The sequence below is a fragment of the Canis lupus genome, chromosome 13 (assembly GCF_048164855.1).
Source record: "Canis lupus baileyi chromosome 13, mCanLup2.hap1, whole genome shotgun sequence".
In the NCBI taxonomy this organism is placed as follows: domain Eukaryota; kingdom Metazoa; phylum Chordata; class Mammalia; order Carnivora; family Canidae; genus Canis; species Canis lupus.
Genome location: NC_132850.1, coordinates 5458337 through 5602515, shown reverse-complemented (window position 1 = coordinate 5602515; position 144179 = coordinate 5458337). Strand labels below are relative to the sequence as shown.

General features: G+C 46.1%; 4 long non-coding RNA genes across 16 annotated transcripts; 1 reads left to right on the top strand and 3 right to left on the bottom strand.

Moving 5' to 3' along the window:
• Positions 1 to 65370: 65370 nt before the first annotated feature.
• Positions 65371 to 71237, bottom strand: LOC140602406 (uncharacterized). Its single transcript, XR_012005373.1, has 2 exons — positions 71140 to 71237; positions 65371 to 65653 (listed from the first exon to the last, which is right to left on the bottom strand). It is a non-coding gene; the product is annotated as an uncharacterized lncRNA (long non-coding RNA).
• A 1423-nt stretch (positions 71238 to 72660) lies between these two features.
• On the bottom strand, positions 72661 to 79469 carry LOC140602110 (uncharacterized). The gene is made up of 4 exons (XR_012005109.1): positions 79268 to 79469; positions 74305 to 74371; positions 73839 to 73943; positions 72661 to 72759 (listed from the first exon to the last, which is right to left on the bottom strand). It is a non-coding gene; the product is annotated as an uncharacterized lncRNA (long non-coding RNA).
• A 12424-nt stretch (positions 79470 to 91893) lies between these two features.
• On the bottom strand, positions 91894 to 102752 carry LOC140602400 (uncharacterized). The gene is made up of 2 exons (XR_012005353.1): positions 99726 to 102752; positions 91894 to 92803 (listed from the first exon to the last, which is right to left on the bottom strand). It is a non-coding gene; the product is annotated as an uncharacterized lncRNA (long non-coding RNA).
• On the top strand, positions 101802 to 123230 carry LOC140602398 (uncharacterized). Of its 13 annotated transcripts, none has more exons than XR_012005349.1 (8): positions 101803 to 103456; positions 103893 to 103977; positions 110760 to 110972; positions 111474 to 111565; positions 112038 to 112126; positions 113406 to 113508; positions 115465 to 115794; positions 116320 to 123230. It is a non-coding gene; the product is annotated as an uncharacterized lncRNA (long non-coding RNA). The 13 variants fall into 13 exon arrangements; XR_012005351.1 differs by having other exon boundaries at positions 111471 to 111565; positions 112013 to 112126; XR_012005342.1 differs by having other exon boundaries at positions 112013 to 112126; positions 116320 to 123229.
• Positions 123231 to 144179: the final 20949 nt, after the last annotated feature.

Here is a 144179-nt window from a genome sequence, read left to right as displayed (position 1 = left end):
TTTTCTGGAAATCTCCCTCCTTTCTTGCAGCCCCAGCCCCCAGCACAGCTGCCAGGCTGTGGAGGCAGCTGCCACTGAGCAGGTGCTTCCTTGGAGTGTTTAGATGCTGCTTCAATTTTGCATCTGAGCTGGGAGGACTCTTGGAGACATGCTGGATTACCAAGGGTACTTGACTTAATAGCCACAGATAGGGCGTGGGGGTAAGTGGGTGGTGTGGGTCCTTGGAAATCATGTGCAAAATTTAGGGCATGTGTGTGTGTGTGTCCTTTTCTGCAGAAAGGTCTGTAGCTTCCATTAATTCTGAGCAAGTTTTAGGCTTCCCTACACCCAGTCTAGTTGGAATGAGAGAGGCCAGGGTTTTCCCACCACCCACCTAGCTGCTTAGCATTTGCCTCTTGCTGATTTCCCACTGATAGGCCTACCCAGAACCTTCTATTTCCAAAATCAGGACTTGGGCCATAGCCTGTGACTTGCTTGAAATGTCAACTGTCTCCCATTCAGACAGCCCCTGTAGCTGGGTAGGCATCCAAGCAGGTCTCTGCTTCCTTTGGGAAGATGCAACCCTGCAGGGGGCTGCAACATTTTGCAAGCTTAACAAGCAGCACTTAGGCTGGATTCCAGCCCCTATTGGCCACCTTGACTGGTGCCTTTGTGCAGTGTACCACCTACACAACCATATATAACTTGTTCTCAAATTCCTTACTCTAGGGGTTGAATCACTGACTGTTACTGGCTCTTTCTCCTGGCAAGAACCTGAGCATACCCTAGCCAGGCCTGGCCAGGAGAGGAGCCAGCTTGGAGTCCAAGAGACCAGTTAATTAGAAACAGAAATTTCTTTATGGCAGGGCAGAAGCATCAAGTATAATACTCCTGTCTAGCTGATTTTGGAGCAAGGTCAGGCCCATCTAGAAATGCCCAGGCAGAAGGAAGAGCAAGCCCAGAAGCGCTGAGGTGAGAACACATGAGTGTATTTGAGGAATAGTATGCAGGCTCAAGCAGTCCAGGGCAGCAGAAAGGCAGTGAACGTGGGGGAAATTGGTCAGCAAGAGACGGGTCCAGGTGTGTGAGGTATTGCAGGTCGCTGCAAAGACCTTTTTTTTCCCCACTCCGAATGAGTTGGAGTGGGAAGCACTGAAGGATTCTGAGCAGAGGAGTGACAGAAGCTGAGATGACTTTTTTAAGGAATCATGGTGGCTGCTATTTGGGGAGTAGGTGTCTGGGGCAAAAGCAGAAGCAAGGAGATGGTGAGGAGCTTTTAAAACTATCCAGATGAGAGATACTATGGCTTGAATTAACACGAAAACTGGAATTATGAAGATGTAATTGCATTTGGGAGTATTTTTATTTTATCCTTTTTTAAAAATTTGAAGAACAGTGACAGGATGTATTTTTAAGGTAGAGCCAACAGGATTGGATGATATATTGAGCATAGGCTATGAGAGAGGAAAGGAGACAAGAATGCACCAAGGGGTAGCCTTGCAAAATGGAAGAGAATGGAGAACGGGTCCACATGTATCTGAGAGCCTAGAAGAACAGACATACTCTCTTTTTTATGGCTCTGACTCCAGGTCCAAATCTTTCCATCTGCATCCTTCTGCACCAGGCCTGCCCAGGGGGGCTCCAATGGGCTGCCAGCCTTTGCCCCAGAACTGCTGCTCTTGACTTCCTTCTAGAGTGTCATCTTGGCTTTTTCTGTTAAACTGATGTTATCCATCCATCCATTCATCCATCCATCCATCCATCCATATCCATCCATCCATCCATTCATCCATCCACGCACCCATCCATCCAGTCATCCATCCACCCATCCATCCATCCAGTCATCCATCCACCCATCCATCCAGTCATCCATCCAGTCATCCATCCAACCATCCATCCAATCATCCAACCATCCATCCATCATCAAATATAAGAACCTAATACATGTAAGACACTAATCTAGGTACAAGAGTTACAACGGCAACCAGGACAGCCATGGTCACTGCCCTCAGAGCTTAAGCTTCCCCTGGACACTCATGCTAAGAAAGCAGCTATCTACCTGTATACCTAGTTCCATGTCATTTGTAATTTAACCTGTGAATCATTCAGGGGAGACCTGGATGGCTCTTGGTTTTACCTCTCCTACCCCCATCATGTCTTTGACAACCAGGTACTCAGTTACTATAGTAACTGGAAGAATTGAAAGCCCTCTGAGAAATGCATCTTAGGCACAGAATTGTTTCCAACCCTCTTCATAAGCCATAGATTCCATGGGTTTCTACAGAAGGCTGAGGAAGACATTTGAGAACACCAGTAGAACTCTTTCCAGCTACTCACCTGTGTTATCTTGGAACCCCAATCAGCATGACCCAGGCTGATGTGCTGACAAGGGATACTGGGACGTAGAGGTTGACCCATCCACTAGCGAAGTCCAATCAGACAGTAGATCATAGTGGTGGGAGGAAGATTACATTCAGGTAGTTTGTGTGCAGTACCACCCAGAGGGGAAACTGAGGAATACTACCCTTCTCTTAGGACAGTCTGACTGCCCGGAATCTCTCAGGAGGCCATCTGTTGGCAGTCAGGGCACAGCTTGGGAAATGCTCAGGTGGTAATGTGAACATTCACGCATGGCTTTGGACTGCTTGTGGGTTTGGGACTTCAAAGGCCCTTTTGAACCATTAACTCATCTCTCCACACACCGAGGGTTTGAGCACAATTATCTCTCATTAAAAAGACCACAAAGCAGGTGCTTTGAGAGCTAGGTCAGAGTTGCAAGTCTTCTTAGTCTTTAGTCAAATCCTTAAAGCTGCTGCTTCTGCCAAAGGGAATCCTGTAGGCCACGCTGCCTTGCCGTGGGAACTGGACAGTCTTGGATCTACAAAAGGTAGAAACTGGAAATGAGCCCAAAAGCCATTCCCAAGTACTGAGGCCTAACTGTGTGCCAGACCCTCCAGTGATTGCATCAATACAGTATCTCCTTTCATCCTCTGTGTGAGGCAGGGACCATTACCCTTGAATCCCATTGTATGGAGGAGACGGAGGGCCTTAGAGAGGTAACACAGCACTGTCCACTCTCTCCCTGGAATCCACAGACATGGATTTGAATCTTGGTCCAACCATTCACAGGGGAAAGTGAGAAAGTTGAGAAAACTCTGATGCTCAACTTCCTCAACTATGAAACAGGCTAAGTAAAAAAAAAAAAAAAAACAAACAACAAAAAAAAAAAAAAAAAAAAAGAAACAGGCTAAGAATGCCACTCCAGGGGATTGTGGTGGGGATTAAAATGACTTAGAATATGGAAGTTTCTGGCATATAGTAGGCATCAATCTACATTTGTGCCCACCCATCCCTCATGGGTTCTGGGGAACCTAAGCCATGGGGGAGTCAATGGGAGGGGGGAAGCATTCTTATCAAAGTGATTCATGATTTGAGGGTTGCAGGGCTCATGGGAAAGGGGTGGGTGGCCTGTAGGGCTGCCAGATTTAGCAAATTAAAATACAGGATGTCCAATTAAGTTTTAATTTAATTTTAATTTCAGATAAACAACACACAATGTTTTAGTTAAGTATGTCTCAACTGGCACACTTGTATTTTATATGGGAAAAAAAAATTGGGGCTGTAACCCAGATTGGGATTGATAGCTGGTCTCCTAAAGCCAGCAGCTTGGTTTTGGGTTCCTAAAAGTGAGATGCTGGAGGAGCAGGGCAAGGCCTGTAGGCACAGCCCCCTCAAGGTGTTCTACTGGGCCCAAGGGCTTCACAAAAGAGTAATTGACTAGTAATTATCATCAGTTAGAAGCTCTGTGCAGGCCTTTTTCCGTATAGAAGTGATTCTAGTTCTTAAAAGGATTTGCAGACTTGAACAAATGCCTTCCCTAATCAGTGCAAATTGTTCCTTTAAGCAGGAGAGAGTTGTGAGTCCGTTCTTTCTCCTTCCAGTTAATGAGTAGTCAGCATCATTTTGGGGGGTTTGGACTCTCGCTCCTCCTTCTGGGGTGCATGGTGGTGATGGAGAAGGTGGGGTTGGCACTGGGGTGGTCGAGAGGACCTCTGGAGTGTCCTGGCCCGCCCACAGGCTCAGGACTAGAGCCAGCTGACTTAAGTAGAGGCCCTGTCTTTATAAACTGTGTGCCAAAGGACAAGTTTTTAATCTCTTTAGCCACAACTTTCTCTCCTGTGAATGTGAATAATGAGCAATCCTGCCCTACCTCACAGAACTGACCTGTCAAATAGAAGAATGTGTGTTGTCAGGGCCTCCCTGGTGGAGAGGCCCCAATTCCCATCCACAATCCTGACTCCCCACTTTCGCATCATTTTTATTTCCGGAACTTTGAGAAACAGACTTGCACCCAAGCCATCCAGAACTGAAAAACCAAGACCAAAACCAGGATCCAGCTAATTCTATATTTGCATTCCTCCTCTCCTTCCCCTGCATGGTACTTAAGTGCTCATGGCTCAATAGGGTTTGTCCCTTTGGGTCCCATCTCAGTTTAGGGGCAGAAATACCTGTCTGTTGATGTCATGTTGGAGCTGTTCTGACTTTTTCTGATTTCCAGGTTTGTCACCAGGATGTCCTCTCCACCCTTCTGCCCCAGGCTGAGCTCAGCCTTGCCCTCTGCCACTAGTCCCTCACTCCTGCCTGGTCTCAGCCAGGCCTTTTTTTTTTTTTCTTTTTTATTTGTGTCCCTTTACTTAGGCAAATGGCAGAGGGGAAGGGAGGCTAAAGTTTCTGAAACAGTCCTGAACCTAAGAGGATCCCTTCTATTCAGAGAGGCTGGAATCCCTGCAACAGTGTTGGGCTTGCTTTAAAGCTGTGCTGACCAGGGTTGTAATGGGACCCCAGTGAGAACCCTGGGTGGCCCAGAGTGAGAGCTGGGCCTCTTATCTCTGTTTCAGCACAAAAGGAGAAAGGGGAGGGTGGGCAGGAAGCTTCTGCATTAGGATGGGTACCTTTGTTCTCTCAAAGAGAGACGGCATTTCACCAGGACTTGGACTAAAGTCACTCTAAATCTGATGGAGTGTAAGTTACAGAACAGCCTAAGAAAATTCATAAATTATTTCCTTTAATCCCAGTAGAGCACAAGACAAAGGGAAGTCGGGAACAGGATGGCTGCTCACTCCTCCAATTCAAGCACTGCTTCAGACTAACTCAGACGTCTTAGCAGTTGGTTCTCCACCTCTAGGGTCGGCAAGCGAAGCAAAGAAGCCCAGGAGGGCAGTGTTGCCCTGGAAGCCCTCGGCCAGATTATGGTGATGAGTATCCTGGTTTCCCAGATTTTGGAGACCCAGGCCTAGTTTCCTGAGATCATTTGGTCAGTGAACAGCAGAGCTGGTGCCAGCACTGGGTGCTTACCCCACTACACCAAGGCTGCCTGCCCTGGATCTCTTAATACCTTCAGATTTTTTCTTGATGCATGATCACTGACTTGACCTTATTTTAAACAATAAGCTTTTACTGAAAAGAAGGCTTCCCCAGAGGCTCAGTAGGCCTCAGGAGTTATTCAGATGAAGAGTCTATTGAAAATTTTCTAGTGCCTACTGAGTGTGGGCATTTTCACAAACATTTCATATTCACCATGAGTCCGACGTGGGTGTGGTTACCTCCATTTCACGGATGGGGCTTGGAGAGGCCAGGGAAACTCACCCAAGGTTGTGCAAAAAGGTAAGTGACTAAGCCTGAATTCAGAGCCACTTTTCGTTTGCCCTCATACCCATCCAAGTACCTCTGCACACCAGAGAGCCAGACATGATCTTAAGAAATACTTATTTACCTGTTAAAGAAGCAAAGACATTCGGCACATCCAATAAAATCTAAAATCTTATTTTGGCCCACAAGGCTCTGCAGAACCTTTCCAGATGCATTTTTTATCCCTCTTTCCCCATTAAGGATATTCTGGAAGCTCCAAATCTCTTCCTGTCTTCCCTTAAGGATTTAACACTTGTTATATACCCTTTCCCTGAAATATTTGTGTGGATGGCTCCTTCTCATAGTTGTCTATTCACACGACACCTTCTGCAGGGAGCACCCCCTTCTACGTTGGTGCCCCCATCCTAAATAGTCACTTAGCCTATTATCCAGTCTTATATTTTCATATTTTCTTATCTGAAATCACCTTACTAATTTCTCCCTTGTTCACTGTGTGTCTCCCTTACTAGATTGGGAGTCCCTTGTCTACTTTGACACCTGCTTTGTTCTGGTGCCTCGAATAGCACCTAACACGTGGTAGGTGCCCTGAAATGATTTGTAGAAAAATGACTGAATGCAAGGAGACTTTCTGTCTTGTTCCTGATCTCCAGCCTGACCAGGGCTGTTCTTAGCAATGAGAGCAATGAGAGCATCTTTTCTTTTTTTTTATCCCTTCTTAACAAATTTCCTTAAAATCCTCCTTCCCTCCAAAGTAGCCATTGCTTTAAGCAGGTGGTTTAATTGAGGCCAGCAGGTGAAGGGGTGGGGGCAGTACAGCTTGCCCACGATGCCATCCTCCACTGGCCTGGAAGCAGAGGGAATGTGTACCTGGGTGCGGGGCCCCTCAGGAAGATCCATCCCGCTTTCTGCAATAATGTAAAAAAGAAAACTTTCAAATACCACAATTTGCAAATGAAGACCTTTAAAATAATGGGACGGCAGCTCTGGAATGGGATTATTAGGATAATGCGATGTTTAAGTGGGCGCTTTCCCTCTCAAGGACCTGCCTGAATTCTGCTGAGCTCATTCCACGAGAGACCTCAGAGAGATCAGTTATGACTTTTATTAAAGTCAAACCAATACCTGTATTCGCAGCTGCCTGGAGGAAATTTCTTTCTGTAACTCTGATTGAAGTTTAATGGGAACTACACAAAGAAAATTTACTTAACCTCCTCACCCATCTCTTCCACGGTGGAAGTCTGTTCATCACGTGCTCTGCTCCCAGGAGACACTATCCAAGATAGCACTTCTCAATTTCATAATATTTTTCAGAGTAAAAGACGGAAGACAGATGCAGACCCCAACTACGCCAGGATACCATGTAGTCGACGTCTGATTTCACTTACAGGAACAATGCAGGCGTTTTCTCAAGGGTTTGCACATTAGTATTTTACAGATGACAAAATAAAAGGCATAGGAACCACTAAGAAATTATGTTACATGCATGTGAAAGTCTATGGACACAGAGGCCTGGCTGATGGGCTCCTGATTGGTTCATGCTGCTGCTTGACCTCAGCTCCAAGCACGTGGGGCAAGATAGGCATCTGCTCTTGCTCTGGGAATAAAAACCACGAGTGGCACCTTTCATTCCAGAGAGACCCAGACATCATATTATTAACATCTGTTGGTCTGTAGCACTTTATAGACGAAAAGTACTGAAAATCTCACATTTTCTTATGAAACGTACACATATACAAAACACAGGTTGAAGCCTACATATTCAATTTGTATGAAATATTAGTGAATCATCTATGTAAACATCACCTAAGTCAAGGGATAGGATGTTTGAAGCACCCAAGACCCGCTATGAAACCCATTCTTGGTCACTATTGTTTCTTGCTTTTTGACTTTTATCGTAATTGCTTGTTTGCTTTCTTTGGCAGCATTTCTACAGACGGTAGGGTTTAGTTTACCAAGTCAAACATCATACAAGATGCACTTCTTTGTGTCTGGCTTCTTTTGCTCAACATTTTGTTTTTCAGATTTATTCATGAATCTTAAAAGAATGTTCTTCTATGTATACAGAGATCATGCGATTTGCTGTTTGGTGTTCTATTGGGACATATACTACAATTTACTTTTTGAGTTTCCTGTCAATAGACATTTGGGTTTCGGTTGTTTCCAGTTTGGGGCTATTACAAACAACAGGCAACAATATTCTTGTGCAAAGGATGTGGGTACATTTTGGTGCACATCTGCATGAGTTTCTCTAGCAGGAGTTGTCAAGCTCTGATCCAGTTCTGGCCCATCCCTTGTTTTTTAATAAAGTTTAATTGGAATATAGACATGCTCATGTGTTTACATATGGTCTATGGCTGTTTTTATGCTCTGAATGCAGAGTTGGGTTGTTACAGCAGAGACCACAGCGCCTACAGAGCTCATCATATTTACTATCTGGCCCTTTTCAGAAAAAGTTTGCTGACCTCTGCTCTAGGGCATAGGCTTATGAGGAAATTGTACGGTTAAAGGGTTTGCAGACTGCTAGCTGTACTAGATACTGTCAGGTTTGTTTTTCCAGAAAACTTCTTTTTAGAATTTTTAGTATTTTATTACGAAAATAATATTTCAAAGTTTACTATTGCATATTCAAGACATACTATTACTATACAGCTTCAGGGTTTTATCAAAAAGGATGAAAAACTACTAATTATTCTAACTACACTCTGCTAAATCTCAACCATGGCTGAACATTTAGTGAAACGTAAGGCTTTTATGTAGCCATTCATGGTCTACTGGTTGTTTCAAATCCCATCACAGAAAGTCCTCATCATCTGACCTGTTTGGTGGGATTGCCAATCCCTTGCTATTTTAGTGTGCTTTCTGTATTTCGGATGACTGCTGTTACAGTTTTATCATGTCTTTGAGGGACCTGTATAAACTTATTTGCAACTATGTGAGCCATTTCACCCAGCGGCCATTCAGTCTGAATGCACAAGTCTTCAGTTATAAAGGATTAAAGAAATACCATGTGTTTTTAGGATTTGAGTCAAGGAGGCTCCTTTGTTCACTGATCTTTTTCTCGCCATCTTCAAAAGTTTCTTCTCCGTCATCAGCTGCAGCTTCTTTACTCTGCTGGTATTCCAATACCAGATCAGCCTGTCACTTTCTACTTTCGTGAATCCCACCCCATCCATCTCTTCTCCTATAAACCAGTGAAGGAAGGCCTGGTGACCATTACAGAAAACCGTTCCCATATGAGTTTTTAAGAATTCATGAATAATGGTGATGTTGCCCCTAAGCATGGATGCCAGCTCCAAGCCCAAGGAGGGATTTCTCACATGACCACTCGGAGGCCCTGAAGAGTGCCCCACACAGCCGTCTTCTTGCTGTTGAGTAGCCACTCCTCAAAGTAGATCTGCTCTTGTTCTAAGCAGTCAGCATCTGCACTTCCTCCTCTTCTGTGGACATGGGGCCATGGAAGATAGTGACCACAGTGAGGCAGGGCCTATGTTTCAGCTCATGGGCTACTGATATATACTTACTTAGCATGGAACATTTGCTGAGTGAGTTCTGGCTCTGGGAGGACCCCATACTGCCAGATGCCTTTAGCTCTCAACAGAGCAATGTTGGCATGAAGAGTTGGTCTTTCTTTCAATCTTTCTTTCATTAAAAGAAACGGAGAGGTAGGTAATCTAAAGCTAGCATGGCAGCTTAATCATCATCAAGGACTCAGACCTCTTTCATCTTTCTGCTTCTCCATCCTTAGCCAGGGAATCCACCTTAAGTTGGGGTTTTAGCACTCCAAGTGGCAGTTAGGAAGGTGGGGAGAGCAAATAAGGGCATCCCGCCTGCCTCTCCCTTTTAAAGAAGTTTCCAGGAAGTTCCACCCAACAAGTTCCACTTATATTGCCTAGGTCGGGACTTTAAAACTAAGGCTATTTCCACTGTAAAGGGAGGTGGGAAATGTAGTCTCCTTGTCATGCGTACTATGACACTGAATAAAACCAAGAAGGGAGGAGCAGATTTTGGATGGGAAGATCACAGTCTCGGTCATATGGAAGGAAGTCACAGCATCCAGAGCAAGAGCACAGCTGGGCTGCTTGGGTCAATGATGTAGGAATCTCTTCTCCAGGGGACACACATAGTATTTGCTTTGTACTCATGTTCTTCTCACCTGCTGTCTGTGTAGCCTGTGGTTTCTGCTCCCTATAACTTGAGCCAACTCTAACCTCAACTGTGCATTTCAACTGGAATTCCCATCACTGCTGACCAGGTGCTGACTCTTATTTAAATTCTGGAGTAAGATGGTTTGGTTGGCCGATGGCTGGCCTTGGGGCAAGTGTCCAGCTCTGGTCCAAATATGTGCTTGGGAAAAGGGAAGGCAAGAACATGCAGAACATGGAGCAGCTCTTTAGAGGTTGGGAGGACTCTCTCAAAGGGGCTTAGGGCAAGGTGAATGATGACACATTCTTATTGTGTATGTTTGGTGGTAATGGTTATCAGAGGTTTGATATTATCCTGCCTCAACCCTCCACATAGTGGAGACACACAGTCATTTTAGGATTGCCAGCATAAAGTTTACCTAGAGTTAGTTCTAGATTTTAAAGTTGGTGGGATTGAAAAACTTCCACTTGGAGGATTATGAAAAGTATCTGCTTCTAGAGGGAAACAGGAAATTTTTGTTGAGAAGGCTCTCATTTCATTCTGTAAAGAGCCATTAAGGGCAATTCTTTCATACTCAAAATCACAACACTGTCTTAGGCTAGTAGGTATGTCCCACCGTTCCTGGGTAACCACAGAACAGGTGACATGGCCCAAATGTAAGCTGATATGTTGACTATTCCTGAGGTGCCATAGATCAGCTACATCTTTAGTAGGACCAGGCCCTTGTGGACAGATCATTCTTCTAGAAATAAATTTTAGAAGGATTACCCAGTAACGTCCCACTCATTTCTTGGGAGATGTCTGTGTGTCTTTTTCAAATATATGTTATTGAGATCATGAGCCTATATTCAACAAGGGGGTATGCCTGATATTCTTTTCATCTCACACTGGAGGTGAAAGACTGTGAAGTAGAACTGGAGGGGATTTGGTGTAATCTTTGGGAAACATACTATTGACTAATGTGACTACCTCTCAGGCTATGGGGCCTGACCTTGACCTGGGGATGGAGGTAGGGTATTTGCTTTGTAAGAGATAGATGTTCTCGCTGTCAATCTTCTGGGATGGAAATGAAGTGTGCCTCAGAATATGGAAAAGGTGGATCCTACAGTCTTTCCAGGGCTTATTGTCCATGGAGAGGGACAGAGTCAATACGGCCTTCCTTCTGGCCCAGGAACATGGCAGTAGTTCTGGAGGGGGAAGCAAATGTGGCCGGGGATGACTTAGTGGAGAGCACACATGATGGACTGTAGGAATAGGTCTATCTGATATCTGGTTCTAATTTTCTCTTTTCTTCTGTTAGCCTCATACCTGTACTTTCCCACTCCTGCCCACTGCCACACCCCCTTACCATGCAGAATGATCTCCGGGGGAATGAATAGAAGGTTTTGTATCCAGGCTTGGGTCAAAGCAGCAAAGAACAACTCAGAGCAGCATAGAGAAAGAGCTACAGAATAGCCAAAGATGACCTAAGAGAAACCTCCAGTAAAAGGTAGCAATCAGGGAAGCCTGGGTGGATCAGTAGTTGAGCATCTGCCTTCAGCTCAGGGCATGATCCCAGGGTTCTGGGATCGAGTCCCACATTGGGCTCCCTGCAGGGAGCCTGCTTCTCTCTCTCTCTGTGTGTGTCACTCATGAATAAATAAATAAAACCTTAAAAAATAAAAAATTTAAAATATATAGCAATCAATAACCACTATCATTTAAATATCTTTAAAAGATAATTGACTGTTTAAAGGAAAAATAATAATAATGCATCATGAGGTGTGGTGTTGAAGCTGGATCTATGACTAGAGTAGTACAAAAGCTGGGAGAGAAGACGTAGACATGTTGAATGTACTAAGTTAAAGATGTATACCATAAACTCGAAAGCAATTACTAATATAGCACAACAAAGAGCTACCACTAATAAACTAACAAGAGATAAAGAGAATCAGAAAAATATACCCAATTAATTCAAAAGAAGGCTGAAAAAAGACAAACTAGGAATCAAAGAACAAAGGACAAACAAAGCAAAATAGATGGCAGATTTAAGCCCAATCACGTAAATAAAAACAACAAACTTACAAATGATCTATATAATCCAATTAAAAGGATTATTAGATTAGATTATAAAATAAATCTATTCTGCCTATAAGAAACCCACTTTATTTTTATTTTTTTTAGAAACCCACTTTATATATAAAGACACAAGTGGGTTAAAAGTAAAAGGATAGAAAAAGATACACCATGCTAACACATCGAAAGAAAGTTGGAGTGCCTATATTAATATCAAAATTGATTTCAGAATAGAGAATATTACCAGAAATAAAGCATATTATTTCAGAATCACAAAAGGGGCAATTTTTCAAGAAGACATAACAATCCTAAATGTTTACACACCCAATAACAGAGCAACAAAGTATGAAATGAAAGCTGATAGAACTTAAAGAGAAACAAATCCACAAAGATAGTCAAAGATTTCGGTATTCCTCTCTCAAAAGTTGTCAAAACAATAGGTGGAAAATCAATAAGAATATAGAAGCCTTGAACAGCATTATCACCCAACTTACTGTCATTTATAGAACATTCTACCCAGTAACAGAAGAATATACATTCTTTTCAAGTATATGTGGAACATTCACCATGATAGATCATATTCTAGACCATAAAACAAGTCTCAATACTTTCAAAGGATGCATGCCATCAAAGTATGTTTTCAGACCACAAATGTGTTAAATTAGAAATCAATAACAGGAAGATACATGGAAAATCTCTAAATATTTGGAAGTTAACACAATTTAAATATCCTATATCTCAAAGAAAAAAACAACGAAAAGAAAGTTAGAAAGTATTTTGGCCTGAACATAAGTGAAAATATACCATATCACAATTATGTGATGTAGCTAAATTAGCTTGAGGGAAATTTATAACATTAAATTCCTATCTTAAAAAAGAAGAATGGTCTCAAATCAAAGGCCTCAGCTTCCAACTTAAGAAACTAGATAACAGGGGTGCCTGGGTGGCTCAGTTGGTTAAGTATCTGCCTCCAGCTCCAGTCATGATCCCAGGGTCCTGGGATTGAGTGCTGCTTTGGGCTCCCTGCTCAGTGGGAGTCTGCTTCTCCCTTTACCTCTGCCCACCCTCCCCACTCACTCTCTCAAATAAATAAATAAAGTCTTAAAGAAAAAAGAAACTAGATAACAAAGAGTAAATGAAACCCAAAAGAAGCAGGAAAAAAAGAAATAATAAAAACCAGAGTGGAACTCAGAAAACAGTAGAGAATAGCAGTGAAATCAAGAGCTGGTTTTTTGAGATCTTAAAATTGATAAATCTCTAGCCAGCCTGATGAGAGAGAGAGAGAGAAGACACACTCTCATTAATTATTAAGAAAATGAAAATTTTAACTATAATAAGACACTCTATACATCCACCGGACTGTCTAAAAAGAATAACCATACCAAGTTTTGGCAAAGTAGTGGAACAACTGAACCTCATATGCTGCTGGGGGGAATGTAATAAAATGGCAGAACCACTTTGAAAACAGTTGGCAGTTTCTTAAAAGGTTAAACATTCACCCACCATATAACCTGGCCACTCCATTTGTAGGCACTCACCAGAAATGAAAGCATAAATCCATACAAAGAATCTTGTATAAATGTTCATAGCATCTTTATTTGTAATAGCCCAAACTTGGAAACAACCCAAATGTCCATCAACAGGTGAATTAATAGAAAAATTGTTGTACAGTCATACAGCAGAATCCAATCAGTAATAAGGAATCAAATATTGATACATGCAAGAATAGAAATGAATCTCACAATAATTTTATTGAATGAAAGAATCCAGACCACAAAAAAGAGTATATATGATGCTATTTCATTTATATAAAATTCTGTAAGTGAAAGCTAAATTATAGGGACAGAAAGTAGATCAGTGTTTGCCTGGGTAAGGAGAGATGGAGAAAGGGTTATAGAGGAGAACAGGGAAAATTTGGGGTGTGGCAGATATGTTCCTTTTCTTGATTGTGGTGATAACTTCACAGGTGTATACATGGGGCAAAAACTTACCAAACTATTTATTAAAATGTATCATTTATTATATGTCAGCTATCCCTCAATAAAGCTGCTAAATGCATGAAACTATCAGAAAAGATCAAGATTTGAAGAACCAAAGATAACCTAAAAATAAAATATAAGAACCAGTGAACCAGAAGACAGAACTGAAGATATCATCTGGACTGCAGCAGGATTAGTTAACGGGAGAACCAGAAAAAAGATAGAATATATGAAAGAAAATTTAGATGAAATGAGCATATTCTTAGAAAACATAACTTACCAAGAAGTAGAAAACCCAGAGTCCCATAATCATCAAAGAAATTGGAATAATTAAAAGTCTTCCCATAAAGGAAATTCCAGATCTGGAAGGTTTTCTCAGTGAGTTCTACTAAACATTCAAGGGAACAAATAGTCCAGTCTTATATAAGCATTCCAAAGCACCCAAAATGGGAGTAGGAGCTACCTGCTTTATGAAGTTAGCATCACCATGATGCCCACTTCTGACAAAGATAGTATGAGAGAAAGTAAATTATAGATCACTCTCCCTCATGAACCACAGGTGCCAAAAATCTTAAACAAAGCACCAGTCAGTGGCATCCAGTAATGTGTCTAAATGATAATACATCTGACCAAACTGGGTTGATTCCAGGAATTCAAGGTCAGTTTAACACACAGAAATTCTGAGTAGCTAGGAAAATCCATTTTTGTCCTCCTGCTACTTCTTCTTCCAGTTGTCATGTAGGACATATAGGCCGAACCATGAGGTGACCTTGAGGAGGAGAGCCATGCTCTAAGGATTGCAAAACAGGAAGATAGGAACCTGAATCCCCTATAGCACTGAAAAACCACTATGCCAGCCTTGGACTACTAACCTTCTGGCTTCTTCTATGTGAAAGCAAAATAAAATCCTATATTGTTTAAAGTATTGTCATACTTTTAAATATAAATATGTATACATATATATATATATATTACATTAGCAGAAGCAAATCCTCATGAATTCTGACACCTGTAGCAGATTAGTGGAAATGAGAGGTGTCAGGAAAGATTTCATGGAGCATATAATGTTTGAGTTGGGGCTTGAAAAATAAGTAAAATTCTACTAGATAGAAAGGATTAGAAACAGGAAGGCATTCTAGACACAATACCAACAGTGTGGAAAGGTACAAAGAGTAAAATAGCATAGTTTGCTCAGAAAATAACAAGATAAGTATAGCATGTGTATTTCTTGAATATTCAGTTTGGGACTTAGGCCTGGGCTGGGCCTGGGCTGAATTCAACTGGAGGAGAAAAGGGTCACTTTGCAGCTCCATTACATGCAAACCAGCACCTCTGGGGGAAAGCAGTGACCTTTCGCAGGAGCTGTGTGAGTAAACACATATTAGCCAGGCAGGACACAACTCAATGAGGGGCAGCGAGACCTTGACTCCCAAGAAGGTGATTTGAGCTCGAGTCTTTGCCTTTAGAGCAGAGAATGTGCCTCAGACAAAAGTGACCACATAGTCCTTTCCCTGGTGGCTCTGCACAGGTGATCCTGCCTAAGCTCCCTGCACCTTCCACCAGTGGGGCAGAGTCCCCAAACAATACAGTTCCTAAGAAGGGAAGTCTCTGCAGAGGAATGGAGAAAAGGGCTCTCTGTCAGTATATTGGTGATTTGGTTGCATGACATTTTTTTCCTTGAGAATCAGGAAGCTTTAGAGGAAGTCAGACCCTATGGCATGTAATAGCACAATGCCATACACATTCCCATTTTCCTGAGTCGGTTGTGATATATTATTAATAGTGCCCCCTTTTACTCTCAGAAGTATCCTACTTTGTTTTTTGTTTTTGTCTTTGTTTTTTTTTAGAGAGAAAGAGAGAGAGAGAGAGCACACAGTGAAGGGGGAGGGGCAGAGGGAGAGAGAGAGTCTTAAGCAGACTCCAGGCTCAGAACAGAACCTGACCTGGGGCTGGATCTCATGACTCTGAGATCATGGACCTGAGCCAAAATGGAGTGAGACACTTAACTGACTGTGTCACCCAGGCATCTTAAAGTATCCTATTTCAGATAAAAAGTTTTATGATTACCCTACTCACTTGTGTAAGGACTTCATAATTTATAAAGGAGCTGTTATACCTTTGCTATTGCTTACAGTTATTTGGGGATAAAGCAAATAACTATCATTCCTTTTCTTCCAAAGAAATTTGGGGATCAGAAAGAGATTCATTTATCCTATTGTTTCAGACAGAGACACTCTGGGGGGGAGGAAAATGCTTCTATGGCATACTGAGATCAGTGTTAATTTTGTAAAGAATAGAGTCGAAATGATAACAGGAGGAATATGCATTTCTCAGATGAGACTGGACTGTGTAGTCTTTGGAAGAAAAGTGAAACTTGCTAGATGAAGCTATGACTGCCTTTGGTGATTCAAACTAAAACTAGCCATTAGAAATGGAATTGTGGTTGTAACTCTGCCCTGTGCTTGTCCATCACCCAGATAGTCAGAGGACTGGAGCCCTAGTCCTTCCATGGGTGCCAGAAGGAACCTGAGCAGGGGATACGACTCCTTCAGACTCTTCCACTAACTGTGGCTAAAGTTGGAGGGGTCTGAGTCTGCTAGGCACAAACTCTATAGGGATTATTAACCCCTTTTCCAATTGGAGATATTGACACTGAGGAGTTATGTTGACTTGCTTGAATCATAGCATTTATAAATGGCAGAAGTGGAGCTTGAAGATTAGGAGATTCCTTGATGAAAAAAATAGCTAAAGGCGCTCGAGGTTCCCCAGAGAAAACCCATGGCCTGAGATGAGGCAGGAAGAATTGGGAATTTTAGCCTGAAGACAAAGGAGCCTTGGAGGCACAGGCTATGATCTCTGTCATCAAACCCCTGATGGGCTGCCACATGGGAAAGAAATTATCCTATATAGGTTGGACCTAGAGAGTGAAACAAGGACTAATGAAGGGAAGATAAAAGGAAGCAGATGCCAATTTAACATAAAGAGAAGGAAACTAACATTTCCTGAATATCTATCTATGCCAGGCATTTTACACGTGTACTTTTGTTTAATTCTCACACAGAGAGAAAAATCTGTGAAGTAGATATGATCCTCATTTTTAAAAAATGAGGAACCAGGAGACTTCCAAGTTAAGGTAATAGTAGAGTAGCTTGTATTATACTAATTGTCTTACCCGCACTAATTATAAACTCTGGACAAAATAGAAAGAAAGTTAACTGAAGGTACTGGAAAATGACTAAAGCCAAGCAGAAACTAGAGGGGATTTGATTCTTGAAAGAAAGGAACCACACTGGGTAGTATCCATTTATCCAGCTTCTCATTTGAGGGCAGTTCCCAGTCTACGTGGTGCACTGGGGCACTTCTGAGAGAGCTCACACAGAAAGTTGCTGTTGTATTAGCCTAAGGAGTCAGGGGATGGACTTTGGGCCTGCCAGGGCAGTTGGAAATTGAAGAAGGGACATCCTAGAAAGGACCATAGAGAGAGGAGCTCCCAAAGCTGCATATACATGTCATTCTAATCCTTGGCTGACACCCTAACCCTGAATGTGTGGGTGAGACTCCAGGTAGCCAAGGGGGGAAACAATAGCTGGAATTCTGGGGGAAAAAAAGGACTGAGCAGAGGATTCAGAAGCTGCCTACCTTGGAGGTGGAGTTCAAAGTTGGAATGGAAGGGCCTCAGTAAGTACCTCAAGCTTTCCACTGAAACCTCAGAAGGACCACATTCTAGGATTAAGTACCACATCCGAAGATTAAGGCACTCATCCTGGGACTAAGGGAAAAACCAAAACAGACTTGCTTTAAAGACTGAAACTAAGTCCTCACAAGATCAAGGAATCCAGTGGTAATTTACCTACTTGCTAGAACAAACAGTGCTCTTCAGAGAAAAATAACAGAATGCAGAGTTCTTTATATATAATTAACTTTTTAAAAAAAAAAACTCTTAGATGTGTGAAGAAACAGACAAATATAACCTAGTGAAGAGGAAAATCAGTTGATAAAAACAAAGTGACAAATGAGGCAGATACTGAAATTAGCTGAAGAAAACATTAAAACAAGTATGAGAAACATGATAAACAATCTATAAGAAAAGGTGTGTTAATGTGTGAAGAGATAGGGAATTTGAGAATAAATATGTATACTGTGAAGAATGGAAAGGAAATTCTAGATCTGAAAAAATAAAGTATCTGAAATCTAAAAAATATTTATTAAAAAATATCATTGTAGATTGGATAAAAAAGAAGACAGAATCAGTGAACTGGAAGGCAGTTCAATAGAAATCATCCAAACTGATGCAAAGAGGGTGAAAATGGTTGAAAAACAATTAATAGAACCTCATTAATTTGTGAGATGGCATCAAATGGATGGACAAATGCACAACTACAGTCTCAGAAGGAGAAGAGTGAGGGATAGAGCAGAAAAAATAGTTGAAGAAATATTGGTCAAATATTTTCCAAATTTGATCAAAAAAGAAACCTACACATCCAGAAAGTTTATCACATCTCAAACAAAATAAATACATACAAAGAAATCACATATAGGCACATCAAAGTTAAATACCTAAAAACACAAGTAGACAGAAAAATCTTAAAAGCAGTCAAAAGGGGCAGCCCGGGTGGCTCAGCGGTTTAGCACCGCCTTCAGCCCAGGGTGTAATCTTGAAGACCTGGGATCGAGTCCCACGTCAGGCTTCCATATTCCATGTAGGAGCCTGCTTCTCCTTCTGCCTGTGTCTCTGCCTCTCTCTCTCTGTGTCTCTCACGAATAAATAAATAAATAAAATCTTAAAAAAAAAAAAAAAGCAGTCAAAAGTAGCTGATTCCTCATCACAAACAATGAGGTCAGAAGACATAATTAAAATGCTAAAAGAAAAACAGGAATAAAAATCCTACCAACATAACATTTTATATCAAGTGAAAATACCATACAAAAATGAAGATAAAATAATTTCAGATAAACAAAAGGCAAGATAATATATCATCAGGAGACCCAACTGCAAGAAATGCTTAAGAATGTTCTTTAAGCTGAAGAAAAATGAGACCATATGGAAATTCAAATCCACAGGAAAGAATAAAGGCACTGGAGATGGTAACTCCATGGAAAAATATAAAGGAAAGATTTTCTTTCTTTGTTTAAATATTGAAAAAGTTGAATCAATGAGACTTTCACTTCTGGCCAAGATGGAGTAAATGGGCTGCATTTAGCCTCCCACCTGAAACAAACAAATAAGACTGAACAAAATATGTGAAATAATGGCTCTGAAGGCCTTGGACATTATGTAATGAAGAACAGTGATCCCTAAGTGACAGGAAACAAATACATCCCTATTATTGATCCTGTTTACTGCCTGGAATAGCCTTGCCATGTTCCTGAGTCGAGGAGGCTGAAATGGAGGTCCAAGAAAACAAAGACATCTAGAATTCTCAATTCAGTGTATTGAAGACCTGAGCTGCACACAGGGAGAACTTCAGAAATCTGTAGACATTTCCCTTGGGTATTTCATTGAATAATTATCAGCACATGTATGTGAGAAACTATCTGAAGCCAAGAAAGGAATCACCCAAAAAGGTTAGAAGGAACAGTGCTTGCCACTCACACAGGTTAGAAGTAGTGCCCATCCCCAACACTCAGAGTGAAACACTTCATAAATCCTGGACATCAGTTAGAGTACAAGTAAAGTCTTGCCTTAGCAGAGGGAAATGTTGCTCTAGTCCCACCTAATTGGGCTTAAAAGGAAGAACCAAAAGGATTAAGCTGTTTGTAAGTAACTTAATCGCATCCTAAAACGAAGCTCAAGAATACCTTTAGGACCATAAAAATATTCAGCACCCAACAAGGTAAAATTTACAATATCACATAACCAGTAAAATAATTGTCAAGTACACAAAGAACCAGGAAAATAAAAATCACAATGAGGATAAAAATCAACCAAGAATGACTCAGAAATGATATAAATGATAGAATTAATAGACATGCTCCTTAATACAGTTATTAGGACTGTATTCCACTAACCCAAAAAAAGCTGAAGTAACTGCATTAATCTCCAAGTAAATTTTACCACAGAAAAATGTTAAAAGGGATAGAGATGGTCATTTCATAATGATAAAAGGGTTAATTCATAAGGACATAAAAATCTGAAATGTTTATGTACCTATTATCTCCAAAATAAAGTAAAAACTAATAGAACTGCAAGGAGAAATAGGTAAATCCACAATTATAGTTGGTGATTTCAGTCCTTCTCTCTCAATAATTGATAGAACAGGTAGATAAAAATTCAGTAAGGATGTAAAAGACTTGAACATTATCGCCAAATTTGACCCATTTAACATTTTTAGAACACTTCACCCAATAACAGCAAAATGCACATTTTCTTTCAAGTACACATTTACCAAGATAGAGCATAAAATATCTATGTCTGGGCCATAAATTATGTCTCAATACATTAAAAATGATTCAAGTCATACAAAGTATGTTCTGTGACCATAAATGGAATTGTGTTAGAAATCAATAACAGAAATATCTAAAAAGTTCCCCAATATTTGGAAACTATATACCACAGTTCTAAACAATTCTTGGGTCATAAAGTAATCAAAAAGTAAATTAGAAAGTATTTTGAACTGAAACAAAATGAAAACACAGAATTTTGAAATAATATGGAATACAGCCAAAGTAGTACTTAGAGGAAAATATATACTCCTATAGGAGAAAAGAAGAAAGGTATCAAATCAATGACTTCAGCTTTCACTCTAAGAAACTATAATAAAAAGAGCAAGTTGAACTCAAAGTAAGCAGTAAATATGGAAATAATAAATATCTGGATTGAAATGAATAAAATAAGAAAAAGAAAACAATAGAGAAAATCAATGTAACTAAGAGCAAGCTCTTTGAGAACATCACTAAATTGTTAAGCCTCTTGGAGGCTACTCAGGAAAAGAGAGACACAGTAAGAGACAGAGAGGATACAAATTACCCATATCAGGAATTAAAGAGGTGATATCTATAATTGGAGATACAGATTTTGGAGTCTACAGATTTTAAAAGTGTAGTAGGGTAATATTATGAACAACTTTATGCCAATAAATTATAAAATTTGGGAGATGGGCACATTTCTTAAGTGACTCAATCAGTCAAATCTCACTCAAGAAGAAATTGGTAATGTTAATTGACCTGTATTTATTAAAGAAGTCCAATTTATAACTAAAAACCTCCTCACAAAGAAAACCCCCAGCCCAGATAACTTCACTGGTGAATTATAACAAATAACTCAGAAGGAAAAAAAATACCAATTCTCTATAAACACTTCCAGAGGTATAAAGCCACTCCCCAGTCATTCTATGAGGCCGGTATTATTTTAATATCAAAACTAGACAGATATTAAGGAAAGAACACTAAAGACCAATTTCCATAGTGAGTATAGATGCAAAAAAATTTTTTTTTCATTTTATTGATTTATTTGAGAGAGAGAGAGAGAGCAGCGGGAAGGGGCAGGGGGAGAAGGAAAAGGAGTCTCGAGCAGACTCTGTGCTAAGCATGGAGCCTGACATGGGACTCCATCCCATGTCCTTGAGATCACGACCTGAGCCAAAACCAAGAGATGGATGCTTACCCGACTGCATCACTCAGGCACCCTGATGCAAAAAATTTTAACAAAATTTTGGCAAATCAAATGCAGAAATATATAAAAGTGGTAATAAATCATGACCAAGTAGAACTTAGTCCCTGGAATAAAAATTTTAGTTTGACATTATCAAATCAACAGACGTGGTTCATCATAACAAATTAAAAACCATACCATTTTTTCTCAATAGGTAGAGAAAAAGCATTTTTAAAAATTAGCATCTGTTCTAGATAAAAATTTTCACAGACTAGAAATAAAAGGGAACTTTCTTAACCTGATGAAGGGCATCTGAGAATATACAATAGTTACCATCATACTTCATGATGAAAAACTGAATACTTTCTTTCTAAGATCATGAAAAAAGCAAGGATGTTCACTCTCACTACCTCTATTCAACATTTCAGTAGAAGTACCAGCTAGGGTGATCAGGCAAGAAAAAGACATGAAAGCATCCAGAATGAAAAAGAAGAAGGAAGAATATCTTTATTCACAGATGACATAATTGCCTATGTGCAAAATTCTATGGAATAAAAATCAAAGACCTAGAACTATGAGGTTAGTAGAATTGCAAGATACAATGTATCTCATACAATATAATTACCCAGTATACAATAATTATGTGCAATTATGCAACATAAAATCAATATAATTCAGTTTATCAGCAACACAAAATTGGAAAAGGAAGTTAAAAGTAATAGCATTTACATTGCATCAGAAATAGGAAATAAGGATAAATCTGACAGAATAATTTAGATCTGTATACTTGAAAACCACAAAACACTTTTAAGAAAAATTAAAGAAGGGACGCCTGGGTGGCTCAGTGGTTGAGCATCTGCCTTCAGCTCAGGTCATGATCCCGGGGCCCTGGGATCGAATCCTGCATCAGGGTCCCCCATGGAGAGCCTGCTTCTCCCTCTGTCTGTGTCTCTGCCTCTCTCTGTGTATCTCTCATGAATGAATGAATGAATGAATGAATGAGAAAAGAAAAATTAAAGAAGATATAAGTAACTGGAGAGATGTGCCATGTTCATGTATTAGAAAATTTAATATTAATAAGAGTTAAAATCTCCCCAAATGGATTTATAGATGCAGCTGAATCCCCATCAGGCTTTGTTTTTCTTGTGGAAATTGAAGAGTCCATAATTCATATGGGAGTGCAAAAGATGTACAATAGCCAAAAGAACTTTGAAAATGAAGATCGATGTGGAAGGACGGACTATCTGATTGCAAGCCTTATTATAAAGATACTGTAATAAAGATAATGTGGTGTTTGCTTCAAGACAGATAAATGAATGAATGGGACACAACAGAGAGTTCAGAAATAAACACTCATATTATTTAGCCAATGGATTTCCAACAAAAAATACAGAACAATTTGGTAGAGAAAGAGGAGGCTCTTTTAACAAATGGTGTTTGGACAACTGGATAGCAATATGCAAATAAAAAAATCTTTTAGGGTGTCAGGGTCGGCCCAGGAGAGGCAGTGCTAGGGCAGTCTAACTGTATGACAAATGTAGGAAACAGCTCCACTGAAGACAGGGGAGGTTCTGACCTAAGTAACTTTGGAAATGAGTCTGTACAACTAAAGGTAACACAAAAAACAATCTGTAAATAACCACCGTACTCTAGTTGATAATGTTGTTTCCCATGAGGGTGTGAGTTCACAATGCTCATAGCACTAAGCTTGTGTACTGGAACCGGACAATTTGTGAATGGATGGCAGGTGGTAGGAGTCAGGTTTCTCCCTGTTGGAATGAGAGGTTACAAGTAAGCAAAGGGAGGAGGCTAGCATGGATTACAGTAAATGCATGAAGTAATCAATTAATAAGTAATTAAGCAAACATAAGCATGAACGCATGTTTTGATTAGTATAGGTATAAATGGCTATATACAGAGATATATAGAGAACCTAGAAACAAGGACTCACCAGTAGCAATGACCACATCTAATGCCCTGATTTTACTTTCTAATATCATCCTCCAATAGAAGGAACAAGGACTCTTTGGAGAAATGGTTGATTTCAGGACTGGAGCAGAAAATATATAAGACGATCCTGGAGTGTCTTGCAGTGTCACAAGAAGGCAAAAGCAAAAACACAGGGATGGGGGTATGTCCAAGGGATATTGGAGTTCCAGTGGCCAAGATTGGAGTTATGCAATCAAATAAATAAAGTAGTATTGGATTGTAACCCAAAGTATAAAATAAAGATCCACGAGTCCATAGTGACCTCAAGAAATGGCCGAATAAATTAATAAATGGAGCAGAAGAAACAAATCCCCCATGCAAAAGAATCCCAAATAAATTGTGCAGATAGCCTGTTCTCATGGAGCTGGAGCATGACTCCCCACAGACAGGTTCTGGGGAATGGTTGAAAGAGTTTGGGCTTTAATTTCAACTAATCGTGAGGGGGAGACCCCCTCCCAAACCTTGTTAGATGTGTGATCCCAAGCATTACCCTTTCTAAACTTTAGAGTTTTTATTTGCAAAATGGGGATAATAGTATCACTTAGCTACCTGTCAGAGTCGCTGTGAAGATGGAATGTCTATACGGTTCTCAGAATGGTGCCTGGGACATAGTACTCTATAAAATATGGTATTATTCTTTTTTTAAGGTAGTGTGTTCGCCTGTCCCAGCTGCTATAACAAGATCACACAGACTGGGTGGCTTGAACAACAGAAATTTATTTTCTCACCATTTGAAGGCTGGAAAGTGCACAATCATGGTCCAGCCAGGTTCCATTTCTGGTGAGAGCACTCTTCCTGCCTTTGCAGATGGCTGCTTTGTCCTCATGCGGCCTTTCCTCCATCCGTGCTTGGGGAAGGGAGAAGTCTGGGACAGAGATCTCTTTCTTTTCTTATAAGGCCACTAATCCTATCAGACTCTAAGGCCCCACTCTAAAACTGCATTTAACCTTAATTACTTCCGAAGGACCCCATCTCCAAATACAATCCCATTGGGGGTTAGCTCTTGATTTAGTAATTTTAGTAGGGGGACACAATTCAGTCCATAGCAGGTAGTATGAGATACAGAACAAGGCAACTTGAATTTTCATTCTAGCTGCACCGTTTGCTAGCTCTGTTGGGGAAATCTCTCAAGTTCCTCAGGTTTTGGGTTTTTTTTTTTCCATTTAAAAAAATTAAGGTATTATTTTTATCCAATAAAATTCACACATTTAAAAATACCGTTAAGTGAGCTTTTTAAAGCAAAATTTTAAAAAAAGTTTTTATTTTAGAACAGTTTTGGATTTACAGAAAAATTGCAAAGATAGTACAGAGAGTTCCCAGATACTCTGCACCCAGTTTCCCTATTATTAACATCTTAAATTAGTATAGTACGTTTGTTACCGTTAATGAAGGCATACTGACATATCACTAGTTAAAGTTCATACTTTATGTGGATTTTCTCCACTTTTTATGTGATATCCTTTCTCTGTTCCAGGATCCCATCCAGGACACCACATTACATTTAGTCATCTGTTTCCTTAGGCTCCTCATGGCTATGACAGTTTCTCAGACTCCCCTTGCTTTTTATTGATCTTGACAGTTTTGGGGGTACTGGTGGAGTGTTTCATACAATGCCCCTTACTGGGATTTTTCCAATGATTTTCTCATAATTTCACTGTGGTTATCGGTTTAGGGCTTAAGACTACAGAAGAGTATGCGCATCAAGGGTGCGTACTATCAACATGACTGATCACTGTTGCTGTTGACCTCCGTCACTTGGCTGCATTGGACAGTTTCTCCAAGTTACTCTCCCCTCCCCCTTTTCCATTTTACATTCTTTGGAAGGAAGTCACTATGCATAACTCATACTTAAGGGGCTCTACCTCCTTGAGAAAAAAAGATCTACATAAATTATTTGGAATTCTGCATGTGGAATCCGTCTCTTCTTCCCTATTTATTCATTCAATGTTTATGTTGGTACAGACTAACTGAAATATATTTTATTTTGGGGATTATAACCCAGCATTATTGTAATGTATTCTGTTGCTCTAATTGCCCCAGCTTTGGCCATTGGGAGCTCATTCAGATTGGCTCCTGTGTCCTTTTGACATGGTCTTGTCATTTTTCTTACCTTCTGTTTTTCTCTCTCTCTCCCTTGCTCACTCTCTCTCTCTTAGATCTTCTTCACTTGCTGTCAGTATAAGGTGTCTGAGGCTCATCTTGCATTTTCACATCCCAGTCCTAGAATCAGCTATTTCTCTATGGAGCCTTAGTTCTTGTTAATGGAGAGGGGTATTTAGAAACCAAGATCTGGACATTAGATGTGATTTTTGCTACTGGAGTGTCACCACTTCAAGGCTCCAAGGAAGTGGTGAGAAAAGGCAGTGTGCTTTGAGCTGAGTCCTGGAGGATGAGAAGAAGCAGCAGTCACTTTAGACCTAGCAGAGAGTTCCAGGCAGAAGAATTGCTAGTAAAAGAATATAAGGAACAGGCTTGTCTCATCAGAGGGATAAAAAGAGGGCTAGAGAGGCTAGAGCAGGTTGGAAGAGGAGAGGCATGAGAGGTGAGGGCAAGGAATGACCAGAACATGGTGGAGTTTGCAAACTAGAGGGGGCATCTGGACTTTCCTCACGGGGAAATAGAAGCCACTGAATGCTTTTAAACAGGGTTGATGCCAGTTGATATAGGTAGGATGATATAACTTGGGTCCAACTAACCAGGCTGAGGAGTCTAGTTTAGTGATCTGAACCAGTCCCAAAGCATTTAACTAGCAAAAGCTTTATCCTGCCTTAGATGAGACTGGCAGTTGGACAGATCTATGGGGTACTAGATTGCAGGGTGGGCCCTGGTGTGCACGAGCTTATAAAATAAGGCAGTTTCCTGCTATAAAGCTATGATTAGAACAAGCCCAAACTGATATGTGGAAAATGGAGTCCTAGGAAGTCCTCAGATTTTTAAGTTATCAAACATACTACCCAGCCCTGGTGCTGCTGCCCAATCTTGGATGATGTTGCTTGACCAAAGTCATCCTTGGGTGTGGTTCCCTAGCCTCTAAGCATTGTGCAGTCTAGTCTATAAGCTCTGCTCCAATAAAACCATTGTGCTTACTGGCCCAGAATACCCCACATCATGCACATGTGCCTCCTACCTCCTTCCTCTCAGTTCATCCATGTCCATAAGTTCATCTTCTAAGACCTGCTTTACATACACCTTCAGGAAGACTTTACCAGTGGACCCAGCTCTCTCTTCGGTGCAAGTCCAGTCCAGGTTGGGTGGCCTCTATTCCACAAGAAGATATGTGAGGCTTCCCTTCCACATTAAATAGAAAAGGTAGGCCTGTTGAAGTGTGGTATTAAGGGCATCCTCCACATCCTACCCTAGGTGGGCACCGGAATCAAGGAGGTTACTCAGAGGAAACAAAGGATGATATAGGTTGATCGAGTTGACACTGGTTGATGTAAGATCATATAGACCAGACCCAACTGATCAGCCTAAGGAGTCAAAGCTATTGTCCCAGAAAAATTAGGTATTGTTAGAAAATATAGAAAAATATAGAAAAAAATTGCTATAGATTTTTATGGTAAAGTGGAATATTTTGTGTTTGAGATTGCATATCTCTATGCTTTCTTGTAACCATTACTGTTTCTCCCACCATAAAGCAGTTGCCTTCAGAGGGTGTAGCTGAGAAAAAAAAGAGTCCATATTTTAGCTTGGGAGCTTCTAAGTAGATACTTGTAAAACCAATAATGAAAGAAAGTGTTGAAAATGAAAGTTTTCAATCTAAAAGGTGAGCTTAAAGAAATAAAGGTTGTTGTAGATTTATTTGTTTACTGTTTTTATTATAAAAGTTTGGTATTGAAGTACAGAAAACAGATTTAAACACCAAACTATATAGTAGAGAAGAATACATGGTGATGTAAGTACATTTTCCTTCCCAAAATAGATGGGTCAGATGAGAAGATGGAGAATATGAAGGCCATGTATCTGGAGCTTAGATGCTGGTGGGGTGAGGGAGAGGGTAGGGTGGAGTCTCAGAGAAGAGGAATATAATACCCTGGCTTCCCAAGGAATAGCCTGGGGAGTCAGCAAGACTCTTAGGGGAGCTCTGATCCAACATGACCTGAGAGGAGCAATATCAGTGGCTGACTGAAATTTCTAGGCAACTGAGCTCCTGGCCTAAATCACAGAATATCATGCTTTCCAGCATGGTAAGAGAAACTCACACAGAGGTTTCTGTGGCTCCCAAGGATGAGGTTGGGCAGATCCAAAGGAAGCAAGAGTGAGGGAAAAGTGATCTGGGTTACCCTGAGGCCCTGAAGCCATCATCAGTTGTAAAAAGCTGATATCCAGAGAGAAGGAGGGAAGAAAGGAGGAACCCCCTCACTGTGGGGCCAGCAATTCAGAGCAAAGCTCATAGCTCCAGCACCATCTGACTATACTCACATTGCCATCTCCCCACTCCATCGCCCCAACCAAGATGACTGGAGAAGAGAAAGAAGAGGAAAAGAACCATAAATCCACTATATTTAAATCTGGAAGTCATATGATTTACCTTGAGTTGGGAAGATGTGGCTTTCTACTACTCAGAGGAAAGATGGATATGAGTTAACTAATCAGTTGTATTATTATTATCTATATTAATATATAATAATAATACACATTACTATTATTATATTAATAATAATAATAATAATACACATATATGGCATTTACTTCATGCCAGGCACCACTAAACACTTTAATGCACTAACTCATCTGGTCCTCCTAATACCTGTGTGAGATGGGGCACATTTTAGCACACCTGAGTTTCACAACCACTACTTGCAGCACTTAAATGCTTACAATATTTTATTTTATTTATTATGTTTCTCTTTGTACATGAAGAAATAAGGCTTTTGAAATAAGAATTAAATAATAAAAGACTTGCCCTAGGCCATATGCAATGGGCAAGTACAATACCTGGGCTTGAACCCAGAACTTCAATCACTTAGTTTGAGTTCTTTTCACTATCATAAGTGTTCAGTAAATATATATTTTAAATAATTGTATTTATCATCTTATTCTGGAGAAGAGAAGGGGAATTAGGACTGGCACTTGGAGTGATTTCACACTTAGAGCCTGATTGAAGTAAGAGAGCAAAAGATACTGTGAAGACATGTCGAGTGAAGGAGGAGATAAAACGGGGGAGTGTAATATCACAGTCCTCTAGAGAAGAGAGTGTTCTTAAAAGGAGACAGTGATCCCAGGAAAAATGGGCACAAGCAGTGCCCAGATCTTGGTTCCTAAATATCAATCTCCACTAAAAACAATGTGGCTGATGGCAGGGCTGGGGCAGGGAGACTACAAGGCGAGCCTGGAACTTCTTGTGCCAAAGAACAAAGAGGTGCTCCACTAACAAAATGCTGGGGGTCCTACGGAAATAAACAAAGACCACCCAAGTGAGATCAAGCAAAGTCTAGTTATTCAGAGCTTACAATAGGGTAAGAGTCGGCCACCCCACTTGCATTTTGGTAGAAACTCAAAGGCATGAACAAGAGTGGAAAAAGCTTCATAGTAGGGGAAAAGGAAGCCTTCAGGTATGCCCTAATTGGAGGCTGTTGGCATGGAGGAAGCTGTAGGTGGGCTAAATAGAAACAGGGTATGCTGTGTAATTGGTTAAGGGGCACATTCGGTTCTCTGGTTGGTCCTAAATTGGCAGCAGGGACAAAAATCAGGGAAATGGCAGTCATTAGTCAAATCCTGGCTATTGGGGGCTGATTGTTACAGAGGATAATGATTGGTTTCTTGGATCAGTTGCTAAAGATAGTAGTCTGACTTGTTAAGAATCTGACCTATAGTGATAAGGAAACAGATTAGCTTCCTGGGCTAGTTGCAGCAGATCATGGGTCAGAGTTCTATTTTTATGTATGGTCTGGCCATTGTTCATTTGTATATTCAGTCTCTTAGTAGGTTAGAAGAGAAGCAGGAGCCAACCTGAGAGAGCTCCCACTGGCCAATTTTAGAGTAATTTAGTTATTAAAGTGATTAATAACAGTAATGGATTATAACTCCTTGAATGAAAAAAATCAATAAATTCATAGATACAAAACCAGAAACCAAAAAGAAGTAAAGTGAGCAGGGCGAGAGGAGGGAAAATTTTCCTTACAGTGGAATACCAACTACGAAGTATACAGGAGATGAAAGAATAAGAAATTCAACATTTTGCAATAATTGATTCAGGTAAAAATCATTAATGGATCTAAGACTCTTTCATCGGGGGGTCCAGATCAGAGTACCTCACCACAGACCATCTGCTAAATACAAAAGGAAAGAAATCCCTTTACAGTGGGGGAGTCTGTGGGGTTCCACCTTAACTGAGTGATCGAAGCGGACGTGACCAGTGGTGGAGTCATGAATGGATCAGCGGATGAAGGCTATATGGGTGTTCATCAGAGTATTCTTGAAAATTTTCCATGGGTTTGAAAATTTCCAAAATAAAAAGATAAAAATATGCAAAAAAAAAAAAAAAAAAAAAAGGAGGTGGTGGTCAACCATGCTGAATATTGCTGACAGGTCACATAAGAAGATTCAGGAACTGGCCATTGGATTTAGCAATATGGCGCACCCTGGTGACCAACAGGCAGTCCTGGAGGGGAGATGGGGCAGGGATTCAGTCAGGACTGAAAGGAACGCCCACGGAGGGAGTGGAGAAAGCAGCTTGAAACTTTTTTTTTTTTATTGGAGTTCAATTTGCCAACATATAGCATATCACCCAGTGCTCATCCCGTCAAGTGCCCCCCTCAGTGCCCATCACCCAGTCACCCCAACCCCCGACTTGAAACTTTTTAAGACTCCCCCCTCCCCCCCCCCCCCCCCGCACATTTAGGTTAGAACTGAAGGAAATAAGTGGATAGCTTCTGTTATGTCTTTTTCATCCTATTGTAATCATTAACTAGTATCTATGACTATTTAGACCAATCTGGCCCAGATTTAGTCCTGAAACCCGATAAAACACTTTGCTCCTGAGAACTTTACTCCCTCCATGGACTCTGGATTTGAAGTCAATTTTGTGTCAAAAGCTCATACGATCGTCTCCCCCTGCTGACTGGACATTCCCTCTGGGGGGAATGTCCCTAGTGGTTTTTTGCCACCCAGTGGGAGGTGGCCTCTCCCTCCCTTAGTTCACGAAGAAACTGATAAAGCACTTTGTAGCCCCATTCTCCGCAGGGGCGGCCTCCAATCCTACAGAGCTCTCTCTGCTTCATCATTTCTTCACCTCTCCTATTTTCCTCTTCACTGGCATGAATTAATTTAAGACTTTGTGTTTCTTATTCATTGTTGAAATCTGCATCCTTTGCCAAATCATTCTTTTGATACAGAGCCTAGAATTTCAAGCTATAAAATTCTAAGTTCATACATACCTATTGCCTCTCAGGAACACCATCTTCCAGGTCATTTAAAATATACCTATTGACCTACGCTAACAATAACAGGGTGCTCTCATGGTTTCTCCACATGTCAGTGTAATAAGTTTTTCTTAAGCCAATTCCAGGAATTGATGATGGTTCTGGTAGGATTTCCTGCAGAGAACCACGCATGGCCTTCTTAAATCCAGTCTCCAAATCTTTACGGTTTTCCTATGTATGATCAGAAAATGTTAAGAAGGACTCCGGATACACACCCTTCTCAAATCTCAAGCAATCCTACCAGCTTTGAAGGTCAAGAGTTTGAAATGTTGACTCATTTTTTTTTTATGTTGACTCATTTTTAATGCATAGAGGACCTGCCAGGTTATTTTATTCTCCCCACTTTACAGATGAGAAGACAGATACTCAGAAAGACCAAGCCTTTCTAGACCTAGAGGATTAGGGACCCAGGATTTAAAATCTGGGCAGCCCTGGTGGCTCAGTGGTTTAGCACCTTCGGCCCAGGGTGGGATCCTGGAGACCCGGGGTCGAGTCCCACATAGGGCTCCCTGCATGGAGCCTGCTTCTCCCTCTGCCTGGGTCTCTGCCTCTCTCTCTCTCTCTATGTTTCTCATGAATAAAGTAAATTTAAAAATAGTTAAAAATATAAAACCCGTGCTTTTCCCACTATGTCAAGCTGCCTTTGAAAAAGGATTTACTTCCTCCAATTGCTCAAAGGAATGAGGACTCAGGCTTTCAAATATTTTGCTGATTTTTTTTTTTTTTTTGGAAAGACTCAAATATGAACTCACCATACCTAAGAAGGATGTTACAGAGAGGTTGCATGTGAAGTTAATCTTTGTAAATTGAATCACATTGTAAATGCACCGGCTATTTAAATAATTCCTGAAGCAAATAATTTTGTATTTGTGACTGTGGATCTTCATCGGTGTATCCTATTTGCCTGCTGCAGAAATTACCTGTTCTCAACTATCCCGAAATGGAGGCAGAGACCATCACCTAGAAGCAGGGAATAGAATTGTATTTCAAGGGAGGGTCACTGCCCCACAGAAAGCACTCAAGATAACAGACAGAGGATGTCCAGCTCACAAGTAGCTTCAGTTGAGTGTGGCAGGTGTGTATGATATGTTCTCTTTGAATACCGTGGGCAAGGCTCCCAGAAACAGTGATGGAGGCAGAGGGGGCAGGAATGGAGAAAGAAATAATTAATGTCATGTGATTGGTTAAGGGGCCCATTAAAGGATGGAAAAGATGGAAGGAATAGGAAGCGAGGAGAATGGGCCAGGCCAAAGGAGAGGAGAGATTCTGAGAGGGAACACCAGCTAGAACTTGTGAGGATTAGGAGGAGATAGGAAAGAACCGGGAGATGGAGAGGGCGAGGGTGGGGAAGAGGAGGTGGGGAGATGGAGAGCCTCATGGCACATCTGTCCTGCTGGGCTGCCTCTCATCCGTGTCCTGCAAAAGCACTGGGTCCAGAGCCCCTCCTTCCCCACCCACATCAGCTGTTCCCTTCTGCCAGGAGCCTGGTCTCAGGGCCCAGCTAGCCCTAGAATGATTCAGCACCCAGAACCCCTCCCATCTCCCAGTTCTTTTCTGGCCAGGGCTTTGCAGCAGCTGTTCACTCCCGTCCCTGGGAGGGCTGCCGCTAAGCCATCTCACCCAGAAAGTCCCCAGTCTCTCCCTGAAGCTTGAGACCTCAAGGCCAATTCCTCTGAGTATGACCAGCAAAGACAAAACCTGGAGGGCCTGTCTTCAGGTCTCTGATGGGCAGCCTTGTGCCATGAACCCTTCTCTGTGCAGCTTCAGAGGCCAGAAATAGGATCAATGAGGAGGGGCCTATGGATCTGGGTATAAGAAAGACCCTGCCAATCAACCTGCCTTAAGATGGAATCTGCTGCCCTAGGAGGGGGTGAGTTCCCCGTCACAGGCTGTATGTAATCATGCCAGCAGAAGCTGGATACCAAACCCACCTGTGATTGGGCTGAATGACTCAGATCTCTTCGGCGACTCTGATTTCTCCTGAAGCCCTTGGAAAATAGCTTTTAAAAATCCATCATTAGCCATGAAACCTTGCCCTATTTATGTGATTAGAGAAGTCTTCCCTTTGCATCAAGTTCAAGGAGCAAGTTAATCCGAGGCCTAGTCACATGATCCCAAATTCTGAGTCACTGGGCTTTGAATTAGTGGGGTTTCCCAGGGGAATTCAAACGTTCCACCCAGGAGACACGGGAAAGAAGGTTCGCGCCTTCCGTGGGAACACAGCCCAGGGAAAGACGAGGAGATGGCAGGCGACTGCCTCCTGTGCATCCCAATAGGCCTGCTGCTGCGCGGAGGCTCCGTGTTCCAGCCCCGGAACAGTTGGAACAGACGGCATTTCAGGAAAGGATTGAGGCAGACCTGCCAGTCACTCAGACATCCGGCACGAGTGGGGGCGGTTTCTCTGGGGCGTGTGCCAAGATCGGGGTGGCCCTGACCCTTCTGGAGATTGCCGTCAAAGCCATTGCTCCCACGAGGCCCGTCCTGGTGCCCCCTCCTCGGGCCCAGCATCACCCCGGGTGTGTGGCTCACACATGCTGCAACCCTGGGTGCTTCGTGTCTGTCTCCACTAGGCTGGCACGGAAGCCACACGCTGGGCATTTACCCCCCGGGATGGAAGCACGCTGAGGGCCCAAGAAAGCAGTACAAGGGCTTTTCTCCCGGTTCCTTGGATGCTCTTTGTTTTCCCCGATCTGGCCAGTTTGGGGTTGTTTGGTCTTTGCTTTCTCCCCCCCCCCCCTCAAATAGCCCTACTTACCCCATTGCTGGGTCTTCTGGTTCTTGTTCTCAGTGCTGTCGTATGTCCCACTCCTCTCCACTGGCTTAGATAAACCCTCACACTGGGGTTCCAGCCTCCTCGGGATTCACCCCACCCCGTGCTGCCGAGAGGAGCTCTCTGCCCTTCTGGGTCCTGGGCTGGCCTTCTGTGCAATCCTTTTCCAGGGTCAGGGCCTGCGCCAGCCCAGCCTCTCTGTTTCTCCCCCAACCATCTGGACATGCTGAGAACCCCGTGACCACAGGCACTGTGTTCCATCCCTCTGTGGATCCCTGGCCCCTACAGCAGTAACGAGCAGTTAGGACATGCTTTCTTGCACAATGGGAGGTTTTAGAGAGGAGGACTTAGGAAAATTGGGGGTTGGGAGGTGGGCTAACTGAGAGATTTATTGGTTACCATTTCTCTCTCTCCCTCTCCTGCACAATAATTGATTAGATCTTATCATTACTTCTTAAAATGACCCTTGGGGATGGCCCAGTGGAGGCTAATGTCCTGGTGCCCTGGTCCAGCTGGGACGCAGCAGCTGCTGCCTAGGGCAGCACCACCATCTTACTGCATCTACTTCTCAGTCTCCCCTGGAATTGTCCCGAGTCACCCTCCTCGTTGTGGGCACCACTGGCTGGCAGTATCCAGCCACCATCCTGCCTTTAGACTCCCTCATTGCATCCAGGTGTCAGGGGAGCAGGGTGGAGGGAGCCTGATGCTCTGTTATTTATTTGTCCCGTAAACATGATTTCAATCTAATTCTGATTTCCACCTGCTGGATGACCCCCACAAATGAGCAGGAGATTGCTATGTTGCTGCACATCACACTGAATTTGGCCAACTTCAGAAATACCCTCCAGTAGATGCCTCCTTGCAAGTCACCAGGTCTTTTGTCATTACATCCCTTCCAGTGAGCAGCCCTGGGTTTTTTCTATTCAGTAGTCTTCTCACTTCCCCACATAAAACAAAATCCATACAATCCCTGTGGAGACTGGTGTGGATGCAGTTAAATAGCCTTTCATCATTGACTCCCAGCCCCTTTTCCAATGCACAGATCTGACTTAGGACAGAATAATATATTGCAGGCCACTCCAGCTCGAGAAATGTTTGTTGAGTGCCTACGGTGTGCTGAACCCCATGCCAGGATCTGGAGACCCAGCTGATTTAGGGGCTGACTTTCTGTTGCATGTATCACAGAGTCCAGGAGCTGGGTTAAGCAGCATTTAGCAAAGGGTGAGCATGAGTGCTGTTCATCTAGGACTTGGAGTTATCACTCAATGTTTTTCATTCAGTAAAAACTCTTCATACTAGCCTTGCTCGAGGTGCTAGGGAAAGAAATGAATAAGATGATTCGTGTTCCCAAAGAGCTCACCATCTGGGGGTGGAGGAGACAGACAAATAAAGAGAGGACTGCAGTAGCACGTGATGTGTGCTGTGATGGGAGGAAAATGTGGGATCTGGGGGACCGCACCTGACACGGACAAGGGAGGGGAGGCAGATACGAGGGAAGGCTTCCCAGAGTATGTGATGTTTGAGCTGAATCTTGAGGAATGAAATAGAGCTTGCCAAGGGGTAGAGACAAGCAACGTCCAGGCAGCACATGCAAAATCACAAGGAGAGGAAGCCTGTTCAGTCAGGAATGCTAATTACAGAAGCATCCAAGAGGAGGAATAGGAGAGATGCATCTTGTGCGGGAGACAAGGGTGAAATTATAAGGAGTTTCTTAGGTTAGCCAAGGAATCAGGCATTGTCCTAAAATGCTGGCATCCAAGAGATTGGCTGGAAGGCTTTTGTTATAACCCTGAAGAGAAATGATGAGGAACCAAACAAAGGGAGTAGCAAGCAGGGAGAATAGAGGCAAGGTGGTTCTAAGACACCTTTTGAAGGTTAAAGCTACAGGACTTGATGAGGCATTGAAAATAGGAGGGAAAGAGAGAAGGGTAGATTCAAAGATTGCATCCATGTCTCTGGCTCAAGTAAAGGGCAGATTACAAAGGCTTGTAAGAATAGTACTGATAATATAACAGGCATAATAATAACAGTGACAATAATAAAATAGTATTTAGAAGAAGAATCACTAATGTGGGGGTCTTGGGAGTAGAGCTATTAAACTCCTAAATAAAAAGCTAGGATAAAGCGATGGGGAGAAAAAAGTCATATGAAGGACCAAAAGGAAAAAGGAAATTAAATTGAAAAATTAAAGATAGGGATCCCTGGGTGGCGCAGCGGTTTGGTGCCTGCCTTTGGCCCAGGGCGTGATCCTGGAGACCCAGGATCGAATCCCATGTCGGGCTCCCGGAGCATGGAGCCTGTTTCTCCCTCTACCTGTGTCTCTGCCTCTCTCTCTCTCTCTCTCTCTCTGTGACTATCATAAACAAATAAAAATTAAAAAAAAAAAGAAAAAAGAAAAATTAAAGATATTTTCAAAGATACATATAGAATATCTATAACAGAAGCAATAATCAAAGACATAATTTTTAAGAATGAATAAAAGCCAAATTTTTTTGAGCCATAATCAAAGTGAATATATAGATCAAAAGGATCCACCAAGTTATGAATAAAAATAAACGAAAGGAGGAATGGTAAAACCTTTCAATACAGTTGAGTTTCTGATGATTTATTCTTATATTTCTGATAGCTTTTTGCTCTATATTTTCGGATGCAAAGTTATCTTGTGCCTAAGAGTTCTTGAAATTGCACTTTCATGGCAAAGTGTGCATTCTGTCAAAAAAAATGCAAGGTTTCCAGCTCTTACTAGCACGTGGAAGCAAATGACACCATAATTTCAACCAATCTTGCTCCCACACATAGGATCTACAGACTTCCTTGGTCTCTTTCTGTTGTACTTAGGAGTCCGCCAGGGAAGGTGTTCACATTTGCTCATTAACAAATTCACTCCACAGAATACCCTCTCTGCGCCACCCAGCACCCACTTAGGAGCTCTATATCCTCTAGAAACATAATTTCCCATCAGAATTCTGTTGAGGACTGCCATGTCCATCTGATGCCTCTACCCTTCCTCTAGGTTCATGAATGATATTGATATCTACCTTTCTTATAGCACTTTTATCTGTTCTTGGCATCAAGAAAATGCCAGCCTAGTAAAATGAGTTGGGAGGCGTTCCTCTGCTCCTATTTTTTTAGTTTGTGGAGGATTGTGTTTGGTAAAAATCTATCATTGAAGCCATCCATGCCTGCAGTTTTCTTTGCGGAAAGATTTTGAAATTATGAATTCTTTCTTAAACAAATATATGAGACAACGCAGATTTTTCTATTTATTCTTCAGTCAGTTTTAAATTTGTGTCTTTCAAGGAATGTATTTTAAATTTGTGTCTTTCAACTTCATCTAAGTTGTTGAATATATTGGTATAATATTGTTGCAATATTTTCTTCTCCTTTAATGTCTGTAGGATCTGTAGGGATGTCCTCTTTCTTTCATGGTTGATCATTTTTGTCCTTCCTCTTTTAGTCTTGATAAGTCCAACTAAAGGTTTGTTCATTTTGTTGACCTTTTGAAATAACCAGCTTTTGGTTTCACTGATTTTCTCTATGTTTATTTTCTATTTTATTGAACTCCACTCATTAGTTTCCCTGCTTCTGCTTATCTTAGGTTTAATTTGTTTTTCTTTTCCTAGCTTCTAGCTTTTCATGGAACCATGATCTATAAGACACATCCAGGCAGAAGTCTGGAATACCTGTAGAGCTTACCTTGTTTGTTTCCCCTTTTTAAAAAATATTTTTTAAATATTTTATTTATTTATTCATGAGAGACACAGAGAGAGAGAGAGGCAGAGAGAGAAGCAGGCTCCACTCAAGGAGCCCGACGTGGGACTCGATCCCAGGTCTCCAAATTCACATCCTGGACTGAAGGCGGCGTTAAACCGCCGAGCCACCAGGGCTGCCCTGTTTCCCTTTTCTAAAGAATCACAGCACTGCAATACCATTGTCCAATGCCTGGAAAGAGTTATTTCATATCTTTTGTCTAGATCCCTATATGGTGGGAGGAAATGTGGGAGGTGATCCCAATTGCTCCATGATGGCTATAAGTGGAAGTTCCACTGCCCCTCTTCTGGGCATGTATGGGATACAACCATGAATCTATTTGGTAAGCACCCCAGTTTTATGCTCTACACCAGTGACAGTAGGCTAGAGCCCTTCTGATGCCAAATTGCATTTCTCTCTTAGATTACTGTAATAGCTTCTAAAATATCTATTCTCTCTCCAGACTCACTCATTCCATATGGCTGCCAGAGTGATACTTTGGAAACACCAATCATATTGTATGGTAATCAATGCAAAATTGAAGTGAATGAATATCCCTCGCCACCTTTTATGTTATATTCTAAGGATCTCAAGGACACATTTAAATATTTAATTATAGTTTCCATGCTTTGTACAAGACGTAGATTAGAAAAATAACAAAGAATGGACCAAAAGGCGAATCCCAATAATAGATACCACACTGTCCTAAGGAATGCTTCACCTTGTGGTAATTATGATTTCCTTCCCAGGTCACATCGTTGCACCTGGTTTCTTTATCTATAGTGATGAACCCCCTAGAATCTCAGGCAAAAATATTTTTGGCACAGAAAGGGCTATCATCTTTTTAGGTATGCCTCAACCACTGTATCTCAACCACTGTAGTGGACACAGCTTGAGTTCTCTCCTAAGAGACCCTCAGCCTCAGTTCACATCTCAAGAAAAATACTCAGCGAATCCTAAGTCCCACTCAGGCTAAAGCTGGGATTCCCTCTACATGAAACAAGACTCTTTTTCTTGTTTCTTTATTGCTTTGAATTAAACTTTGCCCAATTAATGTTGGGGTCCTTGATTTCTGTTTGCCTGAAGCATCTGCCCATCTTTTTTTTTTTTAATTACTTTTCCTAACTTTTATTTATTTTTTTAAATTTTTTTTATGATAGTCACAGAGAGAGAGAGAGAGAGAGGCAGAGACACAGGCAGAGGGAGAAGCAGGCTCCATGCACCGGGAGCCCGACGTGGGATTCGATCCCGGGTCTCCAGGATCGTGCCCCGGGCCAAAGGCAGGCGCCAAACCGCTGCGCCACCCAGGGATCCCTTTTCCTAACTTTTAGTTGATTGTCTTGTAAATAGAGTATAGTTATTGTTTGCTTGTTTTTTTTTTTTCAGAGGGAGAGGGAGAGAGAGAGAGAGAAAGAAGGACAGCAAACAGCAAGGAGGGGCAGAGAGAGAATCTTAAGCCCAACATGGAGTTCAGTTTCATGACCCTGAGATCATGACCTGAGTCAAAGTCAGGAGTCGGACACTTAACTGACTGAGCCACCCAGGTGCCCTGAGTATAGTTGAATTTTATTTTTATAAAATCTGAAAGTCTTTGCATTTAATAGGGGATTTGATACATTTCTACACATTGTTATAGCTAGCCATTTCATTTTCTCTTGTTATCTTGTGGTAACTGTCTTGTCTCCTTTTTTACCTGCCTATTGGTAGATGAATTCTATTTTGTTTGCATTTATTTCTCTAATGTATTAGAAGATAAATGTTGGTGCCAACCCCACTATTTATAACCTTGACATTTTTCCAAAATAATTCCTAATTTACATTCTTTTAATTATCAGAATCAAGTGTGGATTGGAGTCTTCTGAGATCTTCTTATTGAAGAGAAATAGTTAAGTATACTTTTACTCTCTTCTTTCAGTTCCCTGCTGCATCTTTTTTTTCTTTTTTTTACTCAGGTCTTAGAGGTGGATTACTATACCCTACTATTCTCCTTTTATATCATATAAAACTCTTTTTTCAAGATAAATATTAGAAATTTGGGGGATACCTAGGCTTTCACAGTTGTTTAGATTTATCCTCATTATTCTGGTTTCATTATTCTCTCCTAGACATTTTACCTTTTAGATCAGGATTTCTCCATCTTTGGACCCTTAATTTCGTTCATATCTGTCTCTTCTGTGGCACATGTATGGGTGCTTTCTGCTTTGCAGTTGTGGCAGAGATAGTTAATCCGATGCCTACTCATCCTCTGCTTCCTTCTTAATAGAACTCTAATTTTGTTGGAGGGATAGAATGAATACTACACCCCCAAAAGAAATCCAAAAAACCCCCAAAACAAAAAACATCTCACTACATTTTCTATTTTCTTTTGCAGATGGGGTGACCAAATAAAAGCAGAAATTTAATGCAAGGTTTCTAGAAAAGCTCAAAGTAGCTGGCTTAATTGAAACGTGCATTCTTTTTTTTGCTCTTTTGTCCCCTTTCTCATCCTTTTTTTCCTGGAATGAAAACATAATGGCTGTGGCTCTGGCATCCATCCTGTGACTGTGAGGTGATGTTGAAGATGGAAGGCGCAGTAAAGGGGATAGAACGGAAGAATGGAAGGAGACTGGGTCCTTGATGATGCTATTATGTCACTGCTGGCCCTGAATTAGTTATCACTAAACCTCATGTTACATGAAAAACAACCAACAACAACCAAAACAACCTCCTACCTGCTTTAGCCACTCTTATTTGGAGCCTCTCTTTTTAGCAGCTAACATGCAATTCCTAGCTTTACAGCAAAGGATGGGAGAAGGACGTTGCATATTGAAAAAAAAGCAAAAACGTGGAGGTGTGAAAGTACAGTGAGGTCAGAGAATAACAAAAACACCAATGTGCCTGGAATCCAGGATACATGGCAAGATACAGAGGACATCAAAAGCCTAAGTAGGAGGGCATGTCCCAAATCTATTCACCTCTAAGAAGCAGGATAAAATTCAAATCCCATTATCCTGGTATTCAAAGCCTTTCACCTCTTGGCTGCCATGTTTCCAGCCTTATTGGCCACTTCTCCATACCCAGAATTCCAGACACATGGCATTGCTGCAATTCATGAATTTTTCATCTTCGGGTCTTTGTACTTGCTTCTCCCTTTTCCCCGCTTCTCTGTCTGACTAACGCGCGTTCGGTGCTATAGACAAAGCCCAAGATTACCCCTGTCCCTGTCCCATGGATCTGGCTGCAGCACTGCTCCTTGACTTCGCACAGCTTTCCATTACTAGCCCTAGGAGACACCTCATACTCTACTTAGGGACTTGCTTATCTGCCTCTGCTCAGAGATCACCGGCTTCTAAAGGTAAGAACGCTCTCATCTTTAATTACCGTGCTCACCAGACATCAGACAACCTACTACATATCAAATCCTCAATAGGTAATTGTTCATTGGATGAATGATTGAGGGACCAATGGGATGGAAAGCGTTGATAGCAGGTTAAGGAATTCAGACTCTATCCTTGAAGCCATGGGGGTATTAGAATGAAATGGGAAGCATGTGTGGTTTGGAAACTCTGCTCCAATGGCTAGGACGAGGGAGGGACTGGAAACCAGGAAAGCCCAGAAGGGGGAAGACTTGTCAGGAGGCCTAGCTCGGGCAGTTCCTGGCGAGGGGCCCCTGCCCTGTCCTGAAATGGTTAAGGTGGTCAAGGCACACGCCTCTGCAGAGGAGAAATTTCCCTGTCCTTGCCTAAGTGAATGGCTGGGATTAAAGTGACAGCCCACCTTAGTGATGGCGGCATAATTGGTTGTTCAGCTCTGTCCTTGTCAGAGCGCTGACAGTTCTGCAGATGTCCTGCTCGGCTCTCCAAAGGTTAGCCTCAGCTGGTGCGGCTGTTCATTAATCATTCCTCCCTGACAGGCCTCGGTGCAGCCCACAGCTGCCACGCCAGCCCCCGCAGGCCCGCCCCACCCAGCCAGGCTGGAGGCAGCGTGCACTCCGCTCCCCCGGGGGGCTGGTCCCCACATGGGGAGACAGGCGGTCTGTGTCCTCTCCACCCCGCCTGCTACTATGCTGAGCGAGAAACACTGATAACGGAATTTCCCTGGGTTCCTGCTTCCCAGAACTAGGGTCTGAATCACCTTACAAGCTATCCTGACATCCTTGACTTTATCTGCTCCTCTCCTCCACCCTCACAGAAGCTTCTTACTGAGATGAGGGCAACCCTAGCCCAAGAGCTCCAGAAAGACAAGAAGGCCAATGGCTTTGGGCCGCTCATGCTGGGAAGATGCAGAGCCTGGCTTAGGGCTTGAATCCTGGGCAGAGTGCGCATTGCCTCCATGCTGTGAATTCCATAAACTGTAAAAGATGCTTGTGAGTCACTATTTGTGACTCAAAACAGAACTTGTGTATTTGTGCATAGGCTGGTTCTAGCCCAGGAATATCAAGGAAAGGACGACTCTTTTGGTCCTTGGGGCAGTATAACCTGACAGCAGGCTGAGGAATCTGATTTCCTGGGTTTGAAAGAGGCCAGTTCCTCTCTGGGCCTCCCTCCCTTTCTCTCTCCCAACTAAAGTCAACATGACGAACCACGCCAAGATGGCAGGTGGGATTCTAGTCAGAGCAAAGAGGTTGGTGGAAGGCTGGAGGTCTAGGTGTGGGGAAAAGAGAACAGGGAGGAGAGGGCCTGCCTTGGGACCGAGCAAAAATTAGAATCTGGGTCAGGAAGTGTGGTCAGAGGGGGGGGCAGGGTTGCAGTTGGGAGCATGTGGTAGGGTTGATTAGAAAACATCATCTGCCCATGCCCAGACCGAGGGTGGAATGCCTCTCTCAGCATCCCCGGCCCAGGCTCCAAATATCCTCAAGACCTCCTCCCACTTTCCCTTTTCTTTTCCCTTTTAGTTTTTCCTGATTTCCAGGCTCTGATTTTGGCCCTGTGCCTCGTTTCCCCCTTCTCCCTTTGCTGCCTCGTTTGATGTCCAGAATGGATCAGGTCTTGCTCCCCAGCCAACCAGACCCCAGATTAGGAATTCTACCGAGGTTCCCTGCACAGCCTTCCTTCAAGAGTAAAAGCATGTTCCCAAGGCCTGGGTCTCAGCTACAGGCTGCCAGTAGGCTTGTGCACAATGCAGGAGTCATCATTTCCCCCCATTGATTAGCTGTCCACCCGCAAAGTTTCCAGAGGAGCAAACAAGGACACTGGGAGATTAGCATTCAGCTAGTCTTTTGGACTCTAAACCACAAACACCTGCATTTTCCCATCCAAACACCCTACGTACTGTCAGCCCAGAAACCAAGAGAGTCCAAACCGAGCTCCCTCAAACTCACACTCAGATAAATAAGAGACTTTCTCCCAGTGCTTCCAACGACAATGGCCACCTCCCACATTACCCAGCACCTTTCCTCCTACATCATTCTGCTTCCTCTTCCCACTGGCTTCTGGAGGGAGGTAATACCATCCTTATTTTATGTGGGAGAAAACTAAGGTTTAGAGAAGCTAAATGACTTGCCCAAGAGCAAGCACACAGCTAGTATATAGGCACTGGCATGCTTGAAGCCAAGCCCGTAACTTTGCAGGTTTTATCTCCTTCCTTTTCTTTTTTTTTTTTTTTTTAAGATTTTATTTATTTACTCATGAGAGACACAGGGAGAGAGAGGAGAGAGAGAGAGAGAGAGAGAGACAGGCAGAGGGAGAAGCAGGCTCCATGCAGGGAGCCCGATGCGGGACTTGATCCCGGGACTCCAGGATCACACCCTGAGCTGAAGGCGGCGCTAAACCGCTGAGCCACCCGGGCTGCCCTCTCCTTCCTTTTCAACGTGCTCTTACTGATGGGCTTGCTGTGACTTTAAGTCAGGGTTTTTGAAAGTGGCACTCCTGGCTTCTGGGGCCTATAATTCTTGGCTATGGGCACTGTCCTGTGCATTGTAAGACGTTTAGCAGCATCCCTGGCTTCAACCCACCAGATGCAGCAGCATCTCCTGCCCCAGTTATGACACCAAAAACACCTCCTGACCTTGCCAGGTGTGGCAACATCACCTCCAGTGGAGAACATCTGTCTCTGTCTTCCCATGCTGTGGTGGCCTACCTGAAGCCAGGGGCTGTTTTCCGTGCATGGGCCAGAGATGCCTCACTACGTGAGGAGAAGGCAAGAAACAGAGCAAGGTCAGACTCCTCAGGAAGACCACTGGCCATGATAATGCAAAATGAGAAGGGCATTTTTCAGCAGAAATCTGAGAGATGTATACTGGAGGAGCGTTCCATCAGGCAGGAGATCCAAGCCTGCATCTGTCCAGCTGCCCACCTGTCCTTCCCTCTCCCATCCACTGTATGTCTCTCTACTCTGCAAGTATTCCCTGATATAAGGCCCATGGAGGCATCACGTAGGAGGAAGAGTTGCCGGGATCCTTTGCACAGTGCTGGGGGGGTGGGGGGCGAGGTAGAGTCCCAGTCTCAGTCTCCACCATAGCGCAGGTGCTCAATGGACCTCCGAGCTTTAGTTTCCTGAAACTGAGGATAATAATACTGTCCTTGCAGAATCGCGGTGAGGACATAATGAGCTAGTGTATGTGGAAAGTGCTTTATATGCTATACAAATGTTAGCTATTAGAATGGGCGAATGTCGGACAAGTACAAAAATAACTATAATATCAGGCATTAAGTGTTAAAAGATACAATAAAAAAATGAGCAGAAGATTTGAACAAGGAATTCACAGAAAAAGAAATGCAAATGGGCAATAAATAGAAAAAGATGTGCAAATTCACCAGTATTTAGGAAAATGCAAGTTAAAATGATAAAATGCCGCTTGTCACGCAGTAGATGGGCGGGAATGTAAAACCCTTAGGTTTAACATCTAAAACCTGGTGGGAGGGTGAGGGTACAGGCATCCCCTTACTTCACTGATGAATCACATCAACACCTCCTATCCGGTAGAAACTACAAGAATTACCCATGACATCCCTTTTGACCCAGAAGCCACATGGTTGTGACCCTTTCCCGCAGAAACATAAACACCGATATAAAAAAAAAAATACATATGAAGACTGAAGAACAGAAAACAGTAAGAGATGAGTGGGAAATATCAGAAAGGGAGACAGAACATGAGAGACTCCTAACTCTGGGAAGTGAACTAGGGGTGGTGGAAGGGGAGGTGGGCGGGGGGTGGGGGTGACTGGGTGATGGGCACTGAGGGGGGCACTTGATGGGATGAGCACTGGGTGTTATTCTATATGTTGGCAAATTGAACACCAATAAAAAATAAATTAAAAAAAAGAAAACAGTAAGAGATGAAAAATATATGGAAAAGTATGAAGTCATAGGATGAAGTAAATATACACGAATTGGCCTGAAGAAATGACTACAATATATTAAGTTTTTTTTAAAAAAAAAGAAGGTAATTGTGTATATATATATGTAGTATGATCCCATGTAAAAATTAGAAGAAAAACTCTTTACATATGTGAGTATATGAATTAATATGTTCGTGTGGGCGTGTATTCCGGAAGATGCAGATGAAACAGAGCATTGGTGACCCAAGGGGACCCAAGGGTGAGGGGGAAACAGAAAAGGAGAAAATCTTAACTTTTTTTCCCTTATAAGTTTCTGTCTTGTTTGGCTTGTTAGAGAGAGTATTTCTGGTCTGCAGTGTGAAGGAAAGGATTCACCGGGGTCATCCTGAGCTCGATGGAGCCCATCGGAGCCCATCGGGTGAATGGCCAGCTGATTTCTCCCGGGGCAGCCCCTTGGAGGGAGCTTTTCCTGCCTCCCCTGCTGGTGCTGGAGGAGAGGAGAAAGGAATTGCAAAGCCAGTTGGAAAAAACCTTCCCTACTTCGTCTTTACTATTAAAGAAATGCAAAGGTGATGAATTAGGCAAATTGGTTGATGTCAAGTTGTATCCATCAGAATGATTCAGAGCCTGGAATGAGTAATAGTAATGGAGAATAGCTGTTACTAAGAGTAACCAAATTAGCATTATCGAAAAAGACAAAGGAGAAGCGGCGGCCAGCAGGCACCCTGTCCCTGAGCCTGTCCCCGCGCGTCTGCACTGGGAGGCCCACCCGGACCTGGGAGGCGGCTCCTCGCCTGCAGGGTTCCCGGTGGGGTTGGGGCTTCTTCACCAAGAGCAAAGGACGGTCGCATCTATTATCTGATCTGATGGGACTCTCAGCAGGCCAGGGACTCTGACGCTGGTTCACAGGAGGGCCATGGAAGCTCCGCAGAGTGAAACGGTGCCGTGGTCCTGCAGCCAGTAGGTGCCAAAACCTAGCTTTTAAACTCAAGACTCGGGAATCTGAATGTAGGACCTAAGTCCCTGTATTTTTCACAGAAACTCCATTTAAAAAAATTATCTACTTCTCTGCAGAGCCATTAGCAGTGCAAACTAGGAAGTAGATGGTGTGTGGAAAGGCCGAGGGGGAGGAGAAGAAAGACCTCTAGGCCCAGCCCAAGGTCGGAAGAGCTCTGCGCCAGGTACAGGGTTGGGGTGGGGGTACATGGGACATGCTTGGGACGTTTGACCTCTCTGGTCTTTTGAGCTTAAGGAGTCCTGCTCTGTTCCCCCAAGAGCCCAACGCACCCGGTTACAGTTGACTGGCCCAAGGGCAACCACGAAAGATGGCCAAGGCCAGATGCCTCTTGTATGGGAAAGTCGAACGGGAGGCAAGGAGGACACCAGTTGCTAGCAGGCCCATGTGGGTAGCTTGGGGTATCCCTTTCCTAGGGCGGCTGTAACAAAATACCACAAACTGGGTGGCTTACAGCAATGGAAACGTGTTCCCTTGTAGGCCTGGACGCTGGAAGTTGGAAATCAAGAGTTCAGCAGAGCGGTGCTCCCGGAGAAGGCTGGAGGGGAGAGTCCCTGCGTGCTCCCTGCTGCTGCTGGCGGTTGCCAGGCCTGCCTTAGCACTCCTTGGCTTCTCACCACATTATTCCAATTTTCACCTCTGTTCTCACATGGCCATCTTCCCTCCAAGTGTCCTGTGTATCTCTGTGCCTCTTTTTTTTTTTTTTTTTTTTTTTGCCTCAGGACACCAGTGATTGAATGTAGGGCCCTCCCAAATCCAGTGTGACTCATTTTCCTTGATTACATCAGCAAAGACTGCTTACACATTCGCAGCCACCTGGGGTTAGGGCTTGAACATATCTCTCGAGGAGGGGGTGCTGACGGGAAGCGATTTATCCCACAGCACTGGGCCGCAGTAATAAGGGAGAGAAGGCCCAGGGACAGCTGCCTCCAAGGCCCCCAGAGACGCCTTCACCTTACAGCTCCCTCCGGTCAGCACACGGGTCCCTGTGAGAACCCTACTTTTGAATTCGGTGATCCCACTGCCAGTTTCCTCCCAAACTCCTCTCTGTGTTTGTGTGATGGTTTGATAAAGGTTATTCCTTGCAACCAAAATGAGCCATAAACAAAACTGACTTTCATGTTTATTTTTCCTCCCATAAGTTGGCTTAATTTCTTTTTTAAGATTTTATTTATTGGTTCATGAGAGACACAGAGAGAGAAGCAGAGACACAGGCAGAGAGAGGAGCAGTCTCCCCCTGGGGAGGCTGACGTGGGACTCGATCCCAGGACCCCGGGTTCATGACCCGAGCCGAAGGCAGACGCTGAACCACTGAACCCCCCGGGTGCCCAAATTGGCTTAATTTTATTATTAAGACTCGAAAAGAAGTAAGATGCTTCAGAGACTACTTTCATAGGAAAGTAGAACATTTCTCTGATGTGCTGGCCCAGCCTAGTCATGGTGATGAGTTTTTTGTTTTTTTGGACTTTTTTTTTCCCCCTGAAACAGCTTCTTGTCACCGGGATAAACCGAGTATGGCCAAGACACCCTGAGGAGACCTGAATTAGAATCACTGATGCATCCCTAAGATGACTTAGGTTAGATCCTAAAGAAATCAGACCAGGAAACACAGCATTCTTTTAGCAAGCCATGGCAAAGCTGCCTCCGTGGGGCTGGCCTGCCTGAGTCATTGTTTCGTGGGAAGGCTTGAGGCCAGCTGTCCCAGCCGGCTGGGGTTTGGATTTCTCTGCAAAGTCACACTTCATGCAAGTCACACAACCCTCGAGGGGATGGCTGAGGTCAGAATGGCAGCTCTGTTCTTTCTCCCTTCTCTCTCCTCTCAAGTCATCCTCCCCCGGCAGAGACCTGTCACGCACCCTTCTGTCCCCCAAGGGGCAGAGGCCCTCAGGGATGGTGCTGGTGGTAAATACTCCGACCAAGTGTGAGGAGCTGGAGAGACAAGAGGCCCTTGCACTCTGAAATGATCAGCTGCCATGACTGTGCTAATTATATAAGTTCCAGAGCTCGGCATGTATCTATTGAAAAGACCGAGGGTGTGTGTGTATTTGTGTGTGTGTGTGTGTGTGTGTGTGTGTGTGTAAGGGTGGGGGCTGTCAAGAATTATACAACTTCAAGGCCCATGAAACCCTCTATATGGTCCTCACCCAACGTCATGAGACTCTCACGGCCTAGTCAAGCACCCCAGAGTACCCCAACCTCCTGGAAAAATCCCAAATCCAGTGCTTGCAACACTCACCACTCACACACCTTGCATGAGCTCTGTGCTTCTATGGACAGGTATGTGCAAATCACAGCGCTCACCCTTTTACAACATATAACACTGATGTACAAACAACAGACGGAGCAATAAGGAAATCTGAGAAGCAAGCTGGGCGCTGTCACCACCCCCCACCCCGCCCTGGGAGTCCTCCCTTGCACCCTCAGCATTTCCCTGGAAGAGGACTAATCCTGAGCTCAGGCAGCAGGAACTTTAGAAACTCCAGCCAGTGCTTGGGACTCAGCACCAGCGTCGTTGTGTGAGCCAGACCTTGACCAGCTACCTACAAGGTCCTGTCTCCCCACAACCCCTCTGGACTGTGATCCAGCTTGTTTTTTGCCTCTCTCCCATGGAGGGTGGTCCTGGTGAAACTCAGACCAGAAGCCACCTGACAACAAACCTTCCTTCTACTGGTAGAGTGGGTCAGGTCAGGAGGGATGGGGGGACAGGTGGTGGCTACTGCTTCCCGGTCCTTCCCGAGCCACCAGTCCTGCTGCGGTGACCTGGTGTGCACCCTGTCGTAGGAGATGCAAATACGAAACATTGCGTGATGTGAGGCCAGTACGGAGGTGAATGGTCCCGACTGCCCAACTCAGACCTTTCTCTCGGAGGAATCCAGCACTGAACACTCGACAGCTGGTTCTCAGAATGTTTCCCAGGATGGGAATCAACAGAAAACCCCATGCTGTTAGTCCAAGGTTTCTGGACCTAGAAGGGCCCCTAAAATCATCCAGACCAACCTGCCATTTCAAAGATGAGAGAACTGAACTCTGGACAGGCAGGGGGTTAAGATCAGAGGCGGAAACCCTACTCAACTGTGCATGCTGAGAGCTACTATAGACCACGCATTAGAGATCCAGCCTACGCTCTTGGGGAGCACCATGGACAGAGGACAGACCTAAGCAAAATGCAATCCAGCAGGGGAGGCCTGGGTTGGTGGGCAGCACGTGATGGGCCTCTGGGGGGCCAGGGGAGGCTGACTGGGGCCAAGGAATGGGGTTTGCACCTTCAAGACAGTATCTGCCCAGCTTGAGGGGTGAATATGGTGCATTTCACCTTTTCACTTCTGACACTAAACCAAACTAAACAAGATAACAGATCGAATCAGAGAATTTGTTATGAAAACTGGCATATTGAACAGTCTGAAATCAACAGCATATAAATAGGAAAAGGCTTTATTTTTCTCCAACCACCGCCTTTATGCATTCTCCTGGGTCTGAGAAAGGAGTGGTATCTACTGACCATGGAGAAGAGGGTTTTTCTTCCACTTCTTACTCTTCTTCTCGTGATACTCTTGGTTATTCTAGAATCAGGGCAGGAGGTGTGGGGATTAGAAAGAAAGAGCAGAAGTCCCATCTTTAACTTAACTGGTCCTATCTTCTCTCTTGGCCAATGCTGTTGGCATTGATGCCCTTGACGTGACAGGCCTTCAAATGCTGGTTCTCTCATTGGAAGGTTCCTTCTGGGACCTCGATTCTGAATAGTCACCTGACATGAGCAATGTGCCCTCTAATAGACCTCTCATAATCCTCCTTCCCCTCTAGGACCTCTCCTGATGGAGTCCCCTTGCCTAGAGGGTAGGATGATTCACCACCATGATTACCTGAGCCCGCTTACCTGCCATAGCACCCACTTCCCTCATGAGGTGTTTGCGTGGCCTTGCCACGTTCCACGGTGATGCACAGGCTGGCCATCCTTTGGCCTACCTTTGGCCTCACAAGTGACTCCAACTACCACTTACTCTCAGAATCTTCCAGGCAGCAGTTTCTATATTCATGTACATTCCAGGGGATGCACGCCAAGCCCTCCAAGAGCTCTCCCACCGTGCTCCACTCCCGGGCATCACCGGGTAGGCTTGGAAGTTTCTGCAGCTTGGCAGTTATCCGGCTGGAGAGTAAAATGCCTGTTTGCACTTTCGCTGGCACCTCAGGCTCTGAGTAATTCTCTTGGAATTACTGTCACTTGGCTTTGGGTAGGGGGAACACTCTTCTTATCTTCCCCGTGGGGCAGGGAAGGGAATGGCGCAGCTCTTCTCGTGAAGCCAACAGCTCTCTACTCCTCCGAATTCCTTCCTTCAGGGAGCTCCAGTCCTTCCATTTACATGGCAGCAGATGGATGGTGGGGAAAAGACTGGGGACCACTTCAACCCTCTTCTGGGAAGCTGCGGGCAGGGCATGTGGCAGCTACGGTTTCCATCCTCGGTGCCTTTGTCAACATTTCTAGATAGCTGGAAGGTGAATTCAGCATCCTATTTCATTTACATTATTGCTTTCGTATATGGGGGTAATTGGTTTAATTCCTAGACTTTAGAGATCATGTAGCCCATTTCCCTTATGTCACAGATGACAGCCTGAGGTCCAAAAAGAGGAAGAACTTGGCCAAACATGGGTCAGGACAGATCTAGACCTACCCCGAGGCCCTGACCTGAGACCTGTGCTCTACCCCATGTGTTGCTCTGGCTCATCTCTATCAGGACAGTGAGTCACCTCCCTGTGGAAGGGGTGTCCAGAAGGATCTTCCGTTTACTGAAAGTCAAGCCTTCTGGAAAAGCCCAAGGCCTGGAGTTGTGGTGCCGACTGTGCGGAGACTGGGGGGCAGGGAGTGGATCTCTGGCTCCAGGAAAGGGAGCAAAAAGCTAATGCCAGGCAGGTCAAGAGCCCTGAAGGAAAAATGTGACAGTAATTAAGGAGGAAGCTGGCCTTCTCGTCCTGGGTCATGACCACTCCCTACAGTCTCTGTCGAGGTCACTTGAAGCGGAAGATTGTATCCGGCCAGACACTGGAGGCACAAGCCCAGTAAAGCGTTCAGGACAGCTTTATCTAATTCCCCGTCCATATGGAAATGCCCTCCACGGAATGGTTTGGAAGCCACAATTGCATTAGCCGTCTGGAGCTCCCATAAGCTCAATCAAGCCATAATCAAGGATCTTCTGTGATTGTCCATTATCTGCCTCTCAGCCAGAGAGGCACGTTCTTGGGGGAGAGTGATCAGAGAGCTGCGTTCCTAGCACTAATTACACGCTAGCCCGCATCTGTGTCCCTCCCGTGGCTGTCAGGAGCCATTGCCGATGGCCCGGGGGCATCACACCCGCTTCTGCGCAGGTGACCCCGAGCAGGCTCAGAGCCCAGAATAGAGTCTACACAGCAGCGCAGGCTGAATACGGCTTCCCAGGCAAGACAAGGTCTCGCTGGTTTAAACGTGGCTGTGTGTCGTACACTGAAAGCACCCCGGGTGCTCAGGATGGGGTGACTGCTGGATCAGCAGATAAGTCGCAGCAGGAGTCCAGAGAACATCTGGAGACGCCGTGCAAACAACCAGATGGGCACCTCGTGAGAACGTCAAGGGTGGAGAGGAGGCAGGCGTCAGAAGCACCAGGCGAACAAGAGGCCATCCTTTGGGGTGCGGAGAAGGGCGAATGGAGAGCAAGCCCTGCCACCATCGGACTTCAGCCGATTTCTAGCCACATCCTCACACTCCCCACAGGATCCCAATGGGCTCCCTTGGTGCTGGACCTTCCCACCTCGCTGCCTAGTTGTCCCTCGCCCTCAACCCAGGATGTCCCACCTTTGTTTGGATCCACTTGCAGGCCCAGCTTCTAATGCCAGGCGGCTATAAAGCCATCCATGTTCACCCAAGCTCGTGGGGGTGCCCTCTGCTCAACTCAGACTGTCCTCTGGCACCAAGTCTGGCTGCAGCCACGTGTCGGGGGACTGAGAGCTCCTTAAGAACAGGAGCTGTCTCCAGCTTTACTTTTTTCCTTTAAGAGATGTAAAACCTGGGGCGCCTGGGAGGCTCGGTTAAGCATCTGACTCTTGATTTTGACTCAGGTCGGGATCTCAGGGTCCTGAGAGCGTGGATGTAGAGTCTGCTGGAGGGTCTTTCCCTCTCTCTCTCTCTCTTTCTCTCTCTCAGCCCCTCCCGCACTATCTCTTTCAAAAAACAACTTTTTTTTAAAGCTCTAGGCCCAGCGTGGGGCTCAAACTCACAACCCCAAGATTGGAGTCACATGCTTTACCAGCTGAGCCAGCCACCTGTCCCCATTTCATTTTTTTTTTTTTTTTAAGACAGAAAGTGTTACAGGTTGATGTCACCTTAGCATAGCTGTTAGGAGACCATAGAGCTAGTAAGTGACTCTGGAACCAGATTCTCTGGGTTTAAATCCCACATCTGCTGCTTATTAGCCAAGTGGCCATGAGCAAGCTGCTTAACCCTTCTGTGCCTCAGTTTCCACATCTGTAAAATGGATGGGGAACGTTGTCATGAAAATTCAGCAAGTTAACAGATGTAGGGGCCTTAGGACGGTGCTTGCCTGGCACATAATAAATGTTCAATAAATGCTAGCTCTGACTTATCCTCCAACCCTAGACCTCTTTCTCAATGCTCCTTCCCCACCCCTACCAGAGTCAACTGTATCATGAACTGAGCATACATGCTCTTGGTCCCTGGTTTGTACTTTCACTTCCATATGTCTATATCCATGAGAAAGGTATAGTATTTTTTGTATGTGCTCTTTTAATTTACATAAATAGCATATTAGTTAGTATCCTTTGAGTCGCAAGTACAGAAAGCCCAACCCTAACTGAGGATTTCCTAGTTCCCATAACTGAAATGTTTAATGACAAGGAGGATTTCAAGGTTGATTTGATTTAGCAATTCAACAGTGTCATCAAAGACCCAGTCTCTTTTGTCTCCTGGCTCTTCTTTCCCTGGCTTCAGGGTCATCCCAGGGCTGGTTCCTCCTCCCTAGAGGCTGGCTGCCGTGCACTCGAGGATGGTATGCTCCTTGTCTGCATCCAGGGAGAGAGGGTGCTAGGTATGAGGACGCATCTTCTCCAGGAGCTCCAACACCCTTCTCCTCATTTCTCATGGCCTAAAATTGTCCACACAACTGGCCCTGAACAAGACGTTATAGCCACGGGGTGGGATTCTATCCACAGGCATTGGCACAGGACACATCGTGTGCTATGAGTGTAGAATCAGCCTTTTCAAAAGCACACAGGCTGCACAGTTGCTGTGGGTATTTGCACAGAATTATGTCAAGAGAAGGGAAACATGCAGAGGCCGTGACAAGGTCCTCTACAGATGGTATCCGACACTTACTAGCCAAGAGTACATGGTTCTGCATCTCGCTTTTTCTCACTCAGCATTTTGTTTTTGAGATCCACCCATTTGATAACAAAAAGATCTAGTTCATTCCTTTTAAGTGAGGAATATTATTCTACCATAAGAGGAAGCCACATGTAACTGGCCACTTTCCTCTTGATGGATTTTTAATTGTGACCATTGCAAACCTGGGGCCATGTATTCTTATGGACCATCCCAATCATCTTTGTGTTTGTCTCTGGCTCCTTCTCCAGTGGTCAAACCCATGGGGGACCTCAGCCAGTACTTACGACAGGCACGAATGCATGAATGAAGAAGTGAATACTTCTCTTTTTCCCAACTATCAGCTATTGAAATGGTCCTTCCAGGATGCTGGTCATGGAACCCTGCAATGCTTGAGTTTAAATGGGGCCTTTAATTTCCAGAGGAGCAAATAAAAGCTCAGAGAGGGAAATGGCTAGCCTGAAGACACCCTGCACTGTCTGGGTCAGAACTGGGCCTTGAACCCTAGGCCTCTGACTCCAGACGGGGCTCCTCACTCCAGTATACCCCCCCCACTACTGCCCCAGGCTGCTCAATTGCTCCTTTATCTAACTTCTTTGACTCTTGTGATCTGTCCCACAAAATCATTTGTGAATTATCTTCAGCTTTGCATGTGCTTCTCTCCCTGATGAGTATAGGAGCTCCTGCGGGCAAGGCTCAGTCTAATATTTCTGTCTTAGCTAAAAGCAAGGCAGAGTCTAAATATACCCCACGTTCTCCTCAACAAAGCCCCTCCTGAAGGGCAGTGGCACAGAATTTCTGGCAGGAAGAGCCACAAAGATATCCTCGTCCAATTACCTGGCAAGTATCACAGCACATGCCTTCCAGCTCCTTCTTGGTCTTTCCAGTAATAAGGCACTTATAACCTCCCTCAGTGGCCACTGTGTTTTTAGACAGATCTGTTTAAAAGTCTCACCTGCCTCTAGCATCTACCCAGGACTACCACTCAGTCTTCTGGAGCCACTGAGAATGAAGTCAAATCCATTTTCTATGTGTCAGTCTTTCAAATCCTGAGGGAGCCTGAGCCTGTTCTACCTTGGGGGGAAAAATCCCCAGTTCCCAAATCCAACCCACATACAATGGTTTCTAGACATACACACACACACGCACGCACGCACACACACACTTTGGTTTGATGATGTTCTTGATAGAATGCTGGCACCAGGACAGGACCCGCTCCCAATGGCCTGAGTAGCTCATACTCAACCTTGTGTATCAGCCCCACCATCACATCCTTTGAGGAGTCTTCCTTGAATTCCCAAATCTGAGTTAGGTGCTCTTGTAGGTGCCCTCCCAGCATCCTGCAATGGATCGTTCCTATCCTAGTAATCATCACCCCAGATTCCACAGCCTGTATTCTTGTGTGTCTCCCACATGACTGAGATCTCCATGAGAGTGAGAATAATGTCTACTGTGTCTACTGCTTTATCTCCAGAATCCGGCACATTGCCTGGCTACTTGAAGGCACTCAATGCATATTTATTAAACAAATTAATGAGTGGGATCATTTTCAAATGAGAGTGAAAGAAAGAGAAAATAACCAAAGAAATCATGCTCAAGGGGGTTGGGGGGATAGGAAAAAATTAAAAAGGAAAAAAATATATGATTTGATTTGTGAAAAAGCAAGAAATCATCCCTTCCCTGCCTCCAGCCACAGCCTGCCTAGCCAAGAAGCCTGAAATGCCTTTGGCTTCAAGGCATTCCACAGCCTCTCATACTATCAGCTGCTCCTGACAACTCACTCCCGGAGGCCTTTCTCTGGAACAGCTGGTCTCTTCACTTGCTGCTGGGAAAGCCAGAGCAAGAGCAAGACAAAGAGCAGTGGGAGGTGTGATGATATGCCAGGTGTACAGGAGGCCACAAGATAACAGGGAGCATTGACCTGGAGCACTGATTTTACATGAAAATTTGGGTGGGGAGGAGAGGGAACAAAACAAAATGTCTTTAATATTAAAATAAAATTGGATATATAGAGAGTGGAAGGTAAAATCTATCTTCTTTTAAAGTTAAAACATAATCCATCAAGGAAATTTCATTGTTGTACAAGATAAACCCACAATTCATTCTTTCGTTCATTCATTTATTAATTCATTCCATTTTCAGTAAAATTCCTCCCTGCCAGATACTGAGGATATAACAGTGAACAAAACAAATAAAAATCATTGTTTCATGGAGCTTGCACTGTAACAATGGGAGATAAAAAACAAGCAAAATTTTAAAAATATATGGTATATTAGAAGCTCAGTGGTATGAAGAAAAATAAACCAGGGAAATAAAGGGAATGGGAATGTTGGTAGGAATGTATGAATGAGCATGCATGGGAAGATGACATCTGGGGAAGACACAAAGAAGGGAGGAAAGCAGAGGAGGCACAGGAGACTTCTAGGAATGGCCTGCCTGTGAGGAGCAGGTTTGGGCAGGAGTGAAGAGGAAGTCATCTTAAATTTGCTAAGTTTCAGGGAATGGGGAAAATCCAAGTGGGATCCAGAAAATGTGGGGAAAAGATGGAGGTCAGGAAACAAGTGGATGTTGAGTTTGAGGTAGAAATTTGTAGTTGTCTGCAGAGAGGAGATAGCAAAACCACAAGAGTGAGTGAGCTTCCAAAACAATTCAAGGCATTGGGACACCTGGGGGACTCGGTCTGTTAAGCATCCTGCCTTTGGCTCAGGTCGTGATCCCAAGGTCCTAGGGTCGAGCTCCATATTGGGTTCTATGCTCAGTGGGGTGTCTGCTTCAGGATTCACTCTCACTCCCTCGCCCGCCCCCCCCCCCCCCGCTGCTTGCATTCTCTCTCTCTTTCAAATTAATAAATAAATCTTAAAACTAAGTAAGTAAGAAATAAAAGAGGGATCCCTGGGTGGCGCAGCGGTTTAGCGCCTGCCTTTGGCCCAGGGCGCGATCCTGGAGACCTGGGATCGAATCCCACGTCAGGCTCCCGGTGCATGGAGCCTGCTTCTCCCTCTGCCTGTGTCTCTGCCTCTCTCTGTGTGTGTCTCTCATGAATAAATAAATAAAATTCAAAAAAAATTATAAAAAAAAAAAGAAGAAATAAAAGAATTCCAGGCATGGATTGGAAGCTATCTATCTATGCACTGAGTCTGGCACATGCTTATGTTTTGTTTGGTCTGGTAACTGGCTGGAATATTGGGTTTAAAAACTTAGGTTCTGGGGCAGCCCGGGTGGCTCAGTGGTTTAGCACTGCCTTCGACCCAGGGCGTGATCCTGGAGACCCGGGATAGAGTCCCACATCGGATTCCCAGCATGGAGCCTGCTTCTCCCTCTGCCTGTGTCTCTGCCTCTCTCTGTGTGTCTCTCATGAATAAACAAATAAAAATCTAAAAAAAAAAAAACCCCAAAAAACAAAAAAACTTAGGTTCTGGCATCAGGCTACCTGCATCCCAAATCCTGCTCAACATTTACTAACTAGGTGACTTTAAGCAACATTCTTAACTCCCCTGTGCCTCCATTTACCTATCTAACAATATATGTTACATAGACTTGTTGTAGGGATTTGATTAGTAAATTCATGTTATGTAATTAGAGAAGTCCCTGGCTCTACAAACATTAGTGCTGCTATTATGGTCATGATTGTGATTGTGATTATTAGGTATTTACACGGGAGCAAATGTTTTCCAGTTTGCTCAGTCCCTGCAGGACCATTTTGTTTATTTAAATGACTTGCCTGGTCCTTGTGACAGCCGATGTGAAAAGAGGACAAGGACAGAGATTGAGGGTTGACTTTGATCAGTGAGGCCAAAGACAAAAGCCTATTTTCAACATTGAGACTTTCCATCCATTTAGGAATGTGTTGGTATACGGTGTGAGGCAGGGATCCAACTGAGTGTGTTTCCCAAAGGGCATGCCAGTCATCACAATATCATGTACTGAATCATCCATGTTTCTTCACTGTTTTTAAATGCCACTTTTGTAATATCTCTATATTTTTAAAATATTTTTAAGCCCATAACTGGATTGTCTCCTTAGTTCCATTGATCTCTTTATGGGCTCCTGCAACAGTGGAACAACTCCATGAGGAAAAGGATGTTATTTGATACCATCACTGTATTCACATAGTAGATATTCAAATATTCATTGAAATGGTGACTAAATAAATGAATAAGTTATTGCACTTTGAGAACGTTAAAATATATCTGCTTGGGAAAATCCCATCTTTTTAACTCTACTTTTACAAAACACTCAGCTAGATTTGTGCTTTTATCCCCCTGAAAGGAATCAAGAGTGAGGAGGGGGAATCAGCAGGAGATGAGGCTGGAGAGGTAGCAGGGAACAAGTTACGAAGGGTCTTGTACCCAAGTCAAGAAGGTTAAATTCCATTCTGCAAGGCATCAAAGGGTTGTAAGCAAAACAGAAACGGTCAGATAGATGAGTTCAGTAGATCCCTCTGTGGGACCTGTGAATGTCAGGAGGCAAGACTGGGGATCTAGACCAGGAAGTAGTTGCTAAATGGACTTGAGAGCCACTTAGTAGATGGAATCAACAGACTATGAAATCTTATCTGATTTGGGTGATGGAGGGAAGGTGGAAGGAAATGAGGATGATCTTCAGGTGCCTGGCCTGGGTGACTGCCTGAAGAGCCTCACCCTTTATGCACTAGGGACTGGAGAAGGATCAGGCTGGGGAAATGTGCAGTTCTGTCATGAACTTGGTAAGTTTGAGGCATCCACGGGTCTTGTTCAGAACGTAGTTCAGTCCTGAATGCAGACAAGAGAGCTGGAGATAAGGGTTTTAAGGTCATTAGAAGTTGAAATCCTAGGTGAGGTGAGGCAGCCGGGACCATGTGTTGTCCAAAGATATACTGTGTGGAGACTATTTTAAAAAATATTTGTTGAGTACTTACTAGGAACAGGGCATTGAACTAAGTGCTTTAAATTTATTCCATTAATTATCATAGTAACTATTGTTACCTTTATTTTGGTGTTTAAAAACTGAAATTGAGTTTAAATAACTTTCCCAAAGTCACACAGCTAGTAAGATGCAGGTCTCTTTCAACACAAAATTCATGCTCTTAACTACTAGTCTTTCACTGAAGACAATATCCCACAGATCTACTCTCACCCCAGCTCTTGGCCTTCAGCTGCACTCACTGGGTCCCCAGAAGTGGATTTATTTCAAAGGTTCAGAGATGAGCTCCCAGCCCAGGGAGGAACTACTCTGCTTCCCTCCCTTATTTAAGCAAGGAATTGACTCAAAGTCTCAAAGTTTCCAGGAATTTGCTGTATGATCCAAACCAAGTCACAGAGCTCTGGGCAGGAAGGGGTTTCCTTACCAGCTAGCTCTCTGCCCCGTCACCCTGAAGCAGTGGGGCATCTGTGGGCTCTGTGGGCACAAGAGCTGGTGAGAAGGGGACAGACAGTCTGGAGCATCACCCCTCTCTCCCTCTGACCCACAGCCACCTGCCTCACAAATGTTAGAGAATCAGCCCTGAGCATCCAACCTATTCTTTCTTGCATTATGTTTAATAAATGCAAATGCATGATTAATATTTTCCTCCACTGATTCTGATTTCATTCTGTTAGTGATTATACTGATGGCAACAGTTGAGGGGATTAAAAATCCCATTTAATTCGCGTTAGATTTTTTTTAAACTTTGCTGATAAATTTTAAATGTCAAGTGCTTTGGCGTCTTCCACAAGATGCAGAGGCCAAATGAGGAGGCCAACAGTAGCGAGGAGCTTGGAAACAGCTCAGAGAATGTGGGAACTCAGTCGGATGACCCATCTCTCACACAATCCATGAAAACCAAGCAGAACTTGACCTGGGACAGTGCTCAGCTACCGGTGGCTCCTGAAGCCCTGATGTTAACTGTATCTTTTCCACTTAATGATTCACGATAATGAAGGTACTAGGGAGACCTTGCCATATAAAGAAACTCCCTTGGGAATCCTTTTGTAAGACAAATATTCACCCCTTGGTTGATCTCTTTATAAGTTGAGTGTGTTTTTTATGATTGAGTAAAGCAGTGCAGGTAGATAAAAATCCACAATTTTCTCATTTCCACACCCTTTCCTTTCCATCCCAAATTCTATTCGTCTGTTTCTCAACATATGATGACAATTATTTGAGATGAACCCAGACCCTTGGTTCCCCCAAATCCCCCACACTCTGGAATTCTACTAGTGAGGGTCAATATAGCAAGTGAATAGCTGGGAAATTAGTTTGGCTTTGTTTTTTAACTTGCCCACAGATCCAGAGCACTACCTCACTTCTATTGTACTGATGACCCATCTGCCCAGAGAAAAGATGTCTTTGCCAAAACACACACTCACTAATTCAGACTCGGTGGGGGCAGGCAGGAGCCAGAAAGAGTGGGTCTGAATTAGTGAAGTCCCACCACGGAGCTTCCCCTGACTCCCAGAGTTGCCCTCCTCCCTCAGCCACTGGGATGTCCCTGCTTGTTTGCTGAGGCTTTCTGCTACCCACTCTCGGTATCTGCAGCTTATGAGTCGTGGGTAGTCAGTCACTCAGGACACAGCCAGTTGAGGGGGTGAAGTGGTTCCATCGATTATCATTAAAAATGCTCTGGAGCTAAAATCCCCATAATCAGACCTTGACTTTCTTCACAATTAAGGACCTCCCACTCCCCTGAATACCTGGAGCCCTTTGTAGTAGCTCTTCTTCCACCAGGGGCAGCCCCAATTTTGCTCTTTTTGGTATCAAATTAATTGCACACAAGGTCTGGTCTCCACTATTTATTGGTAGTCCCTTGGGGCAAAAGTATGTTTGCTCCTCTCTTCCCTACTTCCTATATGACCCCTCTCCGATCACCGTATTTTGCTGTTTGGGACTTCTTTCAGTGCACAACACAATCATCTGTGTAGATTAAACAAACAAGCAAATATGATCAGATCATTCCAGATCACTGAGCTAGAATCTCCCCAGGCAAGAAGGGCACCATTCTCACAGGGAGCTCCCCAGGTGATTCTGATGTAACCTTTAGGTTAAGAAACTTTGCCCCAGGGCATGATGGGCTCAGGAAGAGGGAGAGAAAAAGACAGAGAGAAAGAACAAGATACGCAAAATAACTAGACTGAAATTAGTCTTAATCTCCTCATGCCCCTGACTTTATTTCACATGCCTGTCATTGATCGGGTGCAAGAGTTGCTTCTTCTCTTGTCCCTTGACCACTCAAAGCTCCGAAAATCTTGATCGGACCCAAACTGGAGCAGGTCATTGCCCTCCTTACACCTGCTCAATGGTGGCCATTGCATCTAGAATGAAATATTCCTTCCCACGGCCTTCCCATGGCCTTACCAAGCTCTTACCATGGTCTCACCATGTAGCTGGCCCCTACCCCTGGCTTCAACTTCATCATATACCATTTTCCCCCTTTCTTACTATGCTCCAGCCTCTGCAGCCCTTGTAGTCCTCGAGCTGTTCTTTGTACTGAGCCTTGTTCTTCTGATGAGATCTTAGAGCATTTGCCTTGGGATTAGTGATTCACACCATTGGTTCCTTCTCATACTCCAGTATCAGCTCAAATATCACCTTCTCAAGTAGATCCTCCTCCACCTATTAATCTGAAGTAGCAAGCCTCCCACTAACTGTCCATACGACCCTGTTTTACTGCCTCCATAACACTTCTCACTATCAGAAACTATCTTACTCATTGAGTTGTTATTTGTCTCTAACTGCCTGTCTCCCATCCACTAAGAGGTAAGTTCTAGGAGAGCAGATAGCGTATCTGTCACGTGCGTTGTTATATTCTGTTTGATGCCTTGCACAATGCCCGGCACATGGAGAGAGGCTTGATCAAATGCTTCTTGAATGAATGACTTATATAGTTCTTATTGTCAAATATGACCTATTTTACAATAATTCATTCAATAATGCTTCCAGGAACTTGTAGGGAAAAGTGGAATTTTTTCGTATTTAAGTTGCAAAGGAAAAGAAATGTGAGGTTGCTAATTTCAAGTGCATACTTTGTTCCCCAATATTTCGAAGTAGAAGTTGTAACAATGTTACTTTAATTAGTAGACAAACTTATCTGTAATTAGTATATCAATTATATGCAAATTAAACTGCCAATATCCTTGAATACATTTTGTCCCCTTAAGCAATTGAAACTTCCTGCCCCCACCCTGTAATTTTGTTTATGGGACTATTTTGCTTAGCAGTCTCTAATTTCATAAACAGTATAAAAATAAATATCAGTCTTGCACCAGGCAAATTATCACACATCCCAAATCACTGAAAACCCAGTTATTAAGTGGTAGGATCGTTTCTGAACAAGCGACAAGTGAGGGATAGATTAGCCACGAGCCCAAATCACACTTTAGAAACATAAAGCTGTCTGAAGGCCTTCACTTTCTTCTTGAAAACTTCTAGCACCTTCTTGAGATATTGGTGGTAGCGTTGAGAATGACGTCTTAAAGAATGACATCATAAGTGAGCAATCATGAGGAAAGAAACAACCTTCTGACGCTGAATTTAAGATCAACTCTTACCAACTGGAACTAGCCTCTCAGCTTTCGAGGGCCAGGGATTAACCAAAGATAATCCTTAGAGCTTGCAGACTTCCTGACCTGGAGGAGTGAGCAATGGGCAAACGGAAGAATGTGATTTCCCACAAAGGATCCAAGTCAGAGGGCATCATAATATAACTTTATGCCAAAGAGATACTTGCACGTCTAAGTTCATAGCAACATTATGCACAATAGCCAAGAGGTAGAAGCACCCCAGATGTCCATCAGGGGATGAATGGATAAACAAAATGTGGTATACACACAATGGACTATTATTCGGCCTTAAAAAAGGAAGGAAACTCTGGCACATGCTACAATATGGGTGAACCTTGAGGACATTAATCTAGATGAAATAAGCTAGTCACAAAAATACTATATAATTCCACTTACGTGAGGTGTCTAAAGTTGTCAAATTCATAGAAATAGAAAGTATAATGGTAGTTGCCAAGAGCTGAGGAGATGGGACAATGAGGGTACAGAATTTCAGTTTTGCAAGATGAAAAAGTTCTGGAGATCTATTTCATTGTTTAAAGATACTCACTATCTAGAATTATTTTTGTGTTTTTAATTGTGGTTAAAAAAAACCCAATAATTTAAAATTTACTACCTCGACTGTTTTTAAGTGTATAGTTCACCAGCGTTAAGGAATTCACGCTGTTGTGAATGAAATAGATCTCCAGAACTTTTTCATCTTGCAAGTTCTAACCTTGGGACCTTGGTTGGCACCCTGGTTCTAACCGGTTCCTCCCATGACTGGGATCCTCTGACCTTCTTCTGCGTCCTGGCAATGACCTCCCTGCATTTTGGTGGTGACACCTGAATTTCTGACTCACCCTGGTCTCAGCCTCTTGGGCTTTCTCTCTTGCCTTCCCATTCAGCAGCCAAGGCTTCTGCAGTCCCTTCCCATCCCTGGGGCAGGGATGGGGGGAGCAACCCCTACTTTTTGAAAAATGACCAGCACACCGGAGCGTTATGAGCACCTCCAGCCCCGCAGCAGGCCTCGTCAACCTGATTTTGAAACGAGAGAGGAAGTTGGAGGACAGGGCTCCTGGTGGCCCTGCCATCTCCAGGGTTATGCAAAGATCAAGGGAGGAGGGGGAGGAGGAGGAGGAGGAGCGGAGGAGGAGGAGGAAGGAAGGAGGAGGAGGGGGAGGAGGAGGGGGAAGGAGGAGGGGGAGGAGGAGGAAGGGAGGAGGAGGAGGGGGAGAGGAGGAGGGGAAGGAGGGGGAGGAGGAAAGGATCCTCCGAATGTGAGCACATTCCCAGACCCGGAGGACAGAGAGGTATTTAAAGTAAACTGGAACAAACCCGCAACATCAGGTGCGTTCTGCCTTCAAAAATAGCTGGCAGTTAGAAAGGGTTATTTACATATTGATTTCATGCTAACTTTGTAAGGGAATGTGCTGCCTGCCTGCCTGAGACCTAACAACTGTCATCATAATTTTTTCTAAAAATACAGTCAGAGAAAAACACTCCGTGAACCCTCCGCTGGAACCCGGCTGCGAAAGAGCCCGGGGCCCAAGCCTGCTGGGCAGGCCACCACCGAGGGTGGCGAGGGTCCCGATGATACCCAGCCACCAGGGCCCAGGGAACATTTCGCAGCCCCGGCCCTTCCTGCTTCCAACCAGCTTGCACTACCTTTTTTGTTTTTAAATGTCATTCTAGAAAACCCGTCTTGTTCTAGGGTGAGGGAGATGCCCTCCCACCCCACCCCCCTGCAGAGCAGCCTTTCTGGAAGGCTGGCCCCGATCAGAAAGGATGTGTGACCCAGGGCCGAGGCAGCTGAGCAGCTCCAGTGCCCCAGCGTGGGTGCGTCTGGGCAGCGGTGTGTCCCCAGCGGCTCTCCACCGAGGGTCCCCACCTCCCAGCCCCGGGGTTCCTCACTCTGGCTCCCCCCACCCACGGCCCCCCAAGTCTGTCTCTGTGGAGGCCGCAGGCCTGATTCCCGGCAGGGCTGTCACTGCCGTCGGGCACAATACTAGCCATGGAAACGCCTCTTTGCCAGGCCCGGCTGGGCTGACCGGGTGGCGAGCCCTGGCACGCGGATGGCGAGGTGACACGGGTCCCAGGAGGCCGGCGGGCCCCAGCGCCCGGACAGTCGTGTGAGCAGCTGCGTCGGCCGGAGCCAGCCGTAACTGCTGCCGGCTCGTCTCCAGCCGGGCCCCACCGCTGCGGACAAGTCTTTCATTCACGAAGACTAGCTTGTTAGGCCAACCCCGGGGACTCTAAAGCGACTTAATTAAATTGTGGAAAGTCGCTTGGCCCTGGTGGGAAATTTGCACACAAAGGCAGGGTGTCTGAAGCTCCCTTTGCCAACAAGCCCCACAACAAAACCATGACCTTACGGCTCCCGGGCCCCCCCGCGCGTCCCCTCTGCTCCCAGCACCCCCTCATTAGAGGGCGTTTGTTAGGGGACGTTTTCCCAGCGACTCTCTGACAGGCCTTTCATTGCTCCGTCGCAATCAGGGGCGGCAAGTACAGGCTGAGAGCCCTCCAAGGCCTGATTGCTGAAAGAATTTCCAAAAGTAAAGAGTGTAAACAGGTACATTGAAAAAGCCTCTTTTGAACAATTATGTAAACATTCCAAACACTATTTGAAAACTTTCACAGTGGAATTGTCAGCTCGGAGCATTCTTGTTTAATTGCCGGGGCACAGTGGCTGCTCTGGGGGCCTCCCAGCTCCAGGGGAACCCCACTCAGGGGGATGGTTGGGGGGGGGACGTGGGGGGCTGCGGGTGAAGAAGCCATGAGTTTCACTGTCAGGCCAACAGTGTCGTTCTGCGTGTGTTTTTGCTCCCTGGCTTCCAGAAACTTCTCCTGGGAATGGGGTAGGTGTAGTAGTCTCTCTCGGGATCCGCTTGCCCCGGGACCTGGTCCTGTGCTCTGCGCCAGGCAGGTGGCTAACCTTGCACACGAGCTGCACTCCTAGGGTCACTTCTGTCTCCTTTAAGGTTTTCTTCAAAGTGCCAAGTGATCATTCCGTGATGCCACCGGGACTTGTGGGCAAAGTTCCCTCCACCATAGGCGCGGCTCCTTGCTCGCCCTTCTCCCTAGCCCCCGTTAGTGTGCTAGCCTTCCCTTTTTTGCATGCAGCTCGGGTTCTCACGATTCCCTTACAGCAGCACCAGTGGCCCTGACCGAGTTGCAAGGAGTTGGAAGGGTTGAGGCCACGTGAGCAAACCGCCTGGATCTCCTAGTCGCTGGAGACGCTGAGGTTTCAGATGACTGTTTGGACACGTCCTTCCTGGAATCAGCAGAGCTGGTTTGATCATTCGGCCTGACACCGCCCCCCACAAGTCTTGCAGGGTTTACGTGAATAAGAGCTATGGTCCTGGAGAGTGGGGCACTGCTTATTTTTACTTTTGTATTTTAAAATCTGTTTCTTGGAAAAAAAATAAAATAAAAAAAATAAATAAAATCTGTTTCTTGGGACACCTGGGGGACTCTGCGGTTGAGCCCCTGCCTTTGGCTCAGGGCGTGACCCTGGGGTCCTGGGATCGAGCCCTGCATTGGGCTCCCTGCATGGAGCCTGCTTCTCTCTGCCTATGTCTCGGCCACTCTCTCTGTGTGTCTCTCATGAATAAATAAATAAAATCTTTAAAAAAAATAAATAGAAAAAATAAAATAAAATAAAGTCTGTTTCTTAATAGCCTAAATGTTCAATAAAGGGGATTGATTGAACATTTATGCACAGTGAAGTCTTACAAATGTGTCATACGAAGGCCAAGTGAAGTCAGGGAAATGTTATGAAAATAAAGTGAAAGATCAAGCCACAAATTGTATTTGTACTATATTGGAAAAGAAAAAAGAAAAAAACTATGTCCGTGTGCGGCCAAGGACTGGAAAGGGCCACAGCAGAATGAAAACACTTGTTCTGGGGAGTGAGAGTACCAGCATGTTTTACTTTGCAAGCCTATCTTTAATGTCATCACATTGTGTTGTCAAGGCAGGGTCTGGGAATGCTGGAAAGCACCCGTGTACATACAAGGTTGAACATAAAAGGCCACCCCAGTAACCCACAGAGAGATGTACACACCAGCCAGCAGCACTGTGCATCCTTACCAAGGATGTGGATCAGAGCTTCAGAGTAAATTCCTCAGGTCTAAAGAAGGAGCTCAGGCTTGCCTGCTTGCTGAGTCCCCAGGAGGCAGAAACAGAATCACAACTACAAGATAAATCAGAAATGTAGTTGGTAGAATTGGTGATGCTCAACAGGGTCAGTTGTAGAGCAGGAACCAGAGGGGAAAAAAAAAATCACCTCTCTCCATTTTATGGAGCTCTCTCAATATAGAAGGGCTCAAAGTGTGTCTGAATAGGCCTATCTCGCAGGCGTATTCAATTTGATTAAAGTCAACATTTATTATGTACCTACTCTGTGCCAGGGCCAGGGTTACATGCTGGGCATACAAAGTCACAGGATAATTTTGATCCCCAAAAGTTAATTCATAATTAGGTGAGGAACCAACCAACATCTTTAAACCTGTGCACGAGTCAATGGGATTTGGACAGTGGTGCCAAGACAATTTGATGGGCAAAAATGTCTTTTTAACAAACAGTGCTGGAAACCTAGATATGCACATGCCAAAGAATAAATCTGGGGACACCTGGGTGGCTCAGTGGTTGAGCGTCTGCCTTTGGTTCAGGGCGTGATCCCAGGCTCCTGGGATTGGGTCCCACGTTGGGCTCCCTGCATGGAGCCTGCTTCTCCCTCTGCCTGTGTCTCTGCCTCTCTCTGTCTCTCTTGCCTCTTGTGAATAAATAAAGTAAAATAAAATAAAATAAAATGAATTAATCTGGACCCCTACCTCACATCATCCACAAAAATTACCTTGAAATAAATCAGACATAACCATAAGAGCTAAAACTGTAAAACTCGTAGAAGAAAGCATAGATGTAAATCTTTGTGACCTTGGATCAGGTGATAGTTTCTTAGATATGACACTAAAAATCGCAAACAACAAAAGAAAAGGTAAATAAATTGGGCTTGATAGAAACTGGAAACTTTTACGCTGCAAAGTTCACTATCAAAGTAAAAAAAACAACCGACAGAATGGGTGAGAATACTTATAAATCTTGTATCTGATAAGGGCCTAATATCCAGAGTATATAGAGAACTCTTACAACCCAACAATAAGAAGACAACCCATCAAATTGGGTTGAAATGCACGAAGGACTTCAATAGACATTTCTGCAAAGAAGATCTACAAATGACCGGTAAGCAAATGAAAAGATGCTCAACGTCATTAGTCATTAAGGAAATGCAAATCAGAACCATAGTGAAACACCACTTCACGCCCGCCAGGATGGCTGTCATCAAAAAATCAGACAATGGAAAGTGTTGCAGGGGATGTAGAGAAATCGGAACCCTTCTTGCATGGCTGGTACAAATGTAAAATGGTGCAGCCATTACGGAAAACAGTTTGGTGGCTCCTCAAAAGGTCAGAGTTTACCACATGATCTAGCAATTGCCCCCGGGAGAATTGAAAAAGTGTCCACACAGAAACTTGTATGTGAATGTCTGCAGCAGTGTTGATTGTAATCACCAAAAAGTGTAAACCAACCCAAATATCCATCAGCTGATGAATGGATAAACCAAACGTCGTCTAAGTCGCACAATGGAAGGTTATTCAACCATAAACGGGGATGAAATACTGGGACGGGCTGAGCCAGACACAAAAGGGCACATAGTGTAGGCTTCTACTTCTATGAAATGCTCAGAATAGGCAAATCCATAGGAACATAAAGTAGAATAGCAGTTGCCAGGGGCTGGAGGGGAGGGGTGGCTGCTGAAGGATGCAGGGCTTCCCTTTGGGGTGAGGGAAAGCTCCCTGTCCTTACATGGCAGTGCCAGGTGCACGTCTTTGTGACTATACCGAAAACCACTGAATCTTTTACTTGAAAAGAATGAATTTTATGTGTGAATTATATATGCTTCAAGGTTTTTTAAAATGTGCATCTGAAAGGTTCTGTAAACTAAAATATCACACACGATAAGATTTCTGTGGTCAGAGCAAGAGGTCCTAGGTATTTCATGGAGCTCCAGAATGCCCATCAGCCTCTTTTATTTTTTTTTTATTTTTATTTTTCCCATCAGCCTAACTCTTGAGGCCCCTCTCAAGGTTCCTGCCAGCGGTTCCCAGGATGGACTGCCTGCAGGTGCCTCACCAGGGTGCCCATGCATCCCTGATTTTCCAGGATTTGCTGGGGCACGTGAGTTCTAGATCTGCTGAGCCCCCTCAGGATGGGAGGATGGGGAAATTACAAATAAGCCTGCCTGGAAAGCCAGCACAGACAAGGAGGCCAAAGGCACTGAGTCAGAAGCATGGGGCTCAGTCCAGGATTCCAGGAACCGGGCAATGAGCAGGGACTGCCCCTCCCCTCCTCCCACGAGCAGACACACATACACCATTGAGCTCTTTCATCAGATTTGGCCACATTGTACCTTCAGATTCTAAGGAAAGTTTCTTCCACTCATTCTGTGGTCCTACAATGCAACCAGAGTGGGCAAGAGCCCTACCCACCCACCAAGCACGGCTGTGCCAGAGGAGGCCTCTGTCGCCTGGGACAGAGCGGCTGCAGTGACTGTCTTGGGGCCACAGGAGCTGGACCTGGTGTCAGCTTGTTTCCACCCATGCCCCACTGGGATTCCTGAGCCATATCCCTGAGTCCTACTTGGAAGTGGACCCTGATTCCCTGTATGAACTGGTTGCTGTGGCTACATCCACATCCAGGAGCCAACCTAGGTTTCAAATCAGCCCAACGGCCCCAGCTATCGTTAGACATAGTCTTCTGAGCTCTAGCCTGGGCTGGCCAGAGTGGCTGGGACCCAGGGTTCAGGAAGTGGCTCGGGCCTCAGACCATCCCTACATTCAGATCATCTGAGCTCTGCAACCCCTAGTGATCAGGCCTCAGGCTATCTCTGATGTCATCCCCTCCCTTTCCCACCTTCCTTGATTCCACTTGGGCCACCCTGACCTCTTGGGGCTCCTAGCAGGTCGAACATGCTCCTGTTTTGGGATCTTTGCACCTGCTCTTCTCTGGCTGAAACAATTTTCTCCCAGGTCATGTGGCTGGCTCTCTCGCTTCCTTTAGCTCTTTGCTCAAATGTAACCTCCTCACAGAAGTCTTCTCTGACCATCTTGTATAAAGCAGCAGCCCTGTCACACTAAATCCCCCAACCTGCTTTATTTTTCCTTTTTTCTGTGCTTTGTGTCTGTAGCCCCTTCTAGAGCGGAAGCACCATGACATGAGGCCTGTCTTTTGTCTTGTTCCCTGATGTATCCTCAGCACCCCCAGAGTGCTTGGCACTTAGCTGACTCTATACATATTTGTTGAATGAATGAATGAATGAATGAGCAAATGAATGAGCAAATGAATGTATTATCTCATTAGAAGCCCCTGGCAGCTCTGTGAGAACGGCAAATTATGGGCTTTGTTTTAGCTCTGAGTGACTTAAAGCACAAGACCATAAATTACTTGTCCATGTGCACCGGGCGTTGGGGGTAAGAGAAGGCCTCAGGCATCTCAAAGCCCTCTTCCATCCAGCCATCCTTCCTGCTCTGTGGGGAATCCTCTATGTGGAGACCTCCTGTAGGATTACAGAAGAGCATGAGCCCATGAGGCCAGGCCTGGGGCAAGAGAGCATGGAGTGGGGGTCGGGGGGCAGGTCTAAAGGGCTGAGATGACAAGCAGTCAAGGGAGGAACTCTGAAATCTCTTTACCCCCAGTGCTGCTCAGGAGGCCTTGGGTGTGCCTTCTACCACAGTAAGGCCCTCACTAGAGACTTCTCTGGAGACTCCCGGGAGCACACTCTGCCTTGCTGGTTCTCAAGTAGGTCTTCAGAAATTTCTGGGCAGGAAGCTGGAAGAAAGCCCGTGTTCTAGACCCAGCCTCAGCACCACCTTAGCACACTTAGGTCAACGGGGAGACGGTGTCTGTCCTACTGCCTTAGAAAGGGGAGGAAATGCAGGTGCAAAGCATGCTGTAAACGATCGCATCACCCCACTTTTGTTTGGAGAGAGGTCAAACAAAGGCAAGAGCACCAGGTTGGGAGTTTTGAATTCTCGCCGGAGTTCCAGTCCTCAGAAGCTCCATGATGGACAGTCTCATTGCTCTGAGCCTTGATTTTCTCATCCATTCAACGGATCTAATAAACTCCACCCTCCAGGGGTGCTGTGAGGATTTGGGGACCCGCACATTGTCTGCTGAAGGTCAGTGCCGTCTGTGAGAGTGTGGTACGTTTCATGCACGTGGCAAGGCTAGGAAACCACATGAAGAAGGAGAGAAGAAGAAAACTAGCTAACCAAGCTCGAGAACATTCCCTCTGTGTGCCTCCACTTTCTCATCTGCAACGTGGGGGTAATAATAGGACCTATCGCATAGGACTGCTGAAAAATAAAATCTATAGAGAGTGCTCAGAGCCCTGCCTGGCCTCCAGAGAACCCATAGTGGAGGTTAGTTAGTATTGTTGTTGCTATTATTATGGATGTCACAGATCAGTATTATATCCTATAAATAACGACGTATCAACCAGGAGGTGTCGACGCACCTGCCTCCACTTGGGCAATGTTGATTTTCCATTCCACGTCTACTCTCCATCCCAGGGTCCCTGTCAAAGGGGAATGACTCACTTGTCATTTCAGCTCCCTCCGTGAACATGCATCTCAGCCCCCCCCCAAAAAAGACCTCAGCTCTTATACACAAAAAGCATTTAAGAGGTAAAAGATATTATATTGCTTTTCCATGACAAGAAATGTTTGCTAATTTACATCTCTGTGTGAATTAGTAAGGAAGTAGGAAGCTGTGAAATAATTGGCTTAATAAAAATTAACTACCCATGAGGTGCCCAACCTAGAAATGCCAGGGGTCCTTGCATGAAGAGACAAATGCCTGCACCCACAGGTTGCTTTTAACTATAGAAGAGGGACAGATATATTCTTCATGCATCGGGGGTAGGGCCGGAGCCAGGGATGCAGATATAAGGAGGCAGATTGCAGTTCAATATTAAAAAAAAAAAAAACAAAAAACACTTTCCACCAAAAGAGCTGCTTGCAAATAAAATAGCCTGACGCAGGAGGAAGAGTTTGTTCCCTGCCACTGGATGTGATCACATGGAGGCCCCTGCTGCAGAGGAGATGAATTCATGGGGAAAGGCGTGAGTTGCATTACTTTTAAGGTCCCTTCCGATTCTAAGACTCCATGACTCTCTGAGCGTCATGAATTGTGGAGGTGGGAGACAGGAAGCCACGCAGGCTTGAGTCTCAGATCATGATTATATGCACAGGAAACCCAAAGTGCTCAACACTTGCCTTTGGCCACCTCCAGAGCACCAGACAAGAGGTTATAAAGACCTCTTTCCTTCCCCCTCCACTCCTGGGCTAACAGCTCATCTCTTCCCCACAGCAGCCACTGTAACCAGCACACCCCACCAGTGAACTGGCCCCAGGAGAGGACCACTGAGAGGGCCACCCCCTTGCTGCTCGGCTCCACTTCCCACACACTCATTCAATAAATGCTTATTGAGCACCTAATTACTGCAGACACTGCTGGGTGCTGGGGATACTGAGGCAAGGAAGTAAGTATGGTTCCCCCCTCCTTAGGAAACCTATAGGACAGTGAAGCATTCAGAGAAGTCAATGAATATTGTATTACCATGTAAGAAGCTGTGAAGGTGACCTCCTAGAGGGGCAGGGGCTCTAATCTAAGCTGGAGAGGCTCCCTGGTGGAGATGACACAGGCTGAGGTCACAGAGGAGTAGCTAGACCAGTGCTGGCCAATAGGATTTTCTCCAACGATGGCAATGTTCTATAACCTACCGGTATGGGCAGTCACTAGCTACATGTGTCTAAGGAGCCCTTGAGATGCAGCTGGTGTGGTTGAGGAGCCGAATTTTTAATATTATTGGGATTAAAATGTGGCAAGATCGGACAGGGCAGATGGGCAAACAGTGAGAGTAGGTTACAGCTGCCATGATAACGGAATTTCGAGGGAGTGGGGTTAGGGACAAGGCCACGGAGAGCAGGGGTAAGGGGTCAACAGGAGAGAGCACAGAAGGGAGCCCTAGAGAAGGCTGACATTTAAAGGGTGAACCACAAAAATCAGAGAAGCAAAAAGAAGTCCAGATTAGTGTCACCAAAACAGGGAAGGGGGAGTTTGTAAGGAGGAGTAGCCAAGATGTCAAATGCCATAAGCACTAAAAAGATGACAGGGGAACTGGCAATTAGGATACTGGGGATAGGGCGAGGGGGAGATTTAATGAGGTGTTGGGGGGCTTCACACCCATCTGGACTTGGCAATTCAGGCCTGTTCCTCCCCGAGATAGCCTGCTCGCTCCCTAGGGACCTGGGCTCCTGCGGTTTTGAAACAGATTGGCGTTTTTAAGCCTTTTGGAGTCACAAATGCCTTTGACAATCTCAGGAAAACCAGGCCTCCCCCCTCCAGAAAAATTCACCCGCACATAAAATGTTGCATCTCATTTCAGGGACCTCCTTGAAGCTCAGCCGTGGACCCCCTGGTTTGAGAAAGTCTAAATTAGTTCTTATTTGCGGAGTTCTGGCTGCAGATACCTGAGTTAGGACCGAATCATCCGCTTTGCGGGAATATAAACTTAGAAACCTCGCTCCTCCACCCTGGGGGCCCCCAGCCTCCGCTGCAGCCGGGTCCCTTCACCTTTCCGGGTTTATTGTCCTGCTGCCTGTCAATCAACTCCAAACCCTCAAGCAAATTAGCATGTCTAAAGCCCCCTCGGCCGCCTCTGCCTCCGGCCGAGTAACTGGTGTTTCCCAGGGTCCTCAACCCTGGATACAAAGGCCTGCCACCCCCCACGATGCCAGTGGGGCTGAGGGGGGCTGTGCTCCCGCCCTTGAATCTTGCCCCAGCCCCAGCGCTGGCGCCTTCTCTTCCCATCGCCAAGCCTTGGCTCATGAACCCTTTTTGGCTCTCTCTTCTGGTTCTTGAACATACCTAGGAATAGCTGAATTAGCTCAAGTTCCAAGCCTTGTCCCAGTTTAAAACCCAGATATGGTTTGGGTCATTCCTAAAGAAGGAACATGACATCAATGTGTGTGTGTGTGTGTGTGTGTGTGTGTGTGTGTGTGTGAGTTTTCCAGGAGAAAAGAGAGAGAACAGGTGGACACAGGGAAGGGAAAGAAGGAAGAAAGGAAGACTCACCTTGTCTCTATCTCAGATTCTTAAATCAGTCTTAGTTATAAATCCTTGAGGGAGTGGGACACAGCAGTTGCCGACACTCACGTCCGCGAGGACTGCTTACACCTAACGGTGACAATAATAATAGTAATAAAACAAAAGCCTCTCATGTCACTGTTCTTAAAGCGATTTCACCAAAGTGCCTCCTGGCTGGAGGACTGTCCCCTGGGAGAGCTAACCCGAATGGCAAGCTTCTGCTTGGCTACCGGCCCTGAAAGCTGGGGAAAGCCAGCAAACCTCCCCACCAACCCACCCTGCACACATTCCCATGCTGATTCCAGAATGCTCTCTGCTACAACTTCTAGGGCGTCAGTAGGGGATGGAGCTCCCCAGACGGCGCTGGCTGTTCTGAGCTGCAGAGAGTACGATATGGCCCTTTAGATTTCACAGACACCCTGTCCAAGTACAAACACACACTCACACACGCACAGACACACGCACGCCCACTCCATTAGCAGGCTGCGTGGTGCGTGCAGTCAGAAGCCGTGTGGGAAATGTGCAATCACACCTCGCTTTTCAGAGGCAGTGAAATCTTTCTTGGTTTGGGAACGACAACAGTTTGCATGTTGAGAGGGTACGGGAGGTTTCCAAGCACCCTGCGTGTAGTTTGGTGCACTGGCATAGTTCACCTTAATTCCCACTTTGCCAGATCCTTCCCGGAGGCCTCCCCCCACCCCACCACAGCCTGGGGAAGGCCCTTGGTAGAGCGACACGTAGACGTGGTTCTTGTCGGTTGTCTCAAAGATAATGCATTGGTTCGCTCAATATTTGACAGTTTACACAGATTATGTATACTCCTCATCTCATCTACTTCTCCCAGAGGCTTGGGGAGAGTTCCCGAACAAGAAGCATCGCTCCTCTTTGACGGAGGGGGGAGGAACGTGAAGTGCAAAGAGGTCAAAGGACTTGCTCAAGGTCAGTGGGGCCGTATGTGGGGTAGTGGGGAAAAATTATGCTGCTACTTGTTGAAAGCGAGCAGTAAAGAGGCCTTTATTCAATGCTATTGCAATAGGAGAGAGACGTGGGGCTGAACTCCGCAAACACTGCAAAGGTAGCTGGGGATTTAGAGCCAAGGAGGAGAGGGAGGGCGTCGGTGGGCAGGGAATCCTTGCAAAACGCCCAACAGTGGGGGCTAGAGAACCTACCTGATCAGCTCTCGAGGGTGGAGAATTCTCTCTAAATGCACTTTAGCAGGATTCTTGCAAAACTTCAGCTATTTGGGGACAGACTTGGAGCGCCAAGGTCAAGACCTAGTTGAAAAGGAGACTCAGAGGAGCCAGAAGAAAGTTTGCTCAAGGAGAGTCTTTGTGGTAAGTGGGAGGCTGAGGCCAAAGCCCTGGCTTGGAGGTCGGGGCATCCCCCCCACCCCCAAGCTGCCTTTGGGCCAGCCGTCATCTCCACTTGTCTCCACATTTATTGGTGACTTTATAGCACGTCAAGTTCCGTACGGAATTCCACATAATGTTTCATTCTGCTCCTCGAATTAATACTAAGAGTATGTAGTGCTTTCAATTTGTTGATTCTGAGTCTTTCTTGTCCTTCCAACCCGAAGAATTAAGAGACTATCAGAAAGAAATGTTTATCTTAAGGCAATGCTGGTTGATAAAATACCTTTGGGGAGCAAATGATGATCCTCGGATTTCAGTTCTTGAGTCATGCAACCTCAAAGGATTTCTGCCTGGAAGAGAGAGAGACGTCCAACCTAGTGGGCTCTGGAGCCCTGGCCAGAATCCCAGCTCCACCACTGCTCAGCTGTGTGGCTTTGGACAAGATCCCTGAGGCTGAGGGAGTGGATCGAACTGGCCATTTGACCTGGAAGTAGTAAGATATTCTGGGGGCCTCGAGGGGCCCCATTACTGCTGCTCACGGGGTTCTGAGTGGGGAGAGTACGGGGCAAGGGGAAGGCCTCTTTGGGTTCTGGGTGGAACCGCAGTACAGTGGCGGGTGACGGTTGGTTCCAGATGGTAGGAAACAAGTACCACCATGTGCCCCAGGTGGAGATTCAGAACTCCAGGCAGGGGCCTGCACCCACCAGTCAGCCGGTAGCTGGAAGTTGGTTATTTTAGGATGACCCCCTCCCCACCTGCCTCCCGGGAGCTCAGAAAGGATCTTCACTGTCCTTCTGGGACGGGAGGATTATTAGGTTAAACTATATGAAATTGCCAATATTCAACTGTTTGCAACCTGCAGAAACAGCAACCTCATACGATTCCACATCATATTAACCTCTCGTGAATTCATTTGTCTGTACCGCTTTGTTCGCAGACAGGTACCTGTAATCCAATGATTCACTGGCTCGCTCTCTCATTCCACACACATTTAGTATCATCTAACATCTAGGCTGGTGCATGTGGAGTTAAGGGACAACCAGCATCCCTCTGTCCTGGCCGCCTGAGTTCTTGACCAATTGAAAGAGACACAGCCAGGCAGGGGGGAGCTGTTGGCTTTCCTACTGATAAGATTGGTTCTGGAGGATGTGACTTGTCCCCAGGTGATGATGGGCTTTCTGGTATTGAAACCCGGGATTGGGCAGCTGACCCCACTCAGTCACAAAGATGGCTGAAAAGCTGTCACCCCAGCTTTTACTGCTAGGGCTGCCCATGCGCAGGTTCACCCCTGAGACAGCTCCCAAAATGAGGTGGGGGAAAGAGGCTGAGCGATAAGCCAGGTTCCACTTCCAAACTCACCAATTGGTTCTTCCTCCTCCAGCCCAGGGACAAAATGAGGAGTGTCAATTCAAGGCAAGCTTATGACTTGCCATCCTTCCCCATGGAAACTAAGCCAACAAATAGTAATAGCAGGAAAAAAAAAAAGAAAGAGAAGAAAGAAAGAAAGAAAGAAAGAAAGAAAGAAAGAAAGAAAGAAAGAAAGAAAGACACACAACCTCACTCGCTAAAGACCTACCTGCATGTATACAAGAGATTTCATTAAAGGTTTTGAGGTCATGGAAATGGACTTATATCCCAATTATTTGTTATAATTATAACAAACTGTAATTTGTTATTAAAAATCTTTTTCTTGGGACGCCTGGGTAACTCAGTGATTGAGCATCTGCCTTTGGCTCAGGGCATGACCCCAGGTTCCTGGGATCAAGTCCTGCATCAGGCTCCTTGCAGGGAGCTACTTCTCCCTCTGCCTCTCTGTGTGTCTGTCATGAATAAATAAATAAAATCTTTTTTTTTAAACTTGCAAAAAATGAATAAAAATCTTTTTCTTAATAGACTGCCACTTACTTCCATCATCTCGTTTCCCCTCCCCATCCTACCCCTGCCTTCTGCTCTCTTCCTCTCTTCTCTCTCTCTCTCTCTCTCTTTTTTTTTTTTTTACCTTCCAGGAGCATCCCCTCTTCCTTTCTCCCATTTTATTATGTAGGAAATTAGAGGTTCTTTTCAACCTCTACCCCCAGTTTCGGTTGAGATATTTCTCAGCATTTTTTCCATCTCCACAGGACGTACTTCTTTCTGCAATATAGAGGAAGCTAACTTAAGAGAACATAAATAATTCTTCCTGAAAACTCCAGATCGCCTTATGACGCCCTATCCTTCCTGCCACAGAATAAAAACCTAAAAAGATAATTCTCAATCATGCCTACATGTGATAGGTGTGCAATTTTCCTCACCGTATCTTTCCCGAACATAATTATTCTAAGCATTGACCCTGGTGAAGTTTAGTGTTCAAAGAGCAACACTATAAACTATAACCTCTGGTCTCCAGAGTTAATGCTCACACAGGAAGCTTCACGATACAGAGATAAGTTCATCTCAGTCCAGATTATTGATTGCCATTCCCCCTCCTCATCTTGAATTAAGAAAAAAATGAGGAAAAGCTAAGAAATTAAGAGAAATCACCCATGACTCTTTCTCCTTAAATAAAGGAATCCTTTCTAGTAATCAACTTTCAGGAATTATGGCTTCTTTTCCAACGATTAATCATACATATGACAGATGTGGGGAGAAATGTAAATTTAAGGAAAAATGCATTTTTTTTTTATTTATGATAGAGAGAGAGAGAGAGAGGCAGAGACACAGGCAGAGGGAGAAGCAGGCTCCATGCACCGGGAGCCTGACGTGGGATTCGATCCCGGGTCTCCAGGGTCGCGCCCTGGGCCAAAGGCAGGCGCCAAACCGCTGCGCCACCCAGGGATCCCGAAAAATGCATTTTGATAGGATTCTAAAAACCTATTTCGAGCATGCAATCAGTAGCACAATGCTCCTAGGTGGTCATCTGTAGTCCTGAGGATCGGGGTAATAAAATATGGAATTTAGGAGATGCTTTAGAAACCAGCCGGTGCTCCCTCCTTGTAAAGACCTAGTTCCCATGGCTCGCCCAAGGCCACCCAGGGAGTGAGAGACAGAGCAGGGACTAGACCCCAGGTCTCCTCCACTCGCCACCTTCTGCCTTCCCCTTTTCTTGCCTGTTGTCAGGTTCTGCTGTAAAAAACACCAGAACATCCAAGCAGAGATGGGGGTTTTCCTCTTCCCTCGTGGCCTATGATAATGAAATTCTAATTGGTATAATAAAAGAACACCTAGGAATAAAATCCTACAAAGTATTTGGAGCAGATGAACTTGGAAACTTGACTACATTCCTCCCATCTGTCCAAGACACTGGAGATAGCGATCCCTACCCTGCTGACGCGAGAAGCAGCTCTGCGCTAAGACCTCCTGCCTCCTTCCAGCAGGACCACTAGCCCACCCCTCTAGAAGCATCACCCCCTTCACACCTGCTCTAGGGAGGTCACAGTTTTCACTTCTTTAGTGAAGTGCGCACACCAGCCTCCTATAGCAGCGCCTGGGTAGGCCTGGGACTGTTTCTGACCCTTGTGCTGGAGATAATGTGCTTACTTCACACCTTATCGGACCACGCAGAATAACAGTGCGACACAGCGCGTGTGACACAAGCTTTCTTTAATCCATGTCCAATCCTAATGCCCTTAAAAATAAATTTTAAGTTCTTTTTTTTTTTTTAAGAGTTTGCAAAATTTGAGAGAGAGAGAGAGAGAGAGAGAGTTGGAGAAGCTGAGGGAGAGAGACAAGAAGACTCCGTGGTGAGTGCAGAGCCCGACCTGGGGCTCAATCCCACCACCCGAGATCGTGACCTGAGCCAAAATCAAGAGTTGGACGCTCAACCTACTGAGCCACCCAGACGCCCCCAATTTTTACTTATTCTATGAGCTCATTTGTGTATTTGCTCTCAGAAGTGAGACCCGACGACTACATTCTGTGTATATCCTGTTAATAGTCTACATTCCCCAAATGCCATCAGATGCATCCCATTCAACTTTGGAATCGGGGCAAGAGTTATTCTTTACATACTGGAAAAGGGGAAATAAAGGCAGCATGAGGAGGGGCTCCTCCTTATCTGAGTTGACTCCCCCAGAGCAGAAGCGTGGAAGCCTGTGTTGGAAGGCCGGAGTTCCGTCCCCAGGCCAGTACCCTTGAAGGAAGAGACTTCTCATCCCCACCTGGTGTCCCCAGACATTGGCTCCGCTCTTCCCCTGACTTGGGGAGGAGGGGGAAGGGGATGAAGGAGGATGTCACAGACAGTTGTCAGAGGGATAAAGAGTTATAGTTCGGGAACAAACACCTTGACTTTGCTGAGGCGTAAACTTCACAGCGGGAAGCCATTATTTCAGTGACAAAGCTTTGTTCGGTTGACATTATCTCTTAATTATCTGCATAAGAATACATTTGTCAAGTTTCACGAGATGGGATTGATAACAATAAACTTGCATTTCTGCACAATATTTTAATTCCAAAGGCAGAAGCAACACAACAGACAAGGAGAGACCAGGAGACTGGCTGTCTGGGCCGCTGCTGGCTCTGTGCGGATGGCAAACCCATCACCAGAAGGACACCCGGTGACCAGCCCAGCCAAAGCAGGCCACCAGGCTGTGGAGGAGTTTGGGGGCCACAAGGGTCCTGAAGCGTCTTGGCCCAAACGTTCCACATCTTGGAAAGGCATCATTCTCCCAAGAACACAGGGCTGGTCTGGTTCCCAGCGGGCCCAGTGGTCCCATGACTCCCGGTGGTGCTCGTCACCGAGTATTTCCCACCAGCCACCTCCTGGCCTAGTCCGCATGGCAGCAACATCCCAGCTCCTCCCACCCCATCCTTTGCCCCCAAGATGGAGGAGCTCCAGCTCCTCCCTAAATGGTCACAGTGATTTCTCTCTGGCTGTCCCTCAGGTGCCTTTCCTGAAGTACAGTCACCAAGGAGACACCCAGCTGTGGTCCGAAACAGGGAAGAGTTTCCTGTTGGATGACCTGACCTGACAGGATTTTCATTCTTGAAGTCATTGACAATAATTTGTCGGGCAAATACAGCTCCTTTTATCACTTCCTAAGATATATTTGACGCTTCCGCTGTCAGGGAGTTTAGAAGACACTCCTTGCAGGCCTAGACCACACCACGTTGCAGGATCTCCCCGCAAAGGACAGTGAGACTCATGTGCACACTCTACTCTGGTGGTAATCTGATCTGATATTTCAGATTCCAGGTTGGGCCTGTAGGTTAGTGTCCCGACACAATCCTTATTACGGGGAGCTGAGGACAGAAGCTTTGAGAATACTCACATTTAAAGATGGGGGGCGGTGGGTAGGCATCTACAAAAGAGACCGCCAAATTAAACCATGCAGAACTTGCGTGTCTGCCCACGTCCACCCGGCCATGCCCGTGTCAGAGAGCACCTCTAGGGGACCCGGACGCCGACTGCGACAGGCTGTGGCAGGATGGCCTCTGACTTGTTCACACCTCCCGGCAGCTACGCCCTTGAGCGTTTCCCTACCGCACTGACTCAAGGCTTATCCACGTGACTGGCGTTGGCCAAGGGGACAATAACTACTGTGATGCCAGCTGAGACCTGAAAAGTGCTTGCACCTGGAAGCCTGTGACCGCCACCCGGAAAGATGCCCTGGCTAGCCTGCTGGGTGATGAGAGGTGCACGGCCCCTTCCCGCAGCTGACAGCCTGCTGACCGCCCCCCCCCCCGCCCCCGGCACATAAATGAGCCCATCCTGGATCGTTCGACCATGGCCAACCTACGCACTGACGGCACCCGCATGGGTGAGCTCAGCAGGGATCGGCCTAACAGCCCAGACCAGAAGAACCACACTGAGTGGTTTGTTTTGCATCCGCAGATAATCATGGATACACTGACAAGACGAATTCAGATTAGAGGATCCCAAGTGTGATCCCTAGTTAATTTTATGTGTCAACTTGACTGGGCCACGGGGTGCCCAGATATCTGGTCAGACATTCTGGATGGGCCTGTGAGGGTGTTTCTGGAGGAGATTAATATTCAGACCGGCAGAGTAAAGCAGATTGCCCTCCCCCGTGTGGGTGGGCCTCACCCAATCAACTGAAGACCTGAATTGAACAACAAGGCTGAGTAAGAAGGAACTCCGCTTGCGCACTGCCGAGCTGGGACATCAGCCTCTTCCCGCCCTCAGACTCAAACTTATGCCATTGGCTTGCAGGTGTTCGGTCCCTCGGACTTGGACGGAAACTTATACCACCAGCTCTCCTGGGCCTCCAGAGTGCTGACTGCAGGTGTCAGGACTTCTTGGCTTCCATAATCACATGATCCAATACCTAATAATCAATCTCTCAATAGATAGATGGATAGAAATATAAATATTATAAATTATAAATGTTACAAGTATCTATAAAACAATTATATATATATATATCTGTATCCATCTGTCTTATTGGTTCTGTTTCTCTGGAGAATCCTAATACGCCCCATTTCCTGATAACCGGTTTTCTCCGCTCAGGGCTGCTCCTGAGCCTCTCCCTGGCACACACACTTCCTCCCCTTCCCCAGAGATGGCTGAGACAGTCTGCAGGTGGGACTCGAGCCTCCCAGACTCCTTTGTTCTAATTGCAATCAGCAGTGACTTTCCATCCGCTGGTGCCACCCATTAGCTCTGCTCCTTGTCCTCCGCTGTGGGAGTGTAGCCGTCACCCTGGAAATGCAGTCCCTCGGCTGTGGAGGGAAGAAGGACGAAAGAAGGAAGGTTAGGGCTGATTTATGTTGCACAGGGGCCATTCTTTTTCCTCTCGTTCTTCCCCCACAGAACTGAATCCAAAATAAATGAACAGACTTACCCGTTCCTGAGTTTTAATGGAACTAATTATCTGATTGCAGAGTCCCAACTTCTGTGACTGCTTCCATTCTGGCTAGCGTTAGATTGCATTACTATTTTCATTTGTTTTCATTATTATTAGCTTTTAGCAATGAAATGGAGTTAAAATTATTACAGTTTGTAACATGCTTTTTGTACTAATAATTCAAGTACTTTTGAGTAGGAGCTGAGAGCATTAATTTGTCAATCACTCCTGCTTTGTATCTAGTCCTCCTTTAAATAGACTAAACAAAAGAAATGAACACTATATATTTCCCCAAGGGATAGAACTTGTAAACATTCAGATATGTTAGGGTTTCATGAAATTATAAACTGTAATTCCAAGGTATATTGCACAAATAATAGGGTATTTCGAAATCAGTGCAGCTGACACACAAAAGCTTCAACTCCGGTTCACATAATAACACGGGGCAGCCATCTGCGCTCAGTCTACCAACTTCGGCAGGAGCCAAGGTGAAGGTGAATAAATGCAAACCTTTTTGGAGGTTGAGCAGAAGGTCCTCAAGAAGCTCTGAGTCAGGGACCTACGCATTATGGAAAACGAGAGCCTTTTCCAGCTTCTACGCCCACTCAATCGGAAGCAGCATTTCAAAAACAACAACAAGATGGGGATAGCCTGAACTACCACTAAGAAATGCCACATTAATTCTCCCAGGAGTGTTTACAACAAAGAGAAAAGGAAGGAAGAGCCAGAGCTCGAAATAAATGTGGCGTTGCAACTGTGCGTAAGTGTGCAACAACCTCTCCATTACGCGTGATGGAAAAGATCAGCTTGTATCGGTGCCATGCCTAGATCACAGGATGGTTTTTAAATAAAGAAATGTTGTGTTATTACCTTAAAAATACATGTGGCTCCCAACTGGATTAGGGCAATGTTAGTTCTCTGGACCTAATTTAAGGAATGAATAGGAATGATTCGTAATTATCAAATCAATTGTCTCGTGTAACTATGTCGGTGACTAGTCTTGAAAACAGTCCCTAACTGGGTTGATTACTTGCTCTCTCTCTCTGTCTCTGAAAAATCTTGTATCTCTTTCTTGCTTAGGGCTTTTATCCCCTCAAAGTGAAGGACATCTGTGACTCAGTTCCCTTGTCAGGAGTTACAGGCCCTGGATGGGAAGGATCCCCACAGATCACGGGACCTTGGGTGGGCTTGTTGGGTCCCAGGATTGTTAGGGCGCAAGGAGGGCGGTGGAAAGGTCCGCGTCTGCAGGTTTGACTCCTACTTCTGATTGTTTGGTTGTTGTTTTTACGTAACCTCTATGCCCCACACAGGGCTCGAACTCAGGACCCCAAGATCAAGAGTCGCACACTCCACCGACTGAGCCAGCCAGGCTCCCCGCTTCTAATTGTTTCCATGCTTTTTTTTTTTTTTTTTTTACTCCGCCTGAGAAAAGCCAGAATGTCAAGCTTGGCCCCTAAAATTAAACACTTCCAAGAAGACACAGGAGTCGGTATGTTACTGGGTTTCACTCCCACTGCTGAAGACTTGTGATTTGGATAATCTCATAGTTCTGACAAGAATATATTTTGTCATTAGTAAGAGGCTGCACAGCACCTGTTCACTACACCAGGGCGGTTTTTCAAGTCTGGATTTTTCTTTGGCAGAAGAGACCTTGGAAATTGACCAATTGGTTAATCCTGTTGACTCCCCGGCGCCGCCCCCCCCACTACATGGCCTGCCCCCCACCCCCACCTCCCAGGCTGCTCAAAAAATAGCTTTTGACTGTGGCCTTTAACAATATGATAATTTATTTAAAACAGATACAGTCCTGAAAGTGACCCACTTAAAATTATTAAAGAGATACTGTGTTTATTTTTGCTGTCCATAAAACAGAAAATGGTTTATGAATATGCAAACCGATCTGATGTAATTAGCATGATTGGCTCCTACTGCACTCCGTTTTATGTGGTTAGAAGAGTAGATGCAGAAACTAATGAGGTCATGTTAATGTGCCTGTGAAGAGAGCTTCAGCTGTCAGAACAACGAAGGCGAACGTCTAGGAGAAGCTTTTCTTTTCCACAAAACCGCTGAGAGTGGGCACGCGTGGGGTGAGCTCCTGCCTGCGTGCCAGGGGACCACCGGGCCCCCGGAGCCACTTTGCCTCCTGCATAGGAGGAGTCAGGATGAGAAATCCAATTCGGTGTCCACTTAGAGCAATGATTAATGTGGTATTTAATTATCTAGAAAGTCTTCAACAAGTGCTAATAACTGAAACTCCTCTGGCAGGCGGCACATGCCACGCGATCCCATTAGACATGCTAACACCCTATCCCCTGGCCCTTCTTAATTAAAATAAGAGGCAAAAATGTTAATTGTGCACCGACTACCTCTTGGGATTAATCTGCCCTGATCATAGGGGCCCTGCGAACCCGGGGAAAGCAGGTTTCTCATTCAGGCAGGAGGCTTGAACAAAAGGCTCCTCCCCCTGGAGCACCCACCTGGTAAAATCAGGCCCCCGCTGGGGGAGGGGAAGAGGACGGGAGGCAGGCACCCACCGGGCAGGGAGGCTTTTTCATCAGAATGCTGAAGGCAGGTCGCAGGACGCTTCCTAGATGCCGAACAGGACACAAGTCTGGATTTTTCCTTGCCACTGAGCTTTTCCTTCTCCGTCTCTTCTAAAGCATAAGCATGTGAACTTGAAAACCTTATTTTCAGTGTCTGCCAGCAACTCGATGCCTCTGAAAAGACACCTCGCCTTTTTGTAGCCCCCACCTCCAACACACACACACACACACACACACACACACACACTTTGCAACAGAAACAAAGAACATCTTGAGAACTCTGATGTTAAAGTGGAGGGGGGAAGGGGAGGGGAACCAGTTGAAAGTGAAAAATGAGGTTTTGGTGTTAATCAAAGACAGCCCAGTTCCCTGGAAAGGGATCTCACCCGAAAGGCGTTGCACTAGTTCATACTAAAGACATGTAAAGTAAAAGAAAAGGAAACTGGAATTCTTTGGCCTGCCCCCGGTGGCAACCGCGACTTGTGGCCTTGGAGAAGCAACTGGTTCGTTTCGGATGTCCTCTCCAGGACAGGGTCTCCGAGAGCGCCTGCTATGTGCCGGGGACCTGCTTGTCCGTGTGTCTGTCTTCTTCACCTAGACTGTGTGCTCTTTGAGAGCAAGGACAAGCGTGTGCGTCTATAGCACTTAGCCGGTGCCCGGTACGTGGAAGGTTCATGAAGGTTTGTTGAATGTATACATAAATGAATGAATAAAGGCATAAATAAATTAAGAAATGTGCGATCCTTTTCTTTGGGATTTTCGCAGCTTTGGGGAGTATACTTAGAGATGATTTCTTTCATTGCCTGCAGAGAGCCTCCCCCATAGGCAGGGGGTAGTGCCCACCCAGGAAAGCAGAGGTATGACTGCAGAAGCACCTCGACGTCCATTCCAAACCAAAATCTCTCGCCCACAGAACCGTCCAATGTCCCGGTGTCCGTCCCGATGTCATGGGCACTATGTACCCCTCTCCCTCATAAATATTGATCGTAGTTGTAATTTTGCATCTAATGAGGTGACGCTTTGATTGATAGCTAGTGGCCTCCTCCCCCACCAGATGATAAGATCCGTGAGGGCAGGTGTTGTTTGTCTTTTTTTCTTTAATTACCAGTGCACATCCACATCCACACCCAGCCCAGTGCCTGGCACGGGTGCTCCATAAATGTCTGCGCTTCAGTCTTCCCACCTGTACGGCAGGGCCTCTCTACCCCGCCCTTCGGTGATGCTGTGACAGGCCCACACTCAGCACCACTCCCAGGAGTGTGCGTTTTGTCTCCAGAAGGCCCAGGTTAAAATCCAGATCTATTCCCCAAGGGAACACAAGAACAAATGATGGCACAGCAGATTGGCCAGCTCCCGGGAGGAGGGGCCTTGACAAGGGGCAAAGGGATGGGTGTGCTGGTGGCCGCAGTGTGGGTGAGTCAGGGAGGAACTCAGCTGGAGGCACCAGGCCGAGGCGGACGAGTCCGGGCCCAGAAAGCCAGGGAGCAACACTGTGGCCCAACGAGGAGGGGAGAGAAGCACGGGGACAAGGGCATCCCCTGAGTTTGCTGGAGCTGCCCTAACAGAGTACCACAAAGCAACGGACATGTATTGCCTCTCAGTGCTGGAGGCCAGAAGTCTGAGATCAAGGGGTTGGTGGGCCCATGACCACGCTGGAGAGAAGGAGCCTTGGAAGAAGGATCCTTCCTTGCCTCCTCCAGCTTCTGGTGGCCTCGTCGTTCTGGGCGCCAGGCAGCATCATTCCGACCCCGGCCTCCGCCCTCCCAAGGCCAGCTTTCCTCTGTTATGTCTGTTCCCTGTCCTCTTCTTACAAGGACACCAGTCCTATTGGAGTAGGGCCCACATTACTCCACTGTGACCTCTACTTAACTCGATTCCATCTGCAAAGACCCTTTTTCTAAAATAAGGTCACATTCACAAGTAGCAGTACCGGGGCTGAGAATGTGAACGGATCTTCTTCAGGGGGAGGCCCCGTCCAACCTTACCAGGCATCAAACGCACAGTCTTACGATAGCAAACCTTTGACCACCGCTATGTGCCAGGCTGGGCAGGTCCCTAGGGAGGGGGAAAAAAAAAAAAAGCAAGCACATCAGACTTAAATACAAACTAAGGGAAGGAGACGTCCTCAGGGGCACTCGATGCTCTGAGGGTTCGAAGAAGGCAAGATCATGTTCATTTGGAAGAACCTGGAAAAACTTCACAGAGGGGGTTGGATTGAAGTTGTTTAAGGATGGGTCAGAGTTCCACAAGCGGATATGGGGAAGGCAAGGTGGAAAGGGTTGAGAGCACGAAAACCACACAATACGGAGCATGCACTCTGCCCCGTGACTGTGTAAGGTTCATAAGCAGGAAGTAAAGCGATTTATTTTGGGTTTTGGCAAAAATTCTAGCCAGCTCAGTAGGGCGTCCGCACGGCCCTGGCCAATCCGATCGCTGCCTGGCTGCTTGTCCAGCATGAGCTCCCCCATCCACCATCCCGGAGGCACCACACACACCTCCAGGTCAGTACACCTGGATACTCTCTGCCTAAAACCCCTTCCTACCTCGTTGTCAGGCAAACGCCTACTTGCCTTCTACAGCTCAGCTCCCATGTCACCAGTTTGGTTTGTTGTGACTTGCTTTATGCTTCCAAAGCAGCATGAGCTCACCGCTGTTGCAACACTAAAGACAGCTTGTTGTCACTATTTGTCACCATCTCTCTTCCCTACAGACCATGGGCTTCTGGGGCTCAGGGCCTGGGTCTCGTGCATTTCTGTATCACCAGTAACTAACTCGGTGCCTATAGTTGACATTCAATAGATGTCGCTGACCACATAGCCGAGGAAGTACAGAAGAAGAAACCAGGCCCAGAAAGACCCATTAGGTGGCTGTCGCAATCGTCCTGGTAAGAAGTGGTGGGTCTTGTAGTACTGCTAAGGTAGTGTTAGGAGAGGAAGAAGAAAGACTCCCCCAAGACCGGAAAGACAGACTGGCCTCCTCTACCTTGAATATCTCTTTATAAAACCACAAGGACTTGGCATAGCCTGAGCGTGTCTGCCCTGATTCTGGGCAGAAACCACAAATGCCCCAGCCTTCAGCGTTGGGGTCTGGCATAGCTTGGACCTGGACCGAGGGCCCTGGGTAACTGTCTGTGGCTAGCCAAAGGCAATGCCTTAAAGTCTCCTCTAGAGCCCAAGAAGGGCCCTGCTCTGGCCTTTCAGTGGGCCAAGAGCGACCCCCAGTGCCCAAGAACTAGCCCAGTCAGCTCCCCACCCCCCCAGGTCCTCCACCCCCCAGGTTTGATTTAAAGGGGAAATCAGAACTGTCCTCAAGCCTCTGAAGTAGCCCTGTGAAGACCCAGAGAGCAAACCTTCCCCAATCAGTGAGACCCCAGAGAGGCCGGACTTGCACACGAGCCAGTATCTCCTGCTGCCTCCTTCCTTCCACATCCCTGACACCTCATAGGCCGACCTGGCCTCTGCCATCATTTGGTGAATTAGAGCCTCCCACGGAGAACCACCATTTTACCTTCCAAAATAACAAGCCAGCTCTGTCGCAAGCCAGACCTGATGGGCCTGGGTGTGGGAGGCTGGTTTTGCAGAGACTGCTGTGGGAGCTGTTCTGACCCAATTGTCAGAGCTCCAGGGGGTGGTCCAGGTCAGCCTCAGCGGTCAGGAGTAGGGGGACCCTGGGCTCACACCAACACCCCAGACAGGGCTGCTGCAACAAGCCCAAGTTAAACAAGGATGGAGGGAGGTTATTGAGGATCCCAGCTTCTCAATCTGAATTTACCAGGTGAACATAGAACTCCTCCCACTGGGAAAACACAACTAGGGAAAGGAGTCATGGAATGGAGTCCAATGATTAGCCCTGTAACTCCATTTTATTCCCGCTCTCCCTCGCTCTTGTCCCTCCCCTCCCCTTCCTCCTTCCTCGCCTTCCTTCCCTTCCTCTGACTCAACCATCCTTGGAGTCTATGGCCATTAGCTTCCATTTTGGACTTCCCATTTTCTCTGTTTGCAAGGATATTTTGGTATCGATTAAAGGCAGGACTACAGACAAGAAGCCAGAAAATTGGAATGGGCCTTTCCATTCCAACAATGCCACTGAGACTGACCTTTGTTCTTACTGGTTTTAAGATGGGAGGGGAAAGACAATTCAAAAAAAAATCAAGGAGAGGTCTTCAAAAGGCAGGGGATACAGAACTACCCAGCAACCAGGACATGATACTTCAGCAGACATTGACTAAGAGAAGCCACAAGGAAGAGCCAGGTGGGAGCCCAGGTTCTCTGACCCTTTATCTGGTGCTCTTTCTCTGGCACTGGCCACAAAGCATTGGTCTTTAAGTCACCAGATCTGACCACTCTCAAAGCCCAGCACATCCAACCAGGCTCTGCAATCCCGAATGAAGGCCAGAAAGAATCTAAAAGATGGTGCCAATGGCTTCTTGTTGAGCAAAAGAAGAGCAGGGGACAGAGTAAAATCACTCCTACTCAGCATGATCAGAAGACACAGAAGGGACAGGTGCTAAATCCATGGTCACCAGGAAGATGTAAATGAGAGACATGGTTTTCCTCTTCCGGGGCAGGGAAAGACCTAGTTCTTCCCTCCTGTGTGTCTGTCTTGAGGGCCTTCCTTCACTCCACACGCAGCACTTCTGACTCTTCAGTCACTGGATATGTGGGGCTTTTCCTCCCACAACAAACGCGTCTCTGACGCTGGATGGGGGTCCTACAATTTGACCCAATTCTTACACTGTCCACCTGGATATAGTGTCAGACCCCACAGGGTAAGGGCTCAGTCCCACCAGCCTGTCCCTCCCTCCTCCCACATGCACACTCCAGACATGAGCCTGGGTTATCAATGTGCTTCTGACTAAGCACCTACAGATCAGAGTTTCCAACAACCCCCTCCTTGGGTTCAATTGATTTTCTAAAAAGCTCATAGAGCTCAGGGAAGCACTTAGTTACATATGCCAGTTTATTAAAGGGTATGAAGGGGCCCCTGGGTGGCTCAGTTGGTTAAACATATGACTTCTGATTTTGGCTCAGGTCATGATCTCAGGGTCATGAGAGCGAGCCTCATGTCAGGCTCTATGCTCAATGCAGAGTCTGCTTGAGATTTTCTCTCTCCCTTGCCCGCTGCCCCTCCCCACCTGCTCACACACTCTTTCTATATAAATAAATAAATAAACTTTTTTTTTTGGTAAAGGGTATAATAAAGGACACAGATGAAAAAAACATTGGGTGAGGTCTAGGAGGGTCCTGAGTACAGGAGCTTCTGTTCCTGTGGAGCTGGGGTGTGTACCTCCCAGTACTGGTGTGCTTGCCAGCCTGGAGGCTCTCTGAACCCCATACTTTTAGGATTTTATGGCATGATCAATTATTAACTCCATTTCCAGCCCCTCTTTCCTCTCAGGAGGGTAGGGAGCCGAAAATTCCAAGTTTCAAATAGAGGCTTGGTCTTTCTGGTGACCAGCCCCATCCAGGAGACACCCAGGGGCCCACCCAGAGCCTCCTCAGTAGAACAAAAGATGCTCCTAGTGCTCTCATCACTTAAGAAAGTGCAAGGATCTTGGGAGTTCTGTGCCAGGAACCAGGGGCAGAGACCAATATATGTTTTTCTAATATCTCACAGGGACCTTAGTAAAAGGCAACACTCAGCCCATCTTAGGTACTTGAATTAGGAGTTTCTTTTGACACTTGGAGGAATCAATTTAGAAACAGCCTAGAAACTGTTACCAGGGTGTCTGGGTGGCTCAGTTAAGCCACCAACTCTTGATTTCAGCTCAGGTCATAATCTCTGAGTCATGAGATCCAGCCCAGTGTCAAGCTCCTTGCTGAGCATGGAGCCTGCTTAAAATTTTCTCCCTCTCCCTCTGCTCCACCCCTGCTTGCATGTACACATGTGTGTATGTTCGCTCGCTCTCTCTCTTTCAAAAACAAACAAACAAATAGTTACCTTATGCACTGGGTGGTCAACAATTTGCAATTTATTACTCTAAGTGGGCATACTAAAAATATAGTTGCGAAGAGGAAATGAACTGAAGACAACAAATAATGCCATCTCCTTCCATGCTAAAATGTGTCTAAATGATTTGGATGAAGCTGTGGGTGGGAATTTGTGAAATGATCTAGAATATTCTGAGAACATTCTTAACCTTTGAGGTTGACAACTGGTCAAGTAGCTATGCCCTTTAATATAACATTCTTCAATGTCCTAATCAATGACATAACTCTGAGCCTAATGATCCAGGAAGTCATCTCTGGCATTCTAAACTCCATTTTCTTCGCAAGTACTTATTGAATACCTATTCTATGCCAGGCGCTGGGCTGGGTGCCAGGGATACAATGGTGACTGAGGCAGCCCACTTCCTGGCCTCAACCCGCAGCAAGGTGAAGGATACAAATAAAAATTATCATACAACGTGATAGGTGGGGAGGTCAAGGATGCCTTGAGAGTGCCAACAGAGGTACCTGGCTAAGCTTAGATGATCCAGGAAGGCTTCTTGGAATGGTTGACTTCTAATCTGGGACCTAGAGGATGAATAGAGCTAAGTAAGTAAAATTGTCGAAGCATAGAGATGGGGTGACCAGTGGAGGGGGCAGTAAGGAGATTGAATTCCAAGCAGAAGAAACAATTTGCTCAAAGGACAGGAGTCCATTGAGAGGATGAGACACAGAGAAAATGAAAGTAGCTTAGAACAGTTGTGAGGTCATCTACAAAAGTGGAGAGGCGGGGCTTAAGAGAGCTGAGGCTGGGGAGGCAGATGGGGGCCAGACAGTGAAAATTCTTAGAGCTTGCTGGTATGTGAGCTTTAGCATGAAGGCAGAGCCCAACCACATCACAAAGCACCTTTTGGAGGGTAGAGTTCAAGTTGGAATCTGTCCCCAGATGCCCTCTGAGGGCCTACAGAAAGAAAATATGCAATGCGCACAAAGTATCCAAGCCAAATGGCCTCAAACGCAAAAATATTCATATTCTTTTGAGGGTCAGGGCCCAGAACAGGCACAGAGGGACGTGCCTGCACCAGGCTGCGTTTCTAAGAGAAAAGTAGTAGTAAGGTGCTTGAGGGTATGAGCTGTGGGGTCAAAGACACCCCGGGTTCAAAGGCTGGCTCTGCAAATTATCAGCTTCCTGAGTTTTGGAGTATAACCTCATGTCCCTGGGCCTCAGTTTCCTCATCTATAAAATCAGGATAACCACCCCACACACCTCCAAGACTGCTGTGAGGATAAGTGAAATAACAAATGTATAATTTTTAACACAGCACCTGGCACATATGTGCTCGGCATAGCATCCTCTTATTTTTAAAATGAACGTCGTCCTTGCCTGTGGGTGCTAAATCTGGTCATGAGCCCATGAGACTTGGTAAAGAAGCAGAGTCCAAAATGGTGGCCACAGAGCCCTGTCCCATCCCGCCTCACCTGCAGGCCCTATTTCCAGTCCGAAATTGTATGTCAGAGTGAGTCAACGTTGAGATTCTCTGCTCAATGCCTGGTATCTGACTTCCCTGGAAGGAGAATCTTCCTGGGAGAAGTCACCCGGGCCTGGATGCAGCACAGTAGAGCCAACCGACAAGCTTGGATGTGGTCTAGGGGCCCTTCAGCAGGGGCTCCAGAGAATGTTACCGTAAACTCAAAAACAAGAACCAGTGAATCACCTTGAGAGGTCATGGGAAGGGGGAGGGCATGGGGTGTGTGTTGGCTCCTGGGGCTCTTGTAACAAATTACTATGAACTTAGTGGCTTAACACAACAGAAATCCCCTCTCTCCTAGGTCTGGAGTCCAGAAATCTGAAAGCAAGGTCAGTCGGGGCCATGGCCTCTCAGAAGGCTGGAGGGGAGATCCTTCCTTGCCTGTTTGAGCTTCTGGGGCTCCGGCCATCCCTCGGTTTACGGCTGCATTGTTTGCCTCTATCTTCCCGGGGTCTGCTCTTCTCCTCTTCCCGTGATTCTCTTCCTTCTGTCTCATAGGAGGATGCTTATGCTTGGATGAAGGGCCCAGCTGGATAATATAAGATGATCTAATCTCAAGATCTTTAACTTAATTGCATCTGGAAAGACCATTTGTTGAAATAAAGTCATGTTCACAGGTTCCAGAGATTAGTACGAGGACATACATTGTCAAGAGCCACCATTCAACCCACACCAGTGGGTGTGAGAAGGGTGGATCCCAACTCCCCTAGGCTTCTGTTCACTAATGGCTATTTACCCCCAGATGGACACAAGGGTGAACCAGCAGAGACCCGGGCACAGAGCCTCGCTACTCTGTTGCTCCGCTTCCCAGAGCTTCCCTTCATCCAGCCCCATGGTGCGGTCCCCTCTCTTTGCAAGATGTGCCTTGTGATGGGTGCGGGGGTGTCCATTTCCCCAGGGTCCCTGGCTGTTTCACCCAAAATCACATAGGCTACCCAGCTCTGGACACCGTGCATCATTTCAAGAAGTTGCACGAAGATAGATACCTTCCTTTTCCCAAAGCCATTCGCACCTAGAAGGGCAGACGAGGGTCTCCTTATGTGTGGGGATGAGAAAGCCACCAACGAGGAAATATTAATTCAAGCCAAAGGTTCATTCTTTCTTTTTTATGTACAAATTATGCAACATAATTGTTTTACAGTGATTAATATTATTTCAGGGGCCTAACAAACAGCATTTACAATGCAAATCTCTGGGCTGCAGAAAGGTAATCAGGAAGCGAGTGGTGGATGCTCCGAGGTTGGGACTGAGCCAGTGGGATGGGTCGCAGGGCTTGCCTTAGAACACAGTGTCCAAAGTCACACGTGCCCGCGGTGGCTTCTCCCTGTCGCCTCCCAGCAGAGGCTTTGGGAGGACTTTCCAGATCTGCGGAGTGTGCCTTCTGAGCAATACGGTCACGTCTTCATTTCTACTCTCCCTTCCTGAGGTTTCCCTTTAAAAAGTCACATGCTTTCACTCTTAACCAAGAGAAAGGCACATGACTAGGTGGTGGGAAGATGGGATATTGGAAAATAACAACATGGGGAAATGTGTCAAAAATACCCATCTGTTCTAATCCATCCCATCATTAATAACCTCGCCTCCCCCCACCAAGGCAGAAAAAGCAGGAGGCCTCCCACTGTGCTGTTCACCCCCCCCCCCCCCATCAGCCGGTGTCATCTCAGTCGCCTGCTCGCTCGAGTGATCTCGTGCCTTGATGTCCTCTGAGTCCTTAAACGTGTGATCGGCACACACTTTGCACCAACGCAGCCAGTTTTAGTTGCTGTTCACTAAACACCCAAGTGTCCCCGTGAGAGGCTTGCTCGGTGTCCCTCAGCTTTTCTGCGCAGAGGAGTTCCTGATGCTGGGGGAAAAAAATCACCTCCTGCTGCCTGTGCTCAAACAGCACAAAACACATCCCAGGGAAACCTCCGCTGTCACTCTGGGATACGATTTCTCCTTCCAGCGTTGCTTCCAATGTCCCGGGTTAGAAATGTATAAATTCAATAAGTGTGAAATTTTCTAGAGAGGAAAAAAAAAAGAAGAAGAAACATTATAGTATGGCATATACATTGCTGAATCGTTAATTTGTTAGAGCAACAATATCACTGCAATGTTGCAACTGGTTTCCTTAGTAACGTGCTCAAGTATATAGGAAAACATTTTGGGGTAATAAAATGTTCCCATTTGAATTTGGAATAAACTTTCGCATGAGGTAAGGAAGTGATGCTCTAAAAATAACAGATTAAGCAATCAATTAACTTATTCAGTTATTCTCTGCAACTTGAAAGTATGCAAATCTTGTGCTTACTGGAAATATGACAGGTTACCCGGATTGTGTCTGACTGGGCTGGTCAGTTACATTTTGAAGAATTATTTGGACATTTTTTCCTGCTTAACACTCAGCAATGTATAGAAACAGCTCACCTGGGTATTCTGAAATGAAGAGAGTTTATTCTTAAGGGTCCAATAATAAAAAATAGATTACCTCCCTGGTGCTGGAATTCAGCAGCCCGGATTTCCAAATCATATTTTCTAGGGCAGTGGTGTTCCAGCTTCACCGTGCATCAGAATCCCCTGGAGGGCTTGTTAAAACAGATTGCTGGGCCCTGCCAGAGTCTCTGATTGAGTCGCCCTGAGGTAGGACCTGAGAATCTGCATTTCTAACAAGTTCCCCGGGTGGTGCTGATGCCTTGTTGTTCAGGGACCACGCTTTGAGAACCACGTTCTAGGGGGAACCTAAAACTGATCCCCTCTGGTCCTGAACAACGAAATATACACCCGAACGATGAAAAGGTGATTTTCAGGCGGCTCGGAGACAATCTGAATCCTAAAGCAATGTCACGGCCAGAGCCTCCCTCTTCCTATACGTCTTACACTCTTCTTCTACTTCACTCTTCTTATCTTCAGGAGATTTTCAGACATCTACAGAGACATGTAGATGGACACCGAAGCTTCATCTTCTTGAAGATGATAGTGAGGAGCGGGGCCCCTCCTGGGAGCCGGGCAACGTCCCACCGCGTGCAGCGGGGACCCCGTCTGTCATCACCTCCATTCCCAGGACTTAGCCGACAGCCAGACCTGGCGCAGGAGCTCCGTAAAGGTTGGCCAGATGTGCTCCGTAAAGGTTGGCCAGATGTGCTTCCAGGCTTGGGCTTGAGCTGCAGTCAGCGAGAACCTTGGTTTTGTCATGGGTTTTACTAAATGTATTCGCAAGGTCACTGGTCGCAGGCCTTGCCCTTTTGCTCCTGATATGCTAATCTGGGTCTCCAGGTAGACAGTCGACTCATAGAATGGAAAGGGCCCTGGGCTGGAGTCAGGACATCCTGCTCCTGGCCCTGAATTCCCCCCAACTCGCTGCCGGCCTTGGGCTGGCCTCCACCTCCAAGGGGGTCAGACAGGTATTCTCTCAAAGCGCCTTCCAGCTCTGGTAATGTGGGGGTCCACCTTGGTCCTGCACTTGTTCTTTGTTTTGGTTTGGGTTGTTTTGGGGTTTTTTTCCCCCTCTCTTTCTCTACCAAATCAACTTCACTTTGAGGTAAAGGAAATTCCCATATACTGTTTTGTATCTTGCGGAGCCTCGCTTCCTGCAGCTAATTTCTCAATTTCAGTTTCCTTCCTCCAGAAGCTTGCTGTGTCCACATTTCAATTAATTGCCTATTGGCACACACCCGACTCCAAATATTTGTGCAGTTCCTGAGAAAGCCTCATTCAGCTAAATACCTGATCGCATCACCCTGCTCTCTGGTTCCAACATCTCAGAATATCCAAGCGAGGAAATATGCAAATGCCAAAGTCACCCAGAGAGAATTCATCAGGGGAGGCAGTCATCGGAGGCAGGGAGAGAAGCTCAAATGAAAGATATTATCACTCACTGGAGACGAAGGAAATTGGGGCGGGGGACGGCGGGGGGGGGGGGGGGGCGGTGGGAAGGGGAGAAGCCAAAGCCTGGAGAGGCTCACACCTTCCGGCACAGGATGCTGTTTCCTCAGAGAAGGGCTGAGCAAAACCGCCGAGTTACAAATATGCCATCGAGGCATTTGCAGGGAGGCAGGGCTTGTCCTGGAAGCCGCCGAGTGTTATTAGAGAGGCTGCCCCAAGTCTCTGTGCCAAATAAATCCAGCACTCCCACTTGCTGACAAACTCCTACCATTAGAATCACTCTTCAGTGTGTTTTATAACACTGCAAAATGATTGGGATATAGTGCTCACTAACAAAAGAGGTATGCAAAATTATATCAACACGGGATCTCAAGTGCACAGGGAAAAAAAAAAGACAGGAAAAATATGCCAACACTGGCTTGCCGCTGGGTAGTGAGATCATCAACAAGTTGGTCCCCTACTTACTTAGGCTTTCTGTCTCCAAGGTTTCTACAGTTGGTCAGTCCTGCCCTCCTGCTTTTATTTAAGGTCAAGAGGAAAGAAAAGATTTTATTTATTTTTTTCTAAGATTTTTATTTATTTATTCATGAGAGACATAGAGAGAGAGAGAGAGGCAGAGACACAGGCAGAGGGAGAAGCAGGCTCCATGCAGGGAGCCCAACGTGGGACTGGATCCTGGGACTCCAGGATCACGCCCTGAGCTGAAGGCAGAGGCTCAACCGCTGAGCCACCCAGGCGTCCTGAAAAAAAAATTTTAAAGGTTGTTTTTAACAAAGAGGATGCTTTGAAGGTAAGTCAGTGACTTCAAAAAGCTCCTGGTAGCATGCAGAGTCTATTACCTGAGCAAGACTGTCCTTTAATCATTCTGCATAGTTGGGTTTGTCATCTCGGGGACTCTCATCCTAGAAAGCTAGATCGGGAGCCAAGAATTGCATTTTACTCTCGCACCCTAAGAGCTTAGTACTCATCTAGGCATCGGATGGGCATCAACTGTGGACTGAATTATACCAAAAACAGAGGAGCCACAGATCTCAAGGGGGAATGGAACCCAGGGTGAGCTTGGAAAGAACAAGGGTGATTTGGAAAGGCTGGTGCAGGGTAAGCCCCAGGGGTGATGTACTAAGGGGAGAAGAAAACAGCAGGAGAGTCTTAAGCTTAGGCCTGGGGAAAGGGAGCAGAGTCAAAATAGGGTGGGGGTGGGGCCCCCCTCACTGCACAATTTCATCACGAGGCAGGCCCGTCTTGTGGCAAAGGAGCCAAGGGCTTCCGACATTCTGTTGAGCTCTGGTTTCATTGCATTCATGGAGATGTCAAAAGCAAAATGGGAGTTCAGTGAAGGAAAATATGCAAAGCTCCTTCCAGGGTAGCTGGGTCTGCCCCCACTGGACCGATGACAGGGTGCAGAGGGCTGAAGGAATTGCCAGGGAAATGCCAGTAGCTTTAAAGATTGAGTAGGATCCCACAGCGAGACTCGGGGATGTGAGGAAGAATTAGGAAGCCCCACCAGGAAACCGAAGGAACAGCATGACAGGACTTTGACAAAACAGAGTCGGGGTAAGTGCCACGACACTTGGACCCCAGGGAAATGACTCCTTGATTTTTCTCATTTGGGACAAGCTGTTTATGCATAAAATTATACCTGCTTATTTAATAAATGTTTATTGAGCGCCTACTATGTGTCAGGGGCTGGACATTGGTGATGAATCAAGGGGGACTCCTGCCCTTGTGCCATTTGGGAGCTGGAAGGAACGCTTGCTCTCCGGCTCAGCAGCTGCATCGACAGCAAGACCTGTCGATGAAGAGGTCATGGGCCACTCCAGGGAGGCCATCTGACCAAGAGCTAGTGTCCTTCCACCATTTCTTTTGCCAGAAGGTTTTAGCCCTCGTGACTTCTCAGGATTTTCTTCCCCCACTTGCAAGTCTCTTGCCCTATGCCACTGATGAAAATTCTCCTTACCCTCCAGGGCTTTGTTAGAATGTCATCCAGGTTCTACAAAGCCTTCTCTATGCCTCCCCTTGGGTTCACGTTGCCCAGTCCACCCCTATTACAGCGTTTGTCACAGCCTGCTTTGAACTTCAGGGGGTACCCTCTGTCCCCTCTGCTCGATTTTGAGCCCCCCTCCCGGAGGCAGAGTGGACCTCTCCTTCATTTCCAGACTCTCAGCACCAGCACCGCTGGAGGAAAGTAACGTTTATGGAGGAGCCACCCAAACGTGGAACCGTGGAAAATACTTTATGCACATCGTCCCATGTCATCCTCACCAAACTCTCTAAGGAGGATATTACTTTGATTCAAAGACGAGGAAACAGAGGCTCAGAGAGATCACATAACTGGCTCAAAGTCACACCGCCAAGTGATGAAGCCAAAATTCAGCCAGTTCCATGTAGCTCTGAAGCCCATGCTTTCCTCACTAGAGACTCCCAGCTCCCTAAGCTCCATGAGGCCAAAGACCATGCCTGTCCAGCCACAGCACCTACCCGGCACAGTGCTTAACACGGTATTCTCCTGCCGGTCACACAGAACAACCCTGAGTCAGTGTGGGAGAGGACTACACAAGAGCATGAATACTAGGAGATGAGGGGGCGGGGGGTGGCGATGGGGGTCCTCGCCGAGGCTGCCTACAGACAGAGGGCATCACGTGGAGATACTCTCAGGTACCACGTAAACACTCCTGCCATTAGAACAATCTTCCCACATTCGAAGGCACAACGCAGAGTGAACACATAGTAGCCTTAAAACAAAAACACAAAGAAAATATAAAGAGAGCCCTAATAGGACAGTGGTATCATTTCCTGGAGATGCAGAACCGCAGAGGGCAAGCCACAAAGCCAGGTAGGGGCTGGGGACATGGCGATGTGACCAAGATCCAGGGAACAGCAAGGATGGGGATGCTGGGACTATGGCAATAGCAGAGCGTGTCGAGGTGCCCTCAGGGGAAGCCTGGCACTCAGCACAGGGCCGCATGCAGGCTGCAGGTTTAAACAACACCTTCATGTCCTGATTCCTGAGCCACATCTCCTAGGGCACCGCTTTTCCTGCCAGGTCACCTGCAGCACCCATCGCATTCCCCACCTCTTCCCGGCCCCTTGCTCCCTGGGTTTGCCTCAGTTGCAAACACCGAGTCAAGGTTTTCCGAAGCGCCAGAGTCAACTGGCTCACAGGGTCCACGTTTTCATCTCCTTCGTCTAAGGGCAGCCAGGAAGTAACCACATGGAGACCATTCCCAGGAGATGGGTAAAAACACTGAGATTTTTTCACACTGGGCCCCTTCAATTGTTTTGTTTTATTTTGTGTTTTGGAAATCTACCTCTACAGGTACCTGCTTTCTTCCACTGTGCGCTGAGAGCTACACAACACACGCGGTGCCTCTGCGCACTGCCCCTGGGCCCCTCAGACCTCAATGGAAGTTTGTGTCGACCCCAGGCTGGGAGCTCCTCACGGGCAACAGGAGGGACTGCTTCTCCTTCCAGTCCCGCAGGGCCCAGCCCAGTGCTTTGAATGGGACTCACAAAGATTTGGGGAAGCTCAACGACACTGGAGCCCTGTGCCCCTCACCTCCACCCCAAAGATTTCCAATTTTCCTCTTAATATTTTTGTAAAGCTGTCTTATGAGGTCTGTGTCTTTAGTGTGACCTACCTCACCTCCTTTTTGTAGCCAGGCAGGGGAAAAAATAAACAAATAAATGAAAAACAGCTCCCCCCCACACCTAGGAGTACTTGTGTAAGGCTTTGTCAGCTCCGCTTCCAGAAAACCCACCCTAACGGAGACTGAGCTAAGACACAACAGTTTGGGAGCTTGGCAGGTTCCTGTTTTTTTTTTTTTTTTTTTTTAAACCTAGATAAGCCTGGGTGCCTCCAGTAAATTCCCCTTTGATTGGTATGTTTCATCAGTTGAACTCTAATTGGTGCAAACAGGTAATTTGGAGATTACAAGATTTATTCTTCTATAACAGTGATTACTGATTGCTAATGATGGTGCTGATTTTTAGGTGTTTAAAACCTTGACAGTTACAATACTCGTGTGATTTACTGCGACTTCTTAGAGGCAGCCTCCTCGGGATCCCTGAGGACAGAGGCTATGTCCTCTGTGAGCTCTGCCCAGGGCCCCATGGGCGTATGCGTGTGTGAGAATAAGTGCTTATTAATATTAATAATAATAATAATGACCGCAGACTATAAAGCATCTATCCAGAACACTGAGTCACTCAATGCATTTGTAATTTCGTGGATTTTAAAGTGTACACCTTCTCTTTCCAATGCCTAATTCAATGAGGTGTCGGGATTATTAGCTCTAGAAATAATTGGCCTTCAAGGCGCATCATAAAAGGACGAAGTCATAAACTCTCCTCCCTGACATTTGGAGAGATGCTGGTTTGCAAGCGCTCCGAGGAGCCAGACCGGCCAACTAGCTGCCTTCCTGCCACCCCAGGGAGAGGAGCCCGACAAGGCCGCCCTGGCCCCGAGCCAGCTCAGGAGTGGGGCACCGCCTTTGGGCGCCCTCCCTTGTCACCCTGTGCTAGCAGGCCAGGCGCTGACATGTCACAATGTCAGTGTGTGAAGCGAATGGCAAGTGGCAGGGCCCACACGGAAAAGGTGCCTCCCCCCGGGGGCCCTGGCGCAGGGTGTGGGCACCCGGTCCTACCAGGATTCAGCTGGGCCTCAAGCACACTTGCCATCAGGCGCAGGTGGGGGGCCCCCAAAGTGAGAAACTCAGGCTAACTAATTCAGAAACATGTACCAGTTACCACGGGGTCGGGTGCTGTACCCCGAACACAATAGCAACTCTTCAACCTCAGCATCTAGTCCTTTTTCTTCTGGTCAAGACTGTGAGCCACCTCCCGTTTCCTGCCTCTAAGCCTTGATGCAAGCAGTTGGCTCCATGGGGTGCACTGCACCTGCGGGGCCTTCTCCCTGGGCCAGGCCATCTCGGTGCCACGGTCCCCACTACTCCCTCCCTTCTGCCCCCCAAGCCTGGGGGACGCCACCCTTCTCCTAACTCCCTTAGCATTCTGCTGGCACCCCGACGTGCTGGGCACGTGTCTTCCGTGCAGTGCCGGTTACCTGGGCATGGGTGCCCTCCAGCTTGTGAGAAAGCCAGACGCTTTGAGGGCCTCCTTCCATGCCCAGCATCCTCCCTGATATGCAGCTTGTACTTCAGGAGGCTATTTGACACAGTCTAAAGCTTTCCTCTGGGTGTGTGGAGTCCTACAGCTTTAAGGTGGAGATGGACCACTGAGGAAGGCTCTCCGCCCCCTTCACTTCAGGGACGAAGAACCAAAGGCTCAAGTGGGTAGGAAGAGTCACCCCCGAAGACCTTTGGTCAATGGCAATGTAAGAAGACGTGTTAGCTAGGAAGTCCTAAGAAAGAGTATCCCCAGTCACCTGTAAGTAAAAAAAAAAAAAAAAAAAAAAAAAATTCTCCTAGACCTTTTGCTCTCAGAAAAGAGAAGATCTTCTGATTAAACCCAACATTCACAGCCACCCAGGTGTCATGGCCAACAGTTTGTGACGTGAACACGGGCACCGCCGTTTGGTATCTCATATTTGAGGCCCACCCTTGCATAGCCTTTACGACACTCAAACATGCCATATGGTCCTTCTAACCATTTTTAATGGAGGGATTACTTCCATTTCACTATGAGAAAACTTCAGTGACAGGATTTGCCCAAGGTCACACAATGCATGGGAGAGCTGGGCTTTGAACCCAGAATTTTATTTCAAGTCCAGTATTTGTGTTCTTTGTCCCAGAGCTGTCCCTCCCAGCTCTGCTCCATGGAAACAAAGTCTTAGTACCTCTCTTTGGCCTGGAGCTTCTGGAGACATGGGCTTTTCAGCAGGCTTTATCTTTGACCTCCTTCACGTGGCCCTAGAGCATGTCCATCAGATTGTTCCTAATCTGCCTGTAAGAGTCTCTAAGAGGCTGCATATGTGAGGCTTTCGGGGTATCAGATGGAATCGGGGGCTAGGCTTTGGCCAGGGGTGACATCAAATACCTTGCCCCTTAGACCAAATTCTAATCTGCCACAGTGTATCTTTTCCTGAAAAATTGGGGAAAGTTTGCTCTCGAGGAGGAGGGGGGTGCTCCCATCGCCAACAGCGTGAAGTTACCATATAATTCATCTCTGTTTGAGGTAGAAGAGAGACGTGGGACCACGTTTGGCCCACTCCCCACATCTTGCATACCTCTCCCCCAATGCAGAAGGGAACCAGGTTACAAACTACGCTGTTTGACTCTGGCTTTTGTTACAAGGGGCATGGTGATTTTGAAGCAGAAAGAAGTAAATCCAGCTGTGGGCTGGAGTGGACAAAATTGCATGGGTGAGATCCCAAAGACTCTTCTAACAGATTGGCCACATGGTCACCCTTTGGGGGTTTTCTGATCAGGGTCGAGCAGGCAGTTGACAATGTGCTAACCCCCGCCAAGCAGGGGAAGCGGCAGGGACCGGGCCACCTTATTGGCTCTTCTTCCTCTCTGGTCCTCACTGATCCATGTTGACTTTGGGAACTTTATTTGGTCATTGCATAAGTCTCTCTTACTTTCTGTCCCTGAAGGACTTTGAAAACAGAGTTTGCTCCCAAGGCTATGAAAACAAAACCAACCATGACCGCAGAGCATCCTTCTCTCTAAAGTTTCTCAGGTGGTTGCTCCCTTTTCGTATCAAAATCCACAGCTCCCTTTTCTCTCTCCCGCCCTCCCCCTGGTAGAGGCTTTGATGCAATCAGCAGCACCTCAACATGATTTTGAGCAATCCCCACTCACACGCACACCCGGAGTCTTGCTTAAATATGACATGAGTCATCACTTCACTTTGGTTATCAGCCGACTTCAAGGATCCCAAGAGAAGCTTGGTCTGATAGTCCTTAAGGTGAGGAGGAGTCTGGGTTTGCTGATTAGAAGTGAGAGCCCAGTAGAACTTCCCAGATGAGCAGCTGGGCATCAGCCCAGGGAGCTTATCCCCGACTTTGCCGCTGTGTGGCCTTGGGTATTCAAGGGCTTGGCTGCCAGAGACATGTGCCAACCTCTGCCATCCTGGTGGCATGGAATAGCAAAGAGGGCTTTGGGCTAGATGACCTCATGAATCTATTCCCCCCTCCTCCTGCCGCTGCGCCTTCCCGTGACATCATAATGGTAGCCGTGGGTGGGCCCCCAGAGCTTATTCCAGTTTGAAGGAAAGACTCTCACAAGCCGGGGCTGGGTCAGTGACACCCACCCAGATGCAGTCTTCGCAGAGGAGACAGGCCAGGGGCCCGGGACCCACAAGGGCACCTTGAGATGTGCAGCGTGTCTTTCCTGCATCAAGAGGAACAGCCTTAGTGAGGACATGCCTTGGCAGAGAACAGGAGGACCTCACACTGCAGATGCAGTATCTCCCTCAGCATCAAACGGTACCAGCAGGCACAGGCCCCAAACTCCAGACTCTACTTATCTACTGAGCCAACCCCTGAGGCCATGACAAATCCTCCCCAAAGCTCAGTGAGCTCACAAGCTAAAGCTGCCAACTATCCAGGGAGCCCACCATGGGGATGTCGGGGCCTAAGGTAGAAAGCTCAGGCTCTGTACACCCTCACCTTGGAGTATTTCCTCTGAGACTATGGGAGAAAGATGGGGCATATTCCTGAGGCCAACCAGAACCCATCCATCTTGCACCCTGAGCACACCATGGACCATCCCACAGGACTAAAATCTCCACAGGGGTGTAGAGAGGCATGGGAGGGCACTAATGCCCTCAACAACCTTGTCCCCCCCCCCGCCTCTCCTCCACTTGTCCAGTGATTCAACTCCAGAAGGAAGGTTCTACTCACATAAGCATCATGGAGGTAGCAAGGGGAAAATCACTGCATACGCTTCCTAGGGTTGCCATAACAGCTGGTAGCTTAAAACAACAAATTTACTCCCTCGCATTTACGGACATTAGAAATCCAAACCCAAAGGGACAGGGCCATGCTCCCTCTGAGGGTGGATAGGAAAGGATCTTTCCCTGCCTGTTCTCAGCTTCTGGTAGCTGCTGGCAATCCTTAGCATTCCTTGGCTTATAAATGCATCACTCTAGTCTCTGCCTCTGTTGTCACATCATCTTCATCCCTGTGTGTGTTCACACAGCTTTCTTATAAGAACAGCAGTTGTCAGATTAGGGCCTCCCCTAATCTAGTATGACCTCATCATAACTTAAATCTGCAAAGACTCAATTTCTAAACAAGGCCACATTCTGAGGTTCCAGGGGAACATGAATTTTGGAATGACACTATTCAACCCACTACAGCTACCCCAGCTTGAGGAGCCTATACTGACTGCTAGTCTGTGTCTCACGCACCAAACCCAGCAAATTGGAATAAGCTCCAGGGGCCCATCCAGTCTATCCTTGCTACTCAACAAGAAAGGAAGGAGAGGGTGATAGAGCACACAAGTGGTACTTACTGAGAGAAATAAAACTATTTTAACTAAAAAAAAAAAATGGAGTTGAACATGCAGGCTGAAGGAGAGGAGAAGGGGGAAGAAGTGATGGGCAGGAGGAGCATCTGAGCCCAGAAGCCCGGCCAGCCTGGAAGCATGCTCAGCGGGCCTGGCCAGCACACGGAGCAGTGGAGCGAGAGCTGAACTAGAAAGACTAGTGAGGGTTGGATCACAGCAGAACTTGCCAGCCACACTTAGAAGCTTCAAACCTATTTGAGAACCAACTGGGAGCCACTGAAGGGTGTTAAGCAGAGGAGGGAGTGATATTTCCCACATGTGGAGGTGGCAATTGCATGGCGAGTGGGTTAGAGCAGAGTGGGGATGGTACATGGGATATGTGGTAAGTCATTTATCACAGATAATAGGTAAAGGCCAAAGAGGATTTATTTATTTTCATAAATTACAGTGGATCCAAGATTGTGCTCACAATAGCACCACTCATTCGCTTGCATTCTGGTTGCTTTATGGTACACCAGGTGCTCACACCTAACAGCAGGAAGTGCCAACATCACCCCTCTTGGGGTGATGGCATCATCAGTCAAAAAAAGGTTAAGGACCCTGCAGTAGATGAGTGAAAGAACATGATCAACTATAGCCCTGCAGAAAGCCAGGAAACAAATGAGAAAGATTTAAGACCAACAGTTTTCAAATCTTTAGCCACTCAAAGTTCTTCAAACAATATGCACAACAGATAAGCACATAATTGCTCTGTTTAAATTATGGATGAAAAGCTCCTCATCCTGCCTGCTTAATATCCTCTTCCATTCCAACTTCAGAAGGCTCCAAAAGGACGAGTAAAACAGTTTGGAAGCCACTGGCCTCGACCATGTGAGAGGGTGGCAATAAGCATCTTAAGAGGAGGTGAGATAATACAGAAAGCTAGGAATTGACTTCTCAGTTGCAGGGTAGGAACGGGCGGAAGGGTTGTACCTAATGGAACATTCTTAGACAAGTTGCTGAAATTCCAGGTTTCTGGTCTGAGGAAGGAGGAGGGAGATCGGGGAAACAGGTTTGGGAGAAAGAGGAAGGCTTCCACATGCCCAACTGCAAGTGTGTGGGGGACACATACCCAGGAAGCCGGGGATATGTGGCAGAGGGAGCTGGAGAGAGCAGTCCCACCTGGAGACATGGAGGGATAGTTCATCAATATTCAGTGATAACTGGAGTCCGGGGGGGGGGGGGAGCCATCTAGAAAGACTTTAAAAAGAAGAAACAGAACGTGTTATGATAAAAGGAGAGAACGTAGGATAGGATCTTGATGAACACCAACATTTAACCGGTGCTCAGAGAGGTTGGGAGGCTAAGCAGGGTCATGATGTCTTGGGAGCAAAGAAGGAAGGGAAAGAAGGGTAATCCGCACGCATTCTCTGCTCTCAAGACACTGAGATGATACTCACAGTCTCAGATCATCACAAAGATTTATTGTAGAGGGACGCCTGGGTGGCTCAGAGGTTGAGTGCCTGCCTTTGGCCCAGGGCGTGATCCCGGGGTCCCTGCGTGGAGCCTGTTTCTCTCTCTGCTTCTCTCTCTGCCTATGTCTCTGCCTCTGTGTGTGTGTGTATTTCTCATGAATAAATAAATAAATAAAATCTTAAAAAAAAAGATTTATCGTGGAGAGAGGGGGAAACCTAACTATCTCTTCAATTCAACTGAATTCAGGGATAGGGATTTTCTCCTTCACAAATACATCCTGTGCTTAACAGAGGCCCTGGAATGTAAGTGCTTTATAAATATTTGTTGAATGAGTGAGTTAATTAATGAATCTTTAAGAACTATTTGGGGAAAGCATTACAAAAGCTTTAAGAGCTGCGCAGAAGCATTGAGAGGATCAGGGTAAACTTGAGGACCATCTGGAATGTTCCCCAGGAGAAGAAACACACCAAGCTGTGTGCTGGCTCCCAGAAGACCCACACAGGGCAAGATTTAGGGAAGAACAATAGAAGCAAAGGGAAGCTACCCCGAGTGGCCTCCATGGCCCGGGAACACAGGCAGACAACACTATGTGGAATGGAGACAAACAGCCAAGAGGAAATGGAAATTATGGGATGTGCTTAAGGAAACCTAAGGTAATAAAAATAGAAATCTGGATTTAGGTTCTCACTGTATTATTGAAACTATGCTTGAGAAGTGGGGCAGACAGCCCTGGGGGGAATAATGCCAAATCAGCAGCATAGCTGCCTTGCCCTTAGAAACCAGGCTCCCTTTCACTTCTTCTTTTTCTAAGTAAAATCCAAGCTCCAGCATTTGGTTTGCTTCTGAGCAACCAAATGAAGCAGCAGATCTAGGACCATGGAGGGCAAAGCTCCCTGAAAAGGAACCTTGTCCAGAGTCTACCTACTTTGGCAGCCCCTGTGATGCTCAACAGGAAGAATACCCTCTACTGAGCAGAAAGGCTTATTTTTCTCCTTGAAAAGGAAGTCATCAGTTTACCTTTAATATTATGGTAAATAGAAAAGAACAGAAATTCACACTCTGCAATTAGCTAGGTAGCACCCTATGTATAACTCAAAAGGTAAGGGTAGCATTAAGGGGTGCTCCTGCTTGGGAGGACAAGGAATCTCAGTTTCTGCAAATAACATGTTGACCAAGAACACAGCTAGGTTGTAGGTTGTCCCTACAACCCAATAAAGAGGCTAGAATGGAGGACAGGTGGGAGCTAAAATATGTGTATACATTTTTCTTCTGTGATATGGACTCTAGTGGACACTGGAGATCTTTCCTTTGGCCACACATCTTCAGAGACTTCTGGGCACAGTGTGCTGAAAGTCGGCCTTTCCAGCACGACTTCCAAATGGTCTCAGCATGAATTGGAGTGTTCTGATCACATATTTCTTGGCTTCTTTTCAGTGTTTTATCACCTCGCTTGGTTTTAGAAAATGTTTTTCCACCCACTGGATGGCTACAACCAAACTCTGATTTAGATGAGAACTTAGAAAGGGAAGTGGCCTCAAAGCTCCTGAAGAATGGAAGGGCACAGAAGTACATCATGAGGGAAATAGAAGGAAAATGGGATGGGCAGAGAGATGGTCTGGAAGGATACTAAGGTTTTAAATGTGGCTATACCTAGGGTAAGGAATGTTCTAATTTTCCCCTTGTGACTTAGCTTTATTGGCCTTTTCCATTTTTTCTCTGAGGAACTGTTATACTTTTAAATATAAAAAAATAAAAGTTATATTGTAACAAAAAGTCAAATTAGGATCTAGTTAATGTTTAACATGCTTTTTTTTAAAAATGGTGTTTTTTTTTTTTTAAGATTATTTATTTACTTAAAGGCGAGAAAGAGAATGAGCAGTAGGGAGGAGCAGAGGAAGAAGCAGCAGCAGACTCCCAACTGAGCAGGGAGCCCAAAGTGGGGCTCAATCCCAGGACCCCAAGATCATGACCTGAGCTGAAGGCTGATGATTAATCAGCTGAGCCACCCAGGTGCCTCTTTTTTAAAAAAAAGTTTTTACTGTAGTAAAATATAGAGATTTTACCATTTTAATCATTGTGAAGGGTACAATTCAGTGGCATTAAGTACATTCCCAGTGTTGTACAGGGATCACCACCATCCATTTCCAGAAATTTCTCATCATCCCAGACAGAGACTCTGTACCCACTAGACAGTAACTTCCCATTTCCCCCTCCTTCCACTGGAAACCTCTATCCTACTGTCTCTAGGATTTGCCTGTTCCAAGTACCTCCTATAGGTGGGATCATACAATACTTATCAATTTGTATTTGACTTATTTCACTTGGCATAATGTTTTCAAGGTTCATGCGTGTTGTAGCATGTGTCAGAATGTCATTCCTTTTTAAAGCTGAATGGTGTTCTATTATGAGCCTGTAACACATGTACCCTCTGTTGCTGGTTGTCTTCGATGTCATTTGAGCTGTCTCCACCTTTTGACTGTTGTGAATAATGTTGCTATGAACATCAGTGTGCAAGTAACTGTTCAAGTCTTTGCGTTCAATTCTTTTGGGTATATACCTAAAAATGAAATGGCTAGGTCACGTGGTAACTCTCTATTTAATTTTGGGGGGAACCTCCATAATGTTTTCCACAACAGCTGCACTATTTTCTATTTCCACTGGTTTCTAACTTCTCGACATCCTCATCAACATTGGTTATTTCCCCCTTTTTGTATTATAGCCATCCTAATTTGTGTGAAGTGCAATCTCATTATGGTTTTGATTTGCATTTCCCTGATTAAGATGTTGAGCATCTTTTCTTGTGCTTGTTGGCCATTTATATGTCTTGTTTGAAGAAATGTCTATTCAAGTCCTTTGCCCACGTTTGAAGTAGATTTTTTCATTGTTGTTGAGTTGTAGGAGTTCTTTATATATTCTGGATATTAATCACATCTATGATCTGCAAATATTTTCTCACATTCCCATAGGTTGTCTTTTTGTCTTTTCGTACTCTCAAAAGCATTCTTTAACAGACAAAAACTTTTCAGTTTTGGTGAAGCCCAGTTTGTCTGGTTTTTGCTTTGTTGCTATGCTTTTGGTCCTGTATCCAAGAAATCATCGCCAAATCCAATGTTATAAAAGTTTTCCTCTGGGGTTTCGTCAAAATGTTCTATAGTTCTAGGTCTTATACTTAGGTCTCTAGCCCATTTTGAGTTAATTTTGCATATGGCATAAGGTAAGGATATGACTTCATTCTTTTGCAGTGGCTGTCCAGTTTTCCCAGCACCATTTGTTGAACCGACCGTGCTTTCCCCACTGGATGGTCTTGGAACCCTTATCAAAGTCTTACATGCTTTTTATACATATTTTTAAGATTTTGCTTATTTATTCATGAAAGACACACAGAGAGAGGCAGACACACAGGCAGAGGGAGAAGCAGGCTCCCTGTGGGACTCGATCTCAGGACCCCCGGGTCACAACCTGAGCCAAAAGCAGACACTTAACCACTGAGCCACCCAGGCATCCCCTTACATGCTTTTTATACTCTGAGAGACAATGGATTTTAATGTACTCTTCTGAACAAATGTGAAAATAAAGTGGCAATACTTGACACTTGTATAAATGGGGGTGATACTATAATCCTATAGTATACAGTGCTTTATGAATGAGCCACTGCTAACAACCCTATGGTGTTATATCACCATGAACATCATATCATAGGGTGGTTTCTATCCACTATTTCTTGTGATTCCCACCTTACCCCTGTGAGGTAAGCAGGACAGTAATAAATAGTCTCATTATAGAGATAAGCAAAGTTAGGTTCAGAAGGTAGCAAGGAAGCAGCAGAGCAAAGTAAGTGTTTTTTTGTTTTTTTTTTTTCACCATCCTACAAAAGTGACAGTACTGGAAACAGCACAACTTTTACACTGAGATCTGGTTCCAATGTCCCTTTTACCAAGAAACTGGTCTGTCTTCTTCACTCATCCTGACATGGAGATGGTTTACTGCTCTCTACCTTGCACACAGAGGAAAACAAAGCTAACAAGAGGGTGCAAGGTCCATGCAGAGCAAACCCAGAAAGCAGGGCAAGGACCAAGAACAGATGCAGAACTACCACCGTCTCATCAGGACATCTCTTCAATAATTTTAAAGCCTTAGATGCGAAATAGCAAATCAATGCACAACACCTCCTGGTCAGATAGTCCAACTAAAGCACAAAGGATCTGAACAGCTGCAGGGACAGAGAGCTGGTTCTATCAGGCCAGGCTTCGGGGAAGAGAAATAGCTGAGCTGGAACTGATGGAAAGATGGCTCTTTAGGTTCATGTAGGAGACAGTTACATGTTCCCGGAAATGAAAGCTACCAGCTACCTACCATGGACAAGGTGCATCAGGACAAACGCAGATAGAGAGACAGTAGATTCAAAACGGAGCAAAGATAGGAAGCAAGGAAGGAGTACATTAAGGCAGCCATGTGAAGTGCCTTAAGAGTCTCACATGAACCTTCTGTAAAGAAGGCTGCGCTTTCCACCAAGGCGAGATCCTGAAAGTTCATCCCTAACAATGTCCCCTTGGTTACCCTCCCTCCATCCAAAGCCTGCCTGGTGGGTTTCATCTCTCGGTACTGAGCGCTCAATATGCAAAACCTCTTCTAGATCTTCAAGCTCTAAAAGGAAACACAGCCTGCCTGATATAATAATGGGATGGATGGTGAGGCTATAAATTTATTTGGATTTACGATCTGGCTCTCTCCCTTCCCTCCATCTGTGCCAAACCATCCGGGGACGCTCCTGATTAATCATCTGTGGAAAAAGTACATTACTGCAAGGTGCATGTTCTCACTCAAGTGCTTTCAACAAGACCCTGGGCAGTTAGTGCAGAGGCTTTCAGGAAAGGAGCTGCTCAGGGGGCATTGAATATTTGGCCTTTCCTGTACCTCACTGCTGTCTAAAACCGGAATGGAAAGAAATACCTTCAGGGTCAGGGAGGATTGGAAAGCCATGCGGGCTTGTGGCAAGTCTAAGCCCCAGTATGAGACTGGGCAGCTGTCAATGGAGCCACCTGAACAGGTGATGCTGGGGGCAGGATGTCAGCTAGTTGGTCCCAGGAGATGTTAGCCAGCCACAGGAGGCAGCGGGATACAGCGGGATGAAGCAGGCTTTGGAGAAAGACTGTCCAGATTCTGGTTCTGCCATTCAGTGTGTGGGCCTGAGCAAGGCCTCGGAGTTTCAGGTTCCTTTACCAAAAATGGAGAGAGCCTCTGCCATAGCGATCGGTTGTGGTAGTGAGTTTCTAAAACGGCTCCCAAAGAGCCCAACCTGTAGGTGCTCACGCCCTGGGGTAACGTTCTTCTCTTGAGCAGAAGCTGTACCAAGTGACTTGACTCTAATGAAGAGACTATGGGAGAAGTGATGGCATGTGGCTTCTGAGATCAGGTCACAGTTAGGTCTTGCTTGCCTCCCCTCCCTGGCTCTTCCCCCTTGTGTGGGCTGCCCTGCGGAGCTGTGCACAGGACAAGGAACGGAGGGCGGCCAAGAATCCTGCCAACAACCCTATCCATGAACTTGGAAGCAGTCCCCTCTCCAAGTCAAGCCTTAGTATGACTACAGTCTGGCCAACCTCTAACCAGAGCTTGTGAGACACCTGAGCTGGAGGCCTCAGGGAAGCCACCTGCAGATTCCCAACCAGAAACTAGGAGGGAATAAGTTATGGCTTCAGACCACTGAATGGGGGTGGGGGGTAGCTCGTTATGCGGCAATAGATAGCCAATGCCATGGAACGGAGGGTTTAATAAGGGACCACGTACAACAGCCAGTCCATAAGTGGTAGCTATTATCCTCAGCGTGAGATGGACTAATTGCCTTCCGATCCATTTGTAGCAAAGATGGTGGTAGGAAGATTGGGGGATGGAGGAAGGGGAGGGGGATGGCATTTTCCAGGAAATCATGAACTAAGCAGAAACTAAAAAGAGAAATTGAGCCAAATGCCAACTATCTTGTGACATGTGATCATCTCCCTTCTCCATGGTCCCAAAATATTTCATTTGTGCCATGATTATAGCACCAGCACGGCTGGCCCTGTGTCAAGCCGTCGCCCCTTCTTCCTCAACCTGTCCTCAAAGATAGGGACCCAGCCTGGTGCTGCTGAATCCATCAGCATGCCAAACACTGTACTTTGCAAATAATGATGAGAAGAGCCCATAATTGTCCTTCCTTCCTTCCTTCTGTTTGTTTGTTTGTTTATTTATTTAAGAGAGAAAATGAGCAAGTGAGAGAAAGAGAGAGAGCACAAGCAGGGGAGCGGCAGGCAGAGGCAGAGGGAGAAGCAGACTTCCTGCTGAGCAGAGACCCCAATGTGGGGCTCCACCCCAGGACCCTGATATCATGACCTGAGTCGAAAGCAGATGCTCAACCAGCTAAGCCACCCAGGCACCCCTTCTTCCTGTTTTTAAAAATTATTATTCTGGTAAGCTCTACTTCCCATTCTTTTCTTATTCAAATTCTCCTTGTCTTTCAAAGTGTAGTTCACAGATGTCTATCCCTGCACAGTCTCCCCAACTTCTAGCTCTTTCTTCCGCAATAGTCACTCTGTCCGGGATTCTCCTAACAAACTATTTGTTCCTCTAGCTCTTTGCTAGAACCTGTGTGTTGTCACTGTCTCTCCCTCTAGACAGCAGCCTCCAGGCTCGCAGGGGCAGTCTGTCCCTTCACCCTCTCAAGCTGAGTGCCCACCCCAGGCTTGCAGTGGGTTCTCAGAACCAGTAACCCAAGGGATAAACTATTCCAAACAATTCTCTGAGATTTGAATAAACAAACAAACAAAACAAGATGTTGGGGGGGGCAAGTCAGAAGGGAGGTCACAAATTGAAACAGACTTTTCCCAAGCCACAGGGGGGCCACAAGTACCCTCCAACCCAACCAGGTTTATCAGAGCTGGTGGGATCTCACAGGTTTGTTTCCTAAGCAGGATCTGATGCCAGCTGTGGATCCCTGCTGACATTGTCTCCAGGACAAAGAAAATGGAGCTGTGAACACCACCCACCATGAGAGAAAGAGCAGGTAAGAGGAGGCAGACAGATATAGTTAGAAACATAGCTCAAGGGGCGCCTGGGTGGCTCAGTCGGTCAAGCCTCTGCCTTTGGTTCTGGTCATGATCCCGGGGTCCCAGGATCAAACCCTGCATTGGGCTACTTGCTTAGCAGGGAGTCTGCTTCTTCCTCTGACCCTCCCCCCTCTCGTTTTCTCTCTCATTCTCTCTCTTTCAAATAAATAAAATCTTAAAAAAAAAAAAAGAAAAGAAACATAACTCAAGAGGGTACAATAAACAAGCACCCCAGGAATTCATGGTCCACGGTGAAGGCTAACCCATGCTCCTCTAGCCCCTCCCGGCTCCAGCACATCATGGATCAGGACCAGATCTAACAGGGATTCACCTCCACACAGAACTCGGTTCTGGGCTAAACAGGACCAAACAATCTGGTGATTTCTATCTCCCTTCTTGGGCAGGGGAAGCCCAAGATACCATAAACAGAAGAGGAATGGGAGTGCCAGTGACACTGTGACAAAATTAGGCTTTTAATGAAGATGAAGCAGGGTGATAACTCCCACAAATCACACTGGGTAAGAGAATGCCAGTCTCCTTGGCAACCCCTCCTCCTTAGAGGCAACCTCAACTCAAGTATGGCCAAGCCCCAGGCTGAGGGGAAACCAGGTCCCTTCACTCCTGGGGGTCCCCAGGTCCTGAGCACAGGGCCTGGGCCTCCCTGGAGGCACCAAGTGAGTCATAGGCAGGTCTGAGTCTGGGTCTCACTGCTTCAGATGCCCTCATCTCAAAGGCACTGGTCAGCATCCATTTGCACTAATAACTCATCAGAATAATCCACCCAGGCTAGAGATTGGCCAGCTCCTGCCCACCTGGTAGTGATTAGTCAGCACCCACCTGTTGGGCAATAGTTGGTTAGCACTGACCATCCAGTGCTGTCCCTTTGCAGCCCTGTGAATTAGGTAATTACAATTGTCAAGGAGGCCTGAGCCTGGAAGAATGGAAAAAAGATGGAATAAGAGAGGAAAGGAACATCCTTCCCATACTTAACAATTTATAGGGTATTTTAATATGGTTTCTTTCTTTTGATCTTCCCCATAACACTGGGGTCTAGGTACAGTCGGCCCACTTTTACAGAGGTATTCATTCATTTCTTTCACAGACATTTTGGGAGCACCTATTCTGGGCCCAACTCTTGGGATGCTCTGTGGATACAGAGAAAAATAAAATGCAGCTCTTGCTCTCAAAGAGTACAACTCCAAGAGAGAAAAGCAGACATCATCATGCTCGTCCTAATAACAGCTAATATGTCTGAGCTCTTCTATATGCCAGGCACCACCTGAGCACCTCATTAGTAATAACTCATTTAATCCTCACAACAGTTTTATGAAGTAGGCATGGCAATCATCCTTATTTTACTGATAATAAAACTGAGGTCCGGAAAGGTTAACTACCTTCCCCATTCTCTCAGCTAGTAAATGTCAGAGGCAGGATTTGAACCCAAGCAGTCTGTTTGTCAAGTCTACACCTTTAGGCACTCCAGAAAATCAAGCCCAATATGACATGTTAAGTAGCAACTTAGAAATGCCCACCTTGCTATTGTGGTGAAGAGGAATGAGTAAGGCAGAGAATCATTTAAACAGGGCTCTCCCAGAGTCCCAAAGGCCCACATCACTTCTATTTTTAAGGCTATGGTATATTAAAATCAATATATAAATTCAAAGTTACAGAATTCTGGTATATTTGAGGTGTTTGTACTTAACATCTGATTGTAATGCATTTGTGATATAATGCAATGTGCTTACCACAAGATAATTCCAAGATTATGAAAACATATTGACTCATTGTGCATTTCAGGTAGGACAGTCCAAGCAGACAAGGCTGCATGACAAACATGATCCTCTTTCGGTTCAGTCGATGTATTGCTGCCGTTGGATGGAAGTTTTCACTCAGAGTTAAGGTCAATAATTGAAATTTGTTGCTCCCTTCTGATGGAGGGTCTGGGAGCCAAATGGGGGTCTCCTGTGACTGGCCTTGACTTTCAACAATGTTTTAAAGCCAGCCAGGCAGTGCAGTTGGTGCCTAAAGAGGACATTCTACAGCTATATTATATGGGTTTGAGACTCAGTTCTGTAGCCTACTAGTTGTGTGAACTTGGGCAAATTACTTAAATGATCTTTGCCTCAGTTTCCCCATCCATAAAATAAGGATAACCTAGCTCCTAGTTTGGCTGTGAGTATTAAATACATAACCTATGCAAAGTGCTTAAAAGCACACCTGGCATATAGCAAGTCCTCCATAAGTGTGAAGCATCATTACCTCAAAGAAAGAGCAGGGACTCCTAGTGTACAAAGAGTAAATATGAATTCTAGTTGAAAGAACCGGTGTATACAAAGGCACAGGGGTGTGAAATTCAAGAAACATTATGGAAATTGAAAATGACTCCATGTGAAGGAGGGAGACCCAGGCTCGGATGGGGAAAAGCCTTGTACACCAGGGTAAGGAATTAGAGTGAAGACTCTAGAAGACGGGGCCACTGGTGGATGAGGAGCCTGATCAGAAGGTTCCGAGGCTCAGAATTCTAAGTGACTCACTTAGGCAGGACATGGAAGAGTGGGAACTCAAAGATTGATCTGCTGCTGCTTTGAAATTCCATGTTCTCTTCTTTCCACAAGAATGAACTTGCATATCCAATCCCCAGCCCCACCCCCACAACCATTTCATCCATCTTCAGGTGTGGCCCTGCTGGTTTTCCCCAGAAAGCCACTCCTCCTCAATTCTCAGTTCATTGGGCTCAGGTGTCATCACCACCTCCACTGTAGGGGGGACTCAGGCCCTGCCAATCACAGCATCGAACCCCCAGAAATCATCTGGCCACCATTATCATCATCGTCATCATCATCATCATCCACAATTTTTTGAGCACTTAGCTGTGCCAGGCATTGCTCTAAAAGATTCCCATGCTTTATCTCATTTAAACTTCTAACCAACCCTTGGTAGTAAAGCACTAGTACCTTTTTTAAAATTAGGAAACCAAAGACATTCTAAATCCAAAGTCCATTTGCTTAACTACCCCATTACTCTGCCTCCTGCCCATTGGTCTGGAGGGAGACTGGCATCTCCCCAAAAGGCAGCTCGGGAGAACCACTGGAAGAAGCTACTCTCTTATTTTCCTGAGTTACTCAATCGCATTGAAAATAAATACAGAAATCAGACCCACAAAATCTTTCTAAATTGACCTGAGCCTCAAATGAGTGCTCACTATAGATGTTGAAGAACACATACATTCATTCCTCAAATATCTATTGCCCCTCTTGGGCCAGGTCCCACACATGGCCTTAAAAAATACAAAGATGAACAGGATAAGAGGTCAGCCTTGGGGCAAGGGCACCACGTGGTGGGAAGTCAGATTCCATAATGGCTTGCTCTGGAGTAGCTGGTCCTAACCCTAGCCATGGGACTGTCAGGTATAGGATCTAAGCTCTGGCCTAGCTGTCCCTCAAATCAGTGAAGCCATAGGAAAAGTGTAGGTAGCAGCCACATCGGCAGCATCACCATGTCACGCGCCATGCCACGTGCCTTGAACCCTACTAGGGAGCTGCTCTGATACTTCCTAATTTGTACCAAAAGCACGATACATTGGACTTATAAACTACACTCATTTCTTAAAACTACATACAACTCCATGTTCTACCTAGGAAATTAAGTTTTAATTTGGTGAATTTTTAAAGCCATGCTCCTTCGCAACTGCAAGAGATGAGAAGGGGAGAAAAAAGCGAAAGTAGAAAATCAGATCACCCATCACCCCACCACTCAGAGGCAACCACCTCTTCCACCTCCTTCCAATCCTTTCTATATACATTTTTAACACAGTTGAGATCATACTGTATAATCAATTTTGTATCTCGCTTTTCAGAAATGTGAATTTAAAAGTCAAGCACCCAAGAACCCCGGCTATCTCATCAACACTTCAGATGCCTCAGAAATGCATTGGAATTTTTAAAAATTGATTCTACAAATCTCCCCCTCCACTTCTCTTCTGACCGCGTGGGATTCGCAGCAGAATACACACGATATAGACACATCCCCTGAAGTGTAATAGATTTGAATTGCACACAAGTTGGTGAATGAATGTCTAAATAATTAGGAGGTTAATTAATTTAAAATATAGGAGGATGAGAGAAATTTGAAGCTACGGATTCAATAGAGATCTGCAAGCCTGTTCCGCTAATGAAAACAGAGAGAGGTAAGAGATGGAGACCATAGAACATGGTAACAGAGCCAGCTGCTCCAATGGGCATCAGACTTCCCGGGACCTGTCATCTTGACTGTGTCATGCTGCTGGCCAAGAGGCCTCCTTGGCATGCAAACACCAGGCAATCCAGTTCAAATTCAGGTTTTGCTGCTTGTTGACTTTGTGACTTTGGGCAGACTAATCTCTGTGAACCCCAGCCTTCTCATCTGCAAACAGGAAATGATGCAAGAATGTCTGCCTTGTAGTATCACATTATGCCCATGTATGTAAAATAATCCAAAAACACAGCAAAATCATAGGAAATGTTAGCTCTTCCTACCTGGAAAGCAGTTATGTCCTAGAGCTGTGGCTTTCTCAAAGTTTTTGACTGTGGCCCACGATAGCAAATCTTTTTGGGATCATCAACCAGAACATACATATATGTTATAGTTATGCACATGTATATATCTACACACATATGTTTGTGTGTGTGTGTGTCTTTCATTAAACATTAATTATCTTTTTTTTTTTAAGTAGGTTTCACACCCAGTGTGGAGCCCAACACGGGGCTCAAACTCATGACTGTGAGATCAAGACCTGAGTAGAGATCAAGAGTTGAACACCTAACCGAATGAGCCACCCAGGTGCCCCTAAATGCTAATTATATTTACCCGTGCAGTGCTAGTTGTATTTTCCATCCTACACTATTTCATTTTTTTACAACTCTGGTTGCAACCCACTGAAGTGATTTCATGATTCTCTACTGTCTCAGTTGGCAATCTAAAAAACTCTAGCCTAATGGAAAGCACATAGATTTTGGTATATATAAAAAAAAGTTCCCTGGGATCAGATCTCACCTCTGCCACTTACTGCTTGTGTAAATATAGGAAAGATTTTGTTTGCTTTAAAAAAAAAAAAAAAAAAAAAAGCTGATCTTCAGTTTCCTCACCTACAAAATGAAGACAATGGCCGTCTTACCGACGTGTATTATACGGCACAGGACTCGGCACTTGGTAGGTACCCCATAAGCTGTAGCTTTTGTAATTGATCTGCTTTGCTATGCAGACAGGACTCTAGAAGAAGCTTGCCCCCATTACCAATGCCTTTGGGAACTCCGAATGCAATTACCTCAGGGCTTTGTCTCAGGGCCTGGTGTGGAAGCAGCTTCTGAGGTCTGTGATACCCTTGCTTAACAGCATGCTTCCAAGTCCTGCTATTTGGATTTGATTTTTTAAAGTACTTCCTTTATTTTAATTCAGACCCCAGGGACCTGGAAAGTACACCACTGCTTTTTCCCAATAAAAATCAGACCAGCAATAAGCATATTGCATTTGAAATGGTGAAGCTGGGCTCGCCTTCAAAGGACACCGCATTAGGACTTGGCTCACCCCCAGCCTGTGTTCCACAGTCGATTTCCCTGGAGGGAACTTGGCCACAGCCTTGCGGCCTGGTGGGCTGAAAGAAACCTTGGCTTCAACTAACTCTTTTGCAACTGGGCGGATGAGACATGAAGGAGAGAGAGAAACTACCCGAGCAACACTGATGGCAAATCAGGACTCACGTGTTACGGCTCAGACTCCATCCTGGAAACCCAGAGCAGGTGGGGAGCATCCCGCCCTCGCGGTCAGTCCCCTGAGCCTCACATAATGAGGGCTCTCCTTCACTCAACAGGCCTTGGTTATCAGAGGCACTTTAATCCCTGGGGAGAACACTTTCAAGGTAGCTATACTTAGAAAAACAATTTTAGTAGTAAAAAAAATGTTTTAAATATGTAGCGTTTACTAGATGCACCCTTTGAATTGCTTTAGACATCTTCACTCATTTAATTTTCATAACCCTGTGAGATAGATCTTATTCTCATTACCTTGATTTTAAGGATTCTAAAATGGAAGCACATGGGGATTAAGTGATTTGCTCAAAGTCTTGTGGACAGAATGTGGCAGATCAGAGATTTGAACCCAGGCTTGAGTCTGTGTCCTTAATGACCATTGCCCCTTGGTAATGACATGAATGGCTAGCCCTTCCTCCGGGCTCACCACCATGAGCCCGGCACTGTTGTAAGCCCTTTACTTGTATTAATTCATTCACTTTCCACCATAACCTTGTGAGGTGGATGTTATTACACCCATTCCCTGTATAGGAGTCTACTCACACCCAGAGCTGTTTTTCCTGTAACCTCTAAGGACATAGAACCTTGAAGGACCCTCCACTCTGAAACAGCACGGGGGTCACAACACCTGAGACAGAAGGGTTCTGTTGGTGGCGGCCTCCCAAGTAAGAGAAGTTACACCTGTTGACCCATTAATCAAACACTCATTTTTCTAAAGACCTACTCCATGCCAAGCACCTGACTGAGTTCTGAGGCCTCAAAGATGTACTCATTCTCTGCCCTCAAGCTGGTGACAATCAGGAAACAAAAATGTTGTTAGCTGCTATTTTTTTTATTTTTATTTTATTTAAATTCAATTAATTAACATATATTGTATTATTAGTTTTAGAGGTAGAGGTCAGAGATTCATCAGCTGCATATAACACCCAGCGCTCATTACATCAGGTGCCCTGCTTAATGCCCATCACCCAGTTATCTCCTCCCCCACCCATCTCCCCTCCAGTGACCCTCAGTTTGTTTCCTATAGTGAAGAGTCTCTTATGGTTTGTCTCTCTCTCTCTGATTTCATCTCATTTTATTTCCCCTCCCTTCTCCATGATCCTCTGTTTTGTTTCTTAAATTCCACATATGAGTGAAATCATATGATAGTTGTCTTTCTCTGATTGACTTATTTTGCTTAGCATAATACCCTCTAGTTCATCCATGTTGTTGCAAATGGTAAGATTTTAACTTTTGATGGATGAGTAATATTCTATTGTATATACATATACCACATCTTCTTTATCGATTCATCTGTTGGTGGATATCTGAGATCCTTCCATAGTTTGGCTAGTGTGGACATTGTCGATAGCTGCCATTTTAAAGCTATTACATTGGGTCAGGCACACTGTCCAGGGCTTCCATACCCAAGATCTTTATCTCCTCTTAACAACACTTACTGGGGTTAGCATTATCACTCCTGAAGTCAAAGTTGGATAAAGCCAGGATTCAAACCTAGGTTTGCCTGACTCCAAAACCCATAGTCCCTATAACTAAATCATATCCAATCTCCACCCAGGGTGGAGAATCAAACTAAGTAGACATCACAATCATCACTCCAACATCTAGCCCACCCATCCTCCATTGTGAAATAGTCTGAGATTTGACTCCACCCTTATCTCCAAGGGTGATTGGTCTAAGTTAATCTGGATCACCTTATCCCCTTCCATGGTGATTGGTTCATATACCAGACTTCAGCCAATCAGCACATGTCACCCACAGGTATGCACAGATTGGTTCAGGTGATCTAATCAGAGAGAAACTCTAGGACTCTCCTTGGTCATTGCGAGGAGGGTTATTCTTTCTTCCTTTGGAAATATAAGCAAGAAAGAGTGAGACACCTGTTCCCTTGGCTTTCATCTTGCAATGGGGAGGAAAGCCAGCCTGAGAGTGGAACCAACACATGGAAGAGTACAGAGGTGAGGGAAAAGCTGAGAAACAGAAGTGGAGCTCTGGAGCCCACACGACCTACCCATTGGTTTCTCATTTATGTGAGTCAAGGGGTCCTCTTTAACGTGCAAGTCAGTTCTCTTGCTTGCAAATGAGAACATCCTAACTAAGGTACACAGTGTTTAGGAGAGGTTGAAGTTTATGAAGCTCAGAGTTATCATTCTAAACTTTTTATATATTTGCCAAGTAAACATGACAAAACTGCCCCCAAATTTGTAAGTGAAAAAAATAGTAAAGTTTTAGCTAATAAAATTCTTTAAAAGAATTTAAAATCTCAAAAACACAATATAAATACAATTAAAGAATATACAACAAACCAGAAAACATTTGAAACCCATTTGAAAAAAAAAAAAAAAGAAACCCATTTGACAATTAAGAAGCCTATATCCATACATTTGTATAAATGAAAATAAGTAGCATCCCTATTGAAAAGAAATGAGCTAAAGACACAAGGAGGTAAAAAAAAAAAAGACACAAGGAGGCATTTCTTAAACTAGAAGAAAGAGAAGTTAATAAACACAAATTTATATCAAGAGTGTCATACCTTGATGTTTCCCTATCAACACAGCAAGGAGTAGAAGGAATAGCAGCACTCAGGATTGGGGAAGGTGGATGAAAACTCACACTCAAACAAGCAACAAACCTAAAAGGCAGCCTACAGAATAGGAGAAGATATTTGCAAATGACATATCTGATAAAGGGTTAGTATCCAAAACATATAAAGGACTTATAAAACTCAACACCCGAAAAACAAATAATCCAATTAAAAATGTCTCAGAAGATACGAACAGACATTTCTCCAAAGAAGACATCCAGACGGCCAGCAGACACATGAGAAGATGCTCAACATCACTGATCATCAGGGACATGCAAATCAAAACTACAGTGAGATTGACCACCTCACACCTGTCAGAATGGCTAAAGTCTACAACACAAGAAACATAGGAGGTGTTGTTGGTGAGGATGCAGAGAAAGGAGAGCCCTTGTGCACTGCTGGTGGGAATGCAAGCTGGTGCAGCCACTCTGGAAAACAGTATGGAGATTCCTCAAAAAGTTAAAAATAGAGCTACCCTGTGACCCAGCAATTGCCCTACTGGGTATTTGGCCAAAGAATACAAAAACACCAATTCAAAGGGATACATGCCCCCTTATGTTTATAGCAGCAATTATTTACAATAGCTAAACTGTGGAAGCAGCCCATGTCCATTGACAGACTATATACATATATAATATTATATATATATATATATATATATATATATATAATCTCAATATATCAGACTATCAGTCATAAAAACAAATGAAATCTTGCCATTTGCAATGACATGAATGGAGTAGAGAGTACAATGTTCAGCGAAGTTAGCCTGTTAGAGAAAGACAAATTTGTGATTTCATTCATATGTGGAACTTAAGAAACAAAACAAATGAGCAAAGAGGGGAAAAAGAGAGACAGAGATACAAACCAAGAAACAAACTCTTAGCTATAGAGAATGAACTGTTGGTTACCAGAGGGGGGCGGGGATGAGTGAAATAGGTAACGGGGATTAAGGAGTACGCTTGGGATGAGCACCGGGTGATTAAAATAAAAACTTTAAAAAAATAATAAATAAAAGTAAAATTGTATCTTAAAAAAAAAGAAAGAAAAACAAAGAAAAAAGGAAATACTCTCACGCCCTGCTGGATTAAGTGCAAACTGGTATCACCCCTCTGAGGGACAATTTAGCAGTTAAGTGGCATAATTTTTTAAATATACATACCATTTGGTTCCTCCACTTCTCTTCTTAAAATGTTATCTAAGCAAATAATCCAAATAGCATGCAAAGTCACATGTTCAGGGATATTCATTGCAATTGGGGGTGGGGGGTAATGAGAACTGGAAACAATATTCAACAGTAGGTGATTGGTTAAATAAACTCTGGTGGTTTCATATAAATGGAGTCCCATGCGACCAGTTAGAAAGACAATATTGCTATATTTTAAAAAAGTGGATGCTATACTCTTTAGTTATAAAATCAGTTTACAAAAGAAAAAATATATGTATTCTCTATGATACACATATATTAGAGATGGTAAAACATTTGTTATCTATGAGTCTAAAACTAGAAGCATCTAAACACTGAAAGATCTACAATCTTAGAACAGAAGATTTCATTTTAAAAGGTTTTTTGTTTTTTGTTTTTTTACGATTTTACAATCACCTTTTAAAATCCTCCTGCTGTAATAATGAATGAGCAAGTTACTGGTGCCTGGAGACTGGTGAGTGGCCTGTATGCGACAGGCTAGCTTGGACGGGGCGGAGCAGGTCACCACAGGTAGATGGAAAGAAGCCACTTAGTGTAGTAAGGATCCTGTCTTCTGGGACGAGGGTCCCTTAGCACCCTGTTGAAGGGTCTCCAGATCCAAGTGGCAGGAAATGTGAAAGGAAAGTGTCCCAGGAGCAAGGGGTTACCACGGAAGGGGATTTTCAAAAGAGCTGCGGTTTCTCAAAAGTTGTTACAGAAAATCCTGCTGACAAGTGATTTTTGCCACAACTCCACCCAGAGGTCAGGAAGGATTTCCCAGCAAATAAAAACGTAATGTACATTTTTATCATCATAGGATGTTCTCAAGAATATGTTGCTAATTCTGATTTTTAGTGTGAAAATTCATAAGAACATGCAGTTTTGCATTTACATGACTAAGTAGTAATGTACTTAGTAATGTAATGCGTTATTACAATTTATGTAATTGTTTTTCCATTTTCAGGTAAAAAGAGACATTTTCAGCAGATACAACACGATGGTATTTGCAATCAATACTTCAATACAGTCACAGGACATAATTATATTAAATCAAAAGTTCTTTGCATTTAGTTCTTACCACACACTGTATACTGTATCTTCCACCCTAATATATTTTTCTATTACCATGTTCCTATGAAGTCAAGAATCTAAATCCTAGAAATATTGTTAATGTAAAATAAGTCAGATTCTGGACCTTCTAGGTATCTGATCAGTGTGTGTGTGTGTGCGTGTGTGCACGTGTGTGTGCGTGTGTAAATATTAGCAGTTTGTGGGTGATTTAAATTATTTTGAATCATGGGTGGTTTAAATTTCTTTTTTCTTTTTTGATTTGCCAGCAATTTCTAACCTTTTTGCTTACACTGAGCACACTAGTAGTATACATTTCACTTAACAAACTCAGGTACTTGAGAGATGCTATTTTCTTAATTTTCCTATTAGTGAGTTTAACTCCTAGTCCCAGCTCTATTCCCCTTTGTGGCAGAAGTATAATCATGTTCAAATCAGGTACTGGGGGCTTGCAAACTGTCAAGCCATCAGTAGGCGGGAGGTCTCTGGTTGGCCATTGTCACATCCTGTCCACACTGGTCACTTTTGCACACTCCTTGCCTGGACCACAAGCCCCCCAAGGCCAGCTGTCCCAATGTCTTCCAGATGCCCTGCTGGAGCAAAGGGAATTCTGGGAGGCTCCCTCAGCCCTCCTCCTCTCTCCTGTCTCTCTGCACCAACACCTTGCCAACTGCTCCCCCCCATGCAGGAAAATCCCACAAGACTTGCCTTCCCTAAGCTCTGCCCTGGCAAGGCAAAAGCTCTCTATATTCTCGTCTCTCGCAAATCTTACCTAGTGAGGGAGAGGTGTGAGCAGGGGAAAAACCCAAACAAACAAAAGTGACTCTGATCAATCACATATGCTTCTAAATAGCTTTTGGGGTTTTTGTTTTTTATGTGTAACTCCCAGAATTGGACTCATGTTCTCTGGTCATACGTTATGTCACATGTCCTATTACATATACGTTGAGCTATTTAATTTAAATAAATAAACAAGTATATGGACACAGAAAACAGTTCACTCTCACTGAACTTTTATCTTGCACAATTACTGTACTATTATTATTGTTGTGAAATAATAAACATAAGCGGTGATTTAATGCTGCTTCTCCTACATACCAGGTAATGATCCGGTGCTTTACATCTGTTAACTCTGCTGATCCTCAAAACAGCTCTTACGTAGGTGCTAATAGTATTCCCACTTTGATGAGGAGGAAACCAAGTCAAAGAAAGATTAGGTAACCTGAGGTCACACAGCAGGATTCAATCCCAGGAGTTAGGTACAGGGTTTGTGCATCTTGAGACCCTGCAAATTTAACCTGTTAATGGGGTCATGTGCCAATAGAGAGAGAGGTGAAGCATCCTGCCAAATGTCACTAGTTTAACCGGCTCAAACCTGGGACCAGAACCCGGGTCTTCTGACTCCAAATCTCATCTTTTTCCTCTGCATCTCTTTGCTTTATGAGATTGACAAAGCCGATGACTTTGCCAACTAAAGCCAGTGCAAAACTACCATTCGCTTCCAAACAGGATGTCTGGGAAAGCTTTGCTGTGATTTGTGAGTCTAATCCCTAGTGGGACTGTCATTGTTGAAGATTCTTAATAGACACCATTGTCAGGTCTGGCTCTCAGGTTGCAAAAAGACAAGTGCTCAAGTACAAGACAGGGGAGTAGAGTCTTAGCAGCCATAGCCAATGAGAAAATTCCCAGTGGGGATTTTCACGGACTTGGAGCTAAGAATGAGCCTGCATTCTAGATGTGAGTTCTCAGATGCTCCTAGGCTGTATTAACACAAGTCTCCCAGTGTCCCACATAAGGGGTGGGAGAGTCCTATTCCTGTCACCTGAGCCTCTACTCCCCTTTGGACACTACATTTGAAAGGGGCACAAGCAGCGAGAGCCCTAGAAGAGGATGACAAGTTTGACGGGGAGTGGTGGAAGCCACGTCTGGGAAGAATAGAGGAAGGTTCTGGGCTGAAGCTCTTAAAAACGGAAAGGTGATTGATCTGGGGACATGACTGCTGTTTGTAAAACTCTGAAAAGTGTCATGGGAGAGAACAAGAAGATTGGCCTATGGGGTTTACTTTTATTTATTTATTTATTTATTTTTGTAAATTTATTTTTTATTGGTGTTCAATTTGCTGCCTCTGGGGTTTAAAAGAGCAAACCTAGAACCGAGAGGTGGAAGAAAGAGGAGAGAGAGAGAGAACGCAAATGACACATTTAAATGCTCAGGCCTTGGAGCCAGACCGTCTCAACTTGAATCACCACTCAGCTGTTACGTAACCTCTCTGTGCGTCAGCTTCCTTGTCCATAGGGACAAGGGACAAAATAGGAATAATAAAAGCATCTATTTCAGAGTTCTTGAGAGGTTTAAATGAGATAACCCATGTCAAGTGCTTAGCACTTGGCATATAGGAGTGCTCTACAAATGCTATCGAGAATAATTCTTATTATCATAGCGGGACTGCTGGTATTAGTGCCAGGGCTAGTTAGCAATGAGACGTGCCATCTTAGGCAGGACCAAGCGTCCCTACTCTGGACACACGTAAACAGAGGTTCAAAGATTTAGCACGTGGTGAAGATGGAAAGTAAACTCAAGCCTTGAGGTACAGGGAGCGCTAAAGGATCCCCAGAGGCCCCAGATCCTGCCTCTTTCTGTCATGGGCCAGAGTGTCATCCTTCAGAGGAACACCCTGTCTCAGGTGGTGCTGCTGTAACAAAATACCACAGACTGAGTGGTGTAAAAACAACAGAAATTTATTTCTCCCGGTTTGGAGGCTGGGAAGTCCAAGATCAAGGCACCAGGGGATTTAGAGTCCACTGAGAGCCTGCCTCCTGGTTCCTAGACGGCCTGTCGCCCTTCACATGGTGGACAGGGCGAGGGAACTCCCTGGAGTTTCCCCTTTAGGGAATCTAATCCCACTAATCTAATCGCCTCCAAGGCCCACCTCCAAATACCACCACATTGGGGGGTGGGTTTCAACCTATGAATTTGGGGGGCTCACGAGCATCTGGTCTATAGCACCTCACCCCCATTTCTGGAGGCTGGGGAACAGCCCCACATGCCTGATGGTGTGGTTTCCGATGAGAGCCCACAAATACCTCGGGAGTGCTGAAGCAAATGCAGACACAAGTATCAGGCAAAATGATCTGGAGGCCGAAAGACTCGCTGGTGTTGGGTTCACATGTTCCACATGTGTCTATGGAAAGCTTGGGGGGGAGGGGTCAGCACAAGTTTAATGTGGAAGGGGCTCATTACAGAGCCCTGCAAGGGATGGATCGGCAAGGAGGGGTGGGGTGGGGGGAGGGGAGGGGATTCAGGAGGACAGTGTCTCCGGGCCAGGCTTGTATCTGTGGGCCCAGCCAGGCCTCATCCCTGAAGGTTTTAGTCCCAGAGGGATGGGCAGTACCAGAAAGCTAGCACCGTGTGCGGAGAGGGTCTAAGTGAGGCGGTGGGAGCCCAGGGCAGCCCTCTGAGGGCTCGTCACAAACCACCCAGCTGGCCTATATGCTCTGATATGAGACTGGCAGGGAGAGACTATCCCCCTCCCCTTATCAGCTTCTGGACGGTGTGAGGCTGGTCCAGCACAACGTTAGGACCATCAGCAGCACCTGTGGTGATAAACAACCTTGGAGCAATATTTTCACTCTTTAATATATTAACTAGTTAATTAATTAAATGATATTTACTGACTGCCTATTGTGACTATTAATTTTATGTGTCAAGTTGACTGGGCCACCAGGTGCCCAGACACTTGATCAAATAGGTTTTTCCTTTTTTCCCCAAAGATTTTATTTATTCATGAGAGACAGAGAGAGAGAGAGAGAGAAGCAGAGACACAGGCAGAGGGGGAAGCAGGTTCTCTGCAAGGAGCCCGATGTGGGACTCGATTCCCGACTAGGATCTCGCCCTGGGCGAAAGGCAGACAGACACTCAAACGCTGAGCCACTCAGGCATCTCCACTTGGTCAAATATTATCCCCGGTATGTCTAGGAGAGTGTTTGGGGGAATGAGCAAAGCAAATTGCCCTCCCTAATATGGGAGGGCCTCCTCCAATTACCTGAGTAGAACAAAAAAGGCTGAGTGAGACGGAATTTCACCTGCCTGCCTGCTTGAGCTGGACTTTGGTCTTTTGCCTTCAGACTGCAACTTTTACCGCTGGCTCTCCTGGGTCTCCCCAGCTTGCCACCCACAGGTCTCAGGAGACTTCTCAGCTTTCTTAGTAACATGGGCAATTTCTTATAATAAATCTTTTTTAGAAGAAATGAAATATATTTCTAATATATATGAATACCCAACTACGGGTTCTGGTTCTCAGAAGAACCCTACTGTGCCTATTATATGTCAGGCACTCTGCTCTGAGCTCAGAAAGCTTCAGTCACCAACCCCTTTAGCAGTGGACAGCAGGGAGGGAAGAGACAGGTGGACACCATACTCAAGCGACAAAATTTGTTCTTGGGCACATGTAAGGCATCCAGAAATAATTTGAGGGATTGGGGATAATCAAGAGGCAAGGAATCCTAAAATAAGAGGCCAACGCCAGAGCCAGTGAAGGACAAGTTAATTACTCCTAATGGGATTGCATCTAAAAACCCCAGAGTTCTATAGGCTGGGGAAATGCATGCACATGTGTGTATGTGTAGCTGGGAACCGAGTCTAATCAAATGCCAGATCCTGTGCACAAACCCAACACGGCCACCACTTTTAAGAAAAGTGAAGCCTACAGGCTTAGATTTGCAGGGAAGGATGAAAAAAACATGCTGACATAGTTCGTACATGCATGTCTTTCACATGCGCACGGAATGTGCATGGATGCATTCAAACAAATACAGATGCGCATTTTTTAGATTTCTTTAGGAATTAGGTCTTTGACCAGAGAGTCTTGGGCTTCAGGCCTGGTAGGCCAGGTCACGTGAATCCCAGGACCCATCAGACAGAGACTTTGTGGGGAGAATCATGCTTCAGGCCCCAGATGCAGCTCTACTGACAAGACCAGAATAGGGCCCTAGACCAAGGTTTCTTTGTTTGATAAGGAGTCCCCCACCCCCAACCAGGATAGGCCTGAACTTGAGCCAAACCTGCATGGGTCGGGCCTGTCACCAGGGTCTGTTGGTGCATTGGGTCTTCGTGGCTCCTTGCACATAGAGTGGGCGTAGGAGCTGCTGTCTTAGTCTCTTGCCAAGTCTCCAAAACCCAGGTGTCAAGATTTCCAAGCCAGCTCATGTTCTCTGTCCATTGCCCTGACCTAGCCTCTTGAGCCAACAGTGGACTTTATTTATTCCACAAACACTTATTATGGGCCTATTACAGACCAGAAACTGTATTAAGCATGAGGAATTCAGACATAAACAAAACACAGGCCTTTTCCCAGAGCCCTGGAAATCAGCCAGCATTTTTCAATCTTAAGAAAGCAAGAAAACAGAAGGCCTGGGGAATCCAACACTAACCTTCATCCACTCATATGTGACTGATCATTTTCTTAAGTCAGATTTTTGGAATGATTATTAATCCCCACCCTTTTCTGTCTTCCCTAATGAAGTTTGGAACCAACCAAGACCTAAGACATGGGACACCAATGGATTTTCAAAATATCATCTTTGAAGGTGATTTAAAGAATGTGGCTTTAAACTTAGGGCCACAGTGGGCTTCCCAGCACCTCACTTCAGGTATCAATTTACCCATCCAGTAAATGGGCTGACCGCAATATGCCTGCCACACGGGGCAGGGCCTACCCCCAGGAGACTTCCTACCTGGTACTAGGTCCTGAATGTGTCCTCCTCGAACACAGATCCAAGAAAATGCAGAGATGGCTAAGCTGAGCATGCGCAGTTTTTTCTCTGAAACTTGCCCATCAAATAAATCACTCTTCCTCTGGGGACTAGTCGGTGAAGGCCCATAAAGACCAGTGTTACTTTTACTGGCATCTCAGTATAGAAGAACGCAGGATGAAGAGGATAGAGGTTATCTCAAAAGCTGGTACATGCACCCAAGATTTAGCTTGTTAATAAGGCTTATGACTTTGTGAATGTCCTAGTCTGCTCGGGCTATTATAACAAGATACCATGGATTGAATGGCTTCAAGAGCAGACATTTCTTTCTTGTTGTTCTGGAGACTACGAAGTCCCAGATCAAGGTCCTAGTGGGTTCAGTTCCTAGTGAGAGCTCTTTTCCTGGCTTACAGACAGATGCTTTCTCATTGTGTGCTTACAGGGTAAAGAGAGAAAAGGGCTCTGATCTCTCTCCTCCTCTTATTAGGTACTAACCCCATTATGAGGGCTCTAGCCTCATGGATTTTATCTAAATCTGATTTCTTTCCAAAGGCCCCACCTCCTAATACCATCCCATTAGGGGTTAGGGCTTCAACATATGAATTTTTCTCATAACAGTGAACTTGGGACCATAGGCATCTCGTTCCTATGGAGACCACAAAGGAAAGAGCACTGGCACTCGTGTCCAGTTTAAATCCTGACTCGGCTCCTTACTAATCAGGCAACCTTGAGCAAATGAGCTTATCCCTCCAGGCCTCAGGTATGTCCTCTGAAGAATGAGGACAATAATGCTCAACCTATTGTAGAGATTTGTTGGGAGGACCCAATTTGAGCTTAAGTAGGGACAGATGGGAGGGGTCATGGTTTTTTTCGCTGTCATTATTTCTTAGGTCACCTGGCCTCGGAGCTCTTCTTCCTGAGAAGGGAGAGCACAGTGCATGAGCCTGCCTGCCTCAAAGTCTAACCTAGAAATCATCTTGAAAACCAGCACCACTGAAATACTTGAAGAAAGAAGGCAATTTCCAACTAGAAGGTCTGTTGAATTCTGTTTTAGAAGATCTACACTGAGCCTGTTCAAGACCAAGCCTGAGAACTGAATGAACATTGCACATTCTCCACCTTCCCAACAACTTCTAAGCCCTTGGGTGGCTCAGGGAAGGTTTCATAACACAGTAGAATAAAGCACTTTTCTGTCTCTGGCCTACTGTCTACACTATACTGTATCACACACCACACACACACACACACACACACACACTTAAACACACACACCAGAGAATCTATCTCAACTCTAATGGCTTAGTTGTTTTTCAAGTACAGAGAGAATTTATAAACAATTCCTCAGAAGTTAAAGGAGAGAGAGGGGAAAAAATCTTGTATCCTGCTCAGAATGGATTTTATAAAAACCTAAGAGTCAAGTTTTCTCTTCCCCTGAGATATGATTATGATTTCTCTCATCTCTTCTCTCAATGGTTTCATGTGCACTAATACCCAGCATGGAACTTGTTGGTGCTGCTTGCTGACATGAGCTTCTCCTTGCAAGAGAGGATAGTATTGCCATTTCCTGGCTTCTTGAGGCTGGATGTAGCCAAGTGGCCGGTCCCGGTCAATGAGTGGACAGCAGAGATGACACATGCTGTTTCTGGGCCAGAGCACTTAGCTGTTTGGCAGCCACCATGAGTCATCCAGAACTCTGCCCTGCGGTGAGGACGTTCAAGATGGCGGCTGCTCTATCAAGCTGGCAAGGTCTCTTATGAGGAAACATGAAGAAGAGCTTCTCATTGACCCATAAGCAATGTGTAGTTGAGCAAGAAAATACCACTTGCTGCCATAAGACATTAGACTCTGGGAGTTGTTTGTTGCTGCAGCTTATCCTAGCCTATTTTCTCTGTTACACTCCTAACGAATGAAAACAACTCCAAACCAGTTGTTCTGATGTTTTTGCCCTAAAGAACCCAAGTTTGCCATAGATGACACCAATTCATGGGATACTGAAAATGTCCTAGGTCTGCAGTGTCCACTTTCACGGCCTAGCCCAAAGAGAAGGCTGTGCTTCCCAGAGAACTGATTTAGCCTTTGCATTAAACATCAGGCTGCTTCCTCTACCGCATGGCAGGTTTTCATCTCCTCTGAATAATTTTTTAGCAACTTGAGAAACTGCAATCCAAACATATAGTATTTTTGGCTGGAAATTAAAACACGTCACTTTTAAAACATAAGCAGCATGCCCTGAATGTTTATGGTAAAAAGCTCACTCCTGGCCAGACTGCAAAGCTCACATTACCGAGAGGCAAACCCTGGAGCATGCTAGCAGTTTGCCTCCCAGTTCGTCCTTCCTACACAGTGCAATGACTGTGAATCATTTCTCCTCTGGCACATGGACTCCCAGGCTTTATGACTGCTTTCATATCAGAGAGCAACTGGCTAGAACTTCCCCTTGCTGTAAGGGGACAGCTGTGGCAAAGAAGAGACAGGTTGCTGTCCACTGCGCTGCCCTTGTGATGAGCCAAAGCTGCCAGTTCAAACGAAGCTTCCAATGACACCACATCAAAGGCTCAACCATGGAGCCTCCCGTTGGGGGAGCCACCTTATTCCTTTATTCACACGTTCATTTATTTCATTTATTTACACATCGTTTGTTAACACCTGCAATGAGCCAGTTTCTGTGGGAGATGTGGCGAGGGACCCAAAGACAAAGACGACAGAGCCTCTACCTCTTAGGAGGTTGTATACAATAGTGCATGCGCTTGGTAACATGGGTCATAAGAGAAACCAACATATTATGAGAATTTGGAGGAAAGTGATGCAGCAGGGAGTCTATGAGAGAAAAGGGGAGAAAAATAAACATCTCTATTAGCTATCCTACGTCACTCCATTTCTACCACCCCCTAATGAGGTGGTAATCCATATATTAGGTGTGCCCACTGAGCTTCAGACCGATAAAGGGATTTCTCCAAGAAATGTTTAATTGAAAGAGTTATGTTTCACATGCAGCTTCATCTGACCCCAAAATCAGTATCTGTTGAGTAACTTAAATTCTCTAAGCCACAATTTATCCATCTTCACAATGAAGGTAAAATGAAAGTACTGATCTCGTGGAGCTGTTTTGAGGATCTCATGAGATCATCTATGAAGATAAAGTTCTTAATCTGGCTTTAAGTCTCAGTTCTTAGTTATCAAGCATGGTGAGTGACCAATAACTATTCAAATATTATTACTGAGCAACTACTGTATGGCAGGCACTTGCTCAGTACTTTACAAATATTTATTCTTACTTCCTTTTAAGGACAAGGAGAATGAAGCTCAGATAAATGAAACAACTTGCCCAAGGACATTTAACTGATAAATAGTAATGCTTTGGGGCTAGGACTGAGGTCTGCCTGACTTGAACATGGATGCTCTTTCCATCATGCCAAGATGTCTTTCAAAGCTAATTCGGAAGATCAAAAGCCCCCAGGGAATGGGGGGGGGGCGTTCATCACTGTATTGTGTATTGTGCAGTGCTCAAGAGTATAGGCTTTGCATTGCCCAGGAGACTTTATCAACCTTGGGCGAGCTGTTTAATCCCGCTGAGCTCCATTTCGCATCTGTGAAATAGAGATGATAATAACGGGATGTGCCCCCTAAAGCTCTGTTGTGAGGATTAAACAAGAAAACACATATGGATTGCTTAGCAAGATGCCTGGCACATAGAAAGGTCTCAATGATTGTGAATGATGATGATGATATGATGGTGGTGATGATGGTGATGATGATGATGACAATGGCGATGGTGGTGATGGTGATGACCTGACATCACTGACACAGTCTGTGTGACACACTCATAGAAGGTACCACAAAAGAGGGGAAATGGTATTTATGCCAAGACCATTGCCTTTTCCAGTGCATGCTTCTGGTGAAACAAAGAACGTTTTGGATGCAACAAGTTAAATAACCGTGGAGAATGGTGATACCTACGAGAATTAGCATGCTAAGAAAATGCATTTTCAAGGCATTGCTTCTTTATGTGACTTCTTAAAATGTTGGTTAGCAACAAAGCCAGAATTCTCTTATCAAAATGAAATCTGTAGAATACAATTTTCAGCTCAAACAATGTGGTTTATACAAAGCGCCACCCTTTCAAGTCAGATGAGGAAATATAAAACTGTTCTATAATGGATATATTGTTTGCACACAAAAAAACATATGAATCCATGTTTCATGCCAGGCCTCATTTGGCATCTTCAGTAAAAGGGGAAAACTCTCTTTTCTCCAGAGGAAAACCCCAAAGGAGACTTCAGTCCCATATTAGCTGTCCCCTTTGTTCCTCCCAAAATGTCAGAAGAACACACCACCCTTATTCACTGGGACATCAGGTTTTTGGGAGCCGGGCACCTGGCGTTAATCTCCGTGGGTCCTTTTCATTAAACTGAGATGACTGTGGATCAGTCCCATCAGTGGTGAATTCAGTTCTACAGAAATGTGCTGAGAGCTCACTAAATGCTCAGTGAGGAAGCACAGAAAGGTGGGTAGGACCCTTGTCTAGACCTCAGTGCACTCAGTGTCTAACAGTCTGGGGAAGAAACAAGTCCATGAAGGCAAGGCAAGTCCTTATGGCCACAGGACAATCATGCATGCAACGAGCAGACCTTTGCTACTCCCTTATGGAATGCCTGGCATGTGCCAAGCACAGGGCTAAGCATGGAGGAGAAAAAGGAAGGCACATTTCCTGTCCTCAGGAAGATCAGAGCCCACGCGCTTTAGGAACTCTGTGGCAGGAAACAGTCTGATTGGGAACCAGGGAAGAGTTTTTGGAAAGTTCTTAAAAAGAATGGTAAAAATCAACACATGGCAATGCTTTCTGTCCAGGGACTGGGACCCCAAGTCACAAGACAAAGTCTGTTCAGTGGGTTGTAATCACAGACTGCTCGGGGGCTCACTACCCACCACTGAGCTTAAAGCCATGGCAGGCTGCTCTTGGCCTGTAGGAGCAGTGGGCATTCCACCCTCCTTTCCTCTCAGCTCCTGGGTGTCCGGTGAGAATTCCATCTTGCACGAGATTTGTTTGGAGACAGACCACAGCTCTCTTCAAGGAAGGAGAGGGGCTTCCATCTCCTCTCTCCCTGCCTAGGCTCAGCTGCCTTGGCAAGTCCTCACCAAAGAGGTAAGTAACATCTGAAGGATTCCAGCCAGGTTAGGAACAGGTGGGGGGAGTCTTACAGGGTGAAGAAACCACAGGGCAAAATGTCTAAGACAGGAATAAGTGTGCTGAGCTCAAGGAACCCAGAGAATAAGAGGAACAGCAGAAATCGGGGCAGAATGGTAGGCCGGGCCAGAGCCCATGAGGCCCTGAGGCCACCACAAGGGGCTTGGAGTTTATCCTCAAGCCCCCCTAGAGGGTTATAAGCAGGAGAGTGGGGTGCAACTGTTTATTTTTCAAAGGATCCCTATGACTGCTGGGTAGATAATGGACCGTGGAGAGCCAAGACAAGAAGCAGATAAACTAGCAAGGGGCCTCAGGAGAGGATGAGGACAGCCAGGGCCACAGGAATATCAATGACTTTGGAGAGAAAGAGCTAGAAAGGCGATATAGTTTACAGGTGGTGTCTGTTGGACTTGCCCGTTGCTATGAGAAGGGAGGGAAAGAAGAATCCAGAATGACTCTTGGGTTTGCAGGTGGAGCAAGCATATGGAAAGTGCTATCTAATGAGCATGCTATCACTGGGGTCATCTCAGAGAAGGCCATGGTTTGGTAGAGGGAAAAAAACAAAACAAAACAAAACAAAAAAACCAGAGCTTTATTTTGAGCCTGTAAGTTTTGAGATGCCTGTGAGACATCCACGTAGAGACACGGAGTGGGGGACCATTGCAGGATCCCAGAGCTGGGTACACAGGAAAGGACCAGATAAACATTCTGAGGTCTTCAGCATATCGATGGTATTTAAAGCCAAGGGTTGGATTGTCTCTTAAGGAGAGAAACAGAATAAAAGAGGGCCAAGGGCTGAAGTTTAGGATTTGACATTTCGAAGTCAAGCCCTTTTAAACAAGAAACACCCCCCACCACCACCACCAATGTTCCTCTCCTCTCACAGCAGCGTGCCCCTCCACCCCGCAGGACCAACCACAGAGGCAAAAACCAAACCTACAGAGACCATTTTTAACCGACTTTGAATCCTGTACGTACATAATTGAAAACATTTGGCCCCACAGATTAATAACTCCGTTTACATCTTCCTTTGACAGTCAGCTCTGATTTGCCGGGCGGGACGGGTGGGGCGGGTGCTCTCAGAGTTGATTAACACCTCCACGTTGCTTTGAGCAAAGTGTGTGGCTGCGACAGAAAATGCCACATTGCAGATGCCCGACTTGGGGATGGGACTCTGACTTCACGCCTCCCGATGGAGGCAGAGACTCACTTCTGACGGAGGGAAAGTATTACAAAAATATATATGTAACACATATTCTATTCCTGATTTAGGTCTATAATCTTATGAGCCAGACTGTAATGAATAAAGTTATAATTAGCTGGAGATGAAGAACACGCAGCCGTGTTTTCTAGGGTGCACTTGGAGGCCCCGATCCAATCTGCACATTTACAAGCTGTGCTATTTGCATCGACTTCTACGGCCTCCACTCAGAGACAGAAGAGGCTGCATTATTGATGACAGTGTGCGCATCTTGCTTATCTCTCTACTACACCCTGTGGGGTGTGCAAGTGCAGGAGGAGGGAACAGCCAGGAAATCCGGAAAACACTACCCCATCCTCACAGAATAGTTCCCTAAATAGCAGCATCCATGTCTCGTCTAGGTCAGAAAACCTCTGGCATTTCCCCCCAACTAGAGCTACGGGCTTGGACTACATGGATGTAAATTCACATGAGTTGCTGTGACATGTGCTGTGTGGCCATAGGCAAGTCACTTCCCCTCTCTGTGCCCCGAGTTTCCATTTATTTGAAATGAGAAGTTAGGTTTGACTATCTCTAAGTAAGGGTCTGCTTCAACATCCCAAAGATCTAGGATTCTATCAAAAAAAAAAAAAAACAACCCAACCCCAACAGGAGAGCCACCAAGCAAGTTCCTGTAGGACCGGGCCTTACCCCCATGCTGCCAGGGAACCTAAGCCCCCGTACGCCTTCTCTGTGTTTTGATGTGCTGTGAAATAGTGTACTGGTAAATGTTTAACAACGGGCTCTCCAGTGAAAAAGCTCTGATTTGTAGTGTTTGCCAATTTCTGTGGTGTGAATACTCCCACTATGGAGGATTTCAACCTACCAACATGATGGCACTGACTACAGAGTTGAGAAAAGATGCACATAATCAACTTTCATAAGCTGGCACTCCTACCAACTAGAGCGCACCACTCAGGGGATGTGTTGGGAATAACTGGCAAGTCACCCCCTCACTCTTCTCCATTTCCCCTGGTCAAAAACTTTTAAGTCGAGGCCAACATCACTGTCGCAGACTTTTGGATGGTTCCTCTGCCATGTGGCTCTTGAAGCCACTGTAGCCTCAAGGTGAAGGGGCAAGGGCTCCTGAATCAGGCATCCAGGGTTCCAAGTTCTAGCCCTGCCACTTAGGAGCTGTGTGGCCCTGGTCGAGTGACAGGCCATCTCTGTAAGAGATGCAAATGGGGTGGGGTGGGGGGGAGCGGCGGTAAACATACCGTCTTCGTAGTCATGTTAGCTTGGGGCGCCATAACATATCACAGACCGGGTGGCTTGGATCATAGAAATTTATTTTTTCAGTTCTGGAGGCTGGAATTTCAAGATCAGGGTGCCAGCACGGCTGGGTTCTGGTGAGGGCTCCTTCCCGGCTCAGCTGATGGCCACCTTCTTGTTGTGTCTTCACATGTTGGAGAGACAGCTGTGGCGTGTCTCTTCTTCTTATAAGGGCACCATTTCTACAGGATCGGGGTTCCACGCTTATGACCTTATTCAACCTTCACCTTCCTAAAGCCCTTATCCCCCACGGAGTCAGTAAGACTTCAATTTATAAATCTGCGGGGCGTGAGGGGGGATGCAATTCTCCCAAGGAAATAGGGTTGTTATAAGGATTGAGTTAGTGCACACAGTGTGCCTGGTACACAGTAAGCGCTCAGCAGATGCCAGCTGTTGTTACACATACATAATGTAGAGCGTATGTTATATATGTAAGATGATCACTAATTTGTTTGAACCACAGAATCAAAGAGAAGACCGAAAGAAGGAAAAGAAAAATAATTTGGGGCACAAGTGTTGCAAGCCCAGAACCCCAGTGCCTTATAAGAGATCAGGACCCAGCCTGGACCAACCAATGTCCAATCTGATGGTCAGTTAAATCCAGCTATTGATCTCGTAGCTCCGCATTTGGATTTTGTGTTGTGCTCTGGGTGAATCAGAAGGGTCTTAGATGAAAAATCTGAAGACCAACATTCAGTGTGCCAATAGTCTCACGCCCTTGTGTGAGCCCATGGCTGGTAACCAGACCAGCAGAGAGGCCTGGAGTACTTCCTGCTTCTCCTACCTGCAAACCCAGGATGTCCCATTCCCCACACTGCAAGTCGGACTCTGGGGACCAATCCTTCTGGTTTCCAGATGAGCCCTCCCCAGGTAGCAGCCAAACTATTTTTTTTAAGATTTTATTTTTATTTATTTATTCATAAGAGACACAGAGAGAGAAGCAGAGATAGAGGCAGAGGGAGAAGCAGGCTCCATGCAGGGAGCCCGATGGGGACTCGATCCCAATCTGGGACTCTAGGATCACATCCTGAGCCAAAGGCAGACGCTCATCCGGGAAGCCACCCAGGTGTCCTGAGTCTACTACTACTTGATGTGCCACCTCCCCGTGCAGCCCCATTGACCCCAGCACATTCACACAAACTTTGGGAAGGAATGAGGTGAGGAAGAGAAGTTGGGTGAGAGGAAAAGTAAGGAGGGAACGCCCGTTTCTTGGGCAGCTCCTAGTTTCCAGGCATGGAGCCACATGCCCGAGGTCCACCCACTCTCTCCCAGATTCTCCCAATAACCCTGAGAGACATTCTAGAGAATTTCTATAAAGCCCAACAATTCCACTCTGTCCATCAGCACACGGACAGATACACAAAATGTGACACACACGTTCGGTGGAATATTACTCGGGCCTAAAGTGGGAGTGAAGCGCCGATTCATGCTACCAGACAGAAGAACCTTGAGAGCATCATGCCAGGGGATAAAGCCAGACACAGTCACATCCCGTCTGCTTGCATGTATTAGGAATGTCCAGAACAGTTAAATCCACTAAGACGAGAAGCAGTTGGTGGTTGCCAGAATCTTGAGGGGAAGGGAGGAAGCGGAGCGGCCGCTTGACAGGTATGGAGGGTCTTTCGGGGTGATGAAAATGCTTGGATGTGGCTGCCAGACGCCGAGAATGCACTAACTGCCACTTACACGCTCTAAACATGGTCACGTTTATGCTACATGAGTTTCACCTCAATTTTTGTAACACCCATTCCACACACTGGCTATTTTTGAGTTGTATCAACCTGTTTTAGAAAAATGACTTTAGGGACTCCTGGGTGGCTCAGTGGTTGAGCATCTGCCTTGGGCTCAGGGTGTGACCCTGGGGTCCTGAGATCGAGTCCTCCATCGGGATCCCTGCGGGGAGCCTGCTTCTCCCTCTGCCTGTGTCTCTGCCTCTCTCTCTGTGTCTCTCATGAATAAACAAAATCTTTTAAAAAAAAAGAAAAAAGAAGAAAAATGACTTGCGCTATTTACAGGAAACTCAGAGCTCCACACAAAAAGGAAGGTAGGAGGTGACCCCCAGTTTTTTTCCTAATCACCGAGGTCAGAGGCCCAGCCCCGGGAAAGGAGAGGAATGAGGACCTGACCCTGCAGACATGCCAGGGCCTGTGGGGTAGGCCCTGGGCTCATCGCTTCCCATTTCCACGCCTTGCAGACACGGCACCCCTCGCTTGGTGTTGACCACACCTCTGCTTCGTGGTGTCGACCACCCTCCCAACAACCCTGCGACGTTTATGGGAAGGCTCTTGTTCCCATTTTAGAAGATGGGGAGACGGAGAGTCCTCAGTGTAGGACCTGGTTCGGAATTCAAGTGTTGCCTGGCCCTGGAGCCTCAGACTGTCCCATCGAGTGTCCCTGGAAGGTGTTGGGAATCACCGCCACTACTCGACAGCCACAGCTGCCACCAGCATGGGTGGTGGGGGAGAGGGGAGAGGGGAAGGGGGCGCCCCCTCCTGTGGCTCGACCATGTTTATCTCCCTCAGGTTCCCCTTTCCTCTCCTCTGTTCAATGGGGTAGGAGTAGGGCCCCCTTAGGTATAAAGGTCACCCTCCATCCACAGCACCTGGCATAGCAGCTTATCCGGAGAGAAAAACTTCCTTTGGCAGCCTGAGGCCTGGGAGCTGTCAGAGTGGCTGGTGGTGCCTTTGCCCCCAGGAATCCTTGGCCCTGCATTCCCTGAGGTGCCCATAGCCTTCCAGGGGATCCCCCAATTTCTCAGGACGGGATCCCGGGCACTGCCTGCAATGCCACATCACCCCCACAAGCCTCCACCCCCCCCCCCCCCCCCCCCGGCCGCGTTCCGTTCCGTGTGAAGAGGAGACGGTGCGCTCCCAGCTTGGAAATGTCAATGAGTCTCCCTCAACACCTTAGCATTTGCTGAGGGACTTGGCAACGTTACACAGACAGAGGTGTCCTCAAAAGTTGTGCGTGAATCAGATCCTGGTTACGAAACCGTACATGTGTAAAGCAGGGCACGACGGTGGAATGCAAATAGCCAGCCTCCAGTTCACCGCAAACCTGTCCATGTTTGTAGAAGCCTGGAAGGGAGGGGGGGAGGGAGGGAGGGAGGAAGAGAAGAAAGGACGTGAGAACAGGGGAGAAAAGAATACTCTGGCACTTGGGGGTCGGAGAGGGCGACCTTGAGTCTGCTCTTGCACTCGCTGGCAGCAAGACCTTGGACAAGTCATGTACCCTCTCCTGGCTTCAGTGTTCTCCCCTGTAAAATGGGGATAAGAACCTCGCTATGGAGGAACACAACGACGACGACGACGACGAAGAGGACACGACTAAGAGGACGACGAAATGGAATTACGCATCTGAGAGGCACAGCACGGGGCTGGGTACTTAACAGGTGCTCCATAAAACGTCAGAGCAGAGAGGGAGAGAGAAAGAGAGAGACAGGAAAGAAGGTCGTGGGAAGGTGGGCAGGGAGGCCGGACTGAACCCCACGCGGCCGGCCTGGGCTTTTCAACAGCAGAACCGCATAGAACAAACACGCGCAGAAATCCGGAGAAGGGGCCACTTCCTCTTTCTTTCTCAAAGTTGGAGGGGTGAAGAGGAGAGACGGGGATCATCTTAGGTCATGCCCCCCGCCCCCCGTTGCCTATTGCTGAAGCACACCCCGAAACCAGCAGCACCCCCCGCCCAGGAGCGCCTGCCCCCACTGCACCTGGGACCCACGCAGACACACAGACACACACAGACACACACACACACACACACACACACACACACACGCAAGCACGCAGGCAGGCTGGAAGGAGAGCAAGGCACGCCCTCCCCCCCAACCCCGCATGCCCTCCCCCCCCCCCCAATCCCCTCCTGCGCTCACCCTCGCTCGTACTCAGGACATACCAAGGTCAAAAGCTTCTTCTTGTGAGAATCAAAAGCAATTACGCTTTTATCACTTTGAATTGATGATCTTAGCACTGTGTCCCCCCTCGGCCTCCCCTCGGCTTCCCCCTACACCCCAGACGAGCCCAGTGCCTCTGTCAAAGCCCCGTGCTTCCTTGCATGGCCTTTACCCCAGTTCATCATCATCATCGCACAAGGATGCCCGCGCTTATTGGATTCCCGGGTGGGCTTCCCCTCCTGGACCCGCTGCCTCAGAGCCCGGGGACCCAAGGCTGCGGGGCTCTGTTCACACCTCCGTGCTGTGCGTGTAGTGCAGGCTTCGTGTGACCGCTCGCTGTGGGAATGAATGAGCGACCCTAACAATGAGCCTCTTCAAGTGCAAGGTCAGAGGCCTCAGGCCCGCCGCCTGCAGGCTGCCCCAGCCCCAGCCCCCTCTGCCTGCAGGGCCTTGGCCCCCAGGCTCTCTCTGGGCCCTGCAGCCAGCCTGGACCCCAGAACGGCACCTCCTTCCACAGCAGTGACGCTCCCCGCTCCTGGAGGGTGGCCAGGCCTCCCAGCCTCACGCTGGGGCCTTCACGTCTATTAGAGTTGAGATCCAGCCACTCTAAAGGAGGCTCCTCGGGCCAGCGACCCCTTCCCCTTTATTTTTTTCTACCTGCCACCTCAGCACCTCGCTTCTATTCCTTTATACCCGTGACTCAGGCCTTGGATCCCTTTGAAAAAACATTTACATTTCTGCCCTTCTGTGGGGGGACCTGGGCTGTCTCTCTAATAAAGGGAACATGAGCCTCGACTGGTGCCCAGCCCCCAGGCAGCCCTGGGGGGCGGGGGGGGGGGCCTGGGGGGGCCCTGCTACCCGCTCCTCTCCTGGCAGGCTCCGGGGTCAGCCCGCCCCCCCCACAGCCCTGGACCCCCCACGGGAAGCCCCTCCCTCCTCCATGCCCTCCCCCTCGTCAAATCTGCGGCCACCACCTACAGGACACACACGCCTCCGGGCTTCCAGACCAGGGCGGGCCCAAGGGGTCGATGAGCGTATTATTGTAGGGAAGGAAATCTGTAATAATTTTTCCTGTTGACCCTAAATGACATTACCTGAAGGCTCCCCGGCCCCTCCCGAGGCCAAAAGCAGCCAGAGAAATGGGAACCATGGGTCTCTCTCTCTCCTCTGCCTCTTTCCCCAACTCTTGGCCACCCCTCCTCTTCTTTCCTGTCCCTTCTCTCTGCTTTCCTAGTCTCCTGGCACCTGCTCACCTCCCCTCCCCTCAGCTGCTCCCCTTCTACTCTCTCTTTCACCCCAACTCCCTGCCCCCTCCCTCTTGCTTTTCCTCCCTCTCTCCGCCCCCTCCCTCCTTCCCTCGGTCTGGCTCCCTTTCTTCCTCTCCACCCTCTCTAAGAAAAAACGCAAACCCAGGGGCCACCCGGGAAAACCTTCAGGGCTCCCAAAGCCGCCCGTGCCTCCCCTCCATCTGGGGGCGCCTTCACCCCACCGGCACGGTGGCCTGTCCGGAAAGCCATCGGAATGACAAATCTTTGGACAAATTACTGATTTCTCATCTAATTTACATCCAATTAGTGTGAGTGAAATGAATCATGTGGTCAGCCCCTCAGGGGAAACATCCAGATAACAAATGCCCAGGACTCCTTTCCCTGGGAACTACGGGGCCCTTGGGGAAGCCCGTGATTTACCCCTCGGGTCAGGCGGGTTACTAGGCAGGCTCTCAGGCCCATAGATCAACCCCGTCGCCCTCCCCTGCCGCCAGGACGCCCCCCCAGGGAGCCCAGGCTGGTTTAAAAAAAGGGGGTGGTGGTGAGAACGAGCTCCTCTGTGGGTCCCCCACCTCAGAGACCCACATCACATGAGGATGCAGCGCTGAGTTTTTGAAGCAGTGCCACGTCCCAGGCTCCAGGCCCTCGTGCAAAGTGTCACCACCACCCCTCACAAGGCAGGTGGCCCTGGGCTCTGGGGAGCCTAGCTGGCATTTGCCGCCACTCTCCATGTGCCAGCCCTGCGTTCAGTGCTTCGTGGCATCGTGGCTCTTACCCCCTCCCCACAAGGTACCTCGGAGGCAGGCACCAACTACGGGGGCGTCCACTCCCCAGGGAGGGAAACTGAGGCTCAGACAGGCTGTGTTCAAGGTGATGGGTCAGGAAGACGCAGGGCTGAGGTTTTTGAACACAGGCAACGTGATGCCAGAGTTCAAGCACCTTAACCATTGTGCTCTCGGCTGCGCCCATTCAGCAGAGGAGAAAACCGAGGCTCAGAGGGGTGAGGTCCCTGCCCACGGTCACCGTGAAGCTCTTGCAGCGCAGGAAGGTCAAGTCCAGGGGAACCCTCCATGTGCAGCTTCATCCGGCTGCCCAGGGTAAGGATGGAGCGCCTCCGAGCCCGGGCAGGTGGAAACCACCTGGGGGGGGGGGGCGGCGGGTGTGAGTGCGGATAGATCTCTCCCCGGGGAGCAGACCCCAGACCAAGGCACACCTTGCCGTGACTCGGTCACCACTCGCTTCTTCACGCATGAAGCGCAGCAGACGGAATTCAGAAATGTTTTTCTAAAACAAGAAGGATTACTCTCCGAATCGTTTGAAGTGGGAAGACAGGGGCGCGCAGGCAGGGCGGGTGGGGGGCACGGGTTTTTTGTCGGAACAGTGCAGTAACGGCATGTTTGGGATGAGTTTGGTCTTCCTGTGTAAACTTGTTTCAGTCTGCTATTTAAAACCTGGCATATGGATGGGATCTCAGCTTCCAGTACTGGCAGTTCTTAACATTCACAGCGACTAAATAAAAAGGGAATTTTAAAAACCAAATGCAGTTTTACCCCATAACGAGGCAAAGAGAGAATTACCAAGAAGTTAACAACTCCCGAACTTGGGCCCAGCCAACCCTCTAAATGTGGAGGCTTCTCCAAAGCCGTGTGGGGTGAGGAGGGAAGGGCCCGGCTCCTTCCGAGGCCCTCGAGGAGGCTGCGCTTTCTGTGCTGGGGGCTCTGCCTGAGGATCAGGGTCGGGGTCAGGGCGGGGTGTGCACAGCCTGCCAGCCAGGCACTGAAGCCCAGGGCCTGCCACTCGCTCCTGGGTGACCTGGGATATGGTATTCACCCTCTCTGAGCTTCCGTTTGCTCGGCTGTAAACCAGGCCCCATACAGGACCTCACTTGCAGGATGATATGAGGATGACGTGAGCTAAGGCTTGCAAAGCCCGTAGCATGACGCCCGTCACACACATGTGCAAAAAAAAACCCTGTACTTATGATCTACGCAGTGACTGGGGCAATGTCAGTTTCTGAGATTGGGGTGTCCAGCCCACCTCTTGCAAGGGATGGAAGATAATCAGTGGTCCCGGGAATGTGGTGAGCACAGTGGTAGCAAGCGGGGCCTGGAAGAGGGGACGGGGAGGGGAGGAAGAGGGGAGAACAGGCTGGATAGGATGGGACTCTAGGAAGCACAGGGCTTAGGTCACTACGGGCAGGAGCAGAGTAACAAGGATCCTGGGGGAGCAACCGGGTGGGTTCGTCTCCGGTTCCCCAGTAACCAGAGCAATGACTACGTGCTTGCTGTGTGCCTGGCACTGCTCTAAATGCTTTACAGGTGTGGGGGTTTCTTCGCACAGGAGCCTCATGGAAGTGGTATTATTATTTTTGAAGAGGAAACAGGCTCAGAGAAGTGAAGGCCCAAGGTCATCCAGCTGGACAGTGAGTGATGGGGCTGGGATACTAATCCGGGGGAGGGTGGGGGTCCTGGCAGGAGTCCTGCTCAGTTTCCCAGGCCTTGGCACCAGGAGGCATCCCAGGGCAGAGAAGAAAGAACCATCCCCGGGGAGACAGTCAAGTCCACTGTGAGCCTGTGTCAGTGCACGAGGGGCAGAGGGCCCCCCCAGGCCCATTCAGGACCCCCGCCCAGCCTCCCACCAATCAGGCTGTCTGCGCCCCCGCCAGGGAACAGGCCATCAGCCCCTCGGAGTGTGGCTGGTCCCAGCAGAGAGGGGGCCGCAGCAGCTTCACGTGGCCTCAGCGTCCGGCTCTATCCGACGGAAGGGTCGCAGCACCTGCAGCGCACGATGGTCTACGTGGACTAAGCAAGCCGTTAGAACCGCACCTGGCACGGAGTTCTGGGTCCCGCTGCTGTCGCCAAGAAGGGAGCAGGTTCAGAGCAGGTGGCCACTTGCCCAACTGAGCAGGGGAGGCTGACAGCAAACGTGCTGAAGTCGGGCCAGCTAGGTGGGCAGGGCTGCGAAGAGGGCCATGGGTGGGGGTGCGGAGAGGGGTGAGGGCCGTGTCTATGGTGGGGGGCATGTCCAGCGGTCTGCAGAACCCCGACCCCAGTGATGGCACAGGGTACCTCTGACTCAGTTGTCCCCAAAACACATGGACACCACCCCCCCGGGCCCCAGACGTATGTCATCCCATCTCCCCATGTTCCCCCGGAGCATCCCCTGGGAGGAAGAACTTGGTCCTGACTCGGAGATCTGCCCCAGGCACCGAGGACGCGCCTGCTCCGGCTCCTGCTCAGAGCCTGCCACTGTCAAGACTTATGGCCGCCTCGTCTCTCCCCCTCGCGGGGTCTGGCTACATCACTTATCTCCCCGACGCTGACCTGCCAGCAGCTGCAGGAGG